Source organism: Aythya ferina (genome assembly GCF_964211825.1).
Source record: "Aythya ferina genome assembly, chromosome: 1".
NCBI lineage: Eukaryota > Metazoa > Chordata > Aves > Anseriformes > Anatidae > Aythya > Aythya ferina.
In genome coordinates, this window is record NC_140296.1 from 143655452 (window position 1) to 143776947 (window position 121496).

The following is a 121496-nucleotide window of genomic DNA, read 5'->3' on the forward strand; positions in this document are numbered from 1 at the left end:
TGTTTTGTGCTCCTTCAGGAAACTTCTTAATAACTTTTTTTTTAACAGGGTCATGTTTAAAAGGGAGAGCCCCTTGTCTTTCACCTCCTCAAAAGCATGCTGTAAAAAGCACTAATGTATGAGGTTATAATATAGTGTGGGTATAAAACATTTATTCATATATATTTGTTCATTTCAGATTCAGAATAGACTGAGATATGCCTCTTTTTGCACAACTCCAAGCTCAGCTTTGAACATGTAAGTGGGAAAATTAACATTAAAATGAAGCCTTAAACTGCGGTTCCTTGAAAGATGCAGAGCATGAGGAATTCAAATGGTTCTCACTCAGTGACCCAGTTAAAATATACAGCTCAGGACTGCAAATTGGTGGCAGGCATTTCAGGGACATCAGGAGGTGGAGGCTGCCTCTGCCCTTCTCCAGCTTAGCTGCAAGCTGCTCTCCCAAGGCAGGCCCCAGAAACAAGCAGGTGGCCAGAGCAGGTTTCCCTAGAAGGTGTTCCCATGAGGTGGGATTATCCTCAGGCCTTACCAGGTAACAGGAAAACACTTGAGATTGAGGATGGGCTCCACGGAGAGGTGGCGAGGTATCATACGATCATGGGTAACATCACGTAGGTACCACTTGTATTGAAAATGCAGCTGCTGCTCCACATTAATACAAAGTCAAAATGTGTTCTATCAGATGAAGGAGAAATAACATCTCGGCATTTCCTATTATGTAAAAATGACTTTGTTGAAAGAGGCAATATCTGAGTTTGGGGAACAGAGAAAATGAACTCCTTTTTTTCTTTTCTATTTATTAGAAAAAGCATACTCTGACTACAGCAAGCAATCAAGTGAGCTAACATACAGCATTGTAGTGCTGTGTTGGTACAAAACCAGTGTCCTTGTCCTGCAGAAGGGTAGCGGAGCACACCATCAGCGTGGGGGGCCTTGTGAAGCTTTGCCCTCAGGACCCCCAAGTTGCCTGCCTTCCTCCAGGAAAACTCACAGACCATTACGAGGGAAGCTGAAGTGACAAAAGTTGTCATCTTCTCCACTATGTCTTTTGTCTCCTAGTGACAAGCTGCCTTATTCTTGAGGCAAAGTGCAGGAAAAAGGGAAGCTTACAGCCATTGCAGCACCACAAAGACGGATGCCAGGAGCGCCAGCCCCAGCCCCGTCAGTGAGAGCCACAGCAAAGCCTCGGTTTCCCTGTGGATTATCTGCTAGGGGAAAAGGGCAGCATGGATCTGGCAAACTTACATGTTCTCAGTGGAAAAAGACGTCACGGCTACGTTCCTCTTCCTTGCATTATTAGCTTCGGGTTTTGTTTCTTTTTTCTTTTACATCCATTCGCAGCTGCCGGGCAGGGTCTGAAGGAGGCCCCCGTGCAGTAGGCGTGAGCGTGACCTTTCCGTGTTACACAAAGGATGAGCCGCGGCTGAGATAAGCAGCTCTACAGCCCCCTGCCTTTTCTCCTCTTTCTGATCCTCTCAGCCATACCCCAGCCAGGCCTGCTTTTCCAGGGACAGGAAGCAAAGTCAATGTAGTGAGGGAGATTGGGGAAGCAAATGGCAATTTATGGTTAGAAAGCAATATGAAAGCAACTTGCTGGTTGTACTGCTACTAATACAGCCAGGTGTCAGCTCTCGTTGTGATGGCACATTCTTGACTCATGTTCAGCTTGATGTCCACCAGGACCTCCAGGTCCTTTTATATAAAGATGATTTCTAGCTAGCCAGTCCCCAGTTTGTACTGTTGTGTGAGGTCACTGTTTCACAGGTGGAGGGCTTTGCTTTTGCCTTCTTGAACTTCATGATGCTTCTGTCATCTGATTTCTCCAGCTTGTTCACAGCCCCCTGAATGATGGCAGCCTGGCCCACTAGCATATCAACTACACCCAATGTATAAAATAACTGCAAGCAGCATCATGGGCGATATGATAGTCAGCTTAATGGCACTGTATAAACTGAGAATGCAGCAGGACTGACAGCTATGCTGCATTCATCCTTTTACGAGATGTAAAAACACCCCGTGTTGCTGTCCTTCACGGGGTGGTTGATGCCCTTACTTTTGAAGACGAAACCAAAGGATGATGCAGTTTACAGAAGGAGCTTACAGAATTCCTCTGAGAAGATTTAGCAAGGGGTAGTAGAATTAAGGTGCCTTTTTATCTCTATCTCCACTCCCAGAAATCAAAATTGTTAACATCAGCCCAAAGCATGAAGCACATCATCTAATCTGGGGAAAAAAGATGCACTTTCCTGTGACCTTAACTCAGTCATATAGGTCAGGCAGCAAAAATGAGTTGCTTAAAATAACATCTAAGCTGAGCTTCACTGCTCCTCTACATAGGCATTTGTCCACAGGAGGGAGAAAAAAAAAAAGCTCTATTTCCTTTTTGAGAGCTGCTAATAAATGCTACATTTTGTCTCCAGAGCTGCTTAGTCATTCAAATAAAGACAACAGCTAAGTAACAACAAGCAAGAATTAAATGGAAGATAATGCTGTGGTCTTAGCCATGCAAAGCCTAAATGTTCATTGCTCAGAGTGACAGGGGAAATGGTTCCTCTCCAAGAACTGTGCTGACAGCAATATCTGCACCTTCCACTTCCTGTTTTCGCTCTTCCCACACAGCAGTGGTTTCATCTGGCCCGTTTGGATCATCTATCACGGCATGTTGAAACACCACGCAGTAAATCAATGGAATCAATTCTTGAATCCATTAGAAAGAGTCAAGTGCATGCTTAGAAAAATCCAAAGAAAATTTGGAGAAACTTACCAGCTCAAAGGGAGACATGGGGCAGTTTCCAATGGTCAGACCCAGATGGCAGAATAGCAACTGTGAGGACTTGTCTACCTGAAAGAGAGGGTTGGCAGCCTGTACAAAGGATGGAGACTCCTGCTATCACTGTTTCATGTTTCATGAAACATGCTGAACATGTTTCCTACTTACCTACAGCCTCCCCAGAGAGGTGCTAAAAAGTGAATTTGGGGAGTATAAACAAACAAGGAAACAATAAATCAGACAAAGGGACCTCAGAGGTACCTCCCAAACCCAAAGGGCTCAGAAATCTATCATGTGCTTAAAGCCCAGTGCAGAAAATCAACCCCTTCCTGGGCAGCTCTGAGCACCTCAGTGCTGAGTGGTGGGGATGGTGGGATTTTGACTTCCTCGTGAAGGCCACTGCTCTGCAGGAAGAGGTTGTTCAGTTCACTGACAGCATGGGGTAAGCAACTGATAGGAAAGGGAGTAAGCCAAGGACAGTAACTACACAGTTAGGAGAGGGAGGAAGAGAGAGAAAGGAGGCAAAGCATGGAAAGGAGTGCTTGGTAGTATGAAAAGCAGCTATTTCAAAAAGCAAAGGACACGGAGAAATAATACAAACTAGTTAGAGGAACAGCTCTACTTCTTAGCCTGGTAAATGCGCGCCCAGCCAGTCCTTAAACCTGGACATGTGCACCACAACTCCACACTAGCCTTTCTGTTTTTTTCCTCTCTCTCTCTGAGGTTGCAGAGCTGGGGGAGAGACTCCCCACCTGGGAAGAACTGCAGTAACTCAGCCATGGCTCCTGCCCAGAGCCTGCAGGCTGAGGAGTAGCAGAGGCTGGCTCAGGAACCACCACCTCTCAGCTCAGCGCCAAGATGGGCAACAGCTCTGGGCCACCTTCCTTTCTTCCCCTTCTCTCTCCCATGAATGCTGAGCTGCCAGATTCAAAATCTAGATTTCCCAAGTTCAAAGCAGAGCGGGCATTTGGGATCCACCATCTCGCTGCTATGAGGAGTGGCAGAAGTGTGTCAGCTCCACTGGGTAACCTTGCCTCCAGACTTGGCAGGGAGGACCCGCTAGGGTGCTCAGGCATCCAGGAAAACCCACGAGCTCGAGGTCAGAAGACCTTTTCACTCAACCAAGGCAGATTGTGGCTCTGCAAGAAGCAGATTCCCGACCTCTGTCTCCCACTGACTTCAGGATTCAGCAGATTTCTGCCTCCTATGGCACCTCACCACTGGGAGAAGCTGCTGCTCTTGGCTGCCTGCTCCTGAAACCATTCCCTGCTGAGCCTCAGGCCACATCCCTTCTCCAAGGTTCCTTATGCCAACAGCTCTGCACAATGCAGAGCGAGGGAATAGCTTTGACACTGAAAAGGAATTTCATTATCCTTGCAACCCCGGGACGTCTGCAAGCAGTTTCCGCCAAGAAAAAAACATAAACATACATTTCAGCCTCATCAAAACAAACTCTCTTAGAGGAACTTCGCTTGGAACAGCTCTTGCCAGCAGTGGGGAAAGGAGATGCTGCCACAAACCACTTCAGTGACCAAGTGCTCGGCAGGGTCAGCTGTGATATGGGAAAACCCTTTCCCTGAACTAGGGCTGGACCCATGGATTCCACCATCCTTGCTATGTCCTTGCTAGGTAACGTGGGTCCTTTTGCAACCTCCCTGTTTTGTGGCACAGGAGGAAGCTGCCATTACAACACCCAGTGAGCTCCCAGCTCTGAGATCTAATAAGCAGGAGCTGGAAGTTCCGTGCTGTTCTTTAAAAGTCTGCTGCTTTAAATTCAGCTGCAGGGACTCGTTCCTACGGTAGAAAACAGTCCTTCTGCTGGAGTCAGATCTAAGCTCAAATAGCTTTGCTCTGCTGCTTACCCCAGGACATTGCCTGATAATAATCCTTTTGCACATGGCCACTTCCTTGGGGTTCCTGCTTCCATGGCTCCGCTCGCAAATAATCTGAATGCCTCCTTTGCTTTTCAAAGAGCCTCCCTCCTTCTCTCCAGAGGGGAAGCTAATCTGCTCATTTCTTCATTTCCATCCGGTGAGCCATTAAACCCAGGGAACAGAGTCTGTGTCATAGAAATTCACTGAAGTACCCGCTGCTAGACCTGCCTGAAGGGTATCTTTTGTCCTTGTTCAGCTCCTATGCTCGCTTTATCCCTTGGGTGCAACGTACACCATGCAAGTACTGTTGGCTTGTTATCCCCAGGACAAAGAAAAAATAAATAAAAATTAGCCTAATCACAGCAAAATGACATATATTGGCTCATCAGCCATTTCCCCTCCTCCACAATGTCTTTTGTTGCAAAAAGGGTGCCAAAATGCAGAAGAAAGCCTTTGTTTGTCTTTCAGACGTGGAGAACCTGAACTCACTCCTCCGCCAAATCTGCAAGGCTACCTGTTCCCTCCCCAAACAGAAAGCCACCAACCTTGCTTGGTCTCTGCCTGACAGCCACCCAGAAGGATCCAAGCAAGAGTCGGAGGCCCAATAAAATAGATGTTGTGCCTCGCTCTGAAATAGATACGGCAAGATGAGCTGGCGAGGAAGAAAGAGTCAATTTGTCTCGAGCCCCTGTAAAATCCCAGACTGTGTTCTCAGTAATATGATCAGATTTGGGGCTAGATGATCAGCTTTGGCAGTTCTAATAGAGTCTGTCTGCCAGTACTGTAATTGTAAACACAACCAACATCTGAATATAATAATAATAATGATAAAAAGTAATGTTACCATGGCCCACACCCACTGGGATGTCTCATTTTTGCTTTGGCTTTAGGATAAAGGGCGATGAGGATGTTTGGATCAGCAGCTTCATTTCAGCCAGTGTTTCTGATAAGTCTGTCACCACATTTGTCTCTGGAAAATATTAAGCACAACATAGAGCTCATTCCTCGATGATGTACAAGCAGCTTGTTTTTCTCATTTCACCACAAATCTTATTTATATATACACTGCAAATAGATTGATACCACACACAGAGCACATCTATAGGGCCTGATTTGCCAGTGTTATATTAGATTTATGGCCTTGTAATTCCATAGACTTTAATGAGTTTTACCAGACTAAAGCTGGTTCCTAAAGAGAAAGGATATATCATGAACATGCACATATTACTTGTATACCCACCCAGAAATGTTAGTACAGGCAGACACCTGGCACAGATGACAGCAGTTAAATTTGCTTCGCATTTCCTTTTATAAGGCCCTGATTTCAGTTGCTCCTAACTGCCAAACATTTGATGTTTGGGCAGAAATTTTCCTTCTAATGTGCTTGCCTCAGGCTAAGTGTTTTCAGACAGTTCCAGCAGATGCGGTGCAGGCGTGTAGCCCCAAAGCAACAGGCAATGTCTGTCCCAGCGGACAACAGGCGCTTTTAGGATAAATTTGGGGGAAACCACAGTGTTTCACCAATATTAAGAAAGGCTCCGACTGCCTTATTTAGAAGGTCCTGAAGCTTTGAAGCAAGGATTTGAAATGCTGAAAGGAAATCGGATGTTGTAACCCAGAAATGGTTACAACAAGCCTAACCCAGCAGTTCATACTCCACTTTGCTTTGCGCTGAGCTCTGAGTTACCCACACTTGCTAACGCCGGCATGTTCTTTTGCAGTGGGAGACCTCTGTGCTTAAACAAGGCACGTAGCAAACCCGCAGTGGGTTCTTATAAAGCCATTTGCAAGGAGCTGATCGATGCTTAAGTCTTCTGCCACACAACCACATTGTGCTTGCAACACCTGCCGCTTCACTGGCTTCAGCTTACTGAGGCTGGCTGACTTTGGAGGGTCATAGAGATAGCACCATGGGTCAGCAGCAAGCTTTCGGAGAGGACAGAAAGAGGGAACGAGACAGCTGCCTTAGCTTAGAGTGAGTTTTTGTTTTAATTTTTAATTTTGCTTTTTACAAACAGCTGCTGACAATGCACTGGTTAACACTGCCAAAAAAAAAAAAAAAAATCCTTACCGTTGTGTTTGCTTTGCTATATTCGTTTCAGATGCTTACCCCTAAGGAAATACAGAAGATATTGCAGAATGATGTGCTTTTCTTCATGCGTCAATGGTCTTTAGGTAACACAGAAAAAGAGAAATGTAGGGTGAGCTAGATCCTTGGAGCTAGAAGCTCCAACAACCCACATTACTCTAGAACAAGGTCAAGGATGAAGCAAGGTTTTCTGTAATTGCTCATCTTCGGTGCTGAGGATCGCTGTGGCACACAACAGAAGAGCACCATGCCACCACGTGCAGATGGCACCTCTCCTGCGGCACACCCTATGCTCTTAGAACAGAGCATTCCACCTTTAGCTTGCACTTACTTTGCCATTTCGTGCAACTCTGCAGACTCTCTGCTGAGCAGGCACAGCGGCCACTGCCAGCTGCGGGCTGCAGACCACCCTGCCGTTGCGAAGAGCTCCTCTGCGCTTTCGCCGCACGCTCTTAGCTCAAGTGGAGGTCTCTGCTAAATCTCAGTCTAAATAGCTCAATCTAAATAGCTCAGCCATTTTGCTGACCCCTGTGAGGGTACATATGGTTCCATATGGTGGGAAATCTGCCCTTTTTTTTTTTTTTTTTTTTTAAATTTGCTCCTAAGATCAAGTGTAGGAAAATATAAACAAAACTATGGTAGGAGAATATTAAGGTTGCAGAATCAAGCGCTTTTAAGTCAGGAACTGGCTGACAAGGTTTCTGTCACATAAAAGAAAGATCGAAATAAATATGTTTTGATAGCAACAACAACAAAAAAATGCTGTCTGCACGACAGGCTAGATAAATAGAAATAAAAGAATGAGGCTGCTTTGTTTGAGAACAGCTTCTTAAATCACGATCATCTTTCCAGACCATTTCCTTCTCCCTAAACTCCTGCCAAATTGCAGCTAGGTTTAACACGAACATTTCACAAAGAGTTGATCTTTGTACTTGAGAGATAGGCAAAGTCTGGGCTTCAGAGGTGATTTTTTTAGATCATTTTTGGAGAGTTATACTGGTGTAAATTGAGTACCTTAAAAATTCACCACACTGGAAACCTGCAGTACTACATAATTCCTCCCATAATTTTTCTTCCTCTTTAAAGAGGACATTCATCCCTGCAGTGGGTCTGCTACAGTTAAGGGAAAGACTTATCAAGATCTCTCCACAAAAGGAGATAAGAAGATTTCAGAACAAGTCCACTTAGGGTTATGCGAACAACCCTGCATTTCCCCACATCCCAAACAAGCATTGCATGTGTTGTGCTTCATCAAGAAGAAAAACGTTTCCCAAAAACCCAAGGAAAGGTGCTGGCTTGCTGTGAGGGAAGCAGAAGCTTCCCTGGCCAGGCTGCCCCTGGCTCAGAGCAGCAGCCAGCAGTGGGTGATGGCTCAGGGAGGCTTAACAGCCACCCACAGCACATGTTGCCCAAATGCCAGCCTGGCACACACGCTGCTGGCAGCAGAGCCCATGAGGGCAGCAAATGTTCGCTGGCTGGCACTCACAGCCCAGCCCAAGGTGCCTGAGGAACGGCTGGGTGCTCTGTTCCTGCTCCTCGGGTGCAGGAAGCGAATCCTGGACCGAGTCCTGCGGTGAGAACAGCGATAAGGTGCTGGAGGAAGGCAGAAGTCATGCTGCAGCAGTCATCTTTTGAGCCAATGTTGAGGATCTATTGGGTCCCAGCCTACAGGAGACACTGAGCGAAAGGCTTTGGCTGCTGAACAATACCAGGGAGGCTAAAAGAAAAGAAATCAAAGCTAGAAGGGTGGCAAAACAAACAAGCAAGTCATTTGAAATCAAAACACTTTCTAACCCACCTCCCTTGAAAGAGGTCCTGCCCGCTGCATGCCCTGCAGCACTCTGTCTCCAGCAGTTACAGTGGCAAGCTTTGCAGAGCCTTATCTGCATGTCGGGAAGGGCACCTGAAGCAAACAGGCTTGAAATCTGGCGCCACTGTTCACGCAGATCCTGCTGCAAAGGGGCTCTTCCTAGAGCAAGCAGGATCTTCAAATGCCAGTCAGGCAGGGAACTTGCAGAGGAAACGAGCAGGGGAGAAGCACAGGCTGCAAAAAGCTGAGCCTGCTGGGCTGAACTGTAGGACAGCCACAGCTTATGGCAAGGATCGAGCACAAAGGAGAGGGTGATTAGCAAAAAAAGTCCCAGCTAAAAGGGCAACAAGGCCGGTGATTAGCAAAAAAAGTCCCAGCTAAAAGGGCAACAAGGCCTATTCCTACCTGTCAGGTTCTGCCTTTCACTGACAGAAGCTACGCTTTCTGTAAGGAGCATTTCACTAGACTCCCAGAACCGCAGACATCAGTGCAGGCAAGATCATAGCTCTGGAGGAGGGCCAGCAGAGTTCAAAGCCCTCTGCTGAAAACCAAAGCAACTCTGACAAGCATTGAGGTAAAATTTATGAGGTCCTGATTGCTAAAAACCTATGTTTGGGATATAAAAAACAAAAAGTAACAATTATGCCACCCACACTGTTTATTCTTTTCTTATGTGTGGCGCTTTGGGCTAGCATGCTGACATATAAAACAATCTGAGCACTTTTTAGATTGGATTTATAGCATTCCTAGACTGACATTTAGTATCATGGTTTGCAGTTAAGCATAATATTCAACAAGCCACCTGCCTCTATAAATGTCACGATTTGGGCTCAAACTTGGTTTACACACAGCTCAAAGGAACCCGTTCTTTCAGTGAGCGCCTGTTTACAAGGAGCTTTCACGGCACACAGCACTGAAAAAAAATCAATTTGTAGAAAATAAAGATAAAGGTGAAAGTCTTGTGTGATTTATCTTGTTTGGAAGCGGTAGAGAGGGGCTTGTGAAATCTGCATTCCAGAAAAGATCAGCACTGCCCACAGAATAAATTGGCACTGGCTGGTGCAACCAGCTACCCTGCGAGAAACACGGTGAATAGCTCACAGGGAAGAGCAGAGGATTGCCAGGTGGGGTGGCTGAAAGCCTCAAGTTTTCACACCTGGAGGTTCCTGAGACTTTTACAAAGCACTGGAGCTGCCCAAAGGGACACTCTGTCTGGCTCTGGATTCTTTGGTGCAAGTGTTGCTAAAAGGTAGACATCCTGCTACATCCATGGTGACAGGAGGAGAATCAAGTGTGGGATGCACGAAGGCAGAAGCACATCGGGACTGCCACACACTGCAGCATTCAGACTGCAGAGCAGCCCAAACCATGGGGCAGTCCCAGAAGCTGCATCTCCCCGTGCCTCCACACTTCTCAGCAGAAATGAAGGAGGCAAGCCTCTGCCCAAGAGCAGCTGCAGCAGCAATGGCTTCAGCAGTGGCTGTTTAAACCACCCCTGATTCTGGCTATATGCTCAGGCAGCTGCATTAGAGTTGTGGAATGATTTAGATGGAAAGAGACCTCTGCAGGTCACCTCGTTCAACTTCCTGCTCAAAGCAGGGCCAGCAAGAGTAGACTGCCTGGGGCCTTGTCCTCATTCATTAGGCTGAAATGCAAGCAGTGCCACAGCTGCTCCATTGCCTCTCTGATCACAGAGATGCATTACCTAGATGCATGCTCCAAAAACAGAATAGTTGCCCCATGGTCTTAGGGTGGGATTCTGTTGGGCAGCAGAAGCCACTGATAAATTTACCGGTGCTCCTCACAACTCTGTATGACAGTGGGGCACAGGGAGGGCTCCATCAAGCTCCCATTGCTAGTACAAGATCTGGCAATTTGCTGTTTTACGAGGAAGAAGAGCCCATTCATTGATTCCCTGGGGTCTAGTCACACCACAGACCAGGGAGACTAGGAGATGAATGTTTCTGGAAAAGAAGCATTACACTGAGGTACTTTGCAGAGCAATTGGGTGTGCTCCAAGTCCAGATTCTCCAAATAGATAATCAGGTCAGAAAACAAGCCATTTATAGCAGGGACATAACAGACATTGCTCTGCTATAATGAAGCTCTCTTCTGCTTGGAAGAAATATTCTGGTGTGACAAGATAATTTCTCACCTGGATTTAAATGCTATGGTATCTGAAGGTATCTGGCATCTTTCTCCAACTATCATCAATTAAGCTTTGAATACTGCAAAGATGAGGAAAGGTAAGCCTATGTGTCATCCATTGGTTCATGCAAAGTGACCTAACCAAAAATCTATCCTTCTGGGAATGACAAATCAAAAAACTGGTGACATACAGAATGAAAATCATGGAATCATCTAGCTTGGAAAAGACCTTCAAGATCATTAAGTCCAACCACCAACCTGACCTACTGAGTCTCATCAACAAACCATGTCCCCCAGTGCCACATCTCTTAAGTACCTCCACAGATGGGGACTTGATAGCTAGCTGAGCTCTGCCTGACCTGATCTTCCTAAAAATGCTCACTATAAAAGCAAATTAAAAGTTACATGTATGTCATTCCTGAAGACCATGGAATGAGAAATCGTACATGATAGAAATCCCAAGGCATGACCTCTGGCATGTAACTGGGAGCATTTTTGGTCTTTTGCTGCAGGTTTATAAATGGTTGCACTCCACTTTTGGAGCATTTTCTCCACAGGTGACACTTCTTATGCACTGAATGTAGTCCTGCGGCAACGACCAGATGATGATGCATCAGTTGCAGAAATTAGTTTTGTCTGGCACGGGCAAGATGAGTTGGCCCCTTCTACAGCCATTACTTGAATCATATGAATTCTAATGAATAACGTGGAAATGTAACATGCTGGTAATTTTAAGGACAACCCCTTATACTAAAAGCAAGCTTGTTATGGATGAATTTAATATCTTTCCCACAAGTGAAGGCAATGACATAGATAGAAGTAAAACTCTTGAGCATCGATAGCACCAAGGCATTGAATAAAGATATTCCATCATTCCCTGAGTTAAATATGAACAAGGCCAAGTGCAAGATAAAGGTAGGAGCAAGGCAGAGGGTACTAGACTGCTAATAAGGGCTTTCAGAAAACTGCCAAACTGCCAAGAAGAGTGCTTGATGGAGGTTACAGCATCAGAAATCGTGTGTAGAGACCTAGGATTTTTTCCTCTGAAATACTGCTTCCTTAGATGCTTGTTTGGCCTACAGAACCAAGTTGATGGTGAGTATTGAGATTTCTTCTTTAAATTTGACTGGCGTACATACTCTGTCGGAAGTAACCCATGAATACTTAAACAACTGGAAAATCTATTTTCATTCTAAAAATGTTAGATATCTGAATGTCAGTCATTCATATAATGGTAAGGCTCAGCTCAGTAAAATTGTCTCATGAATCTGAACGTTGCTGTTGACCAAAACACAATGTCACAAGTATGCAATAAAACCTACAGAAATGCCTTTTGCTATCAGCTTCCCTAGGAAGTGCTGGACTTGAAGCAGCTCTCTAACACCCTGAGAGAGATTGCAACAATTTAAATAATGACACTCTGCAAACAGCTTTTAGTACTACAAACCTCTGAACCACAAACCGCTCCCACAAGTTAGATAAGCAGTAAGGGAGCCTTTCTTTCAATGTCACCCCTGACTGTCTCTCTCCCTGCCTTCTGGCTGCTCTAACAAGTCAGGCACGTGGTGAAAAAATATTTCAAGCCAGTGGGTGGCATCCAGTATTATATTCTGGATGTGTCGTTGATAGCTTGAATATATCAGATATTTTTAGCTACTGTAAGCAGTTCTAAGTAATCAAGTATTGTAATCAAGAGCATGCAGAAGCTGAGCTGTATCAGTTCAGTCAGGATTTTAAGGATTCAGGTTTTACAACTCCGTTCGTTAATGTGCTGGGATGGTACGGACGCAGTTGCTCCCTCTTTCAGTGTAACACAGTCATTTTCAGAAGTATGACCTTCCTGAGAACTCCCTACCGTGCTCAGCTTAGTGTGTAGTCATTTCAGTAATAGCAGCTTTCTGCAGGGAAATAGGAAAGGCAGCCTCGGGCCTGGCTGGAGATACCCAAAGTTATGTGATTGTGGAAATCTCTGGGTTCCAGCAGGCCACGAAGCCATGCTATTTGGGAAATGACAGCGATTGCAGACAAAGAAAGATCACAGAACAGCCAACCCTTTCGAGACCAAGCAGGAAGCCTGCAGAGAAGCCGCGATTCCCGCCCCGCTGCAGGAGCTGAGGGGAGGCCAGAACCCTGCCATGTTTTCACCATGGGGTTGCCAAGTGCCAGGCCGGGCCTGGTCCCACCCTGCTCCCTGCCCTCATCCCAGCCGGCAGGGGGCTAGCATGGTGCTAAGACCACGGGTGTCACAGCAGTGCCCCAACATGTGTCCCTCTAAGAAAGATCTGCAGGCAGAAGCCTCGTGTGAAGAGAAGCCACTGAACTCGTGTGGGTTTTGGCAGAGCTGTACCTCAACGTGGAGGGCTTTGGCTCTCTGGTAGCCACCTGGGTTTAGTACCAGAGGAAAAATGTTTCCCTCACAAATTAGAGTAGGAATCTAGGAAAGAGTTACAGAAGGAAAAAAAAACACGGAGTCTGTATTAACAGCTCTTCTCCCTAAACTTGTGCGTGCCTGTGTGCCCCCTCTACCTCAGTTCTGTTTTAATCTCAGCCCTTCCCACAGACTCATCTCTCCTGCCTGTTTTTACAATACACCCATAAGACATTTGCACCTACCATTGTTGTATCATTGCAAAGAAGTCAAAGCTTGATGGCAGAGCTTCAGACTTGAAGACACCGTTGTCTTGGCTACATCTCTCTACCCTAGGCTTGAGCAAGCACTTTCCAGGTCACAAGTGTGCCTCTACTTTCCCCTGCAGTAACACGAAGTAAATGACTGCAAGTGCTTTTCTGAACCTTTGAAAGCCACTATGTCCCTATCTAGCCTTTTCTCCTTCACCAGTACACTTTGCCACCCTGGAAAAGGTTAAGAAGATGGGAGTCACAACCCACCTCCTTGAAACCTCCATTCCTCTAAGCCCCTTGAGCTTAGATCCCATTCCTTGTCATTGAGCTGCTCCTCCTCGCTTTATTCTTTTGTGAATACTGAGCAACTTACTTCTTTCAGCAAGCAGAACCCACCTGGCACCTGCTAAAACTTTGCAATCCAAAGGGACGCTGCTGACTTCTCACATAGTTTCTCCTTTTATACCTCCTCCCCACCAGGAGTAACTCATCAGAAGTCAGTAATACATGTATATACTAGTATTGACCTGAAGTCTGCAGAGAAGCAACCCTTAGCAATCTGCTCAGATGAACAAAAACACAGCCATGGAGACCTAAGAATAATCACTGGTGTGACATTCTGCTATCTGATTCTCCCATTCACAATCTCTCTGGCTGTTACCTCCCAGACACCAGCATTTCTAACAGACCACTTCTGGACATAACACAGGCCTCTTCAGTTCGTGCTTCAGCTTTTGGACTGCTCTGAGGAAGTGACATACACTCACAATTGAAATGAATGGTACTTCAAGCAAGCTGTAGTTTCCAGAGTTCAAAATTGCACGGTAGTGGGACTCATGCCTAATGCTTATTGCTTTTTCTGCTCATTTCCTTTCAAATGCAATGCCTAATTATCCTCTGACTGCCTGAAGCAGAGCCACCTCAATCAGGATTATTGCTATTAAGACATTTTGAACAAGACAGAGAGCTCCCCTCTTAATATCTCTGCACACACAGCCCACCCAAGCTACTCTGCTGCTGCTAGCCCTGCTCAGCCTACAGAAGGAGCAGCAAGACTGACTTGATAAAATTCTGAGCAATCAGAGCTGACCCTGCTTTGGGCTGAAGGTTGACTAGAGACCTCCCGAGCTCCCTACCAACCCAGTATGTTCTGTTGTTCTAAGTTTTCAAGCTGGAATATTAAGAGAAATTTACAGAAACTCCAGCTCTGTAACATACTCCCCTCATGGGTTACATTTCCCTTCTTTCAGATTTTCCCCTAATACTAAATGATTGGCAAACCGTCAAGGGAAAGATCAGGATCTGGGCAACACATGTCCAGGGGCTCGTCACGTTCCTTCATCCCTAATCAGAACCTTACCTACCTTTGGGTGCTTCTGCTCAGCAGATTTCCAAGCTGTTCCTCCTGGCTGCCTTTTTTTCAAGGTCCTAAAACTTCGATGTTCATAGATTATTTTTCACTGCACTCACTGATGCACTGCTGACCTGAATGCAGCTTGACAAGTTTCCTGAATGCTGTAGTATCTTTTAGTTGTGTTGGAGCATCCACAATGAAAAGACAAAAATAAAATGCAACAAAAATGCTACAAAAGATGGTGCAATTAAGGCAATGTATCACACTGTAAAACATAAGAAAAACTACTGCTCAGCTCCTGGGCAAGGAAAGGCTGTAATTTACTGTAGCAAGACAAAGCATATGCATCAAATTACTCCCATGTTTCAGAATCTCTCTCATATACAAGCATCAGCAAAATTGACTGTACACTTGCACACAATCAGCAAACAGAAAGTAGAAGCTTTTATTTTTTACATAGTTGGTTATAGCCCTCCTGTTTCTTTTTCCCCTCCAAATATGCTTCTGGTGGTTACCAGAGGTATATTCATATTAGCACACTCACCCACCTGACCTGAATGGTTCATTTCCCATTCATTTTCCTTACAAAAAGAGAAGAAAGTAGGTTTTCCCCAAGGGTGATTCAGAGCAGCTGATGCCTTAGAAGCACACCTCTGTTCCCTCCTGTCTTACAAAAGCTTAACAAGATAAGCTTTCTAACCTAAATTCAGTGCCTGAAAAAGGTGGTGTGCTTTTTGATTCCCCCCTTATCTCTTCCTTAGGGCTAAACATACTAGTGGACACCTCTTTGTATCTTTAAAGATCATATCCACAGGGGTTTGTTTTGTTTCTTCCCCTATTTGTCTTTAACCAAAAATGGAACAGTATAAAAAAAAGAGTAATTTTGCACAATACTATTTTCTTACATTGTGAAAAAGGAACCATTCAGGAAAGGATGAAATGCTTTCCAGTGCTTTCACAGGGCTTTGGAAATTCATTAAATTACAAACTGTTAGTGTCCTGTTAGGCAATCTCCTGCAGCAGAATAAATCTTGGACTCAGGCCTCCATAATACAAGTGACCTTGGATGAAAGCCACAAAAATGGCAGCAAAATAAACTAGCGTATGTCCTTTGACATTATGTTTAAGTAGCTGGTGCTTTTTTTTTTTTTTTTCCTGCAGCAGTACTGGCAAAAAGTAAAATATGGAGGTAAAAGTCAACTGCAACTCCCTTCCCGTATGCAAAATGAAATAATTATTTTTTTCTTTCTCCAAAATCAGGAGCAGAGCACGAATATTGAGCTATAAACTACTTGGCGTTTATAAACAAAACAATTCTATTTTTCCTGCCATTGTTAAGCTAGGATCTGTTTGCCTCATGGTTTTTCTATCTTCCCCAACCTGCGATAGTTACAGAATTTCATTCAATCAGGCCCCAATTCAGTAATCAGGCACTGAAACACTTGCTCAAGATCTGCATAAAAACACTTGACACAATAGTGTATAGAAGCACATTAGTAAGAGAATTGAGTGATTAATAATCTATGCTCTGTGGCAATAACTATTGGCAACAAATCTGCCTTCATTTCCGCAGTTCTTCCTAATTCAGTACTTCCCAGTCACACACCACAGGCACCCCTAAGAGCAGCACATGTGAGAGGGGGAAGAGGTGTGCACGTGAGAGGAGGTTGTGCATGTGAATGCATGTGAGAGGAGGGATCCAGAATCACAGCTGAGTGGGAATATTTCTTTGTTTACAAGAAGCAGAAGCTGAAGATCCAAGGCAAGATCCTCATGTCCCGGAAAACCACTGTATCCTACAGCTACACGACGGATAGAAAAGTGAGGGGGTAACAAAGTCTAGCCAGAGCAGACAGGAGATAAATACAAGCACTCTCCCCCATCCCTCTGTAAGGGGGAGCAAGGCATGATTTGCAACCACAAGCAGACGCTGCTTCAGTTGTGCAGTGGCAGTGGTTTTTCAGTATGCGTGTTTTATTTGAAGAATATCAATCATTCATTAATAGAAAATCCCATTAAACAATCAGATATGTCCTTGCAACAGTCAGGAGGAAGAAACCACAAAAACTGAGGCAGCCTGAGACTGCAGAACTCCTTCTGGAGAGAACAGCCTTTGGCAACCAGAAACGTCCTTTGGTTCCTCCAGCCAGGTGGCTCAAACACCCCTGGGTTCTGAAACCAGCCATACTTAAAGAGGAGCACAGTGGCAATCTCTTTACCTTTGTCTTCCTGGACACTTACCTGTATGAAATCAGCAATCCTTTTGATCAATGAAGCTACGGATAAATATTCTGTAATTGAATGTCACAAGTAGCGACTCTTCCTTGGGGCAATTTCCATGCTTGCTTTTCCAGTGAAATCAGTGTCTGGGGGGCTTCTTGGGCATGGACTCTCTCTTGGCTAGCCTGTTTGTTTTTTCCCCTCACAATGATGAAGGCAGATCCCATCAGTCTTTCTTCAAAACAATCGTACAGATTAACCTAATCATGCTGCTTACCCTAACTGCATTGATTCTTGTTTGGCAAAATTCAGCAATCACGGTCCGTGCTGTACTGAAGAACCAGACTCCATGTAGCTGTTTAATCTCAGATTTGAGTGGTCTGCACATAGAAATGATAGCTGCTTCCGATCAGTGCACAGTCAGACACATTATGGTGCGGTTTCGTTCAACCCCCTGCGCCCTCCAGAAACACACTTACGGCAGGAGGAAAACATAAGACAGGGTTTGCCTTCTCCACACCCACAAAGCCCTTCCAGAACACAGCCACAGCTGCTACTGAGGTGCAGATGTCAGCCCCACAGCTGTGGTCAGATGCCTACGTTTACACAGCCATTTAGCCCCACTCCTGCACTCTGCACAACCTCTTGAGGCAGAGTCAGGTGCGAGGCATGTTGTACTAAAAAGGGCTGTATGGATTATTTATAATTAACTGAGCAGGGAGACTTGGAAGCTGCAGGCATCCTTATAGTTGTTGCTGCTGCATGCTCTGTTCTACAAGGTGCTGAGAGATAAAAGGCCAGGAACTTCAATAATAAAGAAAACAACCATTATTCATATACTGATATGACCTTCCCAGACTGCATTTTTTATTCTGAATTTCATTTGTACGACTATTATAGAGGCTTTTTCTGATGTGCACACAAATCCACGTAGCTTGAACTCTTCCAGAAAAAGCATAAATTCAGTCGGAAACTGCATGGGAATGGTTAAAGTCCCATCAATTTAATCAAAAAAAGTAATTAAATTGTTTAAATTATGCATTTAACATACCTGATACCAAGAGAAAGCAAACATCGATCAACTTTCATCCTTACTGGGGACTAACTAAAAGAAATTACCATTTTAAAGGATTTGGAATTAGTATTCAGCTTAAGAATTCAACTTCATCTAAAAGATCGACGCGGTCAGAGGGCAGGAGGAGGCAGGAGAGCCATGTATTTACTTCAGTGAAAAATACACTCTTTCAGAGTCTGCTAGAAGTGGCAATCACAGCCTACACCTTCACAGCTAATGCCGCGTGTTTGTTAATACCTGCAGAGAGGCCACAAGCTTCCCAACAGCCTGAGAGGTGGTATAGATGATACCACAGGTCACCTGAAGTTCTACTCCCACGTGATTAGGTTCCCCTCAAAGCCTCAAGAGGAACTGGCAATCAGCATGTCATTCATCACCCAGCTGAGAACCGTTTTTCTGCAGGAGAGCTCATGACACCAAGAAACCCACACAAGATACGATGAAACAATGCCACTGCTAGACAGGTTAAAACTGCAGCTCACTCGAGCTCACTGGTACTAAGCTATTTCATAAATGAAGTATGTTCTGACAGAGCTTCTCCAGAAGGTATTAACCGTGGTACAAACACTAGGACCTAGCAAATGCCTTGGGTGAAATCCTGCCTCCATAAGAGCCAATGGTAAAACTCCCAGGCACTTTTACAGAACCAGAATGTTTCTCTCTCTTGCCAGCTGCAACACACTGCTATGACTTTGGGCAAACTACACTAACTCAGCCTCTCCATGACGATTATGCACCACTAACCACTGCTCTCAGAGATACTGTGGAGAAATTGCAAAAGTGCCCTGTATAGAGAAGGGCAAGCATAACCAAACAGCACAATCTAATGAACAGGCTACTGTAGGAACTCACCGTGATGGAAATATTCCGCTGATAAAAATATCAGGCTCACAGTTTCACGCAGGATTAATCTCTCGTTCTGTGAAGTTTTGGTACAAACTGTCTGCTTTGTGAATTCCACACACAGAAGACTGGTCCAAGCTCTGGTGCAGGAACACAAGATCACTATCTTCACTGTTCTGACATTTTTGGAAATTGTATTGGGACGATCCATAATGATCTCATCTACACCAAACATCAGTTATGTTCGTTTGCACGCAAACCATTCACATGAAGAGTGGACTTTGCAAGTCTGAGATTAACAAACACAAACTGCTACACAAATGCACATTAACTCTGGATAACAAGCACATTTGTTTAAAATTAATTCTGGGGTGTTCTTGTAAATAAGTTTTATGGCTGTATGAAGAGAGGCTATAAACTGAGATTGGGCTCCTTGGTAGGTGGCATGTTACATTTTTTTAAGAAATATTATTCCTCCCATATAAATGCACAACAGATGTAACATTTGACCTAAGCAATAAGATTTATTACTATTTTTAAAGCAAATTCAGCACAGCTTACGAGAACACTGTACAGAATTCTTCAAGTTAGAAAGAGATTCTTCTCGTCATCAATGCGTGTTTTGCATTTGTCAATTCTTGCCCTCAAAGCCAACCCACAGCGTAGTATTTTAGGTTTCTTACAAAGGTGATGATCCTGCAATCCAACCTGAAAACGTTACACAGAGTGGTCTCCCTCTAGTCATTGCAGTCATGGGCTCATATCTTTGCATTTAATTATCAAAAGAAATCTGCATGGCCTCTTTGGTCTCCTTTTGATCCAAAAAAATATTTCAGGTGATTTATGTTAAGCATATTACCAGCAGCACATGCAATTCAAAGCTGTTTTCACACAAAGTTTGGCTATGACAAAAAACATTACAGCCATGATCAAAGAACAGAATCTCACTTATATTGTTTAATATTAATTTCTTTACCTCATGCACTTTTGTATAAATATTTATTGTTTCACATTTTCTCCAGAGGCCATAGTTCTTCCATTTTCTAAAAATAACCTGCTTATGTACAGTCTTGTCCTTTCAAAGCACTGTTCTTCTTCCTCTGAGGTCCATTGCCAAGATCTCTGTTCGCAGAAAATAGTGAGAGAGGGATACGTGCAGCTTTACTTACACAAACATGTTGAAAAAAATGAGGAAAATTTCTTGGAGAATCACCTTGAATAGTAAACAGTCCTGTGAAATACCGATAGGCCTCCACATCAAGCAGTAATTCTGCATTTTGAGTGAGGGCAAAAAAAATGAAACAGAACATATTAAAATCTCATTTCAAGAAAACACTAATTTTTGTTGCTCAGCAGCTTCAAGTGGTAAATCATTTGCCAGATTTTGCACTTCGTGTTATATAATATAATCCAGGATGGGCCAGTAGGCAACTTCTGACCAACCCTCTCCATTCGCCTCAGGTGAACCCCAGAGCTGATAAAGTTCTGTTCACATTGGAGAAATCAATCCATCTGAAATTACACCTCCCACCCCACCACGCACACAACCAAGCAGTTAAAGCTGCAAGCCTCTGTACAGCCTGTGAAGAGAATCCTAGCATTAACTTACCACTTTCACCTCATTTTTTTTCCTGATACGAACAACTACCCATTTGTAATCAAGATTGCTCTCAGATCCTGAGTTCACAGCACTGCACCAAACCTGGGGCTGCCCAAGAAGTCAAGCGCATTCTTATCTCTAGAGAAAGGCATAGAACAAAGTTGTTGAACGCTCTTCTAGAAGATCCAGATAAAATCAGGAACAGTGCAGGATCATATCAAATGCATCAACTCCATTTAAATGGATGCTTTCCAGATTCCTACATCATCACAATTGCATATGCCTGCAGATTCTCTTTGAAGTGCTGTTCCCCAAAATTCATTAGTCAAGGAATAGTTGGTCGGTTAGCTCCCTTGACATAGCGATTTGGTAGGAGGTATGTTGATAATTTTTAAGAAAAGTTGTAATCCCACTGAGTGTCTCCCACTGGTGATTGCACATCAGCCAAGACAAGATGTTCCCAGACTTTTCAAAGGGATGCATCTTTTCTCTGCTAAAGAAAATCCCACAAAATCTTTATGTCATATTAACAGTTGTCAGATTCAGGTTACTGACGTCTGGACAGATGTTGCATATTTTAAAGTACCTCGGCGCATTCAAATTGAGTAATGTGATTAGATCTGCAGAGCAGAGAAGTTTCTACCTGTCTAGTGCACAAGCACTGCTTTAGTTCTCATTCATTTTACACTGTTGTTTTTATTTTTTGTTTTATGGGATGGGGCTTTTTTTGTTTATTTGTTTACAGAAGTACCAGCAGTGGAAGAGATGTCAAAATAAAGCAGCTTGGCCTGTTCATACATCCCCTTTATGATATGGTTTATGCTAAGACTTTCTGCTACCTGGCACAGTGTCTGGCTTCCTCTAGCAAACTCAGAATATCCATCTTTACTGTATCCCATCCGTTTGGGTTAAGATACAACAACTGAGAGAAGAAGAGTGCTATTTTCACTCACGCTGTCAAGACACTGGTAGCCATACCTGCTGTATGCTTTGCTGGAAAACGTGAGGGAAACGTGATTCTCTGTCCAGCTGCAAAGATGCAAAGACTCAGACTTGAGTAACATCCTCACTCAGAGATGGAGATCCTTGAGGAGCTCACATATCAAAAGATTGACTATGGCATGTTTAAGAACTAGGACTGAGCACCCCAGTTATACAGTGTATTTTTGCTTACCCTTTGAGCAAATTTAAGTACAAGGTGCAGGGATTTCAAGTACTATTTTTGGATCTACCCATTTGAAGTAATAAATCACAGAAAGGTTCTTCTCAAACTGCAGACACAAGCGAAGGGGTTTTGTAGTTCTGCATCACCTGCACATGTTAAATGAGACTTTCTTCTATAGAAGAAAATGCAATGGATAGGCTCCACTGCTTCAGGAACAATGGGATTTAACAAATTCTGTTTAAGCTTTATTTTTTCAGATATTCTGAATACCCCCGAAATACCTAGTAACAGTCACTGGCAAAGGTAACGAAAGGAGGGAAGAAAAAAGACTAAGAAATATTCTAGAAGCAAAGGACAGTTAATCATTCATGTTGTCTACGATTCCTTTGGCTTACAAGTCTCAAGATAGACTCTTGCTTTACAGAAAAAAAAAAAAAAAAAAGGTCACCTACTGTCCTACCTTCTTTCCTCAGTGTATGAATCCAGAGTCACATGCTGCCTGCTGGACTTCATAGCCAAATGGCATATCCTAAAGCATTTCATTTCACGTCTCCTTGACACCCTGCAGACACCCTTTCCCCTTAAAAGGAAGAATCTCACAATATCATTTTGTGTAACATTCTTTACATATTTTGAATTCAATCCCAAAGCACATCTACTTCAAACTGTGTGCGTAAAGGGTTTTGTTTTTTTTGCTTGTTTTTTTTTAAGATTTTTTTCTTAGCTTGATATTCTGTTCTCTTCCAAGAGCTGGCCATATTGTTGAAATATTTTGCTTTGTTACAAAAGCAAAACAAATACTTCAATTTTGAAAGAAAGAGAGTAAGAAGAAGCAGCCAAAACATGTGCTCATCCTTATTTTCCTCTTATGAGTGACCAAACAGTATATGCGATTCAACACCCAGCATGGGTTAATTTAATCTAGAAAATAAACTTATCATTTAAGCTAACATTTGATACGATTTTAACCAACACCATGCTAATTTCATATGTAAAGCCCTCATGGTGCCCATGAGTCACCTTCACACTTTAGGAACATGGGCATGGGGTACCACAGGTCACCGGTTATCAGTCTTTGTTTTATTTTACAATACTTTCACGATTCTCTGTACTTCCAGTGGCAAATACATCGTGCTTGGACAGCCAGTGCTGGTATGTGATATCCCATGATTACCTCGGCCTCAAAGTCAGACAGTAATCCATGTTTGTGTTACTCTCCTTTTAATGCAGTACAAAGCTGGACACAACTCAGAAAGAAATCCCTAAAATCCATTACCTATTTATGATCATGTACAAACGGATATTTATCATGTTAAAAGAGAACCATATGTTAAAGTAGAGGCTAGAGCCCAATAAATCTTTTTGGATGGAATCCCTTTTCAAAAAAAAAGAAATGAAATAATTAACATTTGCTTTTGCCAGTAGAAACATTTGCTCATGAATCTCCTGGGAAGGGAAGGGCATTTAACCTTTTTACATGCCATCCCCTCAGATATCTCTGACTCCCACTGCAAAGCAGACAACAAAGATTCCCGACTCCATGCTGCTGATTAAACCCCTTGTAAGAAACATCTGGATGAAATTTTCTTGGCAGTTGACTTGAAAAGTATAGAAGCAGCAGAACCAGGGAGCAGCCACAGTTCAGCTGAGCAACACAGAAATGATGCTATGCAAAAGCAGATTTTTCCTTGAACACATTACCTCTTAAATATTAACTTGTGATTGTGCAAGCAACCTTATTAGCAGAAGAAAAATAAATCTCCCTTCTACTCTGTATGCCAGTGTACAGGAGGAAAATGAGTTTTGAGAGAAATCCCACTCAATCTTTTTTTTTTCCTTAATAAAATAATAGAAATCTTAAACAGTTTACCTGACTACTACTTAACCTCAATTATCAGAGAAGTCATTCATATCCTTAAACTTCAAAAAAAAATTTATTAAATTTTTTTATTTCAAAACTTCTACAGCTTCCCAGAAACTCACCAACTAACTGGATGTAATACCTTCCTGCCATTTCAGTGAACACATCCCCAGGCCTAAATGAGCAAAAGTGACCTATGATTTTCATGGCCTCTCTGCCCTCTGCTACTCGATCTGTGAGAAAATGTCCAATGCAGTATTTTTCATTCTTGAAAATACAATCCGTGGAATTCTCCCAGTTTCCCGTATGGACAACCAGAGCTAAAAGTGGGAAATTTTCACCATTGCTACTATGTGAATCAGAGCAATGAAAAACCTGCATGAATCAATTTGACTCTGCATCTGCTGTGGGGAAAAAAAAAGAAAAAAAAAAAGCAGCAGCAGTGCTGGAGTGAGTCCCACACAAAGGTACGGGAACAAGAAAAGTGGTGGGGAACCTTCTGCCCCATGACTGCAAGACTGAGAAAGGTCCAGGGTATGGGGCAAGGAATAGGCAGCAACACTATGGCCTCTTCCAGATGCCAAGGCACAGAGAGCTTCGGATTTATCAGACTGAATTATAATTACTCTAACACTTAAAAAAAAAAAAAGCGTTTTAGGACACTGAAGGGGCCAGTAATTTGTAGTTATCTACAATCCTTGAAAATCTGATAGGGCATAGGAAGGGCTTTGATTTTCCAGCTGTGGCACTGCTCTGAAGAAATATATAATCTGTATGTGCTTAAAACTGCTTGGTAAATATTTTTACGTCTTAAAGAAATTAACACAGAGACAAAATCTGGACTAAATGTTTTATGCCCAATTCAAACTTCACATTCTAAAGCACCCCAACTTATTTTGGCTACATCACTGAGATCCCAAGAGATCTAGAGAAGGGGCACCTATTCAAATTAGTATTGCTATCAGTTTCTCATAATGGTAAGTCTCTCACTAAACGAGCACATGCACAAAAAAACTGTTATATATATGTTCCAATTTATGAGAAACAAGTCTTTGAAATTCAGGAAAAAAAAATCTGTTGGATAACAAAATTTCAGTATGGAACAAGAACAGCCAAATGGAATGCAGACCAGAAATTCAGTCACCAAAGTGTAACAGTAAGAAGAAACAAGTTCAGAGCTGTTTTTCTTCTATCAAGATAAATAAAATATTGTGAATATTTTGTACCACTTTATTCAGTACTACCACTGGAATGGTAATGAATGAATAAAAACAGAAAAGCGGGTTATAGGAACCCAAGTAAAATCCAATATTCATCAAAAATAGTGGAAATAAAAAGCTGTCATGTAGAACATCTACATCTGAAAGGCCATGCCACTTGTGCAGGCAGGAGGTAACGTCAATATGGATCTAGGATATATTCACCTGCCACATGTGCCATCATAACTCAAGTGAGTTGATTTCATGGCTAAGAGAAATAATTTAAGACTACTACATCAAGGGAAAATCTGCAATTTTGTTAAGACACTCTGACACAACCAGTGTATGCTTTGCAACTCCAGCAGACACTTCCCTGTACACATTTGGTCTGCACCAAATAGGGAAGATGAGATAATATTCTGGATCCAGCAATATGTATGCAGCCAACAAACAATTAAACCATGTAGTAAAAAGCAGATGACAGGAAAACATGGAACCAAGGCTTACAGTGTATCAAGAAATGTCCTTACACTTAAAAAAATTATAATGCACTCCAAAATCCATTTGTTCAGGCAATCCATGTACAACAGAAGGCACTGTTATCCATATGAATCTATCAATTCTGCACAGCAAAAACCTGAGAAGTGCAACTCAATTAGATGCAGCCTGGCCCCTCCCAGTCATTCAGGTTCCTTGAGGACAAACGTTTCCTTTTCAGTCCATCAAACTATAAAAACACCACAAGAATTTGTACATTACAGTAGCTGGTTAGAAAAAGCATTCTGGTGGGGGAAGCACACTGCTACATTTCAGAAAACCTTCAGCAGCATTGAATTACCCTCCCCTATCACTCAGAAGTCATGATGGTTTTAAGAAAAAGTAATGATGAAACCCTTCCCATTGACCTGTGTAGCTGATCCTTCAGTTTCCACCAGGAGTACTTCCAGCAAAGTTAAATGCTGTGATCAGTCCTTTGTTGTCAAATGTGTAGCCACTTTGTTGTTCTATTGTCTTAGTCTCTAGAATTCAAAGAAGGGAAAAGATATGAAAAATAGCTTGCAGAAAACATTTCTGCCAGAGATAATACCATAACACCATTCAGCTAAGAAAGCAAAGTTGTAGAAAAAACTCTTGTTCCCTATGTGCAGCAACAGTAATAAATCACACCAGTATTTTCTTTAAACTAGTAAGCACAACACACCTCTACAACAGAATGGAGAAATTAATCCTCTACAGAACAATTGTATGCTACACTATTCCGCTCGCCTCTTGATTAAATGTGAATTTATTTTCCATGATGCCAGTGTCCTAAATGCCCAAAACCTCACACCATCTGTGAAGGCAATGTTAGCAGTCCAACACATAATGCTGTTAGACACATAATGATCTATAGTAATTTCCATCAGATGACTGGCTGACATCTAGATATTGCCTTAATTTGCTCTTCATTTCAAATGTCAGGTTGTGCAAAACCAGTTCAAAGCTTGCTCAAACAGCAGCATATGTCAGTGAGAGGGCAATTAATTATAATAACAGTAATCTGAATAACACACTTCTAGGCAAGCAATAATACAGCACAATATCCTGCTCACGCTTTTCAGGCCTCTTGTAAGACTTATGTTAATTAGCACAGAGATTTATTCCCTGTTGTTACAGATTAGATGTGGTTCCAACATCCCTGAATAAATAAAGTGGCCCCGGAGAAGTGACTTACCTGCAGCATTTCGCCGGTGTTCTGCTAATGTATAAATTTCCTGCAGCTGTTTCTTCTGATCCTCACTCAGCGGAGCTGTCAGTGAATGGTACCAGGCAGCATCTCGGCTCTGCACCGCTATCAGAACAGGAATGCATGGAAAGTGATTATCAGCTTACAATCCAAGTTAATTTTAGATAAACAAAATTAAATCCCTGGTTTGGATAAAACAAACAAACAAACAGATTTTGCACTGCAAAACAGATTCAGAATTCCTGTCAGTTTCTTGGTGCAGAATCCCCCCCTGTAACCAATCCTTTGGTAGAACTTCCTTACATCCTCTGCTTTCTGAAACAGGAAGTTAACAGCGTGGCCAATTATTCATGGACAACAATGAAGTGAATCTTTTAACAGAATATTCAGATCAAAACTAAAAGCAACAGGATTAGTCAAACAGGAAAGGGAGAAAACATTTTTTCCACTATGATTTTAACATCTAGAAAGTGACAAACATTTTTATATATAGGAGTCCCTCTAGTGACCAACTCTCACTTATTTGGGCTGTGGTTGAAAAGCTCTGAAAGAAAACATGAAGACTACTAATCTCTGGCTGTATTTGGTGCCATCTGTTTTTTGTGGTACCTGTAAGCCAGAAAATCTTAGGACTAACATTAGAAAACATTTCCAGTTTAAATAAATTATTACTCATAACAAAGAAAAAGGCTTTTCCTAATGATGACCATAACCATCTCCAAACTACTTCATAGCATTCTGTCCACACATACCTAAAAGTGCTTGTGTAAAGAACTGGTATTCATCAACACCATTTTCAAGGTCAAGAGGTGTGCTGAATCCTTCAAGAGCAGTCTCTTCCAATGCATCTTCATCCCAGTCATCATCGTCATCGTCATCCTCCTCTTCTTCTCCACCTCCACTGCCGCCGCCACCACCTCCACCGTGGTTCTCTTGCATTGCCTGGCTCACTTCATTTGTCTCCTCCTCATCACTTGGTATCTCTTCTGCAAAAGCATTATTGTGTTTTGTAAAACAAACATTTAAAAGTATTTGGAAAAAATGGCTTTCAAATTAAGAATAATGAATCAATCTAATTTCTGGTTGAAAAGATGATCCTCTGTTAACATCCTTCCCTCAAGAACTCAGAAGAACTGGGAAAATGAAGCTATTAAAATGTTTTCTACACTCAAGATCAGTTAAGTTTTTGTTTCTAAGAACACCTGGGGAACGTGAAGCTTTTTTCTTCTTTCATATACGCTATCATTGCATAATTATAGGATCCAAAAATTTTGAGCAAATTTGTCTTGCACAAAGTGTCCCATCACTATGCTTTTTAAATTATGAACAAAAAGACTGGCACAGGCTTCTCAAATTGACACAAAACAAACAGAAAAACAGGTGTACGCCTAACGTCTGTCTGCTGTTCTTCAGAGTGTTCCTTTATTTGAAGGAAGTTAAAATATCATATTTTGCTTAGTTTTACCTTCCACTCTGTTTATGAAACAACGATTATAACCTGAATTAAATGCAATTCCAACAGGCAATTCTGAACATTGCTATTTCTCACTTAAGGAAAAATATTTTTGACTCTTAACTGAGATTTTTTTTTTTTTAATCCCCTCCAGTTCCAAACCTTCAAACCTTCAGCTCTTTCTGCGTTAGCAGGATAAAAAGAATGAAGTGACTGTATCTGTAACAAGCAGGACTGACTCACAGGACAGATATTTTAAAGTTATTGTGCTGATTCCATAGCATACTCCTATGCATTGAAGAAAATTCTCTAAATACATTACAGAACAACTGTGTGAAATTTTAATGGATTACATACTCTGCTTAGACCCATTCTAATTTTCAGGTCTCAAACCATCTATTTCCTCTTCCCAGTCAAGGAACAGCCACACGTATCTGCCTACAACACTGTACAAAATTCACTCCCTACAGTTCCCACTGCAACGTATTCTTCAGATTTTTCTCTCTTCTGCCAGCCACAGCAATAAGAAGTCTTTCTACTCCAGGATCCTTATCTGCCTCAAATTCCACTTTGAAAATCACTGCATGCCATTTTCTATTTGGACAAAGATGACTTGCAAGGATTTCCTTTAAATTTCACTAGAATAGGTCTTTAAAATAGCTGGGTACTAGGAACAGCTTCTTTCCAGGAATCAAGAATAAAGGCAGTGGAGTCATGGAAAACACCTGCTGCTTACGGAGAAGATGGAGTACATTCACAAGGGTGGACTTGCAAGTTTTATTGTTACTTCCTCACAAAAATTACCCTTTCACAAAGTATTACCTATTATACATTGAAACACTTTGATTACATTTTGGGAGTAAAAATCAATTCCTAAGGTGATCTTTCAAGCACCCAATAAGCCTAGCTATTTTCAGAGGACTAATGAGTCTTAGAAATGAACTGCAATTTCTTACCCCCTTTAAATTAAATCCAGACAAAATCCACAATGTGAAAAGGGGAGATTTTACCATTATCTTCTGCAACGTGTTTGTCATCTTTAGCATGGTCCTCATGTTCTGTGAGTTCTCGCGAGGCGCACACTTGTTTTAAGCCCAGGAAGAGGAGGAGGATTGAAGGGACGATCTGAGCAGCCACAGCATCCACTGCAGGCGGACGGTTCTGCAATTCCATTAAGATGCTCAGTCCTATTATACACATCTTTCTGTCATGGAGTCTAAAACAACACACAATTATTAGACAGAAAAACGTATTTTCACTGCAGTAATATGTAGAGAGCATCAAAGTCCTGGTGCTTGACATGGCAGAACACGATATTTAAAGTCTATGTTCTACGATCCTAAACACGCATTTCTTTTGTTCTGAATGTGAGTTTCCCATTGGAAAGTACTTGTCCAAAACCAACTAAGTATATTTCAAGCAATGACCAAATTCCTGGAACAACTGTTTCTGATTACCAAATGCAAAGTTTGTAATGCTAAAAAAAATAGTTTAATAATTATGTAGAATGTCTTGTCTTTAATAAACATTGTCGTCATTTAATAGAGTGGAAAATTAATTTCCCTTGGCTCTAGATAGGAGTACTGTGGCAGTCACTGAAATTAGAGAAAATACTATTAGTAAAGAATAATGACAATCAGAAACACACTGAATTGCAGGGTGCTTTTATGGAGTGCCACAGGGCTAGCTGTATTTAAGCATGTTTTTTAAGAGTTCATGTTTTTTAAGAGTCCATCAGAATGGCTGTAACACACATTCCATTTCCAACACTAACTTGAGGCACATTGCTAACTCCAGTGAAAGCAGGGAAATAACTGTACATCAAGAACAGCAAGCAGTACACTTAAACAGGAAATGAGTAGACTTCTAGGAAAAACAACAAATTATACGTAATTAAGGGAAATAAAAACATGGAATTAACATCAGAAAGATTTTTGTGTGCTCCCAGCCTAGGAAACTAGGTAAGAACCTATGCTCTTATTTTCACTTCCAGAAATTGAAATTATTGGCAATTGATACAGGGAAAAATCTTGAACTGCTTCTACAGAAAGTCTTTTGTCCTTCTATACTGGAAACACTAGTAGTATTCAGCTCTTCTCTAACATTAACGATATTTTTCGATCTAGGGCTGGAGAAGAGCTCATTTTGTATGAACTATTCAATTTGATGCTGGCATTTTCTGTCCAAACTTTCTTCAGGGCAAGTAGCTCCAGCAAGAAGTTTCAGCAAGACCTACAGAAACAAAGTAAATCTCTAGAGCTGGCTACTGTGCAGGCTCTTCTCTCCCTGCGGCTGTGCATCAGGTGATCCCACACAGTCTTTTATCTATGCGGTAGCGTGGCATTACTAGCACAGCTGCAGCAGGGATACACACCAAAGCTATTCTCTTTCAGCATTTTTTAATATTTCCAACTGGGAGAAAACGTCCATCCCCCAGATTCTCAGTAGATAATTCTCTTACAGAACTGGTTTTACTTTAGAATGAAGAGGATGCAAGTTGAGAGAGAAGAAACTAACAAGATGTGCACCAGTGATTACAATAAAACATACAGGAGAACAGCCAGTTTAATCCATCACTTCAAAAATTAATATAGTAATATAATTTTAAAAATAATTACAATTTTGTTACCAAAGATCCTATATACTATGCTACTAAACCACAATATTCTTCAAGTAATACAAGTGATCACGTCTTACAGCTTCCTGAACTCTGTATGTTTAAACGAGGCCGTGGATCTGGAGGGATTTCGTTATAGCTCCTACTTCGTTAGTTGTGTTAGGACTTAGCCAAGTGATTCCATTCTCAGAGTAGTTGACAAGAACAATAAATTCAAGACAGCCATGCCTAACATTATGATCACAGAAGACTGTCCAAGAAAAATGAAGTCAGCTAGCACAGCAAATGACGTGCTGGCACGTTGTGTTTGGCTGCTCCATTACACGTGTTGAAAAATGTACCAAAATGCAAGTGGGCAGAGTGTCCTTCCATCACTGCAAACTGCCACGCTTCCTTTTCAGAAGGAACTGGACACAAAAGAGGGCATACAAATTAACCAAGAGTCAGTGGAACAGAGTCTGCTTTTGCCTTCATTACATGAAAAAAAAAAAAAAACAACCCTTAATCCTACCAGTTTATCTGTCCTGAAAACAAACTCATCACTATTTGCTCACATGCCAACACTGTGAAGCATAAATTCTACCTACAGATGATGCCACCTATGAACTGAGCACTGCTTTTGGAGGAAGAGTTGTTCCTGCATGAACAAAAGGAAACAACTTTACCCTGTCTATCTACCAGCACCTTCACGTAGGCTTGACCAAAGCTCTATAATCCATGCCCAATACTTCCAACCTGCATCTTGACATGGAGAAGCCATGAAATTTCTATAGGCCCATGATGTATAATGCAACAATTTCAGTGTAGGTGCAATGGGGTCATTAATGACACTTGGTACTACCTTTTATTATAGAGTTGAAAAAGCTGCTGTTATATAATGCCAACTGCAAAATGTAACACAAAAATAATGAAAAAGTACAGCAATTAGTGGCTTTGCTTCATATTGAATTATCTTTTATGGACAGCAAATGAAAATGGAAGACTCGGGCATTGTTATATAGAAGGAAATCATTGTTACGAAGTAGCCCAAATAGCCAAAAAGTACAGTATATTTGTCATGGTTCATTTTCAAGCATCTGTGAGAGAAGCCGTAAGAATGAGCACAAGCCCTTCGAATACACATGTTATCAGAAGGCCCAGCAGGACAGCAGAAATCCAGCATCAAGCTATCTTTAGCGAAGCTGGGCCAGAAGAAAGCTTGTTTCTTCCACCTGTCAGCACAAACAGCAGGACAAGCCTGAAGTTCAGCACTCAGTGCCACAGCTCTACCAAACACCAACAGGACTGAACAAAGAAAACAAGAATTTTACCTCATTTACATATTTTTGTAATGGCAACAACTGGTTTCAGGACTATTCCCTTGTTATCAAAAGGCTCGTTATTTCAGCACTCTCCTGTCTGCACAAAGCTGCCTGGACACAATTCTCCTTCCTGCTTTGTCCTTCGAGATCTTTACTTATCTGCTCAGCAGCACACAATAGTCCTCCCCAGCAATCACGCACTCTGCTTGCTTCCTCAAAGGCATACAAAGTCAGTCTCACATGGCAGTGCAATGCACAACTTCTAGGCAAGGCTGTTTCTAACACGCTCTGTGTTCTTCACAATCCGCAGGACTTTTTGTAGCTAATACACTTCTTCCAACACGAGATAAAAAGTCTTAAGAATCTTTTGTATCTTAAACCAGGTTGAAAGCATTTCAAAGGAAAATGGCTAAGCCTTTCCTTTATTGGTGTGCTGTGCTCCTTTTGGGTTAGGATCAAGTTGCTTTCTATTATACTAATCCACTTCCTGGACAAACTGCAAATAATTGGCCATTTCCTTCTAGTTGCAAAGTTGAAACCAACCTAGTTTTCCCATATAAGATTAGGATTTTATATACTGGGATTTCTAACTATTTACTCTCCTATCAAATAAATCTCCTCCAAGTCTAAAAAACTCTGCCCCCACCCCCTTTTTTTTAAGCAAGATACATTTTCCTTCCACCCCAATTGCCACAGAAGAAATTTTAGCGGCAGAGTAAGAATAAGTCACACAAAGTCTCACCCAAATTTCAGGCTGTCAGAGAGAAGGTATAACACAGCAAGGAACAAATGTCTCTACAAATACTTTTTTTTTCAGTCCCTTACCCTTATTCAGTTTGAAGTAATTGCAGAAAACATGTTTAGAAATAAATAAATACAGCATACCGTGCTGTATGGGCACACACCCACAGATGTGCAATCCACCATGACATACTGGATTTACGCAGCCTTGCAGTGAGTTCTGAGCTCTCCTTGCCTTGATTATTTTTAACATTCCAAATTTCTAAACAGTTTTAAATAGTTTCCATATTTTTAATAACAGGGAAGAACAGCTACTTACTGTACCCCAGCCACTTCCCCCCTCCTCCTCTCCCCTCGCAAGATGTATTATTCCCCTGGATTTCATTCCAGGAGTTCACAAGTACTGCTGAAGAAATACTGCATTCTTTTGGCAAACACTGTTGGCTCCAGCATAAGAACATACCAGCACACCACCCCCTGCCTCTCAGCCCTTCTGGCAGAGCAGGATCTCTGGGCACTAGGACTTCAGAGGAGCAGAAGGGCAGAGGGACATGAGATTTATGTGGTGGAAGTAGCTTGAACAGCCACTGTCACTAGCCCAGCACAGACCGTCTGCAGGGCTAACGAAGAAACGGCAGGAGATTCACACCTGGAGGTGGATCTCCTCCGTTCTTCTCCAGTTTCTCCGGGATCTGCGAGCACACCAACTGACTCCAATTTAGACCTAAAACTGCCTCTTGCTGGAAAGCCATCTAACTCTGAACTGAAGCAGCACTGAGCGACAGCAGGTGAGAAGAACGGCACAAATCGGGGCACCCACTGGTGTCTTTGCTGACGAAAAGAAATCTGCAGAAGTGGGCCCAAGGAAGGATAGCAAAGAAGCCAGATTTTGTTTCCAACTGTCTTTTCCTGTTCATTTAAGGCCTCTTCAGATGACGACCCTTACTAAAATGAAATGGTCTTCTTGAAGCAGTCCTGTCCTTCTGAGGAAGGAAGGAAAGGGAGGAAGTCATTTAAAACGTATCACAGTGCCTGACAAGCAGTACTACAGCAAAAGCCCTGTGCCTGGAAGCCACATACTGAGGAGACAACAGTGGAAAAAAAAAGCAATTTTTAGATTTAAGCAACATTACAGTTATTTATTTCACTGCTCACAGCAGCACATCAAAGAGAGACGTTTTAATCTTCAGCTGCTGTTCAAGTGCATAGCCCGAGCAGAATCTAGCCTGATGATCTCTGTTTCATTTTCATAGGCTTTGTCAACTTTTGTCTCAGCTCTGAAAAAGAACTTAGTCGAGCAGTAGTTGCAGAAGCTGATGCTTTTTGAGAAGCAACACAAAAGAACTGAAAGTTAAGCTGTAGCTTACAGAAGTACTCGAGGTTGGATCCTATTCAGGTCGGCAGCATTTTTCTCCTTTGGATCTGACTAGTTTCTAACTGAATGCTCCAGGATGAACTGTTTAAGGCTATAAATCTCTTTCATTTTTTATTTCTTCTAAAAAGAATGACAAGTTTACCACCTATAGGGAATATGTTCTTTTATACTGCCTCTGCATGCTTTCAGCATTTGATATGCAATAGAAAAAAATGACAGCACAAACAGCTGAATATCAAGAACTTTTCTTCAGCCATAAAAAATTAGTACATGGATATCCTGATACTAAAACTTTCATTCTTTTCTAAACTCTGTAGAAACTAAAATAATTTAAAAATTAACAGTAGTATTACCACAAGATGTGGGAGAGGCAAACTTCAAGGTGCCATTTTTCAGCCACTGGGACTCCAAAAGAAATGAGGGACACTGAGTACTTTATGCCTACTTTGTCACTAACTCAAGTAACCCCTCTAAATGGTAATGTGTCTATATTTATGTTAATATGTAATATAGGATGTGCTGTAGACATTTCCTATACATATCAGGTAGAAAAGGTCAGAATGCTTGTGATTATAAACTGGATTTTGTTATAATGAAGAAGAGATTTTTTCCCCACACACACAATTATCTGTTTAATGTATTAGAACAGAACAGTTGGAAGTCCATTCAGTTGGAACATCCCTACAAAGGTCATCCAGTTTAACTCCCTGACCACTTCAGGGCTAACCAAAAGTTACAGCATATTAATGAGGGCATTGTCCAAATGCCTCTTGAAGGCTGCCAGGTATTTTTATTTTTAAATTTTTAAAGAGAGACTGCTATGGTAATAACATCAAATACAGGCAGGAATGGGAATCTGCACAGAGCCTACATATATGAAAGAAGGAAATTTCTCTTGCACCTCCACGTGGTTTTTATTTTAATAAAACAGATAGAATTAACATGCAGACCAGAAATAAGGTAGTTTGTGCTGCAAGTCTGCAAACTTGAGGGTCTTTTCCAACCTGAATGATTCTATGATTTTAAACTGATGCCCTTTCATCCTAATCCTGCTAAACTGTGTAATTAGGACAGAAGAACAGTTTTTATCACGTACATTTGGTATGGGTTTTAAAAATACTACAGAGGACATGCTGAGAGCAAACCCTACATACACTAGGTGGTCACTGATTAACTAAGTAATTATTTTATTGCAGTTATTAAAAAATTTACGCAGTGCTACAATGCACCACACAATATAAATACAGGATGAACAATAAGGCAATAATGCAGCTATACCAAGATGGCATATAATTCTGCTCAAAAAAGGTAAACTAAAACAAGAACTGCCATGAAGAAAAGCTACATGGATGATTGGGGAGTGCAGAAAGCATCTTATAAGACTAACGTTAATGACTAACTTCTTTAGAATTAGAAAAACAAGACTGTACCAAAAAACAGGTAGAAAAAGAATGACAACCTGAAGATAAGGTATGCATCTATGGGTCAGGAGCTGCCTGCCTCGGTCCTGTGCTCATTTTTTGCATGACTCCTAGCACACTGATACTTCACTTTGTCTGTTGGCACATATTATGCACAGAGAAGATAGAATTCTATCTGTACATCTGGAGTCAGAAGTCATGCCTTCAGTGACAAAATTAATAGCAGGAAGGTGAGCAGTAGCTGTTAACTACATCTGACTGTCTGCTTTGCCCTTAAGTGGATTTGAATCTCACAGCCAGACACCACATCTCAGCTGAGAGGCAAGCACTGGCTGTTTTGCACTGAACTCCACATCCCCACAGCATCAAGTGCATACTTTGTTATGTGATGACAGGCTCTGTCCACTTTCATTTACCTTCATTTATAAACGCTCAGCTTCTGCCTTAGTGCACACTAGTGTAGTGTACATGCATGTTACAGGCAGGTCTGAATGAAGTTTAAGTTAAGGAGTACATCAGTAGCATACTGGTAAATAAGCAACACTGATCATGAACAACTGGTGGAGATTAAAATTAAAGTATGGGATTCATTGGACTGAACAATATTTTTTTAACATTAAACAGAGCAGTTAAACACTTTATAAAATATAGAACAGAAAATATGTACACGTATCTGAGGAAAAAAGTTAACACCTCCCTGAAATCCCACTGGTCAGCTCCAAGTATTACCCTCAGTGCAAACTGTTCCATCTCTTGGATAAGAAAAGAGTTTGAAATGGAAAGGAATAATTCAATTGGAAGGGACTTTCAATGATCAACTTGTCCAACTAGCCAGTCACTTCAGGGCTAACCAAAAGTTAAAGCAATTTAGCAAGAGAATTATCTAAACATCCTGAACAGACATGCACAGAGCGTCAACCAGCTTGTTAGGAAGCCTGTTACGGTGTTTGACCACCAACTGGGTAAAGATATTTTTCATAATACCTAGTCTGAATTTCTGCTAATAAATAAGATATGTATTGTACTCTTGTACTGTTGCAACACAGAAGACTCAGCATATAGCTCAGCAGACCGAGAAAAATTAAATATACATAGGACACCCTTATTAGTATCACTGCAATTAGACGTGGTGTGGATTATGGTCGTACAGAATAATTAAGGAATAAAATCACTTGCTTCAACATGACTAGGGATACAATTAGAAGTGAAAAAGCCAAAAGCAGGGACTTTTGAAAGACAAAAAGACAATACTTGCCCAAGAAAACAGTCTGTGTCATTCATCCACTGGTTTATGAACTGTGCAGTGATGGGCTCAGGATTGTGTGGAAACCTGATGTTCTCTAAGGTGTGCAGAAGTAGGTCAGGATTATAGTAGAGTGCAGCTATGGCAACCTGCAGACACATGGTGCGAAGTTCACTTGTTTTAACTCCTCTTGTTAACCTCTCCAGAACAGCCTCCACAAAGAGCGGAATACACTGGGCATAGAATGAAGAAAAAAAGCAAGTATTACACATATTGCCACATTATACACAGGTTTAAAACACATTTATCAGAACTGATCTCCGGAGCTAACTGAAGTCCAGGTATATCCTAAGAATACATTAGATTAATATAAAAGCATTTTAAGCCTCTGCCTACATGCTTACAAATCTTCCCCAAAACAACTATTCTATGAGCTAAAATTTGCCAATGTTATTTTCAGCATAGAGGAAAATATTTGGAGCTATCTGGGCAGAATTTGTTTTGGTGTGAATAAAAGGTTTTGAAAAGAACTCAGGGACTTTCTCATCTTTGAATAAAGATACCCAACAACTTAACTAACAGGGATTAAAAACTGAGAGGACCTAAATCTGCAAGAAAAAAAGGTTTTGCTAATAAATGTAAAGTGATAAATTTCTTTACGAAGTTTGCAATGAGTGAGTTTATTCAGCTAAAAGTATGCACGTATTTCTACACAATGAAATAAACATCTACATATATTTCAATACCCGGGTTTATGCTTTATATTAATTTGGAAAGCATTATGAATGTTTCAGTATATTATGAGTTTCAGTTCAGAGTGCAACTATTTTAATTCCCAGAGTTGTGGTGCTCATTTCAGCCTTCCACCACACCCTTATTTCAATGTAAATGCATATAATTCACTTTAATCCCTTCCAGATTACTTTTCAAAATAAAATCTGGAAGGGAATACTTTTATCTTCAATTACTTCAGATTTACAATGGTAAAGTTATATTGTTTTTTGTGAAATTAACTGAAAATTAATCATTGAAGTCCACGAATTGCACTGCACAACACTTCAAACATGCTATGGCAAAGTAATGTAGAGGCTGGAGTATTATGTAAAATGTGAGACCAGAATTTAGCTTTTAATATGGGGGGAAAAAGAAAAAAGAGGAAAAAAAAATCACAATCTGCAGATGTGTTGTATACAATTACAGAAAATTGCAATTATGGTTTTCCTGCCAATCACAATCTAGCTACACTTAAGTTTTTCATTCACAAATACATTGTGTAGTTCAAAAAGGACCAAGTTCATAAAAAGGACAAGGCTTCAAGAAAAAAATATGTCAATAGCTGTGTTCATGTAATTACTCTCTCAACCACAATTCTGTATTTCTCCCCATTCCTACATTTTACATCTCCCCCCAAGTTCTCCAATTCCAATTGCTTTTCTCATGAATCACACACATAGCATTGGAAACCTGTACAAGAGAAAACCTTTTACGTGTGTATCACCTGGTCAATACCCCGTCCTTTGCACTGAAGAACAATTACTTCTAGGAGTTTGGCTGCGTGGCACTCTGCATCTTCTCCTGCATCTCCTGTTAATACCTAACAATCAAAAAGGCCATTTAATTTATCAGTATTAATCATTGTCAACAATGAAAGCAAGTGCTCTTGTACCTGCATACATCAAAACTCTACATGGCATATATATATATATAAATAAAACATATACACATTTTCATATATATATGTAAATACATTCATGCAGTATTTTCTGATGAATTAAGAAAGATAAAAAAAAATTATCTCTACAGGATATAAATCAGGATAGGTGACTAACAATGAATCTAAAAATTCAGGAGAAATTGCTATTGTTCTTTATTAATGTTAGTATCCTCTATACGTCCTTTATCACGTTCCCTTTTTCAAAGGTAATGTTACTTGCAAGAATCATTGATGTATTCCACATCCTGTTTCCATTTTCTGACTTCAATTCTAATAAACACTGGCAGATTAACAGCCTGGCAAAGTGAGGTCCTATCTCTAGGCTAGTTTCAGATTGAAAACGAGATGTATGTAATCACTCTATGTACATGCACATATGCACGAAACTGACTGTTTCTTCTCAGTATGTTTCAACCCTACAGCTAGTGTCAATCAAACTTGACAAAGAAGTAGAATTCACAAACACATTAAATCCCCGTAAGTCTTTTAAAAATAAGCAAGTAGATAGATTCCTAATACTTAATAATGCCCCAAATCAGACAAATGCTTTATTATATGTGGGAGAACCTGTATAAAGGAAACAGGAAAATGTGGGAAGAACTTCAAATGAGTTTGCACCTTAGCTGAGAACTAAAGAACCCAATCACAAGATATACAACCCAAGGAAATAAGGCTTCATTAATTCCTCTGCTTACCAAAATAGCTGTTCAAAGAAGAGAGTCAAGGCAAACAACAGCACAGCAACTTTTTCCCACACATTTGTGCACAGTTTTTTTAAAAAAAAGTATGTCACTTCAAAGTGTGAAGGTGCTATGACTACTTGGAACTGAGATGATACCAAACTTCATTTCATTCTGAAATGATTGGCTACCACCTGGCATGTTCAGGTCACTTTTAATCTGATTATTAGGTACCCGTGATAAGCGTAACAGTAAGAATCAGAATACTTACCTTTTTACACATAGCATAAATGATTTCTAAATGCTTTGGATTAGACAGTAAAGTATCAGTGTCAATGGTCACATAATTATGCAAGAGAGGCATCATGTCTGCAGAAGAGAGAGAAAAAGAGAAAAAAATGCGAACTAATCCTTAGAAGTGCTAGCCAGTGAGGCTGTAGTCCTGTAATGGGATTCATTAGCACAGATTCTTGGACATGGTTAGAAATTGAAACTTTGCAAGGTCTACTTTAGCAGAATTCTTCATAAAGTGCACCATGCACAACGCATTCTCAGGAGAAGAAACAGAACAGAACAACGGTTTAATTTAGGAATTTGTAGTTTCCCATTAACTTTGTATATTTCAACTTTCTTGGAGTTCAGGACCTCCAACGGTAACTGATCATACTGACAGATTTGAACATGCCTCTCTAGCTAAATACGCTCCTGTTATACTCCCACACTAAACAGATGGTCAGGGCATGACTAAAGTACACAATCATTTTATACCAAAACACTAAATGGAAGTGACCTTTGTAAGGTGGGCTCTGGAGATGAATTCCCAAACAGTTGAAACATCAAGAGAACAGAAGTTGCAATACCTGCAAAGTATTCAAAGCAATCCTGCTGGAAAACCTCATACAAAACACCTAAAAGCTGCCACATTTGAGGTGAAATCATCTGGCATGTCAAGCTGTATGCCAGGGAAAGAATTTCTTCATAAAACTCTGGAAAGGAGAAACAAATTTGTAAAAAAAAATCTTTAAAAAAGATTGCTTGCAAATATATTGAAATCTGCATCTCAAGCCCTGAGTCATATAACACCTAGAAGACAGTAATTACTAATTATTTAAAGATGAATAAAAATAATACAAGACTCTTTTGAGCCTTAGTTTAAGCCTACAGTTGCAACAATATACATTGCTTTTTATTATATGCTTTTTATTATAAACACACACTAGAAAAATGCATTATCTGTGCATCGAAGGCATTGCTTCTAATGACTTACTACAAAATATTTTTACTTTCTCAGACTTTTTTTTTTGTTTCTTAAAAGGCCTTAGCACAAAGCTGTGTAGTTGTTTAATGCAGGAAACGGATAAAGAAATAATTTAATTGCACACCAAGTCCATAAAATAGTAATTGCAGATTTTGTCCTTTAACACAGAGCTGTAACTATAAGGAAAACTGAATCCTCTGAATTTTTAAAGAAGCAAAAAAACAACAACAAAAGATGAAGTTCTGTCCAGGAAGACAGTATTGGTTGTAACAATTAAAGAATTTTTCATGCAAAAACCTGTAATGTTTTTCTGAAAATTAGCTCCAAGAGATACCTATAACATGTTTCTGCAAAACAAGGCCAATGATCTGTAAACAGATGCTCTCCAGCTGTTGAGTTATCTGAAATAAAAAAACAAAGTTTATTTTAAAATTTAGTAGGACAGTAATTTGATCAATGTACTTGATTAATTCAGTTTAAGTTCTTCAAAACAAAAAAGTTTTTTTTATCACTTTTTAAATTCTGATTTAATGATCACAAAATTGTGAAATAGGGTCTCACTGATTTAAGTACCCAAATTTTCAATAAACAGTATTGCTTTTTAAAACATGCCACTTGCAGCATTTTTGTTTATTTTAAAAAATCTTATTCGAGAGTTATTCTGCAGATCCTATAAAAAACTGTTTCTGTCATCCTTTCTGGATATAAAGTAAATGCTAACAGGTGATGCTAACACTATACTCCAAGTCTTTGAGGTATGGCCTCAGTCCAAAATCTCTGAAATAAAATGGGTTGAAAGAAAGGAAGAAAGAGGAGATGCTTTTGCTTAAGATCTACAAAGAGCTTCCCAAAACTGGCCCAGCAAGAGGACCACGTGTAGAATTTAGGAGGATACAACTGTGCTAAAGTCAGACAAAACCTGCTGTGTGGCTGGCTATTTATTGGGGTGGGCAAGTGAGAGGATAATTTATTCAGCCTTTTGATGTTGGACAGAGAGATTACATTTATTAAGGAAACCAAGCTACAAGGAGACTTATATGGCCACATTGCAAGTCTAAGTGAAACCAACAAATAAAGGCATTTCATGTTATTGCCACTGGTCATTCATTAAACTCAAAATCTCGCAGGATGTCAGGTTTCCTGGGTTTCTTCCAGCAAAGGGCTTAAGTATGTGATCACAGATTCATCCATGTACCTTCAGGCAGAACATTCAGACACATGGCTTAACAATGATCATCCCCTAAGCTCTACATAGTTAATGGTGAAAAGGAAAGGAATTTCTAAGGAATTTTCAGCCTTGCATATCATTTGTATATCATTTATATCACTTCTAAAATCACGTAAGATTCAGAGATGAAGAGCATTCTGCACAGTATTTTAGTTTGTGCTTCACATAACTGAAAAACAAGCTGCTAAATTTGTATCCAAAAAACCCTAAGCCCCAAGGGTAAAACCTGAAGATCTACTTCAGATTGGTTAAACTGAGCATCAAGAGTGATAACAGATTTCATGTTAGTTTTCAAAAGATGTAAGGGGTTCTTGTAAAGGAATGAAAGATGTTTTCAAATTCAAACACAATGGTCATATAGGAAAATATTATGAAGCTTATAATTTTAGAATACATTAATTAGTATATTAAGATTTCACTTTTGCAATGAAACCTTATCATTGTAAATCAGAAGGAAGCTATCTAGGATAAAGCATTTTTGTGCTTTATGTCAGCTGAGCTCAAAGTTACTGACAGACTTTGTCCCTTTTGTCAGTCACTGAACTCCTTCCTACCTCAGCCAGCTCAGGTGCTAGGAGCAGAAAGAATTATGTTGCAGGGGAAATAAGTTGCATTACAACAGAAAGACCAGTTCCTAGGAATTCTATCCAAGAAACTGCTAGGTAAACAACAAAATGAGTCACCATTACAAAAAGTCACACTTATGTAATATATTACTCCTCAAAATCTATTTTAATAGCCTGTAGTAATTGTCCAATGAAGTGATCACCAGAGTAAGGGCGAAAGATTTTACCCTCATGATATAAATACCCTACAAATTTAAGAGCTAAATTAAGAAAACACAAAAGTAAACTGGGCTTTAAATTCAGATTTGTCAGAGGTCACTTGGTACTAATTCATCATCCTGCTATAGTAAATACACATTCACGTCCATCAAGTGATGCAACACATGCATAGAACTGCTTGTCATCATGAAGGGAAGGTGTGAGGGAAAGCAGATGTATGTAAGAAAATCTCACCTCCTTGTGATCTTCCACAACTGTCAGGATAGTGTCAATTGTGTGCAAGATGCCCATGGCCATAACTGTTTTGTCCTCCACTTCTTCATATTCCTCACTCTGAAGTACTTTACCAAATATTTCAGCCTATTAAAAAAAAAATTAAAAAAAATCCATGCAAAACCAAGATAGCTAGTGCAAAACCAGCAATGCCCTATCTGTAAGAGTCATCTTTGATGAAAAATATGCTACTTAGTTTTGAAAGTTTGGAGGTCTTTCTAGGCTTTTTTTTTTTTTTTGTGAAGTCTGGTTATGTTAAGACATTTGAAATGTTAGTCAGAGCTTGACTCATTAACGTCACGGACAAAATTCAGTATCTCAGAAAAGCTTAAAGGTTTTAAAGATGCTTCAGACGGAAAAAAATACAGTATTATGAATACTATAGATGAATTCTGTAGGGACTATTTTAAACAGTGTGCACTTCAAATAAAGTTCTTAAAATATTTAGCAAACCACATATGTGCTTGTGACTGGACTGTGATTTTAATACTGTCTCTTACCAGGTGTTGTGTCATGTCAACAGCAATGGTAGCTACTTCCTGGCTGTATTCACAAATCATCTTCTGGATTACATTAGTAAGATCATCATTTTCTGTCTCTCTAACAATGTGCAAGAGCTCTTGCATAACTGGCCTTACATATGGCTTCACATATTCCTTGGCTGAAAAAAAATAATATTGAAATTAGGTGGAATTAACTATCCTTGAACATAAAGACATAATAGCTGAAAACTACTAGTTAACTGGCTACTCTTACATGAAATATTTTTTAAAAGTTTAATTCACATATACATGCACAAAAAAACCTACCCACGACACTTTTACAGCCTGTAAGTAATAGACTAAGTAAATAAAATGTACGTTCACCACCATGTCATTCATCTCAATAAAGAAAAGCCATTTACAAAAAATACATGTATCCACTGTTTTAGGGGAATACATGCCCTCATACATGGGTGGAATTAATCCTTAAGCATACACACTATTTCTCTTCATTAAACAAAAACAAAGACAGATTATTTACTTTTTTAAATGAAAAATGTTGATACTGACTCTTGTGCAAGAAACGTTCCATAAAACTTGAAGTCAGAATCTGCAATGTATACAGTATCTAATGAGTGAGTGAAGCTGTCAAAAGGTGATAAAGTATTCTGAAATCTGTCATTAAATGGCAGAAATGTTCAGATAAATCTGTGCAAACCTCCTCATCTCTACCAATAAATAAATAAATCAGTATATACAACTGATGAATCACTGTAGCATACCTTGCTCCTGATTGCTTATTAACATCTGAAGAGCTATAGCAGCTTCTACTTTAACAGGCATTTCCTTATCATCAATCAGGCTCTTCTTTGCCAACTCTACTGCATTCCTCAAGTTCAGCTCATTGTGAAACTTCAAAGCACTGAATGAATGAAGTACCCAACAGGACTGCATGAAAAAAAAGAAAAAAAAAGCAACTTAGGGCTATTTTTTTTCTTGATTACAGTGTGTTCATGCAATAACATGTGACACAGTTTTTGCACTCAAGAGTTTTGTATTTTCCTTCCTCAAACTCCAATAAATCCAGTATGCACATAATCGGTATTCACAGTTTTGGTCCTCCTGAGGACAAAAAAAAATCAGAAAAGAATTTGAAGAAAATTAACTGTTTGCTTATGACTCATAAGGACAATTGAATTTTGTTCACACTACATTCAAAGTCTCATTACCTACTCTGTGGAAATCCTACCTATTCTTCACAGCTGTCCAACACCTCTAGTTATTGAGATCTGCTAATGAAAAATGGTCACAACCACTGTTCAGATTCTCCTGTCTGACTGAGGTAGTAAACAATAATGTAACAGATCTTTCATCAATTCATTTAAGTGGCAAACCATTTTTAAAATAAAAATGCTGAAAAATTACTGTACAAGATAGTTATTACAAATTCTACTATGTATTTGCTTTATTTCTTTCACTGACACTCAGAAGGAAGTTAAACTGCGAAGGAAAGAATCATGCCAAATACTGAAATTGATATAATTGGTGAACTTACTCTAGCTCTGAGGTACCCCAGGTTTGACATGAACAAAGGAAATACATGGTTCTGTAACATCAGCTCCATTTGATCCTTGAATACACTCTTCTGTTGGTGAAAATAAAAATTAATTTTTGAGACCATTCATTTTATTTATTCCATTTTAGCTAGCAATCCATTTTAACTATCTTGAAGTCCATGGAAAAATGCAATTATTTGTCCAAGTAATACAGATATACTCTGTCTCATGAAGAGATCTGAATCTTGTGTCTGGAACTGAGCAAACCCAATGAGCGTTGCAAGCTCAAAGCCATTTTAGTAAAAAAAAAAAAAAAAATCATACATATAATATTCAACTCTACACTATTGTTTACAATATACCTGATTTTTATTTATTTATTTATGTATTTATTTATTTATTTTACCTATACCTGGTATATACCTATATAGGTATATTTACTTATACCTGGAATTTTCTTTGTTTCTAAAACACTAGTTCCAGCTGACTTGTATTCCTAAAAATTAGTTAGGATGAAGAACCGTGTACCCCTCCACCCCCTCCTGAGTCTTCCTGCAAAGAAGTACACACATAGCCTAAGATAAATGAAAGCTTAGCATGAAATAGATTTGAGTATCAAATGACCTGTCATTACTATAAACATTAAAGCTGATTCTTTTACATGCTACAACTCACATCATTTTATATGTTTACTAATGTTGCTAATAATGTTGTTATCAATGGAAAAAAATAAGTATTTTGTGAAAGAAATCTCTTTGGCAGGAGAGGGATATTCAATTATTCTTCAATATTCCAAATTTGACGAATCAAAAGACATTTACAGAAAGCCAGAACCACCAGCACAGACACTGGGGTCTTTCCTACGACCTATAGTCTCAGCAGATGAGAAAAGATCTATGCTGGGGACTGTGTTACGACCTAAAGGAATGGTTGAGTGGCTAAGGTGAGAAGTGAGGAAAGGGAACATACAATACAAAATATATCTTAACTGATCAGACTCCTACTTCACTAATCCATTCATCATTTTTCCCCACATAGTTTCCCAAACCTTCAGAGAGGCAGATGAAGAACTAAGGAGAGTAAAAAAACACAGAGAAGGGAAAACACAGGTGTACACAGGTCAGAGGCTTGCATGCTCTGAACTGGAGTGCCTGTGGACAGATCCATGTGGGTAAGTCAGGGTCATCGTGTCTATGAGCTACTTACAATCTATATCTCAGTCAACTCATCAGCCAGAAGACACTTACAAATCAAGTGTTTTATGCAGAAACAGTTTGTGGAATTCTTCCATCTGCTAAATGCCAAACACAAGAAATTCAGAGTAGAGAGGAGACTGCAGTGTTTGGGGATTACTACTCTTTTATAAAATATGTTGTAACTTTAAGTTTCATGACTGAAAATTTCAAATACCAGCAGTATAGTGGAATAAATCCTTTATTTTCCTCAGAACAGAGATAAATGAAACCCCCTTCAATATGAAAGGTTTTCCACAGCACAGAGAATATCCTCCTCTTTCACTGTGATATTCCAACATGAGGAAGAGTGTTTATAATCCACTGTATCTACAAAAATTTTGCAAAAGTTATTGATGTTTCAGGATTTTGGATCAGACAGGTGTATGTTGGCAAAATGTTCCTTGCAACATGAATCATAGAACTACAGATTCATTTAGGTTAGAAAATACTCTTAAAGATTGTCAGGTCCAACCGTCACCTAATGCTATCAAGTCCACCACCTAACCATGTACCCAAGCACCACAGTCACACATTTCTTTAATATCTGCAGGGATGGGGATTCTACCACTTCCCTGGGCAACCTGTTCCAATGCCTAACAACCCTTTCTCTGAAGAAATTCTTCGTGATATCCAACCTAAACCTCCCAAAGCACAACTTGAGGCCATTTCCTCATATCCTATCGCTTGACACCTGAGAAAAGAGATCGACTCCCACATCCCCACAGCCTCCTTTCAGGTACTTGTAGAGAGCAACAAGGTCTCCCTTCAGCCTCCTGTTCTCCAGACTGAACAGCCTCAATTCCCTCAGCCACTCCTTGAAGCTCTTATTTTCTAGGCTCTTCACCAGCTTTGTTGCTCTCTTCTCTGAAGATGTTCCAACAACTCAATAACCTTCTTGCAATGAGGGGTCCAAAACTGAAGACAGTATTTGAGGTGCAGTCTCACTAGTGGTGAGTACAGAGGGACAGTAACTTCCCTACCCCTGCTGGCCACATTATATCAGATGCAGGCCAGGATGCCGCTGGCATTCTCAAGCACTTATTTAGCCAGCTGCTGACCAGCACCTCCAGATCCTTTTTTTTGCTGGGTAACTTTGGAGCCACTCATCTGCAAGCATCTACTGTTGCATGTGGTTGTTATGACCCAAGTGCAGCACCCAGCATTCAGCCTCATTGAATGCAAGGCTATGAATGAAGAAACATCCTGCACAGAGAGACAACTCACATAAAATAAATTTTTGCATACTCGGAAAGGAAGCCTCCAGCACAAGACCCCCATTTTCATTCTAAAAGTTGTAACTTTTTGGCAGTTAGTCTTGACATGGAGAGAGGGCAAGGAGTACTTGGACTCCAAGGTCTACCAAAATGTAAGGGAAACCGTAACTACAATATTAGCAACATTGTGGGTTAAATGTGCATTCAAATTCGGGAGAAAAACCTCAAATTGTAAAGATACTGTGTATAAAACATGGAGGAAGGATAGAAACCCTGTACTCTTTGCACTTATTTGCAAAACTCCCAACGGGCTGATGAGATGAGACTTAGAGTAATGTATTTTAGGGTCTAAAGGCTATAAAGCTAGACGAAACATTCTTACATGTTAAGTAAACATTTTTCTGGAACCAGCAGAAGCCCACAATAGTGCAAGCTGTTCGGGATTTCGATGAAGAATCATAAGCAACGTTACTGGTGGAACGTATACTTGTTTTTTTTAAAGCCCTTCCATTTTACTAGTAAAGCATGAGAGGAACAAGGGATGGTGCAGCAGCAAACAAGCAGAGCTTTGGAGAAACTTGAGAACAAAAATCAGAATAAGATGGGAACATAAAAAAAAAGGAAAGAATGTCAATATTTTTAAAGAAACAAACCCTAAGATTATTGCACAGTGCAATCTCTCCACTGACTTCATTAATGTGGTTATGAACTAACCATACTTTAATAAGCTAACATATTCCATTGGAAAAGGGAGTTCATAATAAGAATTATAAATATAAACCTATTTGACTTCCTTACCCACTTACCTTCAGTAAAATATCTGCTAGGGATCCTATAACATGCAAAGCTCCATCTTTTTTCCTTGGATCAATGTTTGGCTCTGTCAGAATCTGGTAGCAATATGCCATCATTTTTGGTAATACCTTCACAAGACAAAAAACAATCTCCTTTTGTCAGTGAGGTATATAAATCAAATTATTTCAATAGCATCGTTGAAGTTTAAAGAAGTCATGACTTTTACAAGAAGAAATCTTATCCTGACCAAAGTAACTGGAAGGTACTGTAGTACTATATGTAGCATCTTTCCATATTTAAAATTTAGAAGCTTCATGTTCCAGCTTTTCACCCAAACTTGGCAAAATAGTTTATCTGAAATGTCATATTAGTAATTGCAAATAAGGTATTTTTGTTGTTTTGACGCAAATCAAAAAAGGCAAGGAGAAAAGAGACTCAAACAGTATTTCATAGTTGTTTTAGCAAACATGCATGCTTTCCAGGGCTAGGTTGAATCCTTTTTTTTTTTTTTTTTTTTTTTTGCTTATATCAGTGTTAAGTATAGAAAGAAAAGCGTCCACAGAAAAGTTATGCCCTTATTTAAAGAGCAGCTGTATGAAATTAATTTCATTCTTCCTGATTTCATCGTTGTCAACAGGATTTTAAGTTGCATCAGTGAAAATTAACGAGGATCAGATTCACTTTTCCTCCTGCTACAATTTGAGAAGCTCTGAACAGCCATGACAGAGGCTTGAGAAAAGTATCACTACGTCTATTCTCTGACTCAGTTTTTATCTAGCAGGCTAATTTTACATCTACAAGAGGAAATAATTTATTTTTTATTAATACATATTTTAATTCTCCCCAAATTCATAGCACTCAGCCAGGAAAGAGTTCGATTATGTATCAGCAAGTAGATTTTTCAAGATTAGCTTCTTGTACCACCTTCAATTTTAAGTGAAAATAACATTTTAAAGAAAACTTCAAATAAAAATTAAAAAACACTAGTGCCATACCTCTTTTCTCTTCTTTGCTGCTGTATAAAGAAGATTCTGTGCTGCTGTTGTAGTGGATGCATAATCTTCAAATACATCTAACAATAAAAAGAAATAAACTCACTTTCTGAATACAACATAATTAAATTTTGATAAAGTGGCTTGAGTTTGCGGGACACAAAACTACTCATGGCTGTCTTCACTTCATGGTTAAAGAGTCAGACCCAAGCTCATGTCACCTATAAAGGCCTTTACTTCTTGCCTTCCTAGTCTACTAAGCACTCATCACTCTCTTTATTAAGAATGCATTATTTATTCATTAATTCTTTTGAGACCATGTGTTTAAGAGATGAGAAATTCTGTGCCTTTTTTTTTTTTTTTTAAATTAAAACCACTATAGGAAGAACAACAATGCATTCCAGTGCCATCTGCATACCATATGTACATAATTTTGACTTGATTTTATTAAAACCTCATGGGAACTCTGAATGTAAAAAATACTTGGATCTGGGAGTAGTTTTAAATCTGCTGAAAGTTGAAGCTTTTTAACTTCTTCCATTACAAGTAAACCTCTTTTAATCATATTGAAAATATAATTTATGTATTGAAAAAAAATAATCTGTGCTGCCAAACATGTTCTAATCCAAACATCCCTACACAGATTTAATTAAATAAAAGGTCTAGAAAAGTAATCTTAAAACGTGGTTGAAATTACACATTAACTTTCCTGAGATTTTAAAGATAAATCATGATTAAGAAATACTACCAGACTACTGGAATTCTTGTTCCAAATCCAAATGCTTCTCACAAAATTTAAAGTAAATGTACTTTCATGCTTTTATTTTCCTACCTTCCACAATACAATTCAAATCTGTATTTAACTCTCAGTCACAGATTTAAAAAGGCTTCACTGCTTACAAAGAAAGAACTGAATTTAGATACCAAAAATCAGCTACATATCTTTACCCCAGTGATCAGCGCTATATCATGATCCATTTTCTATATAATAACTTTTTTTGTGTATTTTATTTTTTAAAGTATTCTAGGATCTTTTATATTCTGTTCTTACATATGCTAACCAGAAGGCAACTAATTAAAAATTTCCAAATGCTAGATGTCTCTGTGGTGCCTGGCTTACTGGAATTTTCCAGCTAAAATTGCTATATTTTTAAAGCAATGAGGTAACTCTTTTAATACGAATTATTTAGTCCAAGATTTTTCACTAAGTATTTTGAAAGAACACTTGTATCTAATTGTTTTACAATTTAGTGATAACAATTGGCAAGAGATAGGGAAAACATTAACAATTTTCAGTAAAGAAAGAGCAAGTCAGGCCTCTTCTGGTCAAAGTGTGAGCTGCAAGAACTTGCAGACAGCTGTTAACATCTCCCATTCAGGATTCTGAAACTGGCATTAAAAGGTGAGCAAGCCAATCTGTTGGGCTGCACTGAGCAAAACTGAAGTAGAAGAAGATGTGTTATGAATGTCAAGTGAATGTGTCAAATGGGTGTCAAGAACGTCAAGTGAACTAGTTTAAGAGCACCAGCCAAATGGCTAGAACTCATTTGATCTGCCTTCCTCTTAGTTACAGATTCATGAGATTTAAGAAAAAAAATCTCTTCTTCCTACTGTTCAGGACACTGGTGAAGACAAAAATATTACAGTGGCCGTGGTATATTTGGGACTATGGTGTACAATTGTGATGAAAGCAGAAAATAAATTCTAACTAAAAACAGTTACCAAATTTCATGCGGATATATTCATATGGATCCTCTTGCCAGAGCTCTTCATCCTCGTCTTTGTAGCACATTAGGGAGAATATCACCTCTTCTGTTATACTCTAATATTAGAGGAGTAAAATACACATAAGTACATAGAAAATCAAATTGATTGTAGTATAGCTTCCCTCCATTGTGCACTAGCTTAATAGAACTATTTTTTCGAAGAGTAAAATTATCTTACTCTTTTATTTTGGTTAACAGAAATAAACTTACAATACACATACTTTCCTTTTGCAGCAGACATAAGACAGAAGTAATTATATAATCCAGCTTTATAATAATCCAGCACCACACAAAATGTACTTCAGGACATAGTCTGTGAATAGCAGAGCACTTCTACAGAAGGCTCGCACCAGTGCAACATCTAATAAGAGACTGTGTTTCAGCATCCTTCCCATAACATTCATAAGATTAACTGACTACAGCAGTGTAGCTTACAACATGAAAAAAAAGTATGAAAATCACTTTTCACTTGTTTTTACATATATTTACAAAACACGCTCTTAAAACAGAGTTCAGTTCCTCATAGTTGATGTTCTCTTTGGTGACTGTCTTTGCACTGCAATCAATTATTAATTTCCAAACTTATAGTCATTTCTCAACGTTAATAACAAATAAAAGCCAGAACATTAGGACTTCCTGGCAGAATTCAGCAAAATAAAGAACTTATGGAACAATATCTTTAATTGAGTTCACAATATCTGCAATAGAAGTTAGTCATAATACTGTAAAAAACAACCACATTAGTGTAGGATGCTGTTTTTTCATCGAGGTTGATCACTGCATGAAAGATTTATGAAACATTTAAAACTGAAAAAAAAACATATACTTATCACCCTGACGACATGCAGTGCTTATGACTGTATTTCATGCACTGACCTGTATGTGTGGCTTCATTTGCTTCCATGTTACAGAGTGTATCACCCCTTGGTTCAGGTAGTTTAACGTCTGCTGAAGAACACGTGGTGCAACATAGTCTTTTTGTCTATATTGGTCTAAGATTCTTAAGAGAACCTAAAGAAATAACAAATTGATATTTTTAAACGAAGACAGAAAATTAGCCCTCACGCATGGATATGCAGAGCATCTTTTCAGTGAATTCCAGCATGGACAGAACAGTTTTATATCAGAAGTTCTAGTGTTAGTAATTGCTGTAAGGCCTTTTACTCAAAAGTCAGAAATCATTTAAACGTTAAGGACCTGAGCATGCAAGCATTTATGTACATTTTGCCACTAGACTAGATCACTATACATGTATGTCATCACCTGTGATTGTAAACCAAAGACATACTTCAGTATTCACAGACTCACAGTTTACACAGGCCTCAGCAAAATTTGGAATAGATACAGTAAAGGAACAGTGAGATTTTCAAACTTTTTTGTTTGGCTTCGAATGGTGTCTGTGTTCATTTTTAACAGACAGGCCCCTGAAGAAAACATATGACTTTAGAAGAGTGATAAGAACAGAAATACTAAACCAAAAAAAAGAAAATTAGGTTAACACCTAAATCAGTTAATCGGAAGAGATGCAAAAACCTTAACTTCAATTGCCCGTTGTAACTCTCAGATAGTAATAGTATGCTACATGATACAAACTCTATTACACAATGCTTCTTTGTTATAAAGACTTGATCTACTAAGAAAAACTTACAGTACAAAGCCACTAATCTGCACTAATAGCATATGAACAACTGAATGTTAGTAAGCGTAAAGACTTGGCACATACATGAATAACAATAAAAATCAAGCAAAATGCACTACAAAATATTTGAATCATGTTTTCAGAAGGACAACTCTACTTCAGAATTCTTTACAACAACAACAACATTACAATAAATCTTATTTTGAACGCAATTCCTTCCCTTAAGGGTACTAGGTCTGATGTAGTCTTTTTTACAATAATCTCCTTGGGCAAAGATTGTCCATATTTCATATGAACTCTAGCAACAAGAACAACTAGAACAACTGATAAATAAGTAACAAAAGCTTAGTAATATCATATTCACAATAGCATTCATACTAACTATGCAGTGAAATGTGGCAAATCAGCATTTATGGGAGAGAAATGAAAGAAATGTGCAGATCTTCTAGACCATTTATCTTTCAAGCTAAACGGCTCTCCGCTACATTTCCTAGTCTTTCATCAGACATAAGCTTTAACTATCGCAAATGACAGCTGCCCATGGAAGGCTATTTCTCCACTCAGAAATTAATCATCGCAAAGAGCTCAGAATTTATATTAGATTGCTTCCCCCACCTTTTTATTTAATATTTGCAGTCTCACCAAAGCCATCCTTTAGTTCTTATCACTCACATATTTACACAGCGTTGATACACTGATGGATAAACTGTTTGTTTATTTCGCTGGTTTTGTTTGTTCTTTTGTCAAACTGGATTGAGAAAAGTCATTTTGTTTTACAGACAATCCTTGTATTTTGAAAGCTAGTTTAAATCTGACTTGATTATCAAGCATAGTCAACGTGGGTTCATAAGGGGAAAACCTTGCCTTGGTAATCTGATCTCCTTCTATGATGAAGTCAACCTTTTGGTGGATGAAAAGGTGGTGGTGGATGTAGTCTTTCTGGATTTTTGTAAGGTTTTTGATACCTCATCTTTTGGAGGTTTCTTCCAACCTTAAAGATTCTATGGTTCTATGAGCAGGAGAGTGTATTGAGTGTCCAAAAGCCTGGACACTCAAGAGATTTAGTTGAAAATTTGAAAGCCTGGGAAATACCACCCCCAGTCATACAGTATATAGCAGGGTGGATGAGAAACTGGAAGAGCTGTACCAGAAACTTCTGATCTTGTGAACCGCTATGCTCGGGCTTCCAAGCACCCAATTGCTATAGCCATTCCACCAAACCAGGGAGAAGTCTGGAAGCCCACGTTCCCAGATGCCCACTATTAAGCTGGCAAAAAATTGCAAAACCTCTGACAGGAACTGCCTCTCTTCTGTGCAACTTTACCAAAACTGAACTGTCTCCAGAAAGCCACATTAAATATAAATGCTAAGCATTCCCCAACAAAACAGTTTTCTTGTGAACTGTGAATTTATGCCCTGTTTTCATAAAATATGCTTACCGTGTATAAAGTAACTTCTATTGCTATTCTCCAGACACCTTCTAATCTGATTACATCTTCCTAACATAAAATAGGACAGGCTCTAGTGTTCCTAAGATGTCTGCTGCAAAATCACTTTCTAAAGACTGATCTGAAAATACATCCCTTTGTGATGTGAAACCCATGCATCATTTCTTTTCTCTCAGTTACACAGAGAATATTTATACATGATGATAACACTGTTTTATAAGCACTCACCTTTTATGAAAGTTTTCCTGCAGGGTTTTTTCTGAATTGCTGAAAATTTGTGTTATTATACCTCAGTAAAGTATGGGACTAAGACAAGTTCTAAAGAATTTCACAATCACTACAATGAAAAATTGGCCTGATTCTGCTCAGTTTTGTTTCCCAAACTTTGTTGTGAACACACTGCTTATTGAAAAGTAATACCTTCGCATTCAGCCAGAATGATCTAATTCAGAAACAAATGAATTGTGCTTACCTGTTGTATGCCCACAGCATATGTTTTTAAAAAAAACTCTGAGAATTCAAAGTATTCTTTCGTTACATTTCCCGGACTTCCATACCTTTAAAACAAAGAGAAGACAGATATTTACATCCTGAAGAGTATTCTGTGTCAAGGAAACACAGTACTTTCTACAACACCAAGGACTCTGAGTAGCCTCCCATCCCCAACAAATCCTTTTCCACAGATACCCTACTAAGTCATTATTTCCTCACTTAATGTTTCCTCATATAATGCCTCACTTCCCTTTTCTTTTCTTAGATTCTCAGATGGTACAATATTATAGTCAAGTAAATATAGAAGCATTTTTGTCATAAGCTCTACAACTTCCATGTTTTTGGACTTCTTTTCAAATCTTTCTCTGTCTTCTTATTCAAGAATACACGCAGTTGTAGCTGAATGCAGTAAAAAACAGTATCTATCTATCTACCTATATTATACACACACACATATATATATATGTATGTATACACTTTTTCTGGCTAGTTTCCTGCTGGCTTAGAAAGCCAAATTATCTCACTAAAACCTCAAACCATTGGATGTGTCAGTGCAAGGTGAAGAACAGCAGCAGAAACATCTCTTTGGTGAACACGTTAAATCAATTGCTAAAATCAACTCCACTGTCTTGTCTAACAGTACTATAAGCAATGTTAACAAGATTTGTAAACCCAACTGAATTTTTAATTAGTCTGTTACCGTTCAAAAAGACGAGCTACAATATGTAATGCCCACTTCTTGCATTTCCACCACACCAACTCTGGTCTATCATCTTCATCAATTTGCAAAGTCTCCTATAAATAAATACATGTATTAGCTCTGTGTAGTGTTGAGAGAAAAATAATGTTTTACACATTCCTTACCCAGTAAGCTAATACAAAGTCACAGCATTGACTAAAGCTTTTGTTCTGTTAACAGTTATATAATATTCAGAAACTTAAAAATACCTTATTTGGCCAATATAAACTGTGTATATGCAATAACTGTATTATACCTGTACTTCAATTTTCAAAATTACACACGTTTAAAAAAATTAAGCTCTCATATATACTTGGATAACACAGTAGTGTGCACTTTTGCTTAAAAATTAAGCAAAATTAACACTGCTGCTCCAAATTTATATAACCTAACCATATTTTTTAAGTTTTTGCATTGCAACGTTACACTTGTGAAATAAATATCAAAAAATTTTAGAAATACCAGTTGTTGTTGTACAGACACACGTGCACACACACATATTTAGTTACTTTTTTCATCTTTTCTTCATAAGATGTGGAAGACGGAAGAAAGAAAAAGAGAAACGGAAACAAATGATAGATTCGTGATGAGCTTTTTCTTCTTGAGATAAAATGGCTAAAATATTTGGAAGCTTCCAAAATATCCTAGACTGGAGTTCACATATTAATACTACCTCAGACAGCAAAACTCTGATAGCTTACACGACTCTCCTGCATTTCTGTCAGAACAACACCTATTTTAAGGATAAGAATCTCAAATAGATGAGATGACATATTAAAAAAAAAAGAAAAAAGACCACTGAGAAAATCTTTATGCTGACTGTTCCTCAAATGCCAACACACAAATACCAGAGGTCTTTACACTACTAAACCTTACAGGAGGCACGTTTCTATCAATGATGGTACGGAAGACCTCCATCCACTGGGTCATAGTCTGGTTATTCACCAACTGGAGTGGCAATGCGTACTAAAATAAGGAAAAAGAAAAAAACAACAACAACATGGTCATTAGACACTGTTTGTTTGTCTTTTTTCTTGAAGAAGGCAGAAGACATTTCTACAGTTGTTATACTCCCAGGAAGATGAGGTTCTAAGTAAAATTTAAATTAGGTTAGGTATCATTACTACTAAAACCTTCTTGGTATCATTGACAGAGAAACTTCTGATTGGACACTATTTGAGGAAAGTTCCTTAGCTTGAGAACTTGCTAATTCTTTTTGTTTCCTCCTGTTCTTCAAAATAGTCCAACTGAGTTTTACAGACCACAACAGAAGCTAAACAGCACAGTTGAGATACTCAAATAGTTCATATCAGATTATGCACAACTTTACATAGAAATATTTCTCCAACAAGCTTACATACAGGATGCACAGAAGTACCTAGGTTCATAAAAATATGTAATCCTGGGGATCACATGACTAGTTTTTAAGTAGACAAATCTACCTAATGTGATTATAAAAATCACATTTTTATAAGAGCTATTTATTGAACATGACATTTCACATACTAATTGGTATTTTTACTCAATGACACCCATGAGTGCACCGAAGGGGATTGCTTTGCCCAGCAATGTAAAAATTGTAGTGTCCTGTACACAGATGCCAACCTGAACAAGAGCATAGAAGATTTTTAAGATTTGTTTCTGAAGAAGTACAGAGTAATGGGAGTTATCAGGCAGAAGCTGGATCATTTGCTGCTGAATCCGGGGCAAAAATATTTGCATTGCTGCTATGAGGGGATCTCGCTCCTCTGCTTTTTTGTATCTGCAAAGGAAACAAAAATGTGGGTCAAGGATCTACACACGACCTAATGCCTTCTCCTCACCAGCAATTTAAGTACTGTGACAGAGGGTACTGTACTATGACATCAAAGTATAAAATAATTTATATTCATATTTCCAGCATTTGGGGAATCTTCAAACAAAAGAAGCTATAAGCATCTAAGTTTTTCCACAGATGGGTTAAATCAGATCAAAAGTACAAAGCCTCACAAATACAAATTATTGCTGAAATCTCTGCTTTCGATTCACTGATGATATAAAGATGATGAATAGTTTTCAATTATTTACAGCAAAGGAAGCATACGACAATTATTAATTCTCATCCTCTAGCTGAATTCCTTGTAGAACTGCCAGTGCTCTTAAGAAGGTCATTCTCAGTAATCAACTGAGAACAAAAGTACTGAGACCTTGTTTACTTCTGGATTTCAACTTACTCGTAAGTCTTCACCAGCTGATAGAGGCACAGGAGGCTCCCGAGCCAACTCCCACTGTTCTGAGACTGCAAGTAGTAGCCTATCTTGTCCACTACAGCTGTCCAGTGGCCAGGAAAGTCATGTTTAATGATAGTGCGGAGGCACATTGTCAGCTGGGCTCTATAGCAGGAGAGAAAAAGAAACACCTTAGAAAGTAAATAAGGTCATGGCACAGTCCTTAATATTACAGGACAGATCCCAAATCTTGGTTTAATGGCTACAATATGCATATTGCATCATAACTTTCATATATATTTTGGTAACACTGAGATAGTTCTGGAAGATGATAGAAGAAAAGCAAGAAAAAAAAATTCTTGGTATTTAAGGAAAAAGCTAATTTCAGAATATTTTAACTACTTTTCTCTGCTCCTCCTCACTCTCCACAGCCATCAGACAATATTTGAAAGCAATTAACTGTTCATGAAACCAGCTAGCTTTGTGTTTTGAAAACAAGTGGTTATACTTCTAAATACTTACAAGGTTGAAAGCAACCACAAAAGAAGAAATTTGTACATTTTTATTAAACAAAACTAGTTTGTGTTCTGATACAAGCCAGAGGGACCTCATCAAATAATAATTTTCCTGGTATCTTCCCAAACAGCACTTCACAACCTCTGAAGCATATTGCAGAGCAAATGAGGTAAAACGTTGTATCATTCCTCTCCCTCCACACAGCCTTTGAAGCCACTCACAATGGTGTGGCAAGACAGGATTGTTAGCTGACTGATGCGAGGTGTAACTAAAAAGGTTGAGCAGCACTAAACTAGAAACTGTAATTGCTCTTAGCTCTGCTAAGGAATGAAAGAAAAAGCCTGCAGTAAATATTGTTTCTTTTATATTTGGTGCTCCTTGCAGTCCAATACATAAGGAGCCACTATCACCAAGTACTTCAATAAGGGGCTCTCAACCCTTTGATGTTTTGACCTTTGTACAAACTTACCTTCCCCCTCAAGCCCTTGGAGCTTGTCCTTGCTGCTGATTTGGTTCCTTCTCCTCCCTTACTCTCACAAGCAAACAGTGAAAAACACCAGTATCATAGCATCAGACTAGTTCCAGTTTTCTTTGACATTTTTAACCTTTGACAAATTTACAAGTTCTTAGTCAGTATTTAGAAACCCTCTGTGTTATTTGAGGTGTTTTTCTGAGGAGTTTCAACAGTCCTTTTAGATGTACGTGGCCATTGTAATGACAAGATATTTTGAATATCATGTTATGAAAAGATGCCTGAACTAGTTTCAAAAAAACAACAACAACAAAAAAAACCTCCTCAAAGCTCCATTATTTTGTGCTCTTTTGTATAAACCTAGCCTTGCTAATTACAACACGATGAGGTGGGAAACTACATGCCCTTACTACACTATCACAGAAACAACATAAGCTTCCTTACGCTGTGGCACAACTCTAGAGAGGAGCTCTCTGAGGGGGGATTCTAATCACCTAAGTCAGAGACTTAGAAAATCTGAACTGGAAACAGTGCTTTAGTTCATTCTCTTGTATTGGTGCAGGATACAAGATACTAGGATACCTGTCAAGTGTTTGTCTAATCAGTTCATCAAGGTACCCACTGAGAGCAATGCTAGAGCAACCTAATGTATTCCAGTCTGTCTTTGTTTGTTTTAATCAAATGTTTTCCCTAACCATAATTTCAATCTATAGTCAATCACTCCCCTTCTTGGTAGGATGACTGGCCAAAAAGACATCCTTGGGTACCTAGCCAGTTGAAAGAAGGAGGAGAGGAAGAATTTCATCTGTTTTTCAAAGATGCACATCTCTAACACACAGCCTAACCTACTCTTACCAGATTAATTTTAATTAAAGCCATGAATCATCACAGACTGTAATAAATCTGAGAAACTTACTTATTCTTCCAGGAAAAATAGAACTTTTTTTTTTTTCATTCTTTTAACATCTTACAACCAAGAATAACAAATCACATTTAAATGCTGGAATGACGCACAAAAATTGAAAAAGTAACTGAGAAAAGAGGTATTAGGAAAAATGGATTTTGAGCAGTATTTCCCTCAAGAGATAATTCAGTATTACAGACAGCCCTCTGTAATATCTGCCCTGAATCAGCCATATAGACAGGCTGTCACTACAGCAAGTTTTAGAAGATGCTTTAAACTACACTGTAAGAGAATAAATCACATCAGAGTGCTCTTAGCCAGGTAAATACATTTCTGAGAAACAAGTGCACACACATATGGTAAAACTGATTATTATCACATTTTCAAAAGAAGTACTCACTTCATTTCCCAAGAAATTGAGATTCTCACACATCTGGACTGGTAGATCTGAAAACCTGAGTTACTGATATATCTCTACATAGCAGAAAAATACCTCACTAAGTCAGGAGAGCGAATTATTCCTTCCACAATGTTATCACGAATTTGCTGACGATCATTTTCATGAATGTTGAATGGAAATACTGCTTCTCCAGGAGGTGGTTCGCGGTCTGGCCAGTACTGTGTCACCATGTTCTTCAGGTAAATGGCAGCTACAAATAAGCCATGTGAAAAGAATAATTTAAATTTAATTCTGAAGTATCCCCACGTTACTCTGTGCTCAATATGTAGTACAGTTGAAAGTACAACAAAGAGCAGAAAGGACAACTGAAAACCCCCTGCATGGGTTTGTAACAATTTTAAGCACTAAGCACAGGTGAAACAGAAAACCATGTTTATATATACATATATTTTATCATAACAGACAAGACTAGGCTCAAGTGTCTGGTCCTAAGCTGAGCAGGATAGTATTTCAGGCAACTCCTGTTGGAGTACGTTCTTTACTACAACAGTCTTGCGTATGGGCATAATACGCTATCACTCTAAACAAGCAAACATCATCTTATCTTCATTTTTACTCATCTCTAAAATAACAATTCAGGCTCAGTAAGGGAAGTTTTGGAAGGCTCGTGTAAACAAATCATTGTGCATGCAGAGAGGATCCTCTGCTTGGGGAAATGCCCAGTATGAAACTGGCATATGGCCTACCTTCTATTCAGACAGAAATGTGTGTTGTGAATTCCCTAAGCTTTATCTCACTACTAGGATTTCCAATAATCCCTTAGAATTGTTCCCTTCTGTCTCACATGGAAAAACATGAAAAATAAAAGTTAATCTTCCACTGGAAATAAGCAGCATTTATGCCTCAGTATTGAAATGCCTGTAGGCATTCTTCAGAAAACACAGGAAATGTGGTGTAAGACATTAAAGTAATGTTCTTAATAGACTCTTATCCCTTTATTATTTAGGTTGATTACTGACTAGGGTTTTAAAGTATAAATAAGATATTCTTGGGTACAATTTTTTTGTCATAACAAGTTACGAAGTAGGAAAGCATGCAGTTTGTAAAGTATTTTATAGGAACAAGAGGAAAAACAATTATTTGACTGTTAAACCCCAGGATGTTCAAATATAAAGCAGGTCCAGAAAGACTAAAGACAATTTACTTTGTCCATAGATCTTAAGAGTGTACAAATTCTTGGCTTTTTACAAGATTTCAGGGAAATCGGTTGATTTAAAAACTAAATTCAAATGTTTTCTATTCTATATCTCCATTCTGGAACAACAACAACAACAAAAAAAAACCTCTCCATACTTGTGTTTTTTGTTGTTTTGGTTTTTGTTTTTTTTCCCTAAATGATAATAAAATGAGAGATTAATTTATGAAAATGACCTTATGGTGCCTAGATTAAGCATCAAACTTCACCATAGAATGGTTTAACAATGCCATTCAAAGTTGGATTATCTTTGAAAATATACACGCCAGCATGACAAACAGCATATGTCAGCATGCCTCAACACACTCAGGGGATTAATAGGATCTGTACAAAAAAACAAAACACCACCGTGCTTAAATGGGAAATGCTGTTCCATAGGATAGAAACAGAGCAGTGAATGAAACAGTATTCATCAATTTATTGAAAAAGCTGAATAATTTATGAATAAAAAAAAAAAAAAGAAAAAAGAAAACATCGTATAGGAGTAGTTAAAATAGATTATGAGAATTTAGAAACGGATCTTACACAAATGTATACCCTGTTAACTGCATCACCGCACCCAAAATTACATATACAGTTAAGCAATCCCTGTAGACAGGCTCAGACTACAGATTTGTAACTTACCAGTAACATGACCTTCCTTCACATTTATTTTTGTGAGTGGACACCATAGATACCAAATAAGCATATGTGGCTACCTTTGACCTACAAACTGTTTTCATTTTCAGAAACTTTGACTTTTCAAGGAAAAGGGATTCAAATAGAGAAACACTACTACTCTTTTTTGTTTGAATACCTTCATGTCTTGGCTTCAATCTCTCTTCACCACCAGAAGAAAGAATATCTAAGGCTCCCCGGGTACTCAGTTTTGAGCAAAAGTCATTGATACTGAAAGAGAATATTCCAGCATTCCAGTAGGGATCACTATAAACACAGGGAAGCCAAAGTAGGACTCAACTCTATACCCATGCTTTTATCTGATCTTCACATAGGAAAAAGGTGGCAAAGACTGAAAGGTTTCCCTACTGAACCTTTCCATCTCCATGTTGAGAACAAACATGAACTTTCTTACTTTCCAGCAGCTCAATACTCTGTTGAAATAACAGACTGACTTTCTATTGAAAGAAAACGAAACAAGGATTTTATCTCACCTGCTTGACGCACCGGAAATTCAACTTGATCTGATACTATGATTTGCAGCAGACTTGGAGCAAAATTGATGATCTTATAGGACTGAAATACATATAAAACACAGTTAGCAAGTCACTATGTTTAAAGAAGAATGTATTACCAAAAGCTGAATAAGAATCAAAGCCAAGGTTTTTGTAGAAATCTTTGACTCTCCTCATGAAGTACGAAAGGTTTTAGCACATGGATTTACCCAAATCAGCGGTGTTCTACAGAATTACTTTAAAAAGCTGAGCAAATAATGGCACATGGGAGGAATAAGTAATGTGACAAGGCTCTCTAACAGAGATTAGTGATAATGAATATTTAAATCATTCTGAGAATCACTATACATCTAGTGAATTATTTAACTTAGCCTCATAAGTCAAACAAGCCATGTATATTTTAACAGACTAGATGCATAGTGCATCATAACAGAAAAATACCAACTGGGGATAAACGGTGGAACAACCATTTTTAATTAAAATCAAGTGTAGACAGATAACATTCCAAAACCCACAGCTTTCCTGGGAACTTTTCAAACACTACATCAGCCACGCAGCTGAAAAAAAATTCAAAGAGAAAACAATGCTCACTGAACTTCTGAGCAAAGCACGTCAGATTTAAAAGATGGGAAAATCTGATAGCATTATACTGCTGTCATTCAACAGGGGTCCTCCAACGTGAAGAATCGTTGACTCAGCGTGCCGCAGTTACCGCTAAGCCTTGGCAACATCAGTAGTTACTCGTGGGTCAGATCTTTCGTCACTCAGATCCACGTTTGATGTTCAAAGAGAGATGTTTCTTGGGGGCTAGATGACAGACAATTTCTTATTTTACCTTTTATAGTATCTCTTTCCCACCAGATTATGTCTGGCAGTCCTGTGGTTATTTCCAGAGCAGTGCTTTCAGTGCAAGTATACTACGTCCTCCCAGAAACTTTGCCTCATTTGAAAGCTGTGAAGTAAGTGGTATGTTCTGCAGTGCAAGCACCCAGTTGCTTGATCTAACATTTCCATAATGAGGTAAAACTACAGTGCTTTCATGATGCTGAAGTGTGACAGCAGCAGCACAATCAACAGTTTTGCCAAATCACTTAACTTTGTGGCCCTCGTTTAACTCATTGTAATTGTAGCGTAATTCTAACCCACTCTGTGTTCAGAGCCTCACTGGATGTTTACAGAGCAATCTGAGCTCTCAGATAAAAGCAGTTATGGCAAGTCAGAAGCATACTCTCCCGTAGTTGCCTTCTCTGAAGACTTTAATTACCCACAAGCAATGCTCAAAGTAAAGCAAAAGCTGTTAGCAGGCAGCACCGGAGCTGCATTTATCTACAGGCATGCTGAAATGCCAACTTTTGAAGCCAACTGGTTGAAGCACACCAGATTCCCAAAATCACCTTTCATATCAAGTGCACCGGAGGCCAAAGGCTGGCCTCCAGCTGCCTGCAGACAGCCCCTCGCAGCTCCGGGGCGTGGGGCCAAAGGAGGCTGCAGGGATGTGAGGAGGGCACGAGGCCTCACACAGGCACTGAAAACCAAGAACGTGTGCGAGTCCTGAGAGGCTTTTTTCCTCTAAATAGTGCCAATATGTGGTCCTCAGAGGGAGCCTACGTGCAGCTTGTACCACTAAAAATACACTGGCTAGGAATGCAGCCTTCTGGGGGGTTGTTTTGTCGTCGTTGTTGCATTTTCTGGCAGTCGTCCCGCCGGTATCACGTTTGGGATGGACGCGGCAATAGCAGCACAAATTATTTCTCTTTCCCTGCGCAAACAGCTTGTGCTGAATTTACACTGAAGTCGCAGCGAGTCCGGGAAGCTTTATTGGTACCACTTGTGCTGGCACACCAGCGCTAGCCTTGAAAGGCTGCCAGGATATCCACAAATAGGGGCATTTGGCCTGCGAGGCGAGCGGCCTGCAGCGCCAGGCATGCCACGAGGCGCGTTGGGTCTCTGAGGAGGCCCCGCTCCCGCCCGCACACCGCTGGGGGCTTCCTGCCACCCAAAATACCGACACCCCCCAGAGAGCACAGCACCCAGTCCCCACCAAATCCTTCTGCTCCATACCGTTACCTTTATATCACCACTATTAAAAGCGCTCTGGTTTCCTCACAGCACCCCACAATTCACATTTTTACACAGCTTCATTTTCACCATCAGAGACATGGAGATGTTAGAGACGAACAGAGACTATGTGTGTCCCTTTTAGGAACAAGGCACCTGCTTGTGTTACGTCTGTGAGGCTCAAATACCACGCTGCTCACTTGGGCAGCAGCAAAGCGGTCAGGGAAACAACGCTCTGCTTGCAGTTTGGCGAACAGAGGCCTTTTGAAAAAGCCGCACGCAGCAACATTTTTCCTATACCAGCACATTCCCATTGGTTTCGTTGTCGTGCTAATTGTGATCTTGGGATTGATCCTTTCACTCCCTCGCTCTGGAAAACCATCCAGCGGCCCCTGGAAGCAGCAGGTGAAGCTGCAGGAGCTCTGTGCAGAGCCGCTGCCAGCGGGTGCTGTGCAGATGGAAGGAGGCGATGAGGAGTCCACAGGGCTGGACGGGTTCAGCAAGGCACTTGTGAAAGCAGCACATGAACTTTTACAAACTGAGTAAAGTAAAAGGAAGGTTTTCAAAAGTAAACTTTCACCAAATACAAAGAACAACGATTATTTTAAAGCTGCATAAAACATACTGACAGCCCTTGCATTAATCACAGGTCAGGGCATCTATACTAAGAAAAAACAAACCCACCCCCATTTAATTTCCATTGGGATTAATTTCCACTGGGACACAACCGTGCAAAGCTAGCAGCTTAACCAGAAGAGGCATACAGCTAAGCACTGCTTAGGACAGAGCTGGGTAAATTTCCAACAGTGACCAACTCCTCACTCCACCTGTGCCCACTGTCTGGGGACCTGCACCTACAGCTGCACATCTGCCTGCCCCGTTTGTCCCTTCTCCTTTAGCCTAACATGCATTTCTTCCCCAGCTCAGCCTCAAACCATCACAGAAAGCATCCTTTCCTGCCTATTTCCTTGTCCCTTTGGGTAGGTGTAGAAGACAGCCAAGAGAGCCTCAGAGAAGCCACTGAAAAACAGCAAGATGAACACTGTTACATTCACAGAACCAGAATACAAGGAGAAATTAGCAGGAAAAATGCATTAAAATTTCCCCAGATGGACCCTACTGAAGCAAGTACTCTTCACACCTAGCTTTCACGTGGGATCCCAGGTTACCACGCATTACATGTTACTGAACTTACTACACTAAGCATCACCCGTATCTCGCTTGCTGTCACATTTAAAGCCCGCAGCAAGCAATTACTCCTTAGCCACATTTTTCAGCAATCTTCCTGCTGCAGTGAGAGCAGCCGGAGTGGCTGAGTGCAGAGTGGCATGGGAAGGTATTTCTTCCTCTGCAGAACAACACGGGGATGCTCTGAAACAACAGACATGGAAAAAACAAGCCTTCCCTCGGGTTCTGCACAGCAAGCCATCCTTCTCCACCAACGTCAAACAGCACATCCTTCTCAGCACCTCTGAATGCAAGTATGGCACAAAATAATTGCTTTTCATCCCTTCAGCTGAGAAATCAAGGCACTACATCTTTGTTTGCAAAGATGAACACACAGAAAAAAAATGTATCTTGAATACATATGCAATTAACTGCTTGCAAAGATTATTTTAAGGCCTCCACACATTTGATTTGAATGCTCAGTTATCTAAGCTTTATTTTTTGTCTGCTCTGTACTTAAAATGCGTTACTTAGAAACTCCATCAGTATTTGTCACACTTGGGCATATTTTTGCTGTTGCTAATAGTACTTTCTCCCTCTCTCTCTCTCTTTTTTTTTTTTTTTTATGCTGGCAGTCACAGGTTGTTAAAACAAACTAGAACTTCAAAAGCCACTTTCTTCTTTCCTTGCCTACATGCAAAGCCTTCATTTAGAGAGGGGAAAACACAGTGTTCTGCACACGAAGTGAAAATAAACGTGTACAAGAACACCTACCCGAGCTGCTTTCCTCCGCTGGTCCCGCTGCCAAATTCATCCAGGGTCAACCTCACGCCACCTTCCACAGAAAGGCTCATGCCTTCATGCAAGTCAGCTTCCTCATCAAATTGCTCCTCAATAAAAATACCTGAGATTCCTCCCTCGATAACACGGTGCTCAATGCCAACTGCCTTAAGATCCCTGCATACTTTGACAGCCAACTCACCAAAGATAGGGAAGAAATGAAAGGAAGCCTGACATTACTCTTCTGCTTTTGGGCAATCTTCTCACACTTCTCTCTCTTCTCCCTGCACTGCTTCTCAGTTCCTGTCAAAGCCAAATACTGCAACTCTTTCTCAGTATTTAAACATGCACTTGTATGCCTGCAGTTTTATTCATGTTGTCCATTTTGTCACAGGCTAAAGAAATGCATTATAGCAAGTTGAGCCAATTAAGATTACCATATAAGAATTTTCCTGGTGATCCTATATGAACAGGAATCAGTCGGAGATGATACTGCATGCTCATATAATCAGACAGTAACATCCCACAACACAGAGTCACAGAAGGGTTTGGGTTGGAAGGGACCTTAAAGACCTTTTAGCTGCAACCCCCCTGCCATGGGCAGGGACACCTCCCACCAGCCCAGGCTGCCCAAAGCCCCATCCAGCCTGGCCTTGAGCGCCTCCAGGGATGGGGCAGCCACAGCTTCTCTGAGCAGCCTGTGCCAGTGCCTCACCACCCTCAATAGGGAAGAATTTCTTCCTAATACCTAATCTAAATGTACCCTCTTTGAGTTTAAAGCCAATCCCCCTTGTCCTATCACTACACTCCCTGACCAAGAGTCCCTCCTCAGCTTTCCTGCAGGCCCCCTTTAGGTACTAGAAGGCCGCTGTACCAAGAACTGGCACATGAAAGCAGTCTTTAGTCATTTAAAAAACGTCACTGAAGTCCATTAGACAGACCTAAAAAGAACAAGAGCAAAAACAGATATAAAAAAAATCTCATTACAAACAAGAGGGTGTGTAGAAATTGAGTATCTTCCTTTGGTGTGAAAATTGACTGTTCTAATAAATACAGTGAGATTGAACAGCATGATCCTAAAGTGCAGGCCAATTATGCCATGACAGAGCTGAAGGAAAAAAAAATGGGGAAAAAAAAAAAAAAAAAGAGGGAGCTGGAGAGATGTGTACACTATGAGAAATAACAGGTTAACAGGGAAGTGACAGTAGGTACATGATAGACATGACTGACCTGGCAGGAAATTACTGCTCCAGTTTATCCAGAATCACATTTGAGACCAATCTCACACTTAGATTTGCGCTCAGGGCACCGAGACAAATGAAGTTTGTTGATGACTCAGAAGTAGCATACATCAATAGAGGAGAAAGATCAGAAAAATCCTACAAAGAACTGAATTATCTTTACAACTGCTGCAACAAAAATGCAATGGAGCAATAGGACAAAGTACACAGCCATGCACTAAGGCATAATAGGAATTTCTCCTAAAAGCTTGAGGCTTGTTAGTGAGGAATAACCATGGGATAAAAGGGCCTTGGTATATGACATGATAAGAGAGATGTTAAGTGTTGAACATTAAGATAATTGTAGCTTTAGGATGTATAAAATGAGGCATTAATGGCATCGAGCGTGAGACTTTCTGGCACGCTGCAAACACAGATGACCAGATTACACAAGAAAGATTACTTCAAAGAGAAGTACAGAGAGGAGCTGTGCTCTCTTGTTATTAGATTTCAAAAATCCAGTTTTATGATAAGACAATGGGAATATAGCTTGTTGAGGCAAAGGAAAACAAGCTGGTAGGGATCAGCCTCTGACAGATATGTCAGAGTAGGTACCAAGAAACCTGCTCTAGTTAAGAACCAACATTGGCACAAATTGATCTTAAATGGGCCATGAATTAGTTTAGGCTGGAAACCGACATTTGTTTCCAGCTGCTGGAGGAAGAAAGCTCACAAACAGCCTTCCAGTAAAAATAATAAAGGCAAAACAAAAAAAAGGAACTTTTAAATGTAGCCTTGATTTCATTTCTAAATGCAATTAGATGATAATCCAGAAGGCAGAGAGCAATCTCATTGATTTAGCTCTGTCTTTAAACAGGTGCATGAACATACAGAAGAGAAAGCATTTTCAGGCATCCCAGGACTTTTGACAGGTACTCAAGTTTTCATTCATTTTAACCCCATTCTGCACGTAAGTGAATTACAGAGCCAGGACTATTAAGAGATGGCTGCTAAAGGACTCTCTCTCAGTACAAGCAATGAAACATCTCCACTGAGACACTATTTTGGTGGAACAGTAACAAAAGGGTTTCAACTCAGGGGAAACTCCAGTCACTACCTTGATTCAAGCTCAAAAGCAAACACACGCTGTGGACAGGGCAGCACAGAAGATGTTTTACTTCAATACCCTTTAGCGTTTATCAGGAGCAGCATCACCTTACAGCACAGAATGAAGGTGACCCCTGTTCTCTTTGGACAAACATTGTGTTACTACTTCAAGTGCTTTTTGTTGGAGGGGGGGCTTTTTGGTTGGCTGGTTGGGTCGTTTCTTTGCTAGAACAAGAGAAAAGCTCGGCCAGCATCTGGATTCCCATACACGCAGGAACACAGCTACGTGTCGGCACTGTCATTATGTACGTGGAAGCCTGACACGTCGCTTTGAACTCTTGCTTCAAAAGCACTGAAAGGTTTCAAGATGCCAAAGTCAGCACCATTCCTCAGGTGCACTTTTGTTCCACTCCTCCAAGATTGGTATCAACCCCAGCACCGCATCGGTGCTTTATCGGTCGCATACATCACGCTTCGCTTGGTGACAGGAAGCCTGTGCAGCAACAGGCACATCTTAATTTCAGGACTTATCATAACAGAAGAGAGGAAAAATGTCAGCTATTTTAAATAAGAAATCTGTACTTTGACCCATTCTTGATAAACCCTGAAAGTAAAACCTGGGTGTTGCATGAGAACTGTGTTATTTGTCACTTGTAATTGAAAGGTTTTATGGGTCAAAACCTCCAAACACTTTCTAACTTTTGATGAGCTTCATGGTGTGCAATATTGACGGCAAAGGGGCAGCATTGGGAGCAGGACCCCGGCAGGCAGAGAGCTGCTCCTTTGTCCTCCCTCTGCCAGCCACGCAGAGGTTTATTCCCCTGCTTTTGATCCCCACGCAACAGGCTGCTGCCAGACATTAACTCCCCTGTCAATCCTTCCCCGTAGGGATAAAAGTAAGCGCCGAGGGATTTTTATAGCAACTCCACCAGGCGAGTAGCAGAGAAGTTTTCACAATTTTACCTAGCTGCGGGCACGAGCGCTCCCAACACCCGCTGACCAGCTAACCGAGCTGCCCGAGGGCTGCGGGGGGGGCTTGGAGCTGCCCAAACCCTCACCTCAGCCGCCCAAACCCCGGACCCAGCCGCCCCCCGTTGTCCTTCTGAGGCACCTCGCGGGGGGCACCCCTCACCCAAACCCACCCCCACCGCCTCCGGGGGGCTCCCCCTTTCCCCCCAAGCCGGGCCAGCCCCCGGGGGGCAGCGTCTGGGACGCGGGGAGCCGAGAAGAGCCCCCGGGGCTGGCCCCGGCCGCCGAGGAGGGGGCGCCCCTGACCCCCTCCCCCCCCCCCCCCCCATATCCCCTCAGCCCCCTCAGCCCCTGCCCCTGGCGGCGGGGCCGGGCGGCCCCGTGCGGAGCGGCGGCCGGGGGGCGGGCCGGGGCCGGGGCCGGGGCCGGGGCCGTGCCGCCCGGTACCGGGCCGAGCCGCCCGCCCCTCCCCTGCCCTCCCCTCCCCTCCCCTCCCTCACCTGGTTGAGCTCGTTCTCGGCCGCGATGCGCAGCTTGGGGTCTATGGTGCCCTTGAGCGCCTGGATGATCCTGTTGGGGTCCATGTCGGCCCGCCGCAAGCTCGCTCGCTCGCGTCCCCCCCCCCCGCGGCCCCTTTCTCCGCGGGCGGGAGGAGGGAGCGGGGCCGCCGCCGCCGCCGCCCCCCCCGCACCGCGACCGCGACCGCGACCGCGACCGAGCTGGCGTCCCCCGCCCCCCGCCGCCGCTCACAGCCATTCACCGGTTTGCGACAGCTGGGCATCGGGAAGCGGGCGCTGCTTTACGGCCGCCGCGCCGCCTTCTGGCTTCGCGCGGGGAGGGCGCCGCCATGTTGTTGTACGGACAGGAGCCAGATGGGGCAGCCCGCAGCAGGGTACGCAGGGGGCCGCCATGTTGCGGTACGGTCCCCACAGGGGCTGCACAACAAAGCAGTGGTTGAAAAGAGCCAGATGCTAGGGCAACTACAGGATCCTGCCATAGCAGCACATAGTAGACAGCCTTAAGAGCACAATTTGACAGCATGGCATTTGTGCGCTGCTATTACAGCATGAAATGCCGTTTCTCATGACTGCTCCTTGATAAAGAAAGAAGTACATCCCTCAACTGGGGAAGGACGGCCTGACCCACACTAAAAAACATTCTAGACGGTGGTGAACACACAGGAGAACTGGTTTAAGTAGGGATACCAATATCTAACAATGTTTATTTTATGGTTGCCAAAGCACTTTTATTGCCCCTAAATAACTTAAGTTCTGAACTAGTTACAAGGAAAATGCTGAAACATCTGATACTATAAGGATTTCAAAGGAAAAAAAAAAAAAAAAAAAAAAAGTTTCTTAATATATCTGCCTAGAATCAAAGAAGAAGCTACCTGTAAGAATGAGTTACACCAAGGAAGCATTCATACAATCAGATGCTGCTCTCGTGATACTCTTCACGTGAAGTGGTGTAGAACACCTGATCGGTGTTGCTCAAGAACTTTCTGTTCTCCAGTAACGCATCTAACAAGAAATTGTAGGTACTTTCATCCTTCTCATTTCTTCTTCGAAGCAGGGGAAAGTGTGATCAGTAATTATAAAATATATCAAACAAAACCAATGTGATTGTGAAAATATGTATTATTAACTATGGGAATTATTCATCATTTTGGCATTTTGTTTAAGATAGTAAATAAGACTACTACAATGAAAACTGCCCCTTTTAAAGATTTTGAATTATTTATCACATTAAAAAACAAAATAAAACAAAACAAAAACCTAGAATGTTACAGCTCTACTTCCTTTTCCAAAATAGGCATGTTATGAATAGTTTAAAAGTAGTTCTGATTTATTCTGTTTCTGTGTATTCATCCATGGTACAAGAACTTAAATGTGTAAAGGACTCCAGTCTTGTGGAGCTGGTAATGTAAAACATACCAATGAACAAAATATACTCAAACGTTATTATAACATTCTCTGAAAATATTTTTCAGATTTTTTTTACGCTTACTGCTCATAAGCTATTTAAAACTGAACACTTTACCACACAACATTCACTAGGAAAAAAAAAAAAAAAGACTTTACACCTAAGATTTCACCTTTTAGACACAGGTTTTGTGCCCACAGCCATCAATGAGGCAATGCCCCAAGCCTCTAAATCAAGTGACATCCAGTTCAATACTGCTTGGTTCCTTTGTAATATGTCAGCAGTGATTTAGTTGCAGATACTATTGTTGCAAACAGTCATCTACCTGTGCACTGAATTTGATGTATGCCTGATACTTCTTTCTGCAAAACATGAACCATAAAGCAAGTGGCAGTTGTTCTAAAAATGATGTTATTAGTTGAAATGTTCTTAGATAACATTAAGAACTTCAGAGAGCAAGTACCATCTTATATAAATCAAGAACTTAATTTCCTTTTGCAATAATGTAGCCCATCAAGTTGATCAATGGAAGCCAGTAGATGTCTTTTTTATTATTATTTTAGTAGAGCTTTCAATACTGTCTCTCACAGCATCCTTCTGGACAAAATGTCCAGCATACAGCTAACAAGTAGATAATACAATGAGTGAACAATTGACTGATGGATCGGGATCAAAGGGTTCTAGTAAATTGGGTTACATCAGGCTGGTGTCCAGTTGCTAGTGGGATTCCCCCAGGCTCCATTTTAGGACCAGTTCTCTTTAATGCTTTTATAAATGATCTGGATGCAGGACTCATATGCATACTAAGTAAGTTTACAGATGACACTAAATTGAGAGGAACTGTTGACTCCTTTCCTTGAGTGTGGAGAGGCCTTGCAGAGAGATCTTGGCAGACTGGAGGGCCAGGCAGTCACCAAGTGCATGAAATTTAAACATGAGCAAGTGCCAGGTTCTGCGCTTGGGAAGGGGCAATGCTGGCTGTGTGTATGCGCTGGGGGCTGAGAGGCTGGAGAGCAGCCCTGCAGTAAGGAATCTGCCAGCAGTGTGCCCTGGCAGCCAGGAGGGCCAAACGTTCCCTGGGTGCATCAGGCTCAGCACTGGTTGAGGGAAGGGATTGTCCCGCTCTGCTCTGTGCTGGTGCAGCCTCACCTCGAGTACAGTCTGGGGCACCACAATATAAGGGCATTAAACTATTGGAGAGTGTCCAAAGGAGGGCAACAAAGATGGTGAAGGGTCTAGAGGACAAGACGTATGAGGAGCAGCTGAGGTCCCTTGGTTTGCTCAGCCCAGAGCAGAGCAGGCTGAGGGGAGGCCTCATGGCACCTGCAGCTCCCTCACGAGGGGAGCAGAGGGGCAGGTGCTGAGCTCTGCTCTCTGGGGACAGCGACAGGACCCGAGGGAACGGCATGGAGCTGGGACAGGGGAGGGTCAGGCTGGGGGTTAGGGAAAGGGTCTGCACCCAGAGGGTGGTTGGGCACTGCGACAGGCTGCCCAGTGCAATGGTCACGTCACCGAGCTTCCAGAGTTCAAGAAGCATTTGGACAACGCTCTCAGACAGTCTGGTTTTTGGGTGGTCCTGTAGCCAGGAATTGGACACAATTATTCTTGTGGTTCCCATCCAACACCAGATAGTCTGTGACTCTATGAACTCATGTGCCTTTTTACTATTGCGAAGAAACTGTTAATATTTTGTGTTTCATCTACTTCAAAATAATGGATCTGGAACTGGGTTACAATGATTAAAAAACATTCTAGTTTTGCTACTCTGAAAAATTTAGGAACCTGAGTTCAGATTCTGAGACTTTCTTGGCAACTACTTAACACTTGCTGAGAGAAGACCCAATGCAAAAGAGGCAGGGAATATGCAAAGAAATTAAAACCGAATAAATGAAATTCATGTTGCACCAGTATGCAAATACGGGGGGGGGGGGATGTGAATAAAAGGCTGGTGAAGAGATAAGAGAAAGCAAATATCTTTAAAGCTCCAAAACTTTTTAGGTGCACTGCAACAGCAGTTCCGTGAAGAATTTTTATATCAAGCAATCGTATTTTGAAATTCAGTTGATGAAACCAAAGGTTTTTAAAATAACACAAGTTTGATCACAGGGGAAATCAGAGTAAGTTCCAGACAGAGTAGCTGAAAAGATAACTGAAGTTCAAGAGTGTTGGGAGATGGAAAGGTAGAAAAGCCTTACATATTATCAGTTACCTAGAATTAACCCTTTGACATCTGGTTCTTACGAAATGCAGGTAGCATTTTAGGTGAATGGTATGTGTAATGGACTTTCCACTGGCATACAAGAACTGACACCTTATCAGGCTGAGCACATTCTTTAGGAAAACATCTGGTTGTAAATTGTAGTTAATAAGAGATACTCACGGAAAAGTATGAGAAAGGAGACAACAGTCCTTCATCTGATGTGCTGCAAGCGAAAAGCAACCCATTGTTCAATGCTCAATCCATTGTTCATTTACTTCATTGTAGTGAACTAACGACAAAGCAATTAGACCTGTACCTGGCATAAAGCTTTCATTCCAAATCAGCTACAGTCCTTATTCACATAAGACTAAAACAGTACAAAAAACTGTCTGAACTAGTACTCTCCAGCCAAATTAATACTTCACAACCTATTTTTTTTTTCCAAATACAACAACACATGGAGATATTCAGTCAGCAGATACAAATTTATGAACTTTTTCATTAATAGAACTGTTTATAGTCAGGAGGCAATACATCCAAGTTGACCAGAGACCTGTGAACAAGCACGTAGTAGAGTTAATGGTCTGGTTATATACAGTACAAGACCATTTCTCCAGTTAGAATAGACTTCATACCTCACACATATAATATTTATTCTCTCAAAATACATGTATAGATTAGATAAAGGATGATCTGCAGCAGATAAATGTATGCCAGGCCTCCAGATATAAAGCTTCGATCAGAAGTCACGTCCCAAATCAGTCTCCCCCACTGCTCTGTCAGAGCACCTATAGGTAATTTACAGCAGTCAGGGATGAAAGGTAAGTAAACTGAACCAGCACAGCAAAAACAGTGAAATTATCTGTACCACCACTGTAGCATACAGTATAGAGGGTTCCTTAGCTGCAAGGAGTTAGTCATGAAAATTCTGGGAGATCATTCATATTTCTCTCACTTCCATAACCTGGAAAAAACACACCGTCACAAGTCTGTTAGTACTTTGAAAACATTAAACAATTCTCCTATTTTACAGTAGTTTCAGTATTTTACTGAAATACCCAAAAGGAAACAGGGAAATCCACTCAGTCCAAGTTAAAGCCTAATGTTAATTCCTCATCTTGAATAGTACAGCTAATCTGCAGGAGACTACAGAAAATAACTAAACTGGATAGAATTTAGGTGGTATGAGATTTGCATAGGAAAAACGAGAATGGAAAATTGAAGAACCATGATCTCCCTTTTAACTATATAAAGATGATAATGAGGTCTAATTAAGGCACGTTACTTTCTGTAACAATTCAAGCAACTTAACAACTAAAGGAAAAATGTGTTGGTATACATAGTTTTTACATGAAGTCTGTATCACACCCATATTGTGTTATCTCAAATATTTTCAAGTTATGAAGCTCACCTCTTAAACTCTTCATCCAGAAGTAGAATTTTGGATCTAGGTCTTTAGTCTGGACATACTCAGACTAAAACTGTGTCAGTTGGTAAATAATGCACTGAAACACTCTGAAGTATTTTGAGAAGTTTCAAAACAGGTACGTAACCTAGAAACATAAAGAATGATGACTGAGGTATCAGTCTACCAACGTTAATATAACATTAGGTGAAATCAGATGAAGTCACATTACTAGGTATTTTGAAGACTGGAATAGCAATTTTCTGTCAGTGATTTTTGGCTGAGACAGCTATTGGCCTGAAAAACAAGATTGCTTTGCTTGATCTTTTGCAGCTTTTTATACATGTATAGCCTTAGTACTTCACAGCTTGTCTAAACACCACTTTGTGACAGTACCATTCAATTGTAGCTCTTCTGGAACAGAAATTAGCTGGAGTTGCGTTCACTGCTGACTGGAAACAGTGAAAAGCAGTACCCACTTAGGGAGGTAGGTACTGCACGGGAGTCCTATAAGATGAAAGTAAGATGAACTTCAAGTTAATGTACGGCAAGATAATTTTGTCCAAGTAGTGTTTTTTGTGATTTTTTTTAGGACTGATAAATACATTATAAAGTAACTGGCATTGTGGAGATTGTGATTCAAGCTGATACAGCTTACAAAGTTATGAAGTCTTGTAAAGCCACCCATTGTGACTTATGGTCCCATTTACAACCAGGAATGGTATAATGATTATACTCCATGTTTCATATCTTCACACTTTTTGCTGTGACTGTGTACTCCTTTAGTTAGGAATTGTAAAATGTCATATATACACAAGTGGATAACCTGCTTTGAAGTTGAGATGTTTACTTCAGATCTTAAACATGCAAGCTAGAGATAGACAAAAGCTTTGCTAGGTCTATTGGTAAGAAATAAGGTTAGAGTTGAACAAATGATCACAACATGGGCCAAAAAAGCAGTTGTAAAGACTGATTAAACCAGAGCATTAGAAACCAGTACGTGTTCCATGTAGTCACAGTAATCATGTCTGAGGTTGGTAAAGGTTATTAGCAAAGCTTATAAGCACTGATAGCTTATTCTTAAAGGTAAGAAATCCATAGTATAAGCGCGTAAAGCCAACTATGATAAACTACATGCCAAATGAAGAGCTAGTGCTAAGGCACTAGTGCAGCTGTAGTGCAAGGGATATCCTGCTATAAGCACAATCGGGCTCTTTTTTTCCATTAGTCCCTAAAACAACATGGGAAGAGGACTGGGACAGTGCATAAGCTATCTAAAAATTCAGAGCTGCAACTCTGTTAAACAAGCGATGAAGTCTGACTGCAGATGCATAGCTATTGCAAGCTGAAATTTATCCTAGCACTTCAGCTTTATCTATCATGCCCTCTCAGTAAGAAAGGAGGAGAATTGCCAAACTTGGAAGGGAATAAGCACTAAATATCTTCTGTACTCTTGCCACTGATTCTCCACTGAGAAAGTCCACTAAGAATGTTCTGTAAAATCAAAATACAAACTTATTCAACAGTTAAGTCTTTACATTTCTTACATCAGTTTTCAAAAAAGCTGGGTTCCTTACAGCTTTATCTCAAACCTCCCAGAACCTGCCATGGAGAAAGAAAACAAGACTGAGTAGAATCAGTAAAATCATCCCCTAAATAATTCTATATGAAAAAAAAAAACTTGGAATAAAATCAAGATCCTCCTGCCAGTAACTTCATGAAGTCATGCCAAACAACTTGTTTTGGCATTGTGGTAGTAGGGAAGAATGGTTTAAAGTTGGAAGTTTTGAAATCAGTCACTGAGAATCAGTGTTATACCAGGGTCTGGAGTATTTAGAAATTGGAGTATGTAAAAGTAACTGACAGAATATAAAGCAGTTAGATGAACTGCTAAGTACTTCTAGTTCACCCTTACATGTAGGAGTCCTTTCCACTAGCTCCCTTACTAGTGAACCTTGATAAAATACTTCCTACTGCTTTAACTGAAGCTATTGAAGCTTTCAGAAGTATAAAGAGGCAGTGATCTGCAGTTTTCTTACAGGTTCCAAGTTCCACTTGAAGCATGAGAAATGCTTTATATTTGATATGCAGTTTAGATGAGAGTTAGATGAGAGCATTTTTCATAGTACTTCAGTTTTTAGACTATAAGACTGGTCGTATGCCCCCCTTCAGCTCCAAGAAGGGTTTCATAAATGATTCCTAGCATTTATATTCAGGTTTGATGTAAGATAAATTTAAGATGCAGAGAGCAGGCTTCAACTACAAATACCAACTTCCTCAGCAGTTGTCTGAAAGGAAAGAATCAGCTTGAAACATAAGTTAAATTCTCCTGTGAGAGAGAAGCTCCACAGTTGGGCTTCATAAGAATCAGTTTTAGCTCTAAGATATTACATCTGAATGAGCAAGCTCATCAGCAAGCATTTTGAGGTTTAAGAATTTCAGCCACCTATTTCAGTAATGAAAATCGTAGTGACAAATCAAGCTGTTTACAGAATATGACTTTAAAGCAGTCCAATAAAGCATGCAGTGTTTCATTTGATTTCTTGATCTTTCAGACAAGAAAGCAGGTATGTAACTAAATATGTAATCAAATCTGGAATTAATTTTCAACAGGGAAACACTTAAACTGCAAACAAGAACCAAACAGGTAATCCCATTTAAATTCTAGTTTACCTTGAATTATGAAAACTGAAAGACCTAGGTAGTATAACTGAAGCCTGAAGACCTGTATAGTATACTTGAAGACTATATAGTACAAGAACATGCAAGTAATTAGGAATTTGTTTGATAGTTGAACATTTTTAAAATAAAGACCACTAGCAAGATTAATACTAAAATGCATATTAACTTGTTTTATTGAGGCACAACAAGGCATTGTGAATAGCCCATACTTGAGGCAATCAATAGTGTAGTAAGCTGGACATTAATACAGTTTAGGGTAAGTGCAAACAATATACATTCACAGCTTTACTAGCAAGGCTACATCACAACTGATAAAGTGCCAAATTAGTGCTGATTCAGTACCCCAAATCCACGATTTCACCTTGCACAACATGACCATCATTCCCCCAATAATGGAACCACATATCTTCTATAAAGTCAATAGTAAGTGCAAAGCTAGTCCCACCCCCCCCTCCACCAAGGTGTTTGGAGCAGCTTTTGTAAACATTGCACTGGATTTTAGTCCTGATAAAGGAGGTATCCCGAAAAGGTAGAGTATTTCCAGCTACTTCCATAGATGGCTCCCCGATGCAGACGTAACCAGATCTGATCCCCCTGGAACAGCTGCAGGACTGCATGATTACTAGCAGTCTCATGATCAGGAGCCCCATCATTTGCATATGCTGACACTAGGACCTCTTCATTCTTCATGAGATTCACGTATAGGGGAACATTTACAGCCAGCTTCAGCATGTGGAAGATGAAGACGTAAGTACCATTCACTGGACAATTAAATCTACCAAGCTGGATGTCAAAAGTTTCTCCAAGGTTGTTCAGCAGCAGGTCAAACACAATTGGCTGGTCTAGAGTTCCAGGGGCCAAGTTGGATGTTCTGGCTGCAGAGAAGGCAACTCTCATCTGCTGCGGGAGGGGGTAGACGTGCACTGGTAGTATGGTGGCAGCTTGGCTTGTCACTGGCATATCGACAGGGGTGATGCTGCGGGAGTCTCCCTGCCCAGAGTCTCCACTGTTAAAGGTTTCGTTGTCTCGTTCTGGACTGCTCACCTGAGAAGAATCACTCCACCCTGCTGTTAAAGATCATTAGCAAAAATAAATAAGTATTATAACAGAGTACCCTAAAACCTGCAGGCCTATTTCTCAGCAGCAAGTGTAAGGGTTTTGCAACACTTGCCTTTTAGCAGATTGACAAAGAACACCAACAAGAACATAACTTGGAAGTTGTTTCACATTGATCACATTTGTGCTCAGCAGGATGGACCATAGGTCAACATGAACAATGACTGTTCATACGTTAAGTAGGAGAGAGCAGTAGTTTGCAATAATTACCTGTAGTATTTGCCACACATTACCTATATACTAGCTAGTATATACATATACTAGCTTCTGAGCTGATAAAAAGCAAGTTTTGGAAGAACCCAGCAGGATTAGCAAGAGCCCAACAGTCATTTAGTCACCTTCAAGACCTTAACTTACACCTCAAGTCACCTCAGTACTTTTTGAGTTGTATTCTTAATAGGTCATATCAACTTTTGATGCTAAGATATTACAAGTCTGAAAGACTACATTTGCTTTTAAGATTTCTGTATCCTGCTCCCCAGAGTAGAGACATTTGTTCAGATATCCAAGTTAGGACCTAGTTTCAGTCTAGAATGAAAAATATTGATCTGAGAAATTTAAAGCAGTTACCATCAAGCTAAGCCTTTGCTGCTTCTACAGGAAATGAACACCTTAAGATATCTGATAAGGCCAAGTAAAAGTTGTTAGTGATACCTTAACACTAACAGGTACATATGTCAACTGTTAACTCAACACACACCTCATAGAAGAGCCACTTTATCCTAAACAGTTGTTACGATACGCAAGATTTCCCTTTGTTCTTCGAAAACAGTCACTGTTACAGTCACTGTTCTCACTTTTCACTTACAGTACCAAGTCCAACTTCTCCCAGCACAAACAGTAAAATTAAATCTAGTTTACAGTTTTCTCAAAATGCATACTATGCACTACCTGTTTAAATGCAAGCATGGATCTCTTTACACCATACTTCAGTGGTAGAATATAAATTCAAGCTGTATTCCACCCAAAAAAACTTCTCCATATTTAGTTTTTTTTTTTTTTTCCTCCACATTGTACCTGGGACCTGGTAACTTACTCAGAATCATGAAAGTTTCTTGATTTGAGAAAGACTCCTACAACCAAAGGAAGATGCCAAATAGAACAGTGGTACCATTTTGCCTGTATTTCCAAGTCAACTTATGAAGAAAGTTCAGTAGGGTACCATTATAACAGAGAATTTTGACATTTGGCATAGAAAGCACCAAATTGAAAGTGGTGAAGTCAACTCTGCTGCTATGCAATGCTGACTATTCAAGAGCAGTACTTAAGCTTCCATCTAGCTCAGTGAATTTATACCAAGCTTGCTCTTCCATGACAGTGATAGTACACTTTCTCACTCTTCACGGTAACACTCCACTTTAGCAACACATACACTCACACCCCACTGGGAACCTGATGTTAGCCTTACCTCTTGAATTTGCTCGAGGACCACTAGTTATCCCACCTCGTTTATAGCACTGCTGGTAGTTAACATCCTAAAAAATACAGAAGTATTAGTAAAATGGCTATGAGTAAGTCTGAAAACAGAGAGGGCTACCAATAAAAGTGCAAGTATTTTACTTGCATTTTATGTGAGCTCTAGACTAGACAATGACAGGGTTCAGAATTGAGGTGTAGGTTAACAGCCTTATTTACTTATTTATGGAAAATTTACTTTTATAATAGCTTATATGAAGTTAAAAAGCTACTTAGATGCGAGTTCTAGCAAATTAGCTTCTGTACTGTACACAGTTCACTTCATTGTGCATAACCTTAAATCTCAGGGCTGTTATAAGTACAAGTCTATACAGAAGAACATATTTCAAAGCTGAACAGGCACACCCTGCCCCATGATCGGCCAGGAAAGTTTTAAAAACAATGCAGCCCTGACTCAAAAACTGACAGTTTAACAGCTTAAACATAAACTTCAGGTTCAGATTAAGTCACTTGTCCTAATCATATTTTGAACTACAAAAGACTAAATGTATATTGCAATACTACACAGGAAATTTACTGGAAGAGCACATTAAAATTGCACAGGCTTGAAGATGTCTATTAGAAAAATGAGTTCTCATACAGATAGTAAAGTACATCGTTGTATATAATTTATCTAATACTATTTCTCTAAGACTGCCTTTAGACTGTGCTTCAGATACCACCACCCCAAATAAGCAACTTATCCCCATCCAGACATTAGTGCAGATGGGTCATACTATGTTTCAGGTTTTCTTGAGATAGTATAGCTAGTTCCAAGCTGTTCTACTGCCCAGTACAAGTTGGGTTATTCTAGCCAATATATGCCTCTTAAAACTGAAGTCTTGTTATTAACATACATGTGGGAAGCAAGACAGATCTTGCAACTGTTTAAGAAATCTACTCATCTGGCTGCATAAGGTAAAAGACCAAGATGCCTGAAGTCAATGAAAGCTTGGATATCTTAGATACCAGGATGGCACAAAGGCAGCAACATTCTAGTACTTGAGGTAGCGGAGCTTTTATTTCGCTAAGGTGATCTTGTTTGCACCAATGGACTTCTCTGAAATACTAGTTCACATTTGACACATACGGATGTAAGCTCTTCAATGTAATAGTAGAACATTGTATTTTTCAGGTAAGAACTTTGATTTTACTATGTAAAGGGAAATAATGAACATACAGTCCCTTCAGGCATTAAGGTCTAGTACATATTCCATTGCTTACAAGCTGTCTTTAAGCAAAGGATGATCCAGTTATTATACCAAAGATTAGTAGGACTGTAACAGCAGTATTCACTGCTTGTTACTAGTCCCTTATAAGAAACAGTGGAATACTAGTAAGCATTGGAAGAGTCATTACACTTATACACAGTTTCTACCCATACAAAAGGATCAGTTCATGTTCAAAACAGTGCAGTACAAAAACATCTAGTCTGCTCTGATGAAAAGTGGAAACCACCACACTGTTTACAAGACTAAGGGCTTGGGAAGTCTATGGTTAAGCTTCAAAATACCCTACAGCCAACCAGGGCTTCTAGAAGTCCACTAGAAATCCACTGGTGTTACAACCCAAAGACTTTGGGGCCTAAAGTTAAGGCTGCATCATTATATTAGCAGTTGCTGTACCAGATGTTCCAGGTTGCCCAACGAATCACCTCCACTGAAAGCTTGTGTAATGTATATATTACATCAAAAGGCTATCCTTAAGAAAAGCAGTTTAGATAACCAAGTTAAAGCTTGAAAGCAGTAGTCAGGAGAGCTGCACACATTTGTGATCAAGTCTAGTACACTAAAAATTACAGTCAACTGGAGCAGTCTAAGCTAATAGGCACTTCAAAAGGTTAAGATGTAGTTCACAGATATCCTCATCTACAAGAACATTACAAGTAGAACTTATCCAACAACTTCACAAAATTATCATTAGAAATAGTTCCATTATGCTACAAATCTCATCTTAGAATAAATTAAGTCACATGAAAGTGTGCTTGTATTTTAGAGGACTTTCATTGCTGATACCAATCCTTTTGTCAAGTAGCTTGTTCATTATTAGTTATGAAAGTACTGGTTTGATAGTCCTGGTAGACCAGGACTACAAACTCTTAATTTTTCTTTTAATGTGAAGTCTCAGAAACCCACGCCAGTACATGCATGTTATCACAGTTTTATGTAAAAAAAAAAAACAAACACATTACTATTTGACATAAAGTGATGATTATGTTTGTCTGAAGCACTAATAGATATCACTTGCAACAGGAGTCAATAACTTGCCACTCATGTATGGTGTGATAGCAACAGTAGGACTCCGTGGGAATCTGGAAGCCCAACTAGCATCTAAAACCACCAAGATGCAGAAAAAAGATCAAGCAACTTGAAACATTTTAAAGAATGCTAATCTAAGACATGTTGGTATAACCAAAAAGACACAAGGCTGTATCTGTAGAACAGATGTCTTTGCAGGAATACACTGAGTATTTTTCCAAAATTAGATCTAACAGGGAAGGGGCTAATCGCTCATATTAGTAAGCAGTGGTTGGAATGCTAAGTTCTGCCACCTCAGAACAGCAAAATCCTATCACTTAGAGCACTAATACTTGCATGAACTTGTAGGTGCTTTAAGATCATAGAGAAAGTAGAGCCAGTTTCCTTGATGCAAAGCTATTTTTTCACTTAGCTCCCTTGGGGTACTATGGAGCCAGTTAAGTCAATCAGAACATTCCACAGGGCTAGTAAGCCATATTTATTTCTCAAGAATCAACATTACTATCTTGATTGTTTTACATCAACTCAAGTCACTAAGTAGCAGGACATTTGAAATACATGTATTTTAATATTTTAGATAGTATAGAAGGCACAGATTTCAGCTTTAATATAGCTGCTATACTTTCTCAGTACAAACTACTGAAGAAATTTCAGTCACATCTACTCCTTCTATTTCCCCCTACATCCAAGTGCTCCATACCACCCCCAAAGGAAGGCATCATACCTCCGTATTACTTGCAAAACAAACATTAAGGATTTGGTGGTTTAGCCTAAACCTACACATGGTTCATGCTAAGTTTTGATACAATCCCTTTTAATTCTCAGTACTGACATGTTACAATTTAACCCATACAAAACAGCTGTAATCTAAACTCCATAGTTTTGGCTACTTTCACAGAAAGGTAAAAATCAAAAAAATCTAGTAGGAAGCATAGCAAAACTCATTTGAATGAGACACCTGAGACTTACTGAAGACCTTATGCAGAGATATAAGTCAATGAATTTCACCTTCAAAACTAATCATGCCTCAAATGACAACCTAGTGACTGCTAGAGAATAATAGTTCACACACCACCCACATCAGTAATAGTTGTCTCAATTATTTAAATGAAGTTTGTCCTACCAATTATTTCCCTATTAACAAAGCAACTCATTTACCTATTTCAACCAGCCTTCCCTCAGTTAAAACAGCAAGAGGCGGCTTTCTTCTGCAGTAAGATGCTGAGTGTCAAATTAAGACCTTACTTATCTATCTCTTCCCATTTTTGAAAGGCAAAAAAAAAAAAACAGAAAAAAGAAAAACAGCAAGCTGACAGGTTAGATATATTTGCCTCCTCCTGATTATCTCCCCCTTACTCTTTGATTTGGTAGCTGCAAGTTCTAAGGTAGAAAGCAGGAAACACCACAGTGAGAAACTGAAGATTCTGCAGAACTCCCAGCACTGACAATGTACCTTTTCTTCACATGAGGGAAATTCCTCCTCACCTCTCACAACCCCAGAGAAAGGACAAAAAATAATGGCTTTAAAAAGAGGGGAGATTTGGATAGTCAGCAGAAGTTCTTCCTTATCAGGGTGGTGAGGTACTGGAACAGGTTGCCCAGAGAAGCTGTGGCTGCCCCATCCCTGGAGGTGCTCAAGGCCAGGCTGGAAAGGGTTTGGGCAGCCTGGGCTGGTGGGAGGTGTCCCTGCCCATGGCAGGGGGGTTGGAACAAGACCATCTTTAAGGTCCCTTCCAACCTGAGCCATTCTATGATCCTATAAAGCTTAGGGAACACTTGTCCCCCAAATGTGCTAGTTTGATACCTGAATTGTGCTTCACATGCCGTGTTCTAAGACCTCCCAAAGCTATCTTAGCAAGAGTTTAGCTCGTATTTGGACCATCCACTCATTTTCAAAGAGTCAAACACTGGAAGTTAACCTGTTTAACCATTAACTGGAAATGCTTAACTTGACCCTTCATGAGATAGTGTAAAAGGGTGAATTTTGAAAAGCTTCCATTTTGCATCAGCTGGTATTTGACAGAGCATATTCAAAGTAATTAATTTCACCCTTTCCAGCTATACTACCACTACAGATAGAGGTTGCAGAACATAGTACTAGTTATTCTTTGTTGTGATCTGCTCCAAGTCTTCAAGATAAGGCAACCTTTAAGGAACCTGCCCTCATTCAAGTCAAGTTCTCTAAAGCAGGTTCCTATCAGGTTTTCTGATATGCCATAACTTCAAGAGTAAGGATATCTGCACTTCTAGTTGCAATCCTAGTGTGGATGGCTAGAGCAATTCGCTAAAAACAAGTGTGAAACTGGCATGAAATTTGCCTAACCCACCTTCTATCAGTCCATACAGCAGTTTATGTACTTTACAGTAAAGGCACTTAGTACCAACTTCAAAACCCATTATAAGATGGACTCAACTGTCATTTCCTTTGATATCTGGCTGCATTGCAGAGACACAATTCAGACTAAAATCAACTTGTCCCATGTGTTACCTGAGCTGTCTTCCTATTTTAACTGCTTTCTACCATTCCAAACAAGTTTGTCTAAGAAACAAAACTGACCTGTGAGTAGTTTACCTGTTAGGACAGTGAAAAGGTACAATATTAGAAGGCTTCTCTACAGTTCTCAGGAAGGCTACTGGAAACAAAGTCTATACTTACCCTCTGAGAATATTGCATTCCAGCATAATCTCTACCAGGGAACTGCAGCTGGCCATAGTTGCCATTAGTTATTGAGGGTGAACCTCTGTAAGCATCAAAACCTGTTCAAATAGAAGTTAATACTGAATATTCACTCATTTACACAAGTACAAAATATAACTAGAACCTTAGCAAGCCTTTTAGCAATTGACACATGTATTAAGTTGCATGGTTATGCTTCCATGCTTTGAATTCTGAAACAAAGCATGTATCACAACTCTTATATCAGCTACCCAGAATTATCTACTCTGCATAGATTCATGCTTATGAGTATTAACAGACCCTAGCAATTGCCTGTTTGTTACTAATGGGATTTTACAGAACAGCTGAAAAGTTTGCTCCATCCATAGACAGTTTTAACATAAAATTAAGACTTTGTTTTGCTATTACCAACATTCAGCTATTCTGTTTTACTACTATAATATTTAACCTCTTCAGCTATTAGACTAAATACCAAAGACGACCTGCAAGCAATTGAGTACCAGGCACTACCAAATCCTTAACTGCTTATAAGTTAGAACTACATAACTCGTTTTTGGTACATGCTCTTAAAATCTAGGAATCAGTCTGAGCCCAGTAACTGAAACAACTTCTGTTTCAGACTAAGCATGCTTTGACTTCAAAGCAAACAAGTTGTAGCTACCAGGAACTTTGATAAGAAGCTACTATCTGCTAAAAAGTCAGCTCAAACTTTCCAGGACACTCCAGCTAGCAGCAGAACAACTGATTTGCTGAGACCAAACAATCCTCTTAAAATCCTTCAGCTTATTATTAAGCCACAAGGGTTCTCCATTACTGCAAACTTCCCTGCAAACTTCCTTCCCTTATCCTGGTTTCTGCTGGTAATACTGAAAGCCTGTAGTGTTGAACAAATGCAGCATTTGCAGGAAACAAGACAGTAATTGATTAAGGGACATCTGAAGAGAATACTTACCCAGCACATTAGCAAGTGGCAGAGGCCAAAGGAAAGAACAAAGGAGGTAAGTCCAGAAGGGTAAATGAACTAATGAAAATTACTAAGCTATCATTGAACATCTCCATTTTTATAATTGAGGCTATGAAATCACTCTGCCAGTTCACCTGACACCTAAAGCACAGGGATTATAAGTAGAACTTGCTCAAATTCCATACAGACAGTATTTTCCACACCTTGCTCTTAAAAAAAGCTATCTTACGAATTTTCACATGTAGAACCTAAATTTATACTAAAAATGGTTTAAAACAGTTATACTAACTAGGTTCTTAAGGTAGCAGTAAAGACATACCTTTATACCCACCAGGTGAACGATATGAATTGGCCAGTGACCTTCCACCTCTAGCAGATCCTCTGACAGACCCTCGACTATTAAGGTAAGGCTGAGGGGGTCTTGGTATAACATTAGTCTGTGCTGGATAAAAGGCGAGACTACCATTGCTAACAGGAACAGCTCCATCAGGTTGATAATTCACTGCTTAAAACAAAAGGCACAGTTGAATTCAGAGCTTTTATAACTGCAATAAATTACAACACCTAGAAGCAAGGGCAGCATTAAGTTCAGTCAGATTAAGCTGCTCAGTATATGCTGCTCTTGTCCTTTCATTGCTTCAAATAAGAGGGATCCTTCTTTTTCGTTCTATGGAATGTAACACTTGTTAAAGTACATCATAGACACAGTGCAGGCTGTCAGTGTAAGCGTCTTACATATTCAAGAAGATGCAGTTGAGTATGGCATAACAAGCTTGCCAGCACCAAGAAAGTAACCAAGCTAGAAGAAAAAACTGTCAATGTTTGACTAAGAATTTTCACGTAGATTCTGTACAGTTCTACTAGCAGCAAGGCTTCAGTGGTCTATGATAAACTAGATCACACCTCAGTATTGACATCCTTCAGTGCAATGAAACAAGCTCCATCTTATCTAGATGGCAATAAGACCACTGTAGAAAGCTAATTCAACAGCTGGGTTCGGTCTCTTTGAGTTGACATTGAATCCTAAGCAACAGGTACAGATAGTATTCAAGAATGCTTTTCACTCACAGTATAGTTAAGTGGTCAGCCTTAAATATAGACCTTACAACCATGTTTCCAAATCCATGTGTTGTATCAACCCCAAACATCTTGGATCCAAGTAGAGTGTCAGTCTAAACTGCCTTTCTGAAGTCTGTGTAGAGCCCTCAAAGTACAGACTTAATTGAACATCATGATGTTTCATCGAAGAGCTGTAAAGAAGGCTGTTGATCACCTCCTACAGTCTGATGAGAAGGAGTACTCAAGCTAAACAAGCTTTAACTGCTGCACTTACTGTTCCTTGGAGCTCTTAACCTTGGAACATCTCACTGACTACATATAGTAGTGAGGCTGATAGTGTAATTCCTACTAAGATTTCTCTGGCAGAAAAACACTAACACTAGGTGACCTTGAGTCAGTGATTGTGTCTTTATAAACCCAGATTCCTGAATTGTCATCCTTCTCAGCCTGGAACCTGTTTCAGGCAAATTTTGTGGGCTCATTTCATTTAGAGTTTAGTGTCAACTCCATATATTATCCCGGTATCAGTATCTGAATGTAAAATAAGTCAGTTATGTTGAATAAGGCAGATCAGAACCCTACTTATCAGAAGTTGAGTATTCTTCAGGTCAGACACTGACACCAATAAAGAGCCTTGGTAATGAGTTACATCTATATAAACATCAGTAAAAGGAAGATCTTTTGCTGCATTGTAGGCTGTCATCTTGCATCCTGCTTGAGGTTAAGAACACATGCACAAAAAGCTCAGCCAATTCTCAGTTCCTCACTGAATTACAGAAACTTGTGACTGAGGCCTCCTAGTTAGGAAACTCTCCTAGGTAACTGACATGAACTTTGGGCAAAATTAGGAACATTGATGTCTGCTACAGAAAGCTAGAACTTCAACATGAAGGGATGAAGCTTGAATTATAACTATGCCCTTATGCAGTGTAGTGGCATGACACATCATGAAATCTAGAACGCTTTATCACTGCTATAGTAAGGTGCATGATATCCTCAAGAAAATTTTAAAAAGCACTAGTATAAATAAAAATAATTGTGTCTGGAGATAATTATACTTTAAGTTCAAATAAGAGATAATAGCAAGCCCATTCTTAAGACAAAACTAAATCCTAAGTTGTTCTCCAATGACACATTTTAGTCTTGTACCCATAGCACAAAATGGTTATCACTGAGTAATTCATCTAAGCACTGAAAGCTTATCCATGCCTTCTAATATTTACCATCTTCCAGCACTAGACATTATACTAGACATCTATTACAAGAGACCAAAATAAGGGTTCCAAGCATTTAATCACTGCTTCAATTCCAGGCATACGTTTGTTTTACTGACAAGTATCACTGCATACTTGAATCTCTCACCTATTAGGAAGTTTCATGCATCAGGCACATAGGTGATGCTGTCCATATAATAGTACAGTAGCTAGTTTAATTTGAAGCTGCCTTTCATCCTGCTAGCAGTTTTAAGATTAAGTATACATACCATATTGCCAACTGGATTAGAGCTGATGTAACCCTAATTTTAACAAGTGCTACATAAGAGCTTCAGTGATTAAGAATTTGTGAGTTAGAAGAACCTGAATATACTCACAGCACATTAATAAATTAATACTATCTGAAGAACTTTCATATAACTTTTCCAAGACTTCTTGAAATGCAGACATGTACAATTCTTACCTGAAGACAGAGATTCTTGTGAAAGAGAGGTTTGTTCTGCAACATGAGGAGACTGCAGCTGGCATTGAGGAGGAGTCTGTGTACTTGCTGTAGAGAAACTCTGGTTATATCCCGTTGAATATGAAGACTCCTCTTTAATTTCCTGGTCTTTACGTGGAGGCAGCGGTGCATTCACCTTAAACACCTACAATATAGTTGAAGACAAATGTTTTGCACTATCAGTTAAAGTCTCTGCCTAATGCCATCACCCTGCTACAAAACCATGGTTTAAATCCAAATGTCTCGGTCAGTTTCTAGAACAGAAATTCTCTTGGAATTGAGTACATGGTGTTTGAACCTATCCTTTTCCCTCACAGTAAGCTTAATAAACTTCTGTCCTTGGCTACTGGCCAAGAGAGGTAGCTTAACTGAACATAGCTACTATATTCAATAAACAGAACAGCTGTCCTGACTTCTAGTAAGCTAGTTTGCTTCCAGGTGAAACCTGCCATTAAACTCCTTGATTTAAGCTTTTGAGCTGAAGCTCTAACAGCCTAGATTGAGATAAGATACTCATGTTTGAACACACATCTTGGAAACTCATGCAATTCTACCATCTACTCAGATAAATACTGTACTAGCTTTCAGCCCTTTTGTAAACTGAACCTCCACTTTCCTACTCTCATTTCCTCTGTTAGCATATGTTAAACTTCACAGCTTGACAACTAATCATTCTCAGAAGCTTCCATAATTAGAACGGGGAATAAACACTTTTTCCCCGGTCAAGGAACCAAGTACTAGCTCTGGTAGTGAACCAGCACAGAAAACAATACTAAAATGCTGAGTATAGCTTTAGCCATTACAAAATATCACAAATTCTGGGTTTTTACATCAGATGAAGTAATCAAAGTGATTCCAAGCCTAATGGATACTTACAATTATTTTTGAACCTATTCAAGTAGAGTATCCAATATTCTGTCAAGAAACTGAATTTCAGCTATGCATTACATTAAATATATTCAAAAGAAAAAAGGAATATCAATGAGATAAGCAGGTAGATGCCCTTTATCTTAAAGCCTCCTTAGATGCTTTGGGTAATTAGGGCAGAGATTTCAAGCTTTGCAAGACCATTTAAAATGAAATACATAATCAGAAATTGTTCTAGGTTCTTCCAGATACTTCCTTGGGCCTTCAGCAGACACTTGATATTTAAGAAGGGAAATCCTGCACATTGGCAATCCTACCGAAAAAATATAGCTTAGCAGGATGAAGTTTTAGTGGTGATCAAGAGATCTATGCAAGAAGGTATTATATCTTACTGAAAGAAATGGATTGATGACAAGGAAGACTGTAATATGGCCTTACAATTAAATGTTACCATAATAGAATCTTCAGATGTGCATTGCACTCTGGTACACAAGCAGAAAAGCAGTGTAGACAACATTTGTGATCTATTTCCCTTTCCAGTTGAACTCCAAGTCATTTTTCTAACCATGCTAAAAGGCTAAACAATGAAGTACTATTAAATCCAATCAATAATTTCAATTGCCTTAGAGCATATCCACTTATTACCAGCACTTCTGCTGCTGCAGCAGTCTTTTTAAAAGAAAATTGAGGATGCTGTCAACACCCACATCCTAGTCTACTTTTTCCTAGGAGTCAGGTGGAATACTAATGAAGCTGGGCTATAGGTACTGTCTGCCTTTAGGCTTGCACAAGCAATGGCAGCAATAGGGTGAGGACACCTGAGGACATCTCTCACTACTGCAGTATCACTGTTTGGCAGGGAAGCATCTGACTCTTGGCTACCCAATGAAATGCAAATCCTGTTTTCTTCTGGACTATGAATCTAAGCAACAGCAAGAAGAAAACCCTGTGTTGCCAAGTTCAAGATTACCACCACTACAAGACAAACAGAGGTCACAGCAACTGAGTGACAGGTATCTGCCAGTTTGACTCAAAATCAGAAGTTTTTGATATTTAATATATCTTTAATGTATCTAGAAGCACCACAGAATTCATTCAAGTGATCTTTCAGTGGTACCATTTTGATAATAAGCACTCTGAATGCAGATCCTAGGCTCAGATAAAATTAAAATAACAGATCATGACTCTTTATTAATGTCATGATAGATGTTTACCTTACAGACCAGGTCCCCAAACAGTCTCTGGTTCCTTGATCACAGCATGCTACTACTATTTTCACTTTCATGAAAGTCACCACCTAGCAACTTGGCATAATTTCAATAGAACCAGGTTATAACAATCCCCCACTTGCACTTGCCTTACTTATGATTACATCAAAATTCTGTACCTCAGGAAAGTTCTACTGCAATCACTTCCACAAATTCATACAGCTAAGGAAGAAACATCACAGTAGTGATTTACTGAAGAGCATACCAAAGTGTCAGATGTTTAACTACACCTAGAGTTCCTGTGTTTTGAAATACTATTAGCTATTTTCTTCTCCCCACCAGCCCTACTATATCAGTCTAAGTTATAGAACCACACCAGTACTTTTTTTGAAATGGAGAACATGCCTTTGGAGAATCTCAGGTGACTTCTTCCACAGCTTACTTTTAAGTGAGAATGTTTAAGCCCAAATACAGAGAAGGGGACGTTACCAGCTAAACGGAGACCCTTCCTCTAGACTCTTCTAGGAAGGGCTTGCACCCGAAATTGACAAATAGTAGCAGTGTTAGTAATATTTGTGAACATTAGTAATGATGTACAACCTGAAAAAAAACAGACACTATACTCTTTATCAGTGCACAAGAATTATTTAAGCACAGTCTGTCACCTCTACCTTGGGGAATAGGTAGAAGTCAATTGTCTTAATGCCTAACTTCTCCCTGTTAGCTCCTTGAGGCTACCAAAATATCCCAGACATTGGAAAAGCAGAGCTCTAACCTACTTTATCAACACCAAAGCCTCAAAGTGACCTATCAAGTTCGGTATCATATCAGGGAGCCAGCTTCCCCAGTACTAGGACTAAGCTACAAGCATGCTGCTCAGTAATTACGTGGCCTCAAGTGGCACTTACAGTCTGCATAGCCTGAAAGGGAGCTGCTGTTATTGTGACAGAACTGCTACTTGCTGGAGGAGACTGAAAGCTTTGCGCTTGTGGCACTGGTGTCACGGAGGTGCTCGAAGTTGGCAACGGTGACTGTGGCTCACTTGGGAGGGGAACAGTTGCCTGAGGGAAGAATGAAAACATGAGAGGTCACTCGATAGTTATCAGGCAGTAACAGAAGCAGTTAAATTGTTCTAAAGCCCAGACTGACAGAAGTCAGCAGTTTCTACAGGATGACATTTGGACATAGTAGTGCTACAAAATAGCTTTTGCTTACAATTTCAAATCTTGCTGTGCATCCTCAGCAATCAGTACTTCTATTGCAGTCTCTGCTGATTAAGTGAAATGCGCCTATGAGCTACTATACATACCACTCATTGTATGAATTTCACAACAAACTGGCATTAAGTGTTTTGGTCCACCACTAAGGAAGCACGGGATGCTTCCTGTTCAGATTATTCAAAGATTTGAATTAATAACTTCTTTCCAAACAAACTTGGTAGTTTTTTTTTTTTGGAGGAAGTACATAGCTTACTTTGAATCATAATTGATTAAGTTGGGGGTAGATTAGAAACAATGCTGAGTTGTCCAGACAAAGCATTAACCAGCATTGACTCATCTGTGCAGAGTGGCAAAATGAAGTGTTTTATTTAGGATACCAATACAGTACATGAATTAGAAGTCAAAAGGAACAGTGAGGATCATGTAACACACTATATTTTCCTGATCCCACAGTTTCCTGATGTCTATCCCATGTAATTATTAATACCTGAACTATTTGTGATAGCTTACCTGGGCAATTTCAATCTTTTTAGGTATCAGTGGCTCAGAAACGCGTGAACTTGTCTGATACAATGGCTGGGAAGCATATTTCTCAGTCTCTTGAGGAAGTGATGCTGATGCCTGGAAGAAGCCATACGTGTACCCAGTATTACAAGAAGCATAGCAAAACCTTGTGTTTTCTGCAAAAGCTATGCACTGGTTGAAACAGTTAATTTTTGAGAGACCAAGAAAAAATATTTTAAGTCCAAAGCAAGCATACTATAAATACCTAGTTGAAGCTTTTGCCTAAGGTAATTAGGTTTAGGGATTCAAACAATATTTTTTAAAAAGTCGTACATCTAGCCCTGCAAAGTCAGGTAATCCCAAGAACCTTTAGATTGCTTCAAGCAGTTATTTACAAAGTAACACACACCTGTCTCATTGAATTAGGTGCAAACATCTCACAGTAAGCTTCCAGTAATTTTTGCCTAACAAGGCTTCAAGCTTTCATAGGCAGCCTTTGCAAAACCTGGATGCCTCTATGGTTAACTCAGACCTCTAAAACCAGGTTGAAGAGTTGCTTATCCTTTTGCTGTATATTTAAGTATAAACACTACCAAGTGTCATGTATGTCACAGATGACAACAGAACTTCATTTCCATTTCAGAAGAATTCACTGCCACTGTGGAGTGTGTTCCCTGGTTGTGCTGAAGCCAAATGCATCTTGCCTACTGCTTTCTAGTACTCCTGCTTCTCATTTAGATGAAGGCCATCACACTTCAGAGCTAAGGGACAAAAGACATGCTGGGCGCAAGCAAACCTAATGGCAAACACCATGTCCGCAGAAACTCAGAACCTTCACTTAATTCTATGTTCAGCACAGCACAAATCTTCAGCATTCAAATTAAGCAGCAAAATTAATGTCTGTCAGTACAAGAAGTTTAATTGCATTGTAAAAGATAACATTAAGAACTAGGCTAAAACCACTGATTCAAGAGGTAGAAGACAATAATAAAAGTCTTCATTAGGATGTTAAGCTATGCAGTATATCAAGGAATAGAATAAAGGCTATGTATTCAGTATCCTGACAGCACATACATTAGCATAAAGATGAACATTCCTCCATTATGATTTACATACACAGTATTAAGTATCCAATGGAAAGACCAACTGCATTTCCAAACACAGCAACACTTACAGATCTAAGACATAAGCCACCATAAATTGCAACTGTTTTTTAGCTCCTAATATTTAGTAAATGCTAGTTTAAGATTTAACTGCATATAACATACATGTAAGAAAGCAAAGCTTAAGCTCCTGGCTCAGCATCAGGAAGTCAGATGCCTAGCATTTTTCATTTACTGCATGAGAACACATCTCAGTTTTCAGCTTAGTCTGCTATTTCACCACAATATCCACTCCAATTTATGCATTGTCTATGTTACCAATAGAAGTTATTTTGCACTAACCAAAGCAAGCTTATGTTGCTCATGTTTCCACAAGAATATGCACCACACTTTTTAGCTTGTTTTCTACCCTGCATTTTTTATCCCCACACCCTTCCCGTTTCAAGGGAGAGACTGCTCACTTTGCATTTATGTAATATTAGGAAGACTTCCAAAGTATTCCAGGATGTAGTATTCACTGTTGCTGCCACCTGCACTCCATTCCCATACATTATTCAAGTATGGTTATTCAGGAGAGGTCCTACCACAGCTTTCTGCTAAGGCTGGTTCTCAGACCTCTGAATGCAAGTGAGCCCCAGGAATATTACCTGTGGTGTCACCAAGTCTTCGGTTTCAGAGCCAGAAAGGGTCTGATCAGCAGATGCTAGGGAAGTATTAGATCCATGCAGGGTCATGGATGAAGCAGTAGCCTTGCAAGAAGAGAAAACAAAGATAAGATTTTGAAAAATTGTCTTGAATATTTGGTTGTCACCAGAACTCACACTTAACACGTAAATCTCAGAATTAGGCAGGACCTGAAGTACTTTGACCTGCAAGCTTAAGTTCACGTTCTTTTAAAATTATGACTTCTTCTTAGTTGCAAGGAAACCTATTTAAAAGTCAAAGTAAAGGCATGAAAGCACAGTAAGTGAACTGAAGGTTCAAACCATGGCTATGAAATTAGAGACCTTGCACCTTCAAGATAAGTAAGGATCTTAAGAGGTGAATACATGCACTGTCTAGGAAAGAGGCATATCCTCCTGTGTACCATTACCTATGAATTAGACACAAATTACTTGAACACATCTTCAAGATACTATTTTACTTCCAAAAGTTTCTAGCTTCTAGCATTTGTTTCTGGATTTGTTTTGTAATAAGCATAACAGCAGTCAACATTGCCAGATTATACTTTCAAGTTACTAAACTGAAGTTATATGATGTTGGTTACTGTTAACATTGTTAACAAAGCCACTGTTAATATTGAAATAAAGCCTGTTCTAGTGAATAGCTACTTTCTCAGGTACTCCTTTGCCTCTTCAAGGCGGTCCTAGCATCACCAACTTACCTGAAGGGGTTGTTGAAGAAAATCACTTTGACTTGGCAGTTTCTGCTCTTTTGAAACTGTAAAAGAACATGAGTTATGTAACAGTTTTTAAATTCAGAATATTTTCTATATAAGATGCATGGCATTTTTAGAGCATGCACCACAAATGTTTAGACTTGCATCACTAAATCACACCCACATGAAAAATTTGCTTTTTTTTTTTTTTTTTGGAAAAAAAGGCAGTTATCCAGTGAGAATATTTCTACTAAGGTAGGGATGACCACTTTCCAGATAAAAACAGAAGAATTAAATACTTGAACCGGGTAATTGTTTTATAGCTTAAGAGCCTCCCAAATGATTTACCATGGCCCATTACATAAAATATAACTAACTGCTCTTCATCCTGAGCTCATTCATGGCTTGTATCTATAGGCCACAAATTCAGAACAGACACAGCATGCCTGTCCTGCAGCTGGGTTTGTGTGCACCTGCCAGTCTGATTATATAAGCACTCCATTTCTAGGCAAGCACATCAGCTTAAGGCACCTCCAACAACACTTAAAAGTAACTGGCTCAAGCTGCTCTGACAGATACTTTTTAATTAGACAAGCTGTCTTCCCCACTACACCTCTTGATCCACAGCCAAGCAAGCCCTGCTGGTGTTTGCAAAATCTCACATACAGGTAGTGTTTACTGTTATCACCTACCTACAGGACTACTTGCTGGAGTAACTGAAGGTGGTTGAGATGAACCAATGGCACTTGGTGAAGCTTTATCAAAATCCAGAATGGACTCCTTTTAAAAAAAAGAAAAAACTTGAATTCTACATACCAGCAAAATATTTATTTGGACAAGCCGCTGTTAACTAAATAGAGCTAGGTCCATTCAGTGCAATCGTGCACCATCAGCACTGCATTTTTCCTAACCTAGTAGGAATTAGATCTGCTACAACAGCAGAGGAAAAACATACTTGCATGAAGTTATAAGTCCCTTGTATCTGAGTCATCAGATCTTGAAGTTTTTCCCTTCTCAGTACTGGATCTTTTGGAAGAGTTGAAGTAGAGCAAAATTCTGCAGCTGGCTGATGTACAGGTTTAGGCACCTACAAAGGAAAAGGTTAAATCTAACACTGGAAACAAGACAAGCTACCTTACTCAATATAATTCCAGAGCAAATTATAGGTATTGAACTCCATAGGCCAGTAAACTGTTATTCAGTTTTCCTGAATCAAGTTCTCACTTCAGTAAAAATCAGCTTACAGTTGCCACAACTAGTTAAACCATGGAATTGATTTGGTTTCTTACAGCCAAATACATAAGATAGCAGTTTACCTGCACATAGTGCAATGTTAGATACACCTCCATCTACGTAAAACCACATATTTAAGTTCAAGTCCAGAACAAACTTAAAAATCAAAACTGCACTCACTACTCAAGATTTAACACATACTTCCTCCTCCCAGGAAGTAGGGGTCTTTCACTGGGATGGCATTTTCAGACATTCTGAAGAAATTGCACCTAAGAGATCCACTGCAAGCAGGTTACTCAGAATTAGTGTTTGCACTTTAGAGCCAGATACTGTCAACACACCAGCTCCTGCAGGAAGTATTACATTATGCTTCACAGCTTGGCATGAAAGATACACTAGATACACTAGTGATCCCATGCAGCAGCCTAACTTTTTGTAGCTAAACAGTGACTTCTGTAGGGCCTTCTATTCCTTAATTGTTTCAGATAGTCCCCTCAACAGTTCATCCCAATTGGTTCTCACTTGTTTTAAAGAAAGATGGGAATGTTTGATCAGAAAATTAGGGAGTCTAACTTACCAGAAAAACCTGGAATGTTAAACTCCTTAAGCTGCATAAATCCTGTTATTGACAGTGACACACGACTGTCTAGATACTCTGAACATTTTGAAAGCAGCTTGGGGAAAGTAGTAAGCTTGCTGTAAGTATTTTTAAAACCACAACTGTAAGTGATGCTTTGCAGCTTTTGTTTGCCTGTGCAAATCTAAATAGAATAAATGCATTATTTCAACTAAACCAAATGCTTAAACACAGGAATATGTGTGAAAGCCTTTACTTTCCTATAGTGCCAACATTGATCTTTCTGGTAGGTTATTATTTCAGTGTACTGTATAGTGGCATAACTGAGTATTTGCATTAAGTCACTAGAAAAATATATAGCAGAAAATACATGTCAGAACATTTACTTGTTACACTGGGTTCAAAACAAATTCATTAGGTGTCCTTGTCCAGTTTTAGGACAATCCCAGAAACATTCTTGTACTTCTCTCAACCGTTACCTGCAGCTAGTCACAGCATGTGCAGAAGTTCCAGTAACATGCACAGAAGCCTGCAGGGTTTAACAAGCTTCACAAAGCACAATCCATGTACATGCAGCAGTGCACTAAAGCAAGAAGAATGCATTTCTAGTATCTATGTGGACCACATAATGCTACTCGTTCAGCTGTGGGAAGTTCTACTTTTAGCTAAGAGGGCTACTTTCACACTACCCCAAAGTAAGTTCTGAAGCATAAGCAAGAGCTTTCATTATTACCTGTATTCAAGTTATTGCTGTAGCTTCCAATAGTAAAGAACTAAAAAGTATTAAGGATCTGAGCACTGGACAAAAGCTACAGATTAATAAAATTAAATGTTGGCAAGTTATCAGTTAAGTTACTAAGAAGTCTGAATCTCCTTGTCCATCACCAGTCATCCCTTTATAAGGGAGTTCATCTTAAAACATCTGCTGTCATGTCAAACTTCCTGATTAACGCTTCCCTACACTCTCTCCTCTTTAAAATTTAAGAAGACAACTGCACTACCAAACTTTTCCTATACATCTGCAAACAGGCACCAGGTTTTTCCACTTTCAGCCACCTAAACAGGTGAAGTCTGACAGCATTGGTAGGTAACGATCAATTGTTAGACTTGCACAATAAGCAAGTAGAAAGCAACTCAAGAGCATGGAAGCAAAGAGACTGCAGTGCTTCAGTTGTGGTTGTCAAAGATGATACAATCTTCTGCATGCTTTTGCAATTTGTTAGTCTTATCTCCTTCACCTGATAGTGTGAGGCCACACTCTGGGCAGTATGCTGGCAGCATCATGTGCTTCAACTAGAAGAGCATCTATAGAGGGCTAGATATGATACCAGGGCCTTAACCCTGAAATGAAAACAGACATTTCGCTAGTGCCTGCAAATACTCAAATCCACCAGCCAGAGGTAACTGTAGGTCAAGTTACCTTATGTGAATTTGCTGTTCTGCTGGTACTTTAATGTAGATGTTCAAAACTAGAATGTTTTCTTTGCATGTGCATGCATGAAAACGCATCAGAAGTTGATTTCCAATTCTGTGCCTTTATGAAAGATGCTTTGAAAAGCAGGTACTTGACATTCTTGATGTTTTATATTGATTTTATTATCCTACAATTGGGTGGTGTCTTTACAAGCTGATAGCAGCTTCTCAGTTCAGTAGCCTGTTAGTCCAGCTCATAAATTTATGCTTACCAAGATCAATTTAATACCAGCGCAGCAAGAAACATTCAGCTGGAATTTTAGACAGCACTGATAACTTCAGGTTTCAGAAGCATTGTTATAAATTAGACCCAAGCTTTGACACTGCTCACATTCAAACTCAACACCTATGTCTCCAGACGGTTGATTGGAAATAAAGGTGAAATGCCTAGAATTTGGTTTAGGACCCATGCAATTATTGCAAATTGAATGTAAAACACTGACTGCTTTGGAATTTTACTAACAGGAATGCCAATATATTGGGTATTTCTGCTTAAGTTTGATTTTTAGACACTGAAGATCTTTTTGTACTTATCAGTACTATAACATACTATCTCACACTAGTAAAACTCCATTATATGATAGATGTGTGACCTCAGTGCCTCATTACATTTGTTATCTGTGGAATACAGAAACAGCTAGAATGGTAATAGCTAAGCCATAATCACTAGTGATCGCCAACTGTGCCATGTAAATAGAGTCAGTATTCACTTTCTACTCCAAACAGCAGTCTCAGTACCAATCAAGTTGTACTGGATGATACACAAGCCAAACCATTCTGCTTTCAAATAGGAGGCAACAAATTCAGCTTACAAAGCTTCCTTGTCCACACATTGCACAAGCATTTGTGTAGAAATCACAATTGACAGACCTCCACATCAACGCACTGTTTTAGGCTCAGCTTCGTAAGTGTTACAACTTGCAGTACATTAAGTTAAATACGCACATTTTAAAATCCTCAAACCTAGCAATTTATTAAAATTGTCTCATACATTTCAGGGAGTAAGAAAAAATTAGATGTCAGCTCCAGAGAACAGCATAAGTAACACAAACCTTTTATCTACCGTGTGTTGGTCCCTGCACATTACCATTTTATAGGTTCTCTCAGGGAAAGAAGTGGATCCAGCACTGCATTACCACCTCTTGCTCATAAGAGGTTTTAATATTTTAAGCTTTTCAGTTAGTAATTATATTTTTCCATATGCAGCTTAAGTCAAACTAAGAATTTTTTAAATGATCATAAAAGCTAGCTAGGATGATGGTAAGCTATTGTTTGATCATTCAATATACTTGAAATAAAAAACAACTTATTAATAGCAACTAAGCAAAAAAAAAAAAAGCCAACTGATGTGATCTGCTATATAAACCAAAAGTTTTGGAGTACTTAAATGGGCTTCATTTACCAATTCAGCAAGCCAATGTAAGCAATCTTACAGTCAAACAACTGATTTAATTTGGCCAAGTTGCACATCTGCACATTACCATTAAGACTCCTAGGCAGTTTGCATTCCCCTAACTGACCAGTGTTCCTTTTTCTTCACTGCATCAGAGTTCTGGCTACCTTTTAAGCCATCCATCTTCCCATCCTACCCTAAGTCAGATGCCCAGATCTCATTACAAATCACCTTGCTTTTTGCAAACACCAGAAATTCCAAAGCATTTTAAAGTGCTTAGAACTACTCCAATAGTTCAGATAATCTCAGTTACATTAAGTCTACACATAGTTGTGTGCACACCTGTTTGTGCTCAGAGTTAGTGAGAAAGCACCAAGTCTTGCACGTATTCCACCACCACCAGACATAAGGCTACTCAGCTTGAGGGTAAAGATCCAGCTGAAACACCTCACACCCATTTGGTTCCCCAGTGCTGCATGTTACCTACTCTTTTAATTTCATGTTCAACCTTCTGCTTGCGCTCCCGCCTCTAGGAACAAGAATACCCATTTTTCAGTTTTGTCAGGTTTACTGACAGGTCTTTAATCATTTGCTATGAGCAATAAGTATAAGTAATACATTTTTTTTTTCCTGCAGAAAGAAGGTAAACGTGCTAATAGCATTTTGTATGAGAATTACTAAATTCTTCATATTTTCTTCCTGAAGTCTAACTCAATGACATAACTGCACTCCTTGCTTTGGCTACCATCTTACCTGTCTTCAAGGTAAGAGGATTGTTGCTACCTGAGCACAGGTGAGACAAGATAGTTTAACATGCAGCTGGTAGCCTGCTCAGCTGCAAGCCCTGCAGTAGTTTTCATTTCACATTTCTAAAACAGACTGCAGTTAGATTTTCCAGGATGGCAGTATAGCTTATGCATTCATCTGGAAATATGTATTTAAGCCCCTGTACAGTTAGTATTGCTTGATCTAGATGTTACGTATCTCCTGAATCAGCAGCTATTTTAATCAAAAGTTACTGAAGTGCTATTTGTATGCAGTCAGACAAAGTATTTGATCCCTGGATGAGTCATACCTGCTTTGTACTGATAAGAGTAGACAGCCAATAGCTGGGGATGAGCTAAGTTAATTCTTCTTACACATAAGGCAGTTATTCAAGGCTCAAACACAGCAACACTGTGTTGATATAAAAAGCCCAGCAGACCATTTGCTATTCAAATGCAAGCCTTAGCAGAATGGAGTTTACTTCCCCCAAGAAAGAATGAAATGGGAGTCTACACATAGACCTACAAAACACAGCTTGTAAAGTCTCTCTATGTGGCTTTAGTCCAACACACGAGTGTCAAAAGCTTAGACAGGTAATACTACATATGCCAACTCACTTCTTTGGGTTCCATATCAAACTTCTTTGGCCCCATCTGCTCCTTTGGCCCAACACTTGCAGCTCCCCAGGACTTCGGAGGATTCTGTAACTGCTGTGATGACACTTGCTGCTGTCTCTCAGCTGTTTCCCAAGCCTCTCGAGTTTCCTGCTTCTTTTGCTCTGGTTCCTCCCTAACATGTGCAGCAGCCCAAGCCTTCACAGGCTCCTGCTTCTTTTGCTCGGGCTCTTCCCTAACATGCATTTCCCATGACTTCACAGGCTCTGTCTTCTTTTGTTCTGGTTCCTCCCTAGTTTGGGTCACCCAAGGTTTTGGAGGTTCCTGCTTTTGTTCTGTTTCTTCCTTAGCTTTGGTCACCCAAGCTTTTGGTGACTCTTGTTTTTTCTGTTCCTGGTCTTCCCTAACTTTTGCTACCCACGGCTTAGGTGACTCCTGTTTCTTCTGTTCCTGCTCTTCCCTAACCTTTGCTACCCAAGGTTTTGGGGACTCCTGTTCCTCTCGAACATGTGCTACCCAGGCTTTTGGAGCTTCTTGCTTCTTTTGTTCTTCAACACGGGTCTCCCAGGGCTTTGTAGGCTCACGCTTCTGTTCTTCTTCTTTAACACGAGCTTCCCAAGGCTTTGGTGAATCTGGTCTTTTTGTTTCCTGCTGCCTAACACGAGATTCCCAAGGCTTTAAGGTCTCTTGTTTCTGTTTCTGCTCTTCAATATCAACAAGCATTTCCCAGGACTTTGGCGGTTCTTGTTTTCTAGCACTCTCAGCTTCCCAAGACTTGGGCTCTTCTGGCTTCTTCTTGACAGAGTACTCTGCTTCAGGCAAATAACGCCTGTTGAGAAACTATATAGACCAAAGAAACTTAATGGCTCCAAGAAAACATTTTGCTACTACAGTTCAGGTCAGTTAAGTTAGGTCACCCAGCTACTGGAAGTTTGACTAAAAGCATAGCCTAGACAGTTTAAACACTAGCTATAGAAGTCACGTGGCCAGCCATGGATTTATCCTACAACACTGCAGACTAGTTTTTGTTGGCATGCCACAGAAGCACGAAAACAGTCCTGAAGAATTTAAGTGCCACAAAGTTGAGTGAATCTATGAACCTCATCCTCAATGCTAACTGATGTTCCTAGGCAGTGACAATATCAAGTTCAGTGTGACTTTTGTAAAGGTAGCTCTCAACCTTCTCTAATCTTTGGTATCTATCAGTCATTCTTTTGATAAGAGCAGGAGCACCATCAACCACAAAATGGGCAACGCTGGTAGTCCAGTAACATGTGTAACTGATTCTTAACTGGAGTTTAAATACTAAGATCACCAGTTTTTTAAATTCAGTACAATTGGACTTCAACTTCATGCTGTGTTTTATCAAACAGTCTGGGAGTTCAACTAAGATATACCTAAAGTTTTCCAGAGTTAGGAACAGGAAGCCAATATCTGAAGGACTATAAGTTGTATTGGCTATAGTTTTTCTGACAGTTCTGGCAAATCACCAGAAAAAAAGGTTTAGAGATCAGTAATAACATTACCAGTATGTTACAAAAAATTGTTCTAGACTACTCCCTCTAGTGAGGCATCAGGGAAACAGGCTTTCAGTATTTTAAGAACCAGTATTTCCACAAGGACAATCCTCCTCTCCTTTTGAACTAAGACTAATAGCTTTTATGCTACTGCCAGCTGAAGCTTGAGTACCTAGAACCTCAGAGTCTGAAAGGATGTTGATGTAAGCCCACACATGCTCTTGTATGCAACAAGCCTGTCTTGGGATCCTTACTTTCCTAACACAGAGCAAGATCTATATCATTCTCAATCCATCAATGTAAGTCCTCTGCAATAAGCTCAGCTTTTAAAGACAGCCTTAGTAGATAAGTATTTTCTATATATTGTAGTACAAAAAAAATAAAAGTTTCACTCTAAAGGCTGATGCTTTCATTTATTCAGAAAAGTGCCAAAGCATTAAAGTGCTATATTGCTTCACAATCTCTCCCCATTTACCCCAAATACCTCAGAAAAGCCACAGATGTAAGGTTAGAAAGGGAAATGCAACAAGGTCTGTAATGCTTCTTATGTAAGGCAACATCTAAGCTATTGTTCAGACTCCCTTTTGAAGTTTAAAGGGCTGCAGAAGTGCAGTTATATTTCTGATAAGTCACGATGCTAAAGGAAAGCAATTAGCAGTGGAGTATCTTACCTCCTGTGGCTGTATTTCAGACTTCATAAGCTCCATAAGGGATTCTAGAGAAAGGATGTTAATTTGTTTCAACTGATCAAATGCAGAGAGGCAAGCTAAACAATAGCAAGTCTTTAACTATTTAAATAGTAATACCAATCACTAAGCTTGCTACTCTGAAAGCTCAGCTTGTCATCCAGCATGAGTCATACAGACAATCTGTCACTTTTCAATTAAGTTATATATTTGCATAGGTTTACCAAATCCACAATTTGTTTTTTTGTCTGGTGTAAGGAATGTTACATTACATTTTCCACATGGAGGTTCGCTCAAAAGGTAAAAACATCCTATTATCAATTAGATTTTCTTCTACAACATTGGTTAGAATAGGGCTGCAAGCCCTTCCAGTTCAGTTTTAGTTATTCCAGTTCAGTTTTAGTTACTGTATTGAAAGCAAGCTATAGCAGAGGATTAGGTTTAGCATCAAGCTATGCAAAGTCAGTGCTCAGTTCAAGCTTATCCCAACATCATGACACAGAAATTGAACCCTGAAATATTCCACCTGTTTCCTTGACAGACTCTCCTTTTGAGATTTGTCTTGTCCTCTCAGGTTTTCTATTTACTTCTTCCAATTCTTTTACCGGCACAGTGGTGCGAGGAGCAGGAATACTTTCAAAGTAACCAGAGTCTAGAAGCTTGGATAACAGGTCCTTCATATGTTTATCTGAAGATTAAAAAGTGAAAATCCATGAAAAAATATTGAAATTCAGAACTGAGTATTTAGATTATAGATGAGTCTACTTCTTCTTTATATAAAATTGCAGCTTCTTCAAGTTCTTGCACATCTCACCAAGCTAGACAAGTATTTTAAAGCAAAGGTATTTGTTACTGATCTACATATTGTAGCTGAAAACATCTTTGCATTCTAGAGGTAAGAGTGAAGCTTATATTTAAATGCATATAAAATATTAGCAGCAGTTGGTTGCATTATCTCCCACATGCTTAGGAAAGGATTTAGTCTCTACAAACTGAAGTGATGATACTAACAGCACATTGTGCAGACTTCAGCATAGATTAGACCTATACAAAGTCACTATGAAACTGCCCTGCAGGCCCTCCTCCCATTGTTAATGTTTTGGGAGGAAAAACTGAACTGCAAACAGGAGCAGGGGAAAAGCAAGCAATTGCTTCAGAGCTTTTGAAACTGTATGTTCTTCCATCTGTCCATTTAGAGTCCCCCAGACTCTGGTGTGTTTGGTAAGAGGACATTTTCAATAGGTCATAATGGAAACTGTACTGTGGATTATCAGAGATCCCAGCAAGTTTCACTAATGATTATCCTTCCTCAGTGTGGTACACCACACTATATTCAGACAACATAGCAGTATATTCAACTAACCATTGCATGGCTGAGAAACTTTCCAGTCTTTACGCACTTACACATAACTACTCAAAGAGCTCCTCATCACTGGTTCTATAAGGTATTCATGCATGAGCTTTTGAATTACTACATAGTAATTCCCCAGAAGAATCTAGACATGTGCTGTATATTCTGGGACACCTACAGAAGACAAGAGTTTTATTTCTCCAGGGAAAGATTACTACTTCATTGTTACTGACATGTACTCACAAGCAAAATCTAAACAGTAATTCTTCCTTGGAAAGAATTACACACAACACTTGAACGTATATGGAAGGCTACTAAGTACTTTATGTTGTTTTAAGATATTAAAATAGAACACAAACTTCAGATGCAAGTTATTTCTCTAGATCACATACTCACATGTTGTTCCAACAACAGGCTTCTCACTGCCTTCTAGAAGGTCCCAGAAATAAAGAGATGATTGTTCCATCTGATCTTCAACACTAGAAGAATCAACAATTTTACCAGGTGGAGTTGTACCCCAAAATCAAGTCTTACAGTATCCCCATTATCCTTAGTTTTAAGGATAGTGAATGATGTTTAGCCTTCTGAAATACGACATTAAACAATGAATCCTAAAAGCCCATTATCCACTATGGAAAACATTTGATCTATATTTTTTTTAATCTGTGCATGATTTAGCCTAGCAAATTTAAGTTCTGCTGTTTGCAATTGCAACAAATTAGCCTAGCACTATTCCACAGTGCTAGGCTACTAGCCTAGCACTCATCACAGGAATGAGTGGCTGGACATCAACACAGGGATGTATGGCTGGACTTCCTTCCAAGGCAATCCCAAACTCCCAGACAGGGAAACAATTGCTGTTTGATCAGCTGATCACCTTGTTTGTTTATTGGACACACGCAGGGGCAGCCATCAACAGCTCTAGCCCTTCTGCTTTGGCATAGGCCCACAAGCCACCCCCCCCCACACACTATTGATTTTAAAGTACAACAATACAAAACTTAGCATCAAAGTGTTATGCCTTTTGTGGAACTGTAGCATACAACGAGAATTAAACTAGAAGTTAATTCTCCACCAACATGAGACATTCCTATTATGCATTCTAAGTAACTGTCTTTTAAAAGTTCACTTCTTAGAGCAAGGATAAGGATAGTTTAGCACATGACGAGTAGTTAAGAATTTCAAACTTATGTTTGAATAGGGAAATAATTACTCTTTTCCATAAAATATTTCAACTTCCCACCTAATAAGAGCTTTTCCTATGTTTACATAGAATTCACTGCACTATCCTGACACAGTCAAGCTAAATATTATAAGCACTCATCGCACAAGCATGATGCCAAATTAGTACTCCACACCACAGCCAGTCACCTTGCAGTGAATGACATACAGTGCTAGGATGTGACAAGTTTTAAAAGCTTGACCAAAGCCTAAGATAATAGGAAGAGAGCCTCAGGGCTACCTTAGATTCCTTTATTCAAAAGCAGCATCTCAGTCACCACATGAATGCAACAGGGAACACAGATGTCCCGTATTTACTACACTTCTTCATTACACAAACAGCAAGACCTGAGGGAAGCACCACGCCACCAGCTTTCCTGCTTATGGTATTACTGGAATGCCTCCCCAGGGCCCCACAGCAAGACAAAACATAGCAGGGTTTGTATGTAGTTTGCACAACTGGGAAAGTATGCAGCAGCTTTCTTTTAAGGCTGAGTAAAATATTTTTGCCATATTCCTAGTCTCAGACTAGAGCAAATATACTGAATATAACTAATTAGCATCCAAAAACATATTTCAAGACACGGCAGTGTTAAACAGAGGACATTTACTGCAGTAAATGAAGCATGCTAATTAGACAAATCTTCAGCTTACCTCAAGTTCTCATTTCTTTCTGGACATGTCAGTTTTGCAAATCTTATGAGGTAGTCTAGTTCTTTAGAAGGCAAGTATATTGCACCATTCACACCACCTTTGAAATCTTTCTGAACATGCTCTTGAGTGAAGTTCTGCAGCACATACTGGACTTGAAGTATTGTACGCAGTTTTTTCTTCTCTGCTTCAAGCTTCAATAGACTCTCTCTTCTTTGAGCCTTTCTCTGTGCTTTCAGCAGCTATTTCAACACAGGAATTCAACAGTTAAACACAATGGTTGAATAACAGAGTTCTATAATATAATGCACCAAGTTCTAGTATTGGTCATCCTTCTTTGACAAAAAAACTAACCTTGGATAGATGGCAAGCTCCTAATTCTTTCTTCAAATACCCAACCAAGACCTTCCAAGTCCCTCCTCTGGCAAAGCTCCCTATTTCTCCATTAATTCTCTATAGATTTTCATTAAGAAAATCTATAGCTATTGCTATAGATTTTCTTACTAAAAATCAAATTTAGTAGAGTATCTGAAATTTCTTTGCAAGATGTGAAAGCATGCAGCTTTTTAGAACACACTAAGGGACATAAGGACACTGTTGCCAGAATACCCCCTAGCATTCCAGTAATGGGTGTTTGCTGTAGAATCCACATTGGCCAAGGAAAAAAAAATATTAACCTTTGAATATAGGATAAGCTCAAGAATAAGTTTAAGCTAGCAGAAGCTAATGGTAGATTTTTGATTACTAAAAACACCTGCAGGTCACACCATGTCACAAACCTTTGTTACTGATATTTTATGGACACCTACAAGCAATATGGGACAGTCCATATTTTGATGTTCAGCACAGTAGTTTGTGTTCAATGTACAGTAATTGAGTGAATCCAAAGCAGCACTGTCACAGAAAAGGCTTAAACCTCTCCTCACACAATGCAGTAAGCCTCTCAAGACACTACCTGGAATTTGGAATTACTACATGTACAAGAAAAGAAGCCTCTAGGAGGACCTGCATGGGTCTCAGTCACAGAAGCCATTTTACCAGTCTTTCAGCATTATAGAAGAAGCAAACAAAGCCAGAACAGTGACTAATTATATTTAGCAACCCTTAGATCATCTTCTTCATAAGGATAGCATTTGCCTGCGAGCCAAGAGACTAGTTTCTCTAGCAGTCAAAGAAAGCACTTGGTTACACAAAAAATACTGCCTTAACCCCTGAATAAAGTCCTAAATAAAACACTAGATCTGACTTGCCATAGTTAGAGATGACTACAGCAGAGTAAGCAGCAGAGTCCTCAGTCTTCAGTGAAGTTTTACAAAGAGCTGTACTCACTGAAGCCAAAGCAATTTAACCCCAGCACTTCCCCCCACACTGGGAACTCTCCATTTAGCCCAGCCTCCAGAACACAGAAGGATGACAATCTGAATCAGATCACTTAGATGCTTGGTGCAGTCAGGTCTTGAAAATATCTGATACCTATCAGCTTCTCTAGACCTATTCTAGTGCTCAATGACAAGTTCTAGTTCTCAGAGTGACAGTTCCCTTCCATCTAGTTAGAATCTACTATTTTATCCTGTTTTCTTCTTACCGCATACCTCGGTACAAATCCTAGCTCCATCCTTTCAATTATCTTTTTTGGGTTTTGATGGCTAATGTTACATCTCCTACCAAGTGTTCACTTCTCCATGCTTAATAAGCCCAGCTCTTCCAGGTTCTCATCACAGGGCTCATGCTTCAGTCCCCAGTAGTTCACCCCTATGCAAGGGATGAACACAGCCCAGGCACAAGCTATCAGCAAAATGGCTCATGGTTTCAAATCCAAATGAACTGGAGTCACCTCAAACACAGCCAAGCAACAACACCTCAATTTGCCTAAGTCTTTATAGTGGTACCCAGTGAATAACTACATTGTTGAGGTCAATGGTGTCCAAAGTTATCAACATTTACTGATCCGCTCAGCTACTCCAGACAGTACAAGCAGATTGCTCCCCTGAGGTCTGAAACAGACGCTTCCTATAGTCTGTGTAGGGGCATATAAATGTAGCCATTAGAAGAGCAGCACAAAGTGTGCAGTCACCTCCTGATATCATGACAAACATTTCATACTTACATCTTGGCTAAGACCTGAAAAAGTCTTCTGAAGCTCCTTGGCAAATTCTAAGTTGTGTACTACTTCATCATATTTCTCTACTGCCTCCTAAAAAGGAAGAGATAATACATTTTTAATGTTTAAGACCACTCATTGCACATCAAATACATTCCATTTAAAATCCCATTGAGAACTACTCACTTAGTGGGTACTTCTCTGAATTGTAGCTTTAAAGATACTGTCTGTAATTGGTGCTTAAATTCAGTTGTATCATTCATCCATAACAACCTGAGATTCAGTACAAGGCCAGCTCCCACCACACCATTTCATCTGTATGACTTTTCAGGCAAAATCCTGTTCAATGCTTGGTATACCAATGCCAAACAGAAAAGCTTTAACACCACTGTCACTTCATTTTTTATCTTCTTTTTTGCTCCTTTAGGTCTCAATCAAAAACATCTGCTTAACATCAGATACTAACATGAAAGCTTGAAAGGAACACAGAGGACAGACAAGTTCAGTGCAGAACCTCTACTCTGATGCTTAACTGAATGCCTCTGCAGATAACTCAAAAGCTTTAGTAAGCTAATGATACAGAAGGCAAGTCATACTTTCAGAAAGTCCTGCAAATTTGATTTCTACAAATCAAGCAGTGTTCTTGTCTTCATTAGTGGCTTTAATGCACTTTTTACTCTCTAGTGTTCAAAAAAGAAGAAAGATTCTTAATTGCATTCTGATATACCCTAGGTTTGAGTTTTCCTTTCCCCACTGTCAGTTAATTTTACAGGCCTTCTTAACAGCTTTAAAGACAACAAAATGCTGTAGCTCAGACATGCTGTACATAGCTCCATTTAGCATAAGGCATGCCTGGGAAGTAACACAGTAAATTTAAACTTCAGTTCACATGTGCTTTACACTCAGATTGGTTTATGCTCATAGCAAGACATCAGAAGTTGTACTAGCACTGGTTTGTCAGTCTACCAAAGTTCTTTCAGTGGGTATTAACATTGACACAAGTGTTTCATCATTGCAGTGAAAAATGTTTTGTCTGTCGAAGATTTGGGATATGCAAATCAGTGTGTCTAAGCAACTAGAAAGCAAATTACAGGTCGATTTGTTCCATCAGGTTGGTTGTTCAGTCACTTGTATTCACTTACTTCTAATATACAGAGTACTCGAAGTGATGCTTAACACAAGGAAGCTCATGAGTTACTGTTATGTACTCAACTAGTATTTTAAGTCAGTCATCAATTTATCAAGCACCTTCTGAGAACTAATTAGCAGGTTCACAAGTGCTCAGAAGAATTTGACCTTTAAGATCCCAGTGCCCACAGATTTGATGCATAAGGAAGATTCTGACTACCAACTTACTAGGCAGATTGCAGTGACTGCTTTTAACCTTGTAAACTCTGAAGTAATACTCCTTATCCTGAAATATCAAGAACTGGTTGTCACTGCTAAGACAAACCATAACACTGTGGAAAAGAAAATGCTTTTTGTCACATCCCTGTTATTAACATTCATTACGAGAAACAATGTTGGAGCAACAGTAAGGGAGAAAATCTGCTGAGCATGCAAAATAGTACAACATTGCCAGTGAGAGCATTAAACTTGCTGGAAGCTCCTCATTTTTGAAATGTTTGTTTCCTAAAGTACAGCTAGCACACAAACTCTGGCAGGCATGCACCATGAGCAATTAGTTTAATTCAAGTTGTCTGCAAAAACTAGCTCATCACTAGATGTACCCTGCTCCCTGTGTAGAAAAAGCAATGAAAAATATAAACAACATCAAGCTGCATTAGAGCTCCACTATACTATGGGCAGAAAAGCTTTATTTAGGCAAATGACTGAACTATTAACCTGTGCTCTAGTTTCAAACTACCAGGTCTCAGTATTTGTATATGCATTGGAAATTTGCATATGAAAGGTATGCATAAAAGTAGCACTCCTGTATCTGAACCACTGAAATGAGGGCCTTGACTAGATTAAATACTGAGTTGATACATCCTTTCACAACAGTTATCTGAACAGTTTGGATACCAAGTCACTTCACTAGCAAGGTTGACCCTCATTTTCCATTTCAGAAGCCTGAGACGTCCTAGAAACTGCAATGAAAATACTTGATACTTAAACGTTAAGCTCAGTTGGGAATAGTGAAAGCCAGTAACCACATTCACATTCTAAAGTCAATGCTGCTGAATGCATCTGCAGACAAAAACATTTACAGAATCCTTTGCCTCATTAGTCCCCTACATCTTAATTTCACTTTCATCTGTTGACTTATGATAGCCCAGAGTATAGACTAAACAAAGTCACATTTCAGAGTAGCTTTAAAACACATAGCTTGGATTAGCCTTGAACAAGAGAATACTATTCAGTAGTCTTATCAGCAGAAGACAACTAACATTTGGATCTGAACACAACAGCCGGCTCTTCTAAAACTAAACCTGGAGTCAGGTTGAACTTAGAACTAAGATAATCGTCTCACTCCAAACGATCAGATTTAGTACTCTTGCACTTAAAGGGCAAGAGAACACATCAGATCCCATAATTTAACACTTAACTATCATGTACTCTAACAGGCCTATTCTACCTTTAAGCAGCACGTTATTTCTGCTCTTATCCCCACTATTGCAAGTTATTATTTACAAATGACTTCAAGTAAGGATATTTATGCTCTGAGACTGCTGTATTACAAAAAAGTTAAGCCACTGAATTATTTTTCCAGCTGGCCAGTTTGCAGGATCTAGTACTGGAACTCCAGTGACAATGCCCTTTTTCACAGGACTCTTCTTAAACATGTCTGTGAAGTACTTCTGAAATGACCAGGGCAATAAATCTTGTGGATTGTGTAGCATCCTGGTACCAGACACTTTAACAGCAATAACTTCCATGTTGCAGAAAGTTGCTTTCTGCTCTAGCATCCATTCAAGTCCAAGAGAAATAGCCAGAACCACTATTTTAACACCAGGCAAGTTTAAACTCACTTCGTGAATGCACCACATTTATTGATTAGTGATCTTGCATCTTGGCATTCCAAACTCTAGCAGTCTCGGGTACAAAACAGACATTATTCTAACAGCATTTGAGTGCAGCAGTAACTCCCAGCCATCTAATGGCAGCACCAGGACAAGGTAGTTTTCCCAATTAGGTCACAGAATCATCTAGGTTGGAAGAGACCTCCAAGATCATCTAGTCCAACCTCTGACCTAACACTAACAAGTCCTCCACTAAACCAGTAATTCATAGCTAGATGATGGCATTTAAGCCTTTCAGTCCCATGCAGATTACACTAAAGTCTTCCTTTTACCAACAAGGCCTTTATCAATTATACTTCAACAACTACTGACAGCCAACAGCTGTGTAACCATCATGCAATTTCAAGAAACACCTATTAATGAGGCCTTGAGGTCTGTTCTAACACAGCAATGCCATGTAGGTAAGCTGCATATGAACATCTCAAAGAGGTATAGGAGCATGAAGCTGAAAAATGAAGCTGAAAGCCTACACAGCAAAGATAACTCACCACTCAACTAAGTTATCAATAGCTGACCCCATTTAGTTTTGTGACAAATACCATTTAAAAAGTCCGCATGCACTGCTTCTGTAAAACTGTACCACCACCTTTTTTGGCGAGCTAATTGTTCTGGGATGTTTGTTTGAAGGTTTTAAGTCCATCCACTCCCACATAAAGCAAGCTTACCAACTGGTCTTGATTGAGAGCTTCTCCCTTCTTCAGTCGATCTTTGTAGTCTTCTAGCTTAAGCTGTAAAAAAAAAAATCAAAGTCCATTTTTATATTGATTTCTAATGTCAAGAATTGGTTATGAGTGAAGTTAAATATTTTATTTCAAGAAATCTGCATACTGCAGCAAAGTAGGAACTTTTCTACTGCTCATTTTCAGGAGGAAGTAACACAGATTTTGCAGTATCAGTCTCCAGAGCTACCTACTTTCCCCCCTTCAGTCTTGCATTTTTACTTTTGTTTCATTTAAGAAATAACACATTGACTCTAGACCTTTAAGAGGCTCCAAGTACATCCCGTGTCCTTATTTGAAAGTATTGGGCATTTAGTTTTTTGCTGCAATTTAGTTATCTTACACTGGATAGAACAGTTTTACTTCATTTCCTGCTGTGTGTCTTCCAAAATCTGAGATCGTTTATATCAAAAAAATTATTGCACTGTTTCCTAAGAAAATGGACAACTCAACTAGAAAACAAGTTTTATTTCTAATATACTGAAGCAGTCTGTAATAGCCAAAATGAAGTATGCAATACTAATCTTCATTAAACAGAAGAAAAATGGGGAGTTGATTACCACAAAGTTAAACATTGTTATTTAATTTGTGTATCTGCCTAGACAGGCTTTAGTGACACAGTATCTAGGGCTAGGAATACTTTCTATCATTCTAGCAAGTCACACTTATTTGCTGGTGAGGCCATATTGTCTACACTCACATGAGCCAATCAAAAATACTGGAGAATTTCACAGCAGTACGCTTCCTTGGATGAGTTAGAATACAGCAAAGTTGCTTAATCACAAAGGAAACATGCTTATCTGAGATTATTCAGAATTGCAGCATGATGCATGACAAAAGACAGCAGTAATACTGCATGCCCTGCAGGAGGATCAAGTCCTATAACCATATAGCCTGAAGTCTGATCTAGATCCCTCTTCATCTACCCAAAAACGTAACATATAATCCTTTTCAAACACTTACAGAATCTCAACATCCATACAATTCTATTACTTATAATCCTGACCCAATACTGAAAGCAACAGCACCATCATTCTTTCAATCTTATAGAAAAGTGCATCTTCCCAATTAAAAATCTGGCACATGCATAGCTTTCGGTCACCTACCAGTCAACTGAAAAGTCCTAGAATACAAAAGCCTGAACAGCTACAGCGACAATATTTTAGATGTATAATTACCTCAGTACTTATTAACACCATTCCCTTAAAGAAGGAACAGTTCAAAGTCAGGAGAGCAGGTTTGGGGGCTTTCTGTATAGAAGTCTTATAGTTAATAAGATTTGTCTATAGATATAAGATAGAGAAGTCAAAGAAGTCGATCTATGCAAAGTATATAGCAATACATATTTAATAAAATTTGACATTGCTATTAGCCAGAGGAAACACTGCTGCTCATTTGCAATTTTACATATATCTCTACATCCTAATATTAGATGCATGTAATCAATAGAAATATTAAGACTTTTCTAAGACTGTAAGCTAACTCAGATTGGTTCTAAGTTATCTCTGAACTGAAGCCTGCCAGAGAAGCATCCCCAATGTCAACCAATATTCAATTACCTTTGAATTACCAGAGAGCAGGTTTATAGTTAACAGCTACTCTGCTGCTTCACTGAAACAATGCTCTGCTCACACAATGTCAAATAGCCCATTTCAGAACAAGGAGAATAAAGAACACCATTTTCTACTACACAGAGGTTCAAAGTGATAAAAAAAAATATATGTTCAGGTTATTTCATGGGTTATTTAAAAATCCTTTATTCCTATGCATGCCTTGGTCCGGCTTCTGTACACATGAAATTTTAACTGCTTAAAAGCATGCCATAGCAAAGGAAAGAGTTACCTTCTTTTTCTCAATGTTCCTGATCTTGTGTTTGAGGCAGATAAGCCCATTATCAATGTAAGTCTCGTACGCCTGGGAAGGAGAGGCCGCCGAGTTGAGCGCAGTCTGCAGGGGGCTGGGGGAAGGCTGGCTCTCCCCCGACGCGTTCACCTGCTGCTTGGCCGCCTTCATGCCCTTCTCCTCCCCGTCCTCTGACCGGCCTGAAGGTGACGATGGGCGGCGGAAAGGGGCTTGGGAAAGCTGCACCATTGAAATGGATGGAGCTGCAAAGAAACTCCGTTGGCAGGGCGCTCCCTTCCCCAGTCCCATCCTTTCGCAGCAGGACCCCCACCTTTCCCTCCCCCCTTCCCCTATACCCACCTTTAGGCTCCCCTACCCTATATAGCGGGGATTTTGGCAGCCGCAGACCCCCAGCAGGGATTTTAAAGCAGGGCAAAGCGGGTGCCTCGCCCCAGCCTCCCCACCCAGCCCTCCCCCCGAGGGGATGCTTCCAGAAGCCCGGCCGCTCCCCGCACGGCTACCCCCATCCCCTACCCCCCCCCGCCCCTTAAACCAGCTTCGTGACCTTCGCAGCCACCACCTAAAGCGGCGAGAATTCAGATAAAAAAAAGGAAAATGGTTAAAAAAAATGGGGAAAAAGCGGTGCTGAGGGATGGAGGCTGCCTCCCCCCCCCCCCAGCATCGCCCCGCTGCCCCCTCAGGGAGGGGCCGGCTTTCACCTTGAGCCGCGGGGCGATGACACCACACTTCCCTCGCCCGCCGCACCGGGGAGCGGAGAAAAAAATAAAATTAAATTAAATAAAAAAAAATAAATTTAAATTAAACAAAATGAATAAAATACAACCCGCAGCCCGCGGGAGGAGCCGCTGCAAGGCCTGGCCCTGAGGGTGGGGAGGCACCGGCTCCCTCCTCACGCCTGGGTGCCGCTGAGGCGCCGGTGCCGGTCCCCCGGTACCCCCCCACCACCACCCCGGTGCCGCTGCCCCCGTCCCGGCCCCGCCGCCGCTCACCTCGGTGCCGCACACGCTCAGGCCCGCCCCGCCGCCCGCCCCCCGCTTTATATAGCGGCCGCGCACCGCCGGCCACGGGGCAAGGCGGGGCCGGGCCGGGCCCTGCGCTGCGCTGCGCTCACGCCCCCCCCCCCCGGGTCGTGTGGTGGGGCCGGGGCCGGCAGGGGGCGCGGGGCGGGGAGGGGCCGGGAGGGGAAGGGGGTGTGCCAGGATGGACGGTTTTGTAGGATCATAAAGACGGAAAGCACCTCCAGCATCATCTATCTGGTCCAACCGTCCCCCTACCACCAGTGTCACCCACTGACCATGTCCCCAAGCACCACGTCCAGCCTCTCCTTGAACGCCCCCAGGGACGGTGACTCCACCACCTCCCTGCCCTGGGCAACCCGTCCCAGTGCCTGGCTGCTCTTCCTGAGGAGAAATGTCTCCTCATTGCCAGCCTGAACCTCCCCTGGCGCAACTTGAGGCCATTCCCTCCAGTCCTGTCACTAGTTATCTGCAAGAAGAGGCCAACCCCAGCTCCCCACACCTTCCTTTCAGGTACCTGTAGCAAGCAATGAGGTCTCTCCTGAGCCTCCTCTTTCCCCAGACCAAACACCCCCAGCTCCCTCAGCCGCTCCTCACAGGACTTGTGCTCCAGGCCCCTCACCAGCTCCGTAGCCCTTCTCTGGACACGCTCCAGGGCCTCGATGTCCTTCTTGTATTGAGGGGCCCAAAGCTGAACACAGCACTCGAGGTGCAGCCTCACCAGAGCCGAACACAGGGGGACGATCACCTTCTGGTCCTGCTGGTCACACTATTCCCGATCCAAGCCAGGATGCCATTGCCCTTCTTGGCCACCTGGGCACACTGCCAGCTCATGTTCAGTTCCTTGGTGCCCTGAGGAGCAGTTTCTGGGCGAGTGCAGCCTGACACCGATTTCATGGAAAAGGGGAAAGAGGTGTGACGCTGTCATGCCTACCGTTGTTCATGAGGGAGAGGTGCCCACAGGCACCCTGTCCCTGAGCATGTGTCACAGCAGTTTCCCTGAACAGCAGCCCCAGGACAGGCTGACTTGTCTCTCCAGCAGAGGATTGTCACCTTAGTGCAGAGCCCGGGCTCCACCTGCTCACCACACGAAGCCCAGCTGCACCTTTTGATGGCAAATTTTGGGTGGCCACAGGAAAATACAAAATACCGATCTGTGCCTGTTTAAACTGGGAGGTGTCTTTCAGGCCACTGCAGGGCTCTTTGAGGAGACTTACAGGTCTGCTCGTTTTATGTAAATAAAGATGTGTGTCCTCTGTAAATGAAAACCAATCACTGAAACACTTAATAGCTAGCAAAGCCCTTAAATCCAATGAATATAGACACTGAAGCAAAGCAAACTTTTGTTAATCTCTAACGATGACATCAGTGCCACACAAGGTATAAAAGGAGCAAACACACCTTTCAGAAAAACCCAGAGGATTAAGCTGGAATTGTTTTCTGTGTTTCTCTTTTTGTGTCCCTTAGCACAAAAGCAATAAATAATAAAGCAAATTCAGAGGGAAAGTGATGAAAATAGAGATATACATCAGTAAGGAAGGATTGTAAAGAGAGGCTTTACAGAAAGGTGCTCACATAGTACACCGGATAGATGACAGAAATGGAGAAGAAGGGATCATATAAAAGAAAGATTGCATTTAAAAGAAAAAAAAAATGCAAATGATAAATGGTTCAGATGTTGAAGGAGACTTTACAGAATAACCCAGAATCTGATTCAGTAACACCCAGAATGGGTTGTAGCCTCCACAGTCTTGCCACTTCTGGTTTAATCGCCAGTGCAAAAAACAAAAACAAAAACAAACAAACAAACAAAAAAACCTTTATTTTTCTTCAAGTCCTAACTCCTAGAAAAAGGTCATTGTAAGTCTAGTTTGCGTGACTGTGAAGAATGCCAGTGACTAAGACAGCTTGTAAAAAGATCTCAACATGTACATAACTTCACTATTGAGGAGGATGCTAACTCTAGCATTTTGAAAGTCAACCTTCTTCTGGTGCAATGCCAGCAGCAGATGTTACCAAATATTTTTGTTCTTACAGAAGTTTGCACGCCTGCTTGACTTCGTGCCATTGACTTGAACGGGAGCAGTCAGAGTACCTGACAAGGCGAGGCTCGCTTGCTTTCCCAGGATCAACAACGTCCAGTGAAAGTCCTTCAGATATATTTCTGTTCTTTGTGTGGTTCTGTTCAAAGCTAGCACTGATGGGCTAGATCCTTGCAAAGTAATTATAAAATGAATGACCAATTAATGCATGTATTAATAACACGTCGTAATTAATGTGCAGGCACCTGGGACTATTCTATAAATCATAATTACAGCTGGCAAACTGCTGTATAGTGCATTTTTACAATTTGGAAATTCTATAAAATAGGGAAAAAATGAAAGGAGGATTCATACAGTCAAATCCATATTTAAAAGCAAAGGATATTTGAACTTCATTTTAAAACAAATACAAAACAACTACTTGAAGCTGATGCTATTTGTACATGTACAGTATACATATGTAATCTCCAGAATGCCCTAAAGAGAGTTATTAATGGTCCAAGGTCAAGAACATCAAAGCTAGGAAATGCCAGGATTAAGAGCAGCCTACATTAATGAAACTCCGTTTTGCAGAGCCATTCTGAGATCATGTCTAAGTAGACGATCATATAGTATCACAGTCTAGCCACATACAGATCAAATAGATCTCACTGTCCTAGGCTTCCAGTATTCCCAACTCTGGGATTTGTGTGTTTTGCTCCAGCATCTGAAGGGGATTGCTCTTTAGTGGCTGAAAAAAAAAAAACACCACATTTTGATCTTTTTTATGTTCAACTGATTCTGCTCATCCCCTCCAACCAGGGCTGCCCTATTTTTCTCCAAGTCCCAGTGGTTTATCTCACTTGCATTTTTCTTGCCTTCCTATTTCCACTCGTGTACCCCAGGCTCAGTCTTTCTGCCCAGGTCTGCATGTTGCCCACATAAAAGGCTCCTGTGTGAAGCAGTATGTCCTTCACACACACAGAATCAGAAAATACAGAGTTGAAAGGGACCCACAAGGATCATTGAATCCAACTTCTGGCTCCACACAGCACTACCTAAAAATTAAACAATATGATTCCAACCATTTGCCCAACCACCACCAGTTTTCCTTAGCTGCCACAACCCTTCCTGCTCCCCGTGTGTCCTGGCTTCCAGACCCAATCTGCCTCTCTCCAGAGCCAGTGAGCCAGCACCCATATGGCCATGGTGGAGACTGAGACCAGGCTCCCAATTTCATTCACTACCATCCTTTTTATTAGTGTATTGTGAGGCCCCAGAAAGTAAACGGGTATGTAGAATAGGATCAGCTGCTGGCTAACTTTAGGAAAGCCATACAGTAAATATGTTGCAAAGATTACACTGCAATGGACTAGAGAAACCTGTTTCAGTCTCAAAATGTCCCTCAGAAAGGTAGACCAAAGGATTTTAGAACCAACAAGGGATAAATCAGTAGGATCTGATAAAGAGGAATATGAGTCAGAATTACACCCCGTTTATTGGAAGAACCTGGAGGATCTTAGGAAATGTGTTGCTGCAAGTCTATGCCATGCTGCAAGCGGTTTTTCCATGTACACCTTGTGGCTACCTGTCTGCTTTTCAGAAGTCAAAGCCAAGGAGCATGGTGAAAGGATGCTTCACTTGGTGTCCAGTGTTGCATCACATGAGCTGCTGCACTCCCCAGTGATTTCAAACTAACTTTTGCAAATGTTTCCTAAAGACACAGTTCTGTCTTTTCTCAGCCTGATCCTCCCTTCACACCCTTCACACTCCAGCTCCTCGTCTCCTTGTCTTTTCTTCACAGGATCCTAGGTTCAGGTTCCTTGGGTAAAGCCTTTTTCTCCTTCCTTTTTTACCTCTGTGTTCAGTCCTGCCTAGCAAACCGATTCACATCCCTGCTGTTCTTGTGCAGCCGGTGCCAGGGCACCCTTTCCAATTCCCAGCCAGTTTTAACATCACTCAGTCCTAACCTCGCCAGAATTCTTGATTTTGTTGACTCTTTTGCATTCCCTTCATTATTTTTTTCTTCCGTTTTCTGCATTTTCATCAGACATTTCATTCTTCCGTAATGTTTAAAGGAAAGAGGAAAAGGAGCTCTGAAAGCAAGCAGAAATCATTCTCCTGCCTGGGAGCAGCCATTACAAGCTTAATCAAATTCTCCCTCCATAGCTCCAGGACAAACAGGGTATGGTTAATTAAAACCCATGTTAACATGTATAAGATCTGTAAGGCGGCGGAGGTATGCTCACTGGCAGAAGCATCTTTGGAGAATTTACAAGCTCAGCTGAATAAACTCTCTGTGGAATATGTGCCTGCGTGTAAGCATATTGCACAAAAGCCACTCCTTGAAAACCAAGCTGAAATTCCTGTTCCCGGGCCGCAGGTTTCTGGAATTTCAGTGAAAGTGCAGAAAGGCCCCTGTGAACTCTGCTGTTTCTGTCTCCTTCCTGAGAACAGCCAACCCCAGGGGTCTCAGCTCAGTTTGAGGCAAACACCTAGACTGGAACATTTTGTTTTGAACTGAAAAAAAAAGCTGCTGAAGTTAAAACAAATTCAAAAAATAATAATAATAAAATGGGAAGTTCTGGACAACCTTGGTAACAGGAGGGGCTAGCTGAGGAGAAAGAGGTTGTGGTTCACGTGGTGAACAGCAATGCCTGTTCCTGATAGTTTGGCAGTCTCAACTCAAATTTGAAGTCTTAACTCAAGACTTCAAGTCTCAGCTGCAAAAGAGCAGGCACTCGTACTGCATTTCCTTGTGGGTGCATATATAAAAATTTCAAAGAAAAATTGTTATTTCCAAGGATGAGATTAAAGGAAACATCTGCCCATAAATGCTTAGCAATAGGGACTGGCAAATGGAAGTGGACTTGCCACTTGTGTCAGCAGCATTGCTTTCATTGACCTGATGAAAAACTTTTGCCTACTCATAAGCCTTGCAGGCTGCAGCTCACACCTGTGCTTGTTAGTTTTCCAGCTAAACCGTCTCCAGAGGTCATGTGCAGGAACCATGCAGACTGTAAAGCTTTGAAAGGCTGCTGCACTCTGTGGCGAGGACCACCTTCATTTTCAGGACAGGAACCTTACGCCTCTGTTTTCTGTGTTTCTGCCAATGGGCATATGGGCAAGAAGATGCTTAACCCAGGTGCACAGGAGATAAAAGGGAGGAAGATAATATATGGGATAGAAAAGTAGTTTGAGCACTAGACTGCTGGGGGAACCTTGTAAATTTGAAATTTAAATATCAGCAAGGATGTAAAATTAGGGACTTAAAGACTAGAAAATTGTAGAATCCTTAAGATTTATCAAAAAATAACATAAATAATTAATAATCATAATAATAAAACACAAACATTTATAGTGTTATTTTGTGCATGAAACCCATCCCTTCCTTCTGTTTTGTTCTGCACCTGGTATGGATGTGGCCTTACAACAAAACCGATTGTGCATTAAAACAGTTGCTGAGTGCAGGATTCGTGCCTAATTTTTGCTGAATTTAGAAGACTTACAGTGAATAAACAAGATAATTGCGGGAAAAGATGGCTTTATGGATATTGCAACTGAATTTAGGCTACATTTATTCCCATTTCTACTACAGACCTTTGGAGAACTTTACATGGACATGATCCCCATTTTGTAGCTGGCTTAGGGTCTGGCTGCAAGATGAGCATCAGTGGCTGCAACTAAGATAAGCAGGGGAGATGCTTTGGGCAGAATATGGTCCTTTGTGTTCTGGAGAATGAGACATTAAGTGTTTCCAACTACACACTCCAAGCTTTGACGATTTTTACCTGTAGAAAAGGGGAATTACCCCACCTCCGCCTTTCACAGGTATGCTGATAAAAACAAAGATAACTTCGGTGAAGTAAATGTGGGATGTTGTGGAGCAAACAGCATGTGGAAGAATGACTGCCTTTGGGATTCAGAGCTGAGCTGGAACTGTATGCTCTAAATAATGAAGAGGGTCACGTGGTGGAGAGTAAATATGAAAATAATTAATAGCCCCTCAGTGAGCGCTGCCCAGCCCATGCATTGCAGAAGTCCTGTGGAAATGCAGCATGGTAGTAACATCAGCATTGGACTTTATCATTTCTACACAATGACACATTTAGGAATTGGATTTAAAAAGCAGACATATTCCTGGCATTGCCTAATTTCAGAGTGCCTCCTTTGGCAGTCATACCATTCCAGGAAAATAGGCACTAGATGTTGAAAGGAGGGGTGAACTGCTATGTTTATTTTCTCATGGAAAACAAACCAAACCAAACCAACCAACCAACCAACCAAACTCAATTTGTTTCCAAAACAGACCTTTATTATCTAGTTTTGGTAGCCTGTGGAAAATGTTTTCTTGTTCCTAATGGTAAAGGAGAGCTCTGAGACTGAAAGAGATTGTTATGAACAGGAACTCTAACACCGCACACGCTCAGACAAAACCAAGGAACCTGAGAATAAGAGGTGAAAAACATGCCCTGTTTGTGCTGCTTTCCTATCTTTTAGTCCTTTG

General features: G+C 40.1%; 2 protein-coding genes and 1 long non-coding RNA gene across 7 annotated transcripts; all 3 read right to left on the reverse strand.

Annotated features, from left to right (window-relative positions):
* Positions 1-269: 269 nt before the first annotated feature.
* Positions 270-13777, reverse strand: LOC311440922. The gene is made up of 5 exons (XR_014695651.1): positions 13710-13777; positions 5489-5614; positions 5186-5272; positions 2765-2838; positions 270-1898 (listed from the first exon to the last, which is right to left on the reverse strand). It is a non-coding gene; the product is annotated as an uncharacterized lncRNA (long non-coding RNA).
* Positions 13778-19309: 5532 nt separating this feature from the next.
* On the reverse strand, positions 19310-69714 carry IPO8 (importin 8). The gene is made up of 25 exons (XM_084528429.1): positions 69531-69714; positions 61709-61790; positions 59396-59552; positions 57017-57175; positions 56409-56565; positions 55680-55769; positions 54765-54859; positions 54045-54129; positions 51362-51496; positions 50442-50541; positions 48723-48799; positions 47739-47855; positions 44483-44572; positions 43710-43875; positions 42946-43106; positions 42407-42532; positions 40494-40560; positions 39762-39887; positions 39173-39270; positions 38006-38101; positions 36520-36740; positions 28820-29025; positions 27109-27342; positions 26345-26461; positions 19310-25649 (listed from the first exon to the last, which is right to left on the reverse strand). Exons 1-25 carry the CDS (start codon positions 69612-69614, stop codon positions 25552-25554), a joined length of 3144 nt encoding a protein of 1047 aa, XP_084384555.1. The 5' UTR covers positions 69615-69714; the 3' UTR covers positions 19310-25551.
* A 7681-nt stretch (positions 69715-77395) lies between these two features.
* Positions 77396-115031, reverse strand: CAPRIN2 (caprin family member 2). 5 transcript variants are annotated; one of them, XM_084505867.1, is made up of 21 exons: positions 114942-115031; positions 113932-114194; positions 112036-112098; positions 108354-108440; positions 106250-106488; positions 104771-104853; positions 103550-103711; positions 103009-103052; positions 100824-101660; positions 99929-99970; positions 95721-95852; positions 95458-95545; positions 94772-94827; positions 94035-94136; positions 92291-92401; positions 91469-91621; positions 88447-88630; positions 86030-86212; positions 84726-84826; positions 79765-79831; positions 77396-78307 (listed from the first exon to the last, which is right to left on the reverse strand). In XM_084505867.1, the coding sequence occupies exons 2-21, from the start codon at positions 114178-114180 to the stop codon at positions 77739-77741; spliced, it is 3552 nt and encodes a 1183-aa protein (XP_084361993.1). In that variant the 5' UTR covers positions 114181-114194; positions 114942-115031; the 3' UTR covers positions 77396-77738. The 5 variants fall into 5 exon arrangements, with proteins under 5 accessions (XP_084361993.1, XP_084361991.1, XP_084361995.1 ...); XM_084505865.1 differs by having other exon boundaries at positions 86030-86215; XM_084505869.1 differs by having other exon boundaries at positions 113932-114171; positions 114942-114957.
* Positions 115032-121496: the final 6465 nt, after the last annotated feature.

Excerpts from the sequence above, each read along its gene's own strand:
- IPO8 (XM_084528429.1), bottom strand. The coding sequence starts at position 69,614 with ATGGACCCCAACAGGATCATCCAGGCGCTCAAGGGCACCATAGACCCC. Across the intron at positions 56,566-57,016 it reads CAGCTGGTGAAGACTTACGA|ATACAAAAAAGCAGAGGAGC; the intron begins GTAAGTTGAAAT and ends TTTCCTTTGCAG. Across the intron at positions 50,542-51,361 it reads AAATGAAGCCACACATACAG|AGTATAACAGAAGAGGTGAT; the intron begins GTCAGTGCATGA and ends CTCTAATATTAG.
- CAPRIN2 (XM_084505865.1), bottom strand. The coding sequence starts at position 114,180 with ATGGTGCAGCTTTCCCAAGCCCCTTTCCGCCGCCCATCGTCACCTTCA. Across the intron at positions 79,832-84,725 it reads GAATGCAATATTCTCAGAGG|GATGTTAACTACCAGCAGTG; the intron begins GTAAGTATAGAC and ends TGTATTTTTTAG. Across the intron at positions 78,308-79,764 it reads TCCTCGAGCAAATTCAAGAG|CAGGGTGGAGTGATTCTTCT; the intron begins GTAAGGCTAACA and ends GATCTTTAACAG.